Source organism: Xiphias gladius, chromosome 12 (genome assembly GCF_016859285.1).
Source record: "Xiphias gladius isolate SHS-SW01 ecotype Sanya breed wild chromosome 12, ASM1685928v1, whole genome shotgun sequence".
In the NCBI taxonomy this organism is placed as follows: domain Eukaryota; kingdom Metazoa; phylum Chordata; class Actinopteri; order Istiophoriformes; family Xiphiidae; genus Xiphias; species Xiphias gladius.
In genome coordinates, this window is record NC_053411.1 from 11,345,270 (window position 1) to 11,489,448 (window position 144,179).

At 40.5% G+C, this 144,179-nt stretch overlaps 3 protein-coding genes across 3 annotated transcripts; 1 reads left to right on the top strand and 2 right to left on the bottom strand.

Annotated features, from left to right (window-relative positions):
- The first annotated feature begins 2,555 nt into the window (after window positions 1–2,555).
- Window positions 2,556–28,819, top strand: rell1 (RELT like 1). Its single transcript, XM_040141029.1, has 8 exons — window positions 2,556–2,742; window positions 9,595–9,816; window positions 14,012–14,083; window positions 18,216–18,270; window positions 21,983–22,231; window positions 24,810–24,942; window positions 27,816–27,862; window positions 27,952–28,819. Exons 1-7 carry the CDS (start codon window positions 2,718–2,720, stop codon window positions 27,849–27,851), a joined length of 792 nt encoding a protein of 263 aa, XP_039996963.1. The 5' UTR covers window positions 2,556–2,717; the 3' UTR covers window positions 27,852–27,862; window positions 27,952–28,819.
- An 8,636-nt stretch (window positions 28,820–37,455) lies between these two features.
- Window positions 37,456–62,368, bottom strand: zgc:194930 (uncharacterized protein LOC557813 homolog). The gene is made up of 3 exons (XM_040141623.1): window positions 62,147–62,368; window positions 46,420–46,472; window positions 37,456–39,721 (listed from the first exon to the last, which is right to left on the bottom strand). The coding sequence occupies exons 2-3, from the start codon at window positions 46,449–46,451 to the stop codon at window positions 38,920–38,922; spliced, it is 834 nt and encodes a 277-aa protein (XP_039997557.1). The 5' UTR covers window positions 46,452–46,472; window positions 62,147–62,368; the 3' UTR covers window positions 37,456–38,919.
- A 9,022-nt stretch (window positions 62,369–71,390) lies between these two features.
- Window positions 71,391–115,388, bottom strand: LOC120797499 (NACHT and WD repeat domain-containing protein 2). The gene is made up of 8 exons (XM_040141208.1): window positions 115,374–115,388; window positions 114,155–114,326; window positions 105,249–105,337; window positions 94,314–94,430; window positions 83,708–83,911; window positions 82,271–82,421; window positions 79,462–80,051; window positions 71,391–75,287 (listed from the first exon to the last, which is right to left on the bottom strand). Exons 1-8 carry the CDS (start codon window positions 115,386–115,388, stop codon window positions 71,391–71,393), a joined length of 5,235 nt encoding a protein of 1,744 aa, XP_039997142.1.
- Window positions 115,389–144,179: the final 28,791 nt, after the last annotated feature.

A 144,179-nucleotide genomic window follows, 5' to 3' on the forward strand; every position in this document is an offset into this window, starting at 1 on the left:
ATTTGATGTTCCAAAAGAAGCTCTTAGATCATAGCTAAACAAATAAATACCTGGGCTTGTATCTAACAAACCAGTAAAAGTAAACATTTTTTTACCCAAGCAAAAGATTAAAGTAAAAATCCTTTACTTTTACTTGTCACAAACATAAGAATTAAAAAAAAAAAAAAAAGACCCTCAACGATTGCAGTACAGAAACAGAGTAGAGCATGACTCCGCTTTCCATGATGATAATAATGATATTAATAATAATAATAATAATAATAATAACAATAACAATAACAATCTTCATCATAATAATACTGTAGTGTCATTCTTACAAGTCTGATAAATACTGGCACTGAAAGCAATGTGGTGACTTGGTTAGTGGATCAAATATACAGTATATGCGTTTATGTAGGGAGTGTGTGTTTTCCAGTTTAGTAGTAAATGCTGAAAAATGGACATGGGTAAAATGGCACAGTTTAATGGTGGATGGCGTCTGAGGTCATTAAATTTTTTGTGTTTCCAATTAAAGAAACCCCAAAGTGTGAACCCATGCAGGCTCACCAACATGCATGTGTGATTTTACCTTTCAAAGCATGTTTGTGACATTATGATTTGAGCAGGACTGTTGACTGGAAGGAAGATTATCATGTCCCATAGACGTGCTGTTCAAGTCCCTGATCCTTTTTCTTATTGCAGTTCCTCAAGAAGGAAAATTTGTTCCTTGCCATCTTAAATTTAGGTCATGTATTTGAAATAAGTGAGAGGTGCTGGACTTACCTAGTCAGATATTTCACTCCGGCCCAACATACCCTGGACCCTTGTGTTTTAGTGGTACACAGTTCTGAAACGACATTTTAAACAGCTATTGGCTATAAATATAAGTATGAGAGTTGCTTAGCATATAGTAGTGCAGCTGACACCCGGAGAATGATCCAAAACACTTATTTGACAACATAGTTTCATCTTGTACTGCTGCCGGCAGAAATGTGTCGCCTGGCTTCAGGGGGTGATCATTCTCATTTGCTAGTGTAAGCGCAAGTCGTGAGATGTCTCCTGAGCCATTCATGGCTAAGGCGCTGGGGGTAGGGCGGCAGATGATTTTAGAAACAGTACATGTCAATCCTGATGATTTGGTTCTTGTTGGAGACAGTTTACATTGTGAGGAAGCGGGGAGAACAGTACTACAGGATGGATCGAATTATACTTTTGTAAAGCAAACAACAGCAGGCGAAGGGGCAACTCGTACTCTGAGTACTCCGAGTTTGCAAGTGACGTGGAGTCTCTATTAGGATCCTCTATGCATACTGGTGATGTGTTGAAGCTGAGTTTATTTTCATTCATGAGTAGAAGATATCTGAAGCTGTTGACCTGTTCGACTGCCTTGCCGTGGATGTAGGCGGGGTTCAGTCCAGCGCGGGGTTGGGCTGATGAGCTACTGACTAGTTCTTTTGTTTTGTCCACGTTCGGCTGCAGCTGGTTGGGAGTGCAGCACTGTGTGAGGTGGGAAATGTAGCGTTGATAGGTTGTAATAGAGTTATTGCCATTGAGCGGTGAGAGCACGGCAGTGCCATTAGAGCATGTGACGTGTTGTATGTGGTGATGGGCGAATGGCTGATACTGTTTACTCAAAGCTGAGACAGAAGGCCTTTATCACTATAAAGGGGTTACAAAAAAAAATCTAGCTCACTGTGCAGACTAGACAAAAAAATTTTTTGCACTGGCAAATCAGGAGTCTGGAGTTGCCTTAAAATCAGCAGGGCACGATTGTAAAACAAGCTGCTGGTTTCTTCTAAGTTTGCCGTGCGATGGAAGAAAAGGTTGGCTCTTAAGTATGTATGATTTCATGTAGAGACCTCAAATGTAAAATGGGGAGATTCAGTAGGTTTCACATGAAAAAAAAACAATGAAAAACATGTATATACAGTATGAATAGGGCCTGAGCCAAGAACGCCGAGGACAGCTGTGATTGTGATCAGATTTGTTCTTTCATATTAGGATTCTGGCAGCAGCATTGTGGATCAGCTGTGGTCTGCCCACAGTCTTTTTTAGGTAGCGCAGTGAGAGGGCCACCGCAGCACAGTTCAACCGACAAGAAATAAATGCATGTGTGCGTCTTTCCGCGCCTGCCCGGGAGAAGAAGAAGACACTCTTCAAATGACAAACGGCAGCTGACGTCAACATTGCTCTTAAAATCAGTGATGGCACCAGGACGTCTGACCTAATGGCGAGCCGGAAAGGATTTCCAATTTGTCAGCACTAAACTGCTGGAAATTGTGGGACCTCCAGGTGTTTTTTTTTGTCTGCATTCATTGTAAGCATTCAGCCAGTAATAGGACTCATTTCACCGAGGCTCATTCATTCACAATGTTTGAGTTATTATGTCAAAAAAAGAGGGGTTTCACAGGGAAAACTGCCTCTCTCTCTCTCTCTTTTTTTTTTTTGATCAATAGCCAACGTAGTCGGAAGTAGCGGTCAGTGCTTCCCCTGGCCCCCCCCTGTCCTCCTCCTCCTCCTCCTCCTCCTCCTCCTCCTCCGCCTCCTCCTCCTCCTCTGTTGGAGGCAGTGCCGCTTTAAGATCAGGGCGTATCCGCTCTCTGGGAATCAGGAAACACGTTGATGTCTGTAAGAAGTCCCTCCCGTCGTTTGGTTTGGTTTTGACCACGGTTGCGCCACGGCCGCCTGTCAGAAGCGTCACCGGCAGCCCACCGGCAAAGCTGTGGTCCTGTCCGTCAATGGCTAATCCAACCGTCTCTACACGTAAGTTTACACGGGTTTTTTCTTTTCTTTTTTTTTTTAAATTTCTATTTGGACGTGAAATGGTGTAGCACCGCTGCGCCGTCATGGTCGTTAATGTTGAGTATTTTCTCATCTGTTCCTCGGGAAAGTTTGCTCTCTTTTTCAAAATAGCTAATGAAGTTATAGCGGCGGCAGGACATCGATTTGAACCTTTACGGAAAATCTAGCTACTAGCTAACCTAGCTTCTAGATATTCAAATGTAGGCACTTTTTCTTTTTTTTTTTTTAAAGCAGAAAACTGAACACATGCTGCATGGCAGTTACAAATTCAACATACTATGCAGCCAATGTAGAAAGACGGGGAAAAAGAAACCACACTTTGCAATTATAAAAAAAAAGCTAGGTTATAGAAAAAGACCTGACAACCCGCTCTGAAAATCCCATTGCAAACTGGGTATTTAGATACAGCAGTTCCTCACTATAAAGGCGTTACATAATCGTATCCTCGCCAAAACGTAAGGCAATTTAAGTTAGTTTTTTTTTTTCCTAACTATGAGTTTGTGTTTCCATGAGACTTACACATTTTATATGATATTATCGTTTTTCAGTGGAAACAGTGAACGCCAGTCCATCCTACCTGATTTGTTATGGCGCTGACAAAGTGAAAGGCTGCAGGTTATACTGTGCTTGTGGATCTGTATGAGCTAATTACTGATCTTTCAGGACTTGAGTGTGATGACAAATGTCACCTGCTTCCAAGGAGCATGGAGAAGGGAAAAAGTCTGAAGAGTTAAAAGAAAAAACAACAAAACAAAACCCTTCACAAACACTTGTATAGAGAATAATTTTATTATCAGAATCCTGCAAGAAATCTCTGCTGAAGTCTCAGTCTTAGCGACACTAGAGCTTAACGTGTATTTTTCCTTTGCAACAACTGTTTTTTCTCATCATTAACATTGCAAAACCTAAATTGAAAACCTCGTGAGATCCTTCAGAGGGAGAACCTAAACTCATTACCTTTTAACTGCATCGCAAAAGAAAATTAACTTGTTACTAGTTTCAGTATCCGTAAAATTGTATTTGTGCTGTGGTTTTCAGCGGTGAAGCTAAACAATACTCTGATACATGTAATTGCCATGTTTTTGAATTTTTCAAAGACAGCATGCCCATCTAATATAGGTTATGTAACTGTATGAATATGTTATATGCTGAAAATAATATAATGACTTTTAAGATAAATAATATCACAAACTAGTGGAACTAACTAGTGGAAAACAGGAAAATACATTTCTGATATCTTTATCAGTTTGGAACTTAGAATAAAGTGTTAGTGCAAAAACCCTGTTCAAACAATCAGTCATTCATTGACTGCTGAAGATGTCTCATGAGCAACAATGAATGTTTTGCACAGCTTGTTGGAGCCCATATAGAAAAAGCCTCTTGTGGATCTTTTAAAGTACAGCCAGGACCATTTATGTGTCAGAGCAGAGTACTGTACGTGTCTCTGCATCAAGAAAAACTCAAGCAAGTGTTCTCTTTTAGTTCCAACCAGTGCACTGCTCCTTGGTTATCTTCATCCCCTGTAAAATGCCCGGCCTGTTTCCATTTTTCCATGGATAGTCCACAGGAGTCTGTGGCGTTTAAAAGGCCAAGGCTGAATCCTCATGCTCATTCAATTAGGCCTAGTCATCCAGTGTGTTGGTTTGGAAATCACAATATCCTCACGTAATGTGTGTGTGTGTGTGTGTGTGTGTGTGTGTGTGTGTGTGTGTGTGTGTGTGTGTGTATGTGTGTATACTTTATAAGCATACTGTGTGTGTTGGATAGTTTCGGCTGTCTTCACGACTTAATGGAATGCTGAATTTAGTGTCATCTAGGTCGGTGGCTCCCAACCTGGGGGGGGTCCCAATATAAATGCGAGGGGGTTACAAGATGACCATAGGGATAAAAAAAGCCATAAAATCACAAAGTTATATTGATTTATTTTTCTGTCTTTTGTCTGTTTTTTTTTTTTTTTTCTTGAGAAATTCTGACCACTTGGACTTTGTCCAGCCTGTAAAATTCCTTTTTAAATCAGATAATACCAGAGGGAAATCTCACACTCGCGTTCACAAACAGGTAGACCAAGACCTGTGTACATTTTTGAAGTTGGTATAGTAAAAAGATTGTCCACTGCTGTATTTTGGTAATGAAGGTGATTTTTGTGTTGCCTGTGACAGTCCTGCATTTCAGATTCAAATTCAGACCTTAGATAGCTCTGCTCTACGTCTGGATTGTTAGTTTTAATTCCTGTATGATACTGAAACTCTTCTTCTAAAAATGTGGCAGTAATTGCCTTACTCTTCCAGTTATACTCGAATTTCTTGTATATTGGTCAGTAAGTTTTACGAGAAGGCAGTTTGGCAACTCTTTGAGCAAGTGCATGCTTGCTAATATGCAGGGTTGTATTGTATAAATGCAGACATTCATGATAAAGATTTATCATTGCAAGAGTTTGTCATTTTGTAATACCAGCCTGAAATCTCAGGGACATGACAGCAAATGAGGACGTGATTAAGAAACGTCTCCTCTCTACTAATGAATGAGTGTACTGAGTAACTAAATGGATAAAGGAAAAGGGTTTGAAATGACAGGACTGTCTCATGTAATCTGAAACAATATGTGGCTAGTTTAAGTGAATGAGTCTTAGATTTGCTTTTGTAGCTGCATATGATTTCCTGAATATGAGGAAATGGGTCAGACAGAGTCTTTATAAGACATTTATATTCAGCGCAGAGCTGGAGACCACAATTTCTTATCCTATCCTATGTCCTTGTAGTCAAATGGAGGGCTTTGTCAGTGTGTTTACTGTCATTTTCTCAACAGTTAAGAAAAATATCTTGATTGACAGCTACATATATTTTACAGCTATTCAGTAACATTTAATAGACCAATACTCAACTTGTTGGGGCTACCAAGACAAGAAAAGAAAGATTTGAGGTATAGAGGCCCTGTTGAGTCCTTCTGGGCTTTCTCTCCTATATCTTCTGGAGTAAATGGACCGCTCAGTCTCCTTGAACAGGGCTAAATTATGAGGATGAATGTGCTTGAAGACACTATGGCGTTTTGGGTGTTGTGCCCACAGTTTAATGTGGGCATAGACATTGTTGTAAAATGTGAAGAAGAGATTATTCACTATCTAAATAGTGTTGAATGAGGAGATGTCGAACAGTTTCCATTTCCTTTCCGTCTACAGCTAAGAAGTCAATCTTTAAAGTTCAAAGTCTTGCAGCCATTACTGATTTCCTGTTTTAAAAGATTTAACTTGGACTATTATTAAATATAGCACAGTTTTCCAAGAAGGAAACTAAAATAAAACAGAAATCATTTATTTTTGTAAAGATGCAATTTGCTTCCTTTCTGCTGATATCAGCGGGAAAGAACATTAACATCCTCTTTTCTGAGCTGCCCTTTGGCTTTGCGGACTTGCCTACCGGTCAGCTGCTTAAATCACTGATGGGTAATGGGTGTGGTAATTTCCATGTGTCCATGTGTGGGTGCTAGCAGGAGCAGGAATAATACAAAGTTTAAGATTCAAATATTGCAGCACACACAAGCAGAGTTAAAACTGACGTTGCCCTTATTAGTAGCTAAAATAGCTCCCTGTTATTACATCTGATGTTCAAGAGAGGGGGAAGGAAAGGAAAAAGAAAGAGGATAAAGAGAGCAAACACACATTTGTAAAGTGAAGAGATGGCTAAACTACCTCACAGCTCAGTTTTTCAGGTTATTTTTTTCAGGTATTTCTGGACACAACTCCCCCCTTGTGTTCTGGCAGAGATTGATTTTACGTCATCCAGTGAAAGAGGCTGCTGCAGCAAAGATGACGATAACCTTCAGGCAGTGAACTCCGCACAGGCTAAATCCTAATAAAACTACAGGAAATTAAACTAGCGGACCAGTAATTCTGACCTAGTCAGGTACATCCTACAAAGGATGTTTCAATTGATGGATCTGACACTGTAGAAAGAGATATTTTTGAATCAGAAAGGGGAATATCACTTAGGGTGAAAGTTAGAGGTTGTTTCATTGACTTTGGAGGGTACCACCGTCATTTTGAGGTTTTAATCTGTTCAGAGAGGTAAAAATCCAGCCCAGTCGAGTTTGATATTTACCTGCTACAATCCTCAGTACAGCTGCTGCTCACAGTAACACAACATGTTTTCCTTGTAGCCAGGAGGAGTTTGACCCAGTACTTTTACTTTTACTTTAACCCAAATCTTAAAATCCAAAGAATTTTAGGATACACCCCCCCCCCCCCATGGGATTGCACTATTGTGCAACCCCATGTGTAGCGCAGTGTGTTATTGAGACTTTGTGTCATTATAAAATATTTTCTTCAGCCCAGAATCAATTCTCATATTCTCATCCCTAGACAAACCTTTACATCTAGGACTTGGTATCATTTTAAGTTCCTCAATACTGGTGTCACTATGATACCTGAGTTTGTTAATTTAACAAAACAAGCCACACTGTCATTTGCCCCGCTCAGTATGTATTTTACAAAGCTATGGCAACAAATATCTAATCAAGCTTTACCCAAGCCCAACATTTGCTTTTTGTTTTGTTTCAAACCGGAACCGAATTTGAGATAAGGAAAAAATATCAGCATTGCCGGCCTGTCATTCTCTTTTCCTTTGAACTCATACAGTGTTATTGTATGAATCCACATAACTACTGTGTGAATCAACACCTTGATGTGTATTTGTTTTGGATAGGTCAATTTTTTGGCTCTCTCTCTTTGGACTTCAGTCATGGCACCAGCTATGGTTGCCGTGAGATATGACTCAACTCTAAAAACGAAAACCCCCCCCCCACAACCCATTTGTCAGTCTCTTGTCTTTTTAAAAAAAAATGCTTTTAGTACACTCCTCTAATTGATCAATGATGACTTCTGAGCCATTTAAGAGAGGCATGGTACCGAGCCAGGACAGCTAACCAGTGTGGTCTTCACTAGATATAAGCACATAGACACACAACAGTGGGTCACAGGGCGGTCAGTGAGCAGACAATGGTCTTTATCAGTGTATTCAGGCTGATGCACTAGGGAACTGGGACAATGGAGGAGCACAAATGCCTGTATGCATCGGGAGGCACATGGTTAGGAATACAGATATATGCCTGTACACACAGTGCTGTGGTACATTTCAAATGGGATCAAGATATAGTTTCATTTGATATGACTGAGATTCTGTCCAAACGGCAGGCTTCCATGTCGCTCTGTCTGTCTCCGTCTCTCTTTTGGTCTTGCTGACTTCTCTGTCTCTCTAACGCACATGCACGCACAGGCGCACACACGCGCACACATGCTCACACACACACACACACACTGATGTCGACGGGAACACAGACAAAAGCCCTCTTGTGTGTTGTGCTGGAATGGCTCACATGGTGCTCCTACAGCAGGAGCCAGGGCAGCCTGCGCCTATAGCTTCCACAGGTCAAAGTCTACACTTTGACCTTTGACGTGAGCAGTTTTCAAGATATTTTGTCCAAAATGTAATTTAATTTTTAAAATTTATTTTGAGAGCATTCAGTCATTCAAATGTAAAGCTTTCTTTTGATCAAAAGAAATTGACTCGCAAAATATTTTGATAATCAGTCATTTTTCAGATGTGAGAATTTGGAATATCTTTGGGTCTTTGACCGATGGACAAAACAAACATTATGTTTATGTGATTGGCATTTTAACTACTTCTTCACATATCATAGAATAAACAACAAGTCAGTTTTCTGGAGATTTGGTTGTGCTAGATTTGGATGGAAACTTGGCTACTGAATTGATTGATCAAAAAAATCTGAAGATTAATTGATAATGAAAATAATCGTTACTTACAGCCCTAACAGTATGTCTTAAAGTTGTTAAATTGGAAGTGTAGTATGAGCTAAGGAGTTGCTTCAAGCACCCTTCCCAAGAATATAGTGGCGCCCTGATGGGTCTAAAGTCTGATGTGTAGGTAGTGGGCATGTGGGAGTGGGAGCAGAAGAACCTCGAGCTGGTTGTAAAGTTTATGGACCTTGTGTTCCTTTTTGCAGCAGTCAGTTACATAACAAACTCTAAGTTATAACTAACCCCACTACATGCAGACTGGGTTTATATGTTTCAGCAGGCTCAAATGCACTGCTTCTGCACCTTTTTCAAGTACATTTTATGACTTTAAATTTTTAATTTCACATCAGGAGTGGGAGTGTTCCACTTACCGGCCAATAGTGCATTTTAGTGAAAGAATCATAATGAGAGAGAAAACACTGGATTGCTCCTATCACCATTACCAGCAGTATATAGGAAACTTTTATAGCTCTCTTTCGGCAGCCTTACTGAAGTCCTCAGTCTCGTCTGTACTCACACTCTCTCTTTGCCCTCAGAAAGCTGACTGAATGAAAGAGTTGAGGACAGAGAAAATAAAAACCTCAGAAACAGTTCCACTGTACTTGTTAGATTTACAGTGTAAGGTTCTGTATAGTTTTTGTTTTATCTTGTCTTTTCACTCTCTGGGCCTCTGCCTCCTGCATCAAATCGGTCCTCAAAGCTTTGGAGAGCAGACACAGCTTGCACCAGATCGAGCTGTTAGAGGACAGAGACAGCGGCAGACTCGACTGATCCAGGAAAGGAACATGAAAGCTATGTTGTGTTGCAGCTGATAATATTTAAATCCTGTCAGCTGTTCAGCTCAGGCCTCAAGTGTGGTTATCAGGTTGCCATCAAGGGTGTTGTAATGACAGTGTATTGCTTAGTTTTCTGAGTTCTCTGTCCTGTTGCAACAATATTAACATTAAAAAAAAAAAAAAAAAGAAAAAAAATAATCAGTTTCTTGCCCCTTTTCATTTCTCTAGTGGGTCAAACAGTCACTGGAAAAGGTGAAGGTGAAGCAGGGGGGGCCAACCCAGACTATATTGCCTTCGTCCTGGTGCCCGTTTTCTTCCTCTTGGGCCTGCTGGGGGTGGTTATCTGCCACGTGCTGAAGAGGAAAGGCTACCGGTGCACCACTGAGGCCCAGGATGACAATGAGGAGGTTTTTGAAGAAGGGGGAGAAAAGGATCCTGAACTGGGTGGAGGTAAGGAAATCTGAATAAAAGAACAAGGGATATGAGACAATTACAAAGACTCCAAGGTGTTGAAATAAGCTGTGTCGGTGGAACATGTCAGAACTTCGGAAATTTGACTGGCACAGAGTGTGTGACACCGTTATGACTAACGTTATGTGTTTATTACATCTACGTAGTCATTGTCTTTAAATTATCCCTTGTCAATATACAGCATACACTCAAAATTATCGCGCAACCAGGCTTATATTAACCCAAGTTTATGGAGAAGAGATTTGAGAGGATTGGGGGAGTGAGATGAAAATTGTTTGACAGAATTGAAGCTCTAAATTGTTAGTATGCAAAATTTCAAAAATATTATGGGGTCAACCTGTTTTGCAGTAATTTTTGTAAAAAAAAAAAAAATTAATGTTTGGCTGTTGTTTTGCTGAACCATTTATCTTATGTCTTTTTTTAATTAATTAATTAATTTTTTTTAAAGAAAAACCTTGCCTGGCTGAGCAACTAAATATTACAGGCTTTTCAGATCAGACAACTTAACAGCAGACCATGACTGTTTTCAGCCAAACGGTGAACTAAGCACATTCTTCCGGTCCTTTCCGGTCAACACTAACTGACAAATGCATACATTGTGTCTTGTGGATTCTTCACATTGAAACCCCCCCAGTGTTAAACACTCCAGTTCAGCTTGCATTAGTAGTAACCCTGAAATGTAACCTAATACAGCTGTAAGAGTAACACCGTGTTACATTTCATCATTTCCTGTCAATCCCGTGTTCACGTGAAGGTAGTTTGAATCCAGCATCGGAATGGCAGACCCCACAACTAATAATGAAAGCTACTATATCGAGAGGTCATTACAGAATGTAAGCACATTGGTTTTCTGAGGAGAAAAAAAAAAGCAAATGGGTCTTGATTTCTTGATGATCTTATGAATTCTAACTTTAATTAATTCAGTTGTACTCATTCTGCTGCATGTACATTATCGCACAAACTATTTCAACCTTTCCAGCTTTGCTTCGAAATAGCGGCTCGTGAATTGAAAAATTCCGGTCAAGTTTAGTGTTAACCATGGCCAGATTTGCTCCGTCAGACTGTGATGCTGTTGCTTTTTTAAGTCAGTGGAATAGGAAATGCAGAATAAACGATTTCTTTTTCATTGGTTTCATAGGCCTGCATGAGGTTTTCTATTTTCTTGCCATGTGATTTTGAAAATCAAGGTCAGATATCATGCAAAAAAAATTCACTGCTCTCTAGTACTTACAGGCTTGTACTACATTCCTGACCAATAACTTTGGCGAGTGACACATACTGTAGGTTCGGACAGATGATGATAAGAATATACTTGTGTGATATGAATGGCGCCTTTGCTAAAAACCCGTAGCTGTCACTGTTTCTCTGTGCATAAAACAAGATTAAAAATGCTAAACACTTACACAGGTAAGAGCTTATTAAAGGAATATTTATGTATTTTATGCACCATTGAATAAGAAGTGGTTTTCAATGTTTGTGCTGATGACGAATTTTCAGAAAACCCCTTTGAAATCACAAACATAAGTTCAGGGATGCCGTTTATGGTGTATTTAAGTCATCGCTTTTACCATTTCTTGTAAAGTCGCTGTCTTATCTTAGTCATATCCCTTTCTTGAGAAAAGGCCTCCGTTTTTTAGGAGTGGAAGCCAGCATTCATCAGGTAAAAGTTTGGTATTCACATCATGTTATAACTCAACTAGGGGTGTGTTAAGTGAGGTGAAACAAAAAAAGTCTCTGCACAGGGCCTTTTTAATTTCCCTTGCCTCCGAATTATAGCTGCAGATAATGCATAACTGTTATGGAATTTGTGTATATCATGAAGAGTTTTCTCGCCTCTCAGAGAATATACTTGACTTTTTGAACTTAGTGGAAAATTTGACCCAGTTTACTCCTTTAGTTTTCGCCTTTCTGCATCGGTCATGTCACTTTTTTGCGAGTACAGTACGTGGCATGACACACAGAGAGAGGTGAGGTCAGTGGTCTCTCCTCTCCGTGTAGTATTTGGCGTGTGCAGGCATGAAACTTCCTGTAACCCTGGTTTGCTTTTGGGTATGTCACAGGCATGAGAAATGTTATGGAAAGTATGAACTTTTTACACTATGCTGCTAAGATATGCAAGAGACCCTGTTGTCTGCCTTTTTTACTTATCTGTCATCACACAACTGCCCTCCCAACAGTTTTCCTCCTGGCATATAAAGTCTCCACTATTTCCCATGTTGAACAAAGCCCTGATTCCTCCATTGAATCCTGTCAATTAATACAGCATTTGTTGAGTGAGTACGTATTGAGATGGATAGGCCAGCAGCAGCACAAAGGTCATGATTGCATTATAGTTTTTCCCTTGTCTCTCTGGGTTTCTGTGTGTGTCTTTTGTCCAACAGCCCTACTCTTGGTATGTCATACGCTGAAAGAAAAGAGTAGGGGAAAAAACACTTTTGTGTTTTGTCCTCACTCATTCAGTTGTTGTTCCAGTCTTATCTTGTTTATCAATGATCATGTTTCCTCTTCTATTTCTTCCTCTTCTCTTTTCCGCTTTTTTTCTCTTTTACCCTCCACGCTGCTTGTGATGTTTATTAGTCGTGAGCAGCTTTTTTACATTGTGCAGGTCACTGTTTAAAATCAGCCACAACATACCAGAGGATTTCTATAAATTACTGAAAGAGCATTGTGTTTATCAGAAACAAGGAAAAAGTTCAGGAAGCAATCACCAGGAAACTCTAGGAAGTGCCTCACAGGGGTGTGTGCTACTTGGAAGGGCTCATTTTCAAATTTCTTGAGAGAAGACAATTAATTATGGCACATTTTTATGGATTTGTGCATTACGGTCTCAGGCAAAGCTGAGCAATGTCAATGAAATAAAATATCACACTATTTTTCACCCAATACATAGATGCTGATATTTTCAGTATATTTTGGGGATTAAATTTGATGAATTAACAGAAGACATTTACACATAAGAATTAATTAGAAATCTGTGTATGATGATCAAACAGGTAAAGACATTTGATGTTTATCACCGTCAGAATAGCCTATTATGTTAAACCAATCTGGTAGCTTTAATGGAACCTTTTAAAGCTGCACTAATCAATATTATTTGTATTAACAGTGGATCAAGTGACAATGTGTAATCTGAAAGGTGTTAGTGACAAATCCACAGAGATCACCCAACTATGCACTTCCCCTCAGCTGTACGGAACTTTATATCATTTGTCAGTTCATTGTTTTGGTTTTACATCCTGCAACTTAACTGTTTTGATTCACTCAAAATTCACTCTCACAGCTCTAATCTACATTGTTTCTAATAGCAGCAGGCGGCCCTTTTCAGTGAAAAAGCTCTTAAAACCCCCCACTGTCCAGATGTTTCCCACAGGAGAATAGGTGGACAACAAAACAGAGCAAAAAGTAGAGTGAATATTGAAATTACATTCAGCAGGAGGCTCGAAAACACAACTCAAAATGAATGCTAATGTTGCTCCATATCTGCTGAATGTGTAAGTAGGCAACTGTCTGCTCACACGTTAGCCATATCAATTTTATAATGTCATCAATATTTCAGTGTTGTATTTACAGCTTGTCCAAAAGACTCCAAAAAAAAAAAAAGTAATTTTTAATAATATTTCGACAACCAATATCCCAGTTAATAACTCCTCTCATGTCACAATGTTCATATTCTATCAGTGTATTAGCAATCTTTATTAATCTTTTGAAAAGATAATAGTCAAACAAAATGCTCCATAAGTCTATGTGTGGGTTCCTATTATAACTAATAAATTGCATTTCTGCTCCAGTTAAACAGTAAAACCCAGGGGAGTAATGTCATCAAGTTGTAATATTAATAAGTGCTCTTAAATTATGATTAATAGGCATCTTGTTTAGCATTTACGAGGTAAAAGGCTCCTGGCTATTGGAGTCCTTGGGCCGTGCCTGAGGAGGTTTTTAAATCTCTTGTGAAAATATTTAAACACAAGCTTTTAGGCTGTAATGTTTGCTCTACCTGTTTTACTGTTGGTATGTTTACCTGTCAAGTTCATTAATATCTGTCACTCATTGTTTGTCTGTGACCTAAATAATGGTGAACCATTAAAGCTGCTTAAGGACATAATGATTGAATGACTATCACTGACTTATTAAAGCAACTGTTTCTTTTTGTGTGTGTTTCTGCTTGTACTTTCAGAGCTGAATGACACCCTCAGTGACAACAATGACACAGTCGGACAGATTGTTCGCTACATCATGAAAAATGAAGGTATGTGTCTGACACACTAAATGACAGGCAAAATCCATTATGTTTTTGGCATTGTCACACACGGTTCAGGAAGGGAGTGTGTGTCAGTTTCTGTGTAGTGGTGTGTATGTGGCTTCTTTGTTGAGTTTGGCTCAGGAATGAGGATCTTTGCGGAGGTTTGTCATCAGGACAAACTGGCCCCAGTGGAGAAATTTAAAGCAAAATTAATGATTACTGTGGTTCAGACAACATGGTTGGTTAGATCACAGATTTCAATCTGAATCACACGAGCGTTAAATTATTATTTGATTGCTGTATTCCTGCAAAGTGAATATGACATTACTAACAAATAATTTCCCTGAGCTGGGAGTGATATAAATAGCAGCACTCTTCTTATACCAAATAATTGCTTTTTTGTTTTGTTTTGGTCAGACTGAGTTTATGAGTAGCAACAGGAATAAATTAGGACCAATGCTAGTATTGTGTCAAATTCAATAAGGTTGATTGGCAAGAATACACATGCATGTCCTGAAAGTGTAGATCACAATGTTTGCGTCAGTTCTAATAGACGTCCCACAGCAGTGGAGCTCTATTGAAATCAGGCTAACAACTGTTAACTCGCTACAGTATTTGTAGGCATGTAACTTTGATCTTAAGGTGAAAAGATTGCTTGGATATTTTAGTGACTTAGAGGAGTAACTGTTTCACTTGAAAAGTGTGTGTGTTCATAGAGTTATTGGGGGGAAAAAAAGGATTACATTTTGTTCTGAACTTTGATATCATGGAGGTTCAGTCTTGAGTTCCTGTTTAGTTTATTTCAGGTTATTAATAGTTTCACTTGGGAGATGCCTGTAACAAGATGTACTATAGATATAAATGTTCTCATGACGCATGCAGGCCAGTTTAGCAGTTTATTAACTGACTCTCCACGGTCAAGATGAAATGTTTAGCAAATGAGAGGAAAGAATTATCTGAAGTGAAAGAGGAGGAGAGAGGAGTCTGGTTGTGTTGTGACAGGACAGCTTGGACTGACCGTGGGGATTTTTCCAGTATAAAAAAAGAGCGAACATTTGTTTTAAACAACTTTCACTTCATCAAACAGCACAGAAATCATACAGAGACAGGGGAAGAGACAGGAGACAAGGAGATGAGGGAAAAGAAAGGAGAAGGAGACAATTACACTGTAGTAGATAGTACTGTAATTTTTACCGCATGCCACACCAACTGTTTAAGAGACGGAGTGCAGCTCAACACCTTGAAAATGTGGCTATGCGTCTCATTTATTCTAAGACGAAACAAAAACATCTATATATCCTTGCAGTAACACTTTTTATTGGGGATCAGGTTGCTGAAAGTGGTGTCATTACCCTGGAAGCAGAGTCGGTATTTTGAGGTCTGCGTCGTTTAAAAACCCAGTCCTACAGCTGATTACAACCGTGCAGTCTTAGCCATCCTTCATGTCTTATCCAGAAGGCTAACATATGATGACAGATGAAGGTAGTATAGTCCTGTCTTGGTAGCAAGCCATCCTCATTGTGTTATAGCCCAGAGGCGAGCGCTAAGCTGACTCATCATTGCTTTTTTTGTAACAGAACAGTGATATTTGTAGAGTTGGAGTTGGAGTCTGTTAACTGTGACTCACCCTCACAATGTGAGTTTGGACACATGACCTGGTTCAGTGCTCCCTCAATGGAAATATCCTGTATTATGAGATTTTGACATATTTTCATTAACGCACAGTAAAAATCTGATTTTCCATGGCCTTTAACAAAATTGTATCAACATTCAAACTAGACACACTGAAAGCCTTTCCGTGGAAATAATCCTCTGGAACACACAAAGTGATCTGTGCTTGTTATATTTCCACTCGCAGCAGCAGAATGTGTATGGTTACACACAAGAGGAATTGAATAGAGAGCCTGGGTAGCAGCAGTAGTAGTCTTTATAGCTGAGTGAGGACTGCCATCTACAGAGAATCACAAAATAAATTTGTGATAGTACTGTTACAGTCAAACTTTCATTGAATACCTGTGTTGCCTCCTTACACAACAAAGAATAATAGCAATAATATTATACCCTTTGCTTTTCTGTTCTTTTTCTTCTTTTTCTCCTTCAATTTTCTCAACAACCGCTCATCCGATCCACTACAAACTTCCTGTGTGTATTGTTGAGGACCCAACTAGTGCAGTCTCGACTGTGAAGTTTTTTTGGATGAGCGGTTCTCGTGAAACATAAAAAGAGAAACATTAAACAACAGTTGGTTAGGGCTGCGGCGACTTATCCACTCAACCGACCCCATCCATTCGGACGACGGTGCGTCACAAGCTGCAGCTGCTAAACCTCGCGCAGGATCATCTAAAGTGTGGGACTATTTTAGAGAGAGACCCAAGCTCTGCAAGTTGGAAATTGCTGATCACAGCAATACAACTGCTATGCACAGTCACTTGAAGCAAAAGCATCACGCAGCGACAGCAAGACATCACAATTTTGTTTGCTTTTTTTCCCCACCTAAGCATGAGGTATTAGGATCATTAACAGGCAAAACAAGTAATTTATGCACCACTGCTGTGATGGTAACAGAATGTTACACCATATTTCATCTAACATTCTTATTTGGCTGTTGTATATTTCCAGTTTCCTTTAAACAGCCATGTATGAGTGAGAAATTGGCTTAAACTAATGTTAAATCGTTTCAGATATTGTACTTGTTGATGCAAAAATGCATTTGCCGGTGATTTTCTTCACTGCATATCACTGCAGTGTTGAAATAAGTCCATGTCACGTCCATTTGAAGCTTTAAGTCAAGTTCTTCAATAAAAATACTGATTCTCCAGTTCGGGGTAAGGTTTGCTATGACACACAGTGATTTACATTAATCTACATTCACCAGCCAATTTATTAGCTACGCCTAGATAAAACGGTTTTCCTAATATTATTTCAACCTTAATAGAAATGGGATAGACAAAATATTTGGAACACCTCTCAGTGTAACCCATTACAGTCTAACAGCACCACAAATTATAGCCTCCAAAATGACCCTTAAAATAAATCAACACCTCTTTCAAACAGATTCAATAAAAACTGAACATTATAATCCTCATGAAGGGAGGATTTATTGCAGGCCTGCTGTGTTATCCTGCATTAGTTTTATCATGGTGTTCTTCATAAATTGGCAATTTGTATATGTGTCACAGCAAGGAAGTAAAGGAATCAAAAATAAACATACCCCGCAAATGCATTTCACATTACAAATGTAGTGCTTTTTTCCTTTTTAAAGCCCCTGAATACCCTTTTACCAATCCAACGTTTTTTTTGTATAACCTTGAGTATTTACTAAATAAGCAACATTAAAAGTTAACTTTTTGAACATTGGTCTGCAACATAAGGAAACAGACCTGCAGTTGTCATTAAAGTTTGAATGATAAATTCAGATTTTTCCACAGAAGCAACATCACCTTTTTCCGAAAAAGTCCTGTGCGCTTCAAACCAGTCAGAAAGCAAGAATGAAAACACAAATACAAAAGACATGTTATGTGAAATAACCAAAACTGTTGTAACGTAGAGAGAAAATTGTGTTTTCCTCATCAGTCAAGGCTGAGAAAGTACGTGCTGAGGGCCCTTAAAGACCAGACATTGACCCTAACCCGACACTTTTTCTTTTTCCTTTTTTTTTTTTTTTGGGTGATTAGTCTCAAATGTATTCTCCCAATGCCACATCTTGAAACACAAACTAAAAAAGTAGCCTTGTGCATATAAAATGACAGAACAGAACAGAAGTTCGGGTAGTTATTATTGATGTGCAGTAAAGAAATTCAGAACTTTGTCTCCTGGGGCCAAATTCCTGACCAGAAATTCAACTTTTCAGGGACATGTTCTGGAGTTTGTTTGTTCCGACCAAAGTTTTTTTCTGGTTTGGCACGTTCCCCTGAGGTTGTTGTGTACAGTAAATGTGTTCAGTGACTGCACGTGGTGAGCGATTTAATTGTCTCAAGGAGTTAATCTGTTGTAGCCATCTTTCAATAAGCGCTCTGCTTTTGAAGTCACTGGAGCGTTCTCCTCGCTCATTCTCAACACTACTGTTATCTCTCTCTTTCTCTTTTCCTTTCTTCTATCTGTATTAGTGTGTAACTCTCTCCCGCCCCCCCCTTTACAGCAAACTCGGACGCCCTGAAAGCCATGGTCCATGACAACAGCATTGATTCTGATGGGTAAGTGTCTTCTCGCATTGCTGTGAAAACCAATCAAGTTCATCCAAAGCCACCTGTCATTAAAAAGACTTTTTTTTTGCCCTTTTTTCAGATTCATAAAAAAAATAGATGAGCAAAGTGCAACTCTGTTAACTATCTCAACCACCAGGTGGCACCATAAGCCTCCTTGACAGCCTGTTGGCGTCACTACTGAAGTGACTGAGCTGAGGGTTGTTATGGCATTGAATCAACAGTCGAGGCAATCAGGCCACATTTCTCTTCTGATACTTTTCCAGATGGCAGGGCTTGATTGAGGGCAAGCAACTGGGGACTATTCCAAAAAATGCCACTATGCCCCATATCACTGTATTGAGGGATTATTAAAGCATATTAAGCACAGTTGTTGGCATGTTTCCTCATTGGATTCTTAGCCAGAGTGTGACTATGACTCTACCTCAAAGGGGAGCACTGGGCAAAGAAAGTGTAGATATTTATTATCTCGAGCTTTAGAACTACATAAGCCTAAACTATTGCTGAAATAATTGATTGTCAAAAGATTATCGACAACTATTTTGATAATCTGTTGGTCAGACATAATAAGCAATTTGGATACATCACCTTGGAATGTGGGATTTTTTTTTTTTTTTACTATTATACTTTAAATAAATAAAAAATATAAAATTATATATATATATATATATATATATAATATAATATAAATACTATTATAGATAATTGATAGATTAAGTGATCATGAAAATGACTGACATTCACAAAATCCCTACCCTGAACAATGTTTGTCCAATAATAGCTTAGCAACCATAACAAGGAACAGCAGTCTTGTAATTCCTCAGCTGTTTAATAGCATAAAATCTATAGGCCTCGAAACGGATCATAGTGGGTCATTCACACTGACCTCTCAAATCTAAGGCGGCTTGACTTTGAAACAACCCTGCATCATAAGAACAGGAGCTGATGGCTCAAACTGAGATGAGACTTTTTCACTGTTCTTCCTACCGTTCACGTGTACAGGGCAACAAGCAGAGTAACTGAGCAAGCGTAGTGCAGCATGACTGCTGAGATAAGGGGAGAGGGAGTTGGGCAGATAGACAGATAGGAGGAGGCGGAGAAGCTTGTGACATGGGAGGAGTGTGCGCAAATGGAGTTAGTGGAGTATGTTTTCCCCTCTCTCTCCCCTCCTGTCATCTTTCTTTTCCCGCTACATATTGTTCTGTGGAGGAAAGAAGAGAGGTTGGGAAGAAACGACTGGGAAGAAACTGTGTGGATAAATGGTAGGAGCGTCGCCTCTGCCTAGGATTAGGTATTGAGGTATTCTGCTCAGTCACATTGGGTGTCCTGGAAAAAAATAACCAGAAATCTGCAATCCCACACATTTCCCCGGCGTGACTTTCATGAGTCTTGCTTCTCCAGTGCTCTCTCCAAATCTCTTTTTTTCTGCATATTTCCAATTCATGTTTTCTGTCCCGATTCCTTTGACTTTTTTTTTCCATTTTGTTCAAAATGCCCTCTGTAGTACTCCCTCTTTCTTTTGCTGTTACTCTTCATATCTTTCTCTGTTTCTTTCAGCCAGGTTGGGCAGCCTGCCAGTGGATCACTTAGAAATGGTGGAATGGGTGGGAAGAGGGGCATCGGTGGGGGGTAATTTATGGGACACTTAGGGGGGTGGGAGGCAGGCAGACAGGCAGAGAGAGAAGGAGGAAAAGGAGTGAGGGATGAAGAGAGGCTACAAGGAGGAGAGTGACTGTAGTGTGGCCAGGGCTCGCTATCTGCCTCTCCAGATTTGGTACTTAACTTCCCCTCTGCTCACTGCTGCTCTCCCCATCAGTACTCCAGCCTCCACCTCTCCACCATCCCTCATTCCTCTTTCCACTCCACACAACATGCTCTGTTCAAATCAGTTTCACCTTTAATCCTCCTGTGGGCCAAACTCATGTTTCATACCTCACACTGTACATGTGCATCATACATATTGTTTTGTGCATCTGATAAAAAAAAATCTTTTTGGGTCTTCCACATGCATGCACTTAACGCATTGTGTACACCACTGGTTCCCAACCTTTTTGGCTTGTGAAAACTTAAAACAATGTCTCTGTGTGCTTCCCCCTGTCGTCGGTAAAAGATCATCCAAAGAAAAATGTTTAAATCCCCCCCCGTTTGGTTTGAGTAATCTCATGAAACACCTAAAATTATCCAGTGATTGCAAGTAATTGGCGTTGTGGACGTGAAAAATATAAGTACGGCTTTAATGCTACAAGATACTACTGTTGCAGGGCTGAAACTAACTAATTGTTTTCATCATGAATTAATCTTTAAAACATTTTTTTTGCTTATACAATTCTGTGTTTAGTCTGAAATGTCAGAAGATACTGAATTTGTGTATCCCAGTTTCCAAGATGATCCAACAGCCCAGAAGTCATAGATATTAATTTACAATCATGTAAAACAGAGAGAACCAGAATTTGACTTTTGTATTTGATAAAGGACTTAAACGGTTACTCGCGTGTCAGAATAGCTGTTAATTCATTTTTGGTCGATTGAATAATCTATTACTTTACTAATTGTTTTAGCTCTACAAAGAATGATATTAAAGCAAATATTTGAGTGAATCACCTTTGTGGCAACACTTTGGCGAAAGTCCTTTTACTGTGTCAACATGACATGACATTTACCTATGACCTCCACCCCATCAACCACCTTTGCTTTGAACTGGAACGTCAACATTGAACTCGACCTTATTCTCACATCAGTGCTTGACCTCACTGTTACGCTTATGGAAGGTTCCACAAACTTCCAATCACACGTGTTTAATGTTCAGTTGTCCACATAATTCTGGCCGTATGCTCTGTCTCGCCGTCCCTCTTTCCTGTGTCTTACAAGCGAATGTCAATTTCCATGTTTTCCCATCCTCAACATGGATAGAGAAAAATGAAAGACACACAACTCATTATTATGCCTCGTGTCCCTTGACTCACATGCATAGGCATACATATTATATATATAATATGTTTTTCAGTGAGTACAAGCACTGTTTATTCTACTTTTGTGTGTAAACAATGTGAAGAGTTGCTCTCCAGGGTCATAAAACATGCACACACAGCTCTTCTGAAAAAAGATGTGTGTGTGAGAGCAAACAGACGAGTGAGCTGGCCTCAATTAGTGCCTGTTAACACACTTCTAAGATAAATACTGTATGATAGTGGAGTGAAAACAGTATGTGATTTGATAGCTCTTGTATCTCAAGTACCGCTATTTGTCTGGTATTTAATTCTCTACTGATCAGGTGTCCAACACCTCAACCGATGCCTGTTTGATACAAAAAATTGCTTCAAATATTACTTTCATTCATTCTGTGTGATTCTCGAAGAGCTTGTCAGTGATTGTATTTGCCCTGTTGAAGTATGAAATATTAATGTGTCATTCCTGTGTTGGTATGTTGTGACAAAGGAAGCTCTGCAGATATCAATGAGATTGAATTCTCTGTAAAATTTCTTTAATCTTTTGACGTTGCATCATGCTGTAACAGTTGCTGACCTGTGAAGTGTTAATTTTTGTGCTCTGCTTGTAATAGTAGTTCAGCAGCAGCCCTGTTTACACACTCATATCATAATTAATGTGTAATTGTTTACTATCATGTATAATATATTGATAATAATTGTGTCATTACTGAATCAGAAGGTTTTAAAGTCACTTACTTCTGGTTCTTCTTCCTCAGTCCTCCACTCACCCCAACCTCCCCCAGCACCATGACCCCTCCGATGACTCCCATATCACCGGGGGCACCCCCAGAAGCAGCCAAGCACACCTGCAACCACCTGCACACCATCGGTGGCCCCGGCGGCCACAAGAACATCTGCACCCGCTGCAGCCAGAAGAAATGGCCGCTGATGAGGAAGCCGTCGGTGCGTAAGGCCGAGCATCGCCGCAGCCACCACGGAGAGGTCACAGTCCTGGCTGTCGGCAGGTGGGCAGGTGTGTGTGAGTGTGTGTGTGTGAGTGTGTGTGTGTGTGTGTGTGTGCCAAGTAGGAAAGAGCAAAAAGGATAGTTAATTGTATATATGTTATACAAAGATTTTTTTAATTTCCAGAATTTCTTAGAATTACACTACACAATGGGGTTTATTTAGCAGACGTAAATTAAAACTTACACAGTTTGCCCCAGAGGCATATCAGATATGAGTGCACACACACAGCATTAAAAATCAAACATTAACTCTAAATAATTGCCAAAGAAAAATCCACACTTAATCACGTAGGTGGAGTTTTCTGTGCACTTTGCCATCAGACTAGTGAGCTGGAAAATACACAGATGGCAAGTCAGGATGAAGCCTGGGAAAACAAAGGCTGCAGGGTTCAGAGTGTGTTGAGGTTTAGTGTGAAGCTTCGGTGGTTAACCTGTGTTGTTTGGTAACGAACCGTGTTAAAAGCACACTAACCTGGAAAGGCAGGGACAGCAATAGAGAAACTTGTGATATATAACACCTCTCTGCCAGAGTTTGCTGTTTCTCGGGATCATGTTTTGAGGATCTTGTTGAATGTACAATGTCAATCCACCTACTTTTTTTTTTTTTTAAGTACATCTTCATTCATCAGCGGTTGTATGCAGCAGCTTGCCATTAGAGTCAACAAATACACACAATTGGTAATAAATGCATGAATAAATAAATAGCTCAGAGCTCAAGGATGCACATGTTCCTTTTTGGTGAGTAACACTGAATGTAAACAACATTTTTATTTGTTGACAAGAAAACTCCACAGGGCACTTTTAATTTTTATGTCATCATTAGGTAGTGAGATAAAAACTTGAAAATATTACTGTGCCATGAGTGAGAATTATTTCATAGTCCAGGTCATCAGGTTTCAGTGCCAGAGCCACAGCTCATCTTAAGTTCACTTAACGCTTATGAAGTCTGCTCACCTTCAGCTCTCTGTAGAGTTTATACATCTTGTTGCCCTTGACTCTCCACCCACCAGTCCCCCTTAAAATGAGCATTTCCCCCAGTTTCTTTGCCTTTTTTGCACAAGTTTAAGCAGAAATTAACGACTCAAAGTGATGTTGATGGATTTCGAACAGATGCTGGCGCTTCCATTCATCAGACGGCTGTAGGAGAGCTAAGTCCTTTGGAAATATGACATTTTTATTTAGAGTACAAAAAATTCAGGACTGCAGCTTGATTTCTTCAGTAAATGGTATTTTAGAGAAACTTCTCCCTCCTCAGGGCACATAATGCATCTGCTCTGGTACTTTTTGGACTGGACAATCTCTACAAAGTTCTTACATACCAGAAAGTTTTATGAGCAGGTGTGTTGACAGTGAAAGGAAAAAAAAAAAAATTCTAAAAATTGTATGATTTTTCCTGATGAAGTTCTGAGGACCAAAACGTCAGTAGTAATGGGAGTACAAGTTTTTGTTCTTTCAAAGTACTTTTTGTACTTCTACGAAACTGTGTTCGTCAAGACTAAAAAATCCACATTGTCTAAATAGTCTCAATGTGTGGGCAGTCTAGTCTTTGTAGGTTTCAGTAACTGTAAGGCCTGTGCCAGCCAAAAATGTTTCGATTGCTTCCCAGTGTTTTAAAGTGGTTTAACACAAACACAAACCACCCGGAATTAAACTCTGGCAGTATGATACCATTATACATCCGTCACAGTTCATGTAGTTTGTGTCCTCGATCTTTAAAGCAAAGAGACCCTTTTTGAGTCCACTAGTGAACCCAGGAAAGTGTTGCAGCCTCGTCTCCATCATGCAGCGAGCGCTCTCCTCATCCTTAATGTCCTGCTGTGAGCTGATTCGGATGCAGAGAGGGTGCTTTTCATTTGCACAAGCAGATGAATGGTCGTGCACGCAGAGGGTCAGCATGAACCGGATGCGGGTATTCATTTGTGGATTTAATTAAAACTTCAGAGTGTGTGTGTGTGTGTGTGTGTGTGTGTGTGTGTGTGTGTGTGTGTGTGTGTCTGTGTGTGTGTGTGTGTGTGTCTGTGTGTGTGTGTGTGTGTGTGTGTGTCTGTGTGGAGAGTCGATGGGTGGTTGAGAGAGGTGTGAGTACAGGTGAGTGAGAATTTTTGGGGGGAGGGCATGTGTGCCAGTTATCAGCAGTGAGAAGAAGCAGCAGCAGATGCCAACTGTGGTGCAGATGAGAAAAACTGATACCCACTGAGTTTATTTTCAGAAGTATGAACTTAGCCATGACATTTTTATTAAAGGTCTATTTTCAGTGGCTTATTTATATTGGGTATTTTATATAAATATGCTATTGACAAAGTGAAAAAACCAATGGCAAAGATGGTCAGCTAAGTTCTGTTTTATTTTGAGCTAGAAACATTATTTCTCTAAAGAGTTCAATGGTATAAAAACTGTGCTAAATGTTTTCCCTGTCATTTCAGCCACTGGTGTGTCCTCACATAAGACCAGAAGCTTGTTTTAATGAGACAACTCTGCAGTGTAGGCGACCTCATTCCTTACTTGTGTCCCGGACTGCAAAAACATTCAGCACTCTTGTGTTGTGTTTTTGTTTTTTTTTTTTGGGGTCCCTTTATAGGTTCCGGGTGACAAAATGTGAAAAACCAGCCAGGGAGAGGCGGACCCTACTAATATCAGACTCCAATGGGAGTGTCCCTACATCACCCACAGATGTGGAGCCCAAGAGTCGGACGACGTCTGAGTCCCAGCAGGTCTGTGTCCTGTAAAAAAAAAAAAAAGGTCTAATCCTCTAGCTCTCTCTTTGTCTTCGTTGCCCATTGGGCTCTTCCCTGCTGACACCATGTGTATGAATAAGTGTTGCTTATGTATGCAAAATTATTTATGTGTGTGAATGTGAGCGCCACAGCTTGTCTGCACTTTTTTTTTTAATGGTGTGCATGTTCACAGTACATGGTGACATTATCCCCCTCTAATAAATTTTCAATATCTCAAAAACTATAGAATGTCATGGCTTTGGTAATTAGTTGCGCTAATTATATATGATTACATATACATAGATAGATATATATAGATAGAAATAGATATAGATAGAAATAGATAGAAATAGATATAGATAGATAGATATAGATAGATTGGTAGGAATGTAATAAGTTAATTTATAAATTAGTTGATTGACAGAAAATTAACCAGCACCTATTCGGATAATTGAGAAATTGTTTCAGTCAGTTTTTGAACCAAAATACTAAACGTTCAGTAGTTTCAGCCTCTCAAATGTGAGGATTTTGTACTTTTCTTATCATATGTGACAGTAAACTGAATATCTCAGTGTTTTGGACTGTTTGTTGGATAAATAAAGCAAAATGAAGATGTCACCTTAGGCTCAGGGAAAATATAATTTTTTATTTATTTTTTTATTTATTTTTAAATATTTTCTGACTTTTTGTAGCCAAAATAATCAAGAGAATAATCACAACAATAATTGATAATGAAAATAATTGTTAGTTTGCAGCCCTAAAGTATATTATAACTGTATTAGGGCTGCAACTAACGAATATTTCATTATTGATTAATGTGCAATTGATTTTCTCGAATAATTGTTTGGTCTATAAAAGAAATCACAAACAAAGTGAAAAATGTCTGCTACAATTTCTAAAGCCCGAGGAGATGTTTTCAAAAATGTCTCGTTTTGTCCAACCGGCAGTCCAAAACCCAACAACATTCAGTGTACTGTCACCTGAGAACAAGATAAGTAGAAAATCCTCACACTTGAGAAGCTAGAACTGGGTAATGTAATTCATTTTATAAAATGACTTAAGCATGTCATCCAACTAGCTGCTCATTAATTTTCTATCTATCAGTGGTGACAGTGACTTAGTACATTCACACGTTTGGAAAGCTGAAATCAAGTCAATGCAAGACGAGCTTAATTGTATACAGACAAACAGCATTCTCAATTACGAGATAGAAACACTGGACAAAAAAAACCTGACAGTCAACCAGATGTTTATTATAATTAGGTAGAGTAAGGTTAATGTGATTTCAGGAGAATTATTATAATGTGTATCTGAAAGTCCACGAAAAAGAGCTGGTGAAAACTGCAACAATATTTAGTCTCCAGCCCTGATGTTTTCTCTTTACATCACAGGAACCCGTTGCTCCTGAAGATCATGAACTGCCTCCATTTGTCTCTCGTCATGGTTTCATTTATTGTTTACTAGATTGTACAGAGAAATTGTGGCTTGAACAGCACAGAAAATTTCCTTGCAGTTGATTGCTTTTCAGATTCCTCTGTGACAAAATATTAAGAAACATTCAACACTCCCCGTAGCACAACAACAAACTGCAAAAAACCTCCACAGAAAGCAACCAGAGAAAGCTGCCACTGTTGCTTTAAAGTGAGTCCTACTCACCCTAAATATTAGTCATCAGAGATGCATGCATGATAATCACATTTAACATTCATGCATACAGTCAACCTCATTTACCATTACAGCCCCCCCCCCCCCAGTTTTCTGTGTAGGTGCACACCCTAGTTTTGTAGCATTATAGAGATGGTTATAAATACATAAGTCCGGTGATATTCTATTTTTTTTTAAAGTATTGTTTGTGTGTCCTAAGCATCGCTGAACAAAAACAATTAAATAAAACATCATTGAGCCACACCATAGCACTCGATGACATGATTTATTACGATCATCGTGGGCACTGTGCTTTATTTTAAGTCAATAGCATAGAAATAGAGAAAATAATTTAAAACGCACAAACCACCATCTCAATGTGCAATTCAGCTGTTTACTACGTGCAAATCTCTCTCAAATTCAGGGCCTGTGTCATGATTTTGTGCTGCCTGTCTTTCCTGTTCTAAAGTCTCCCTCCTGCATCTTGCTCTACTCTACCTGGACATCTTCGTCTTTCTGCACTCCGTCCTGGTTGAAGGGGGGATTAGGATAATTCCTTTGAGCTGACAGTAAACATATCAAATGTGCAGTCTAGAGGAAAAATATCTAAAAAAAAAAAAGACCACTTATATGATAATCTTCGAAGTAATTATCATTAACTGACAATGACACACTGCAGTGACAATGCAGAATCCTGTATTTTCCTGCCTCATTATGCTGTCTCAGACCTCTCAAACTTACTGCAGATCTTGCACAGAGATGATAAACCAGTGTGCTTTGCTCGTTTACTTGCTACTGCTACCTCTTAACGCGTAGGAGGAAAAGACTGTTTGAAGTAATTTTCTAATGCTCAATTGCATTTTACACATGCCATCCACATTGCGTGTGTGAAAATGTCCAAAACCCCCCCCCTCTGCTTGACAAGCCCCAGCCTTTGTCAATGGGACGCGGCCATGCCCACGAAAATGCAACGGCTGGGAGTCAACCTAGCTTCCAGAGACAGTAGCCTACTGGAACCACAAAACATTTAACATCCGTTTCATTTCATGCTATTTACTTTTAGCTTTCTTGTGTTGACTACTCTATATATGCCTTCAGCCCAAGAAAATGAACAAACGCTTTAGCGTGGAAGAGTGATAGTATTCAGTCTGCAGACAGAATATTATTGTCTCTCACAATTAATGACAATTTTTTTTATTAAATCAAGTTTATTTCCTTCCTACCAGGTGCATACAGACAACTTGAACAAAGAGAAATGTTAAAAAAAACCCAGGTAACTTGTCATATTTTTATCAGCGACATGCGAATCTCCATTTTTTGACTATATCTGTGTCTAAGCACATTCATTCCTTAACTTTACAGCTTTCCAAAGAGAGGAGAGAAGCAACATCTGGACACTTTTTAAACCCAACGGAGAACATTATAACATCAGCACAGGAGGATAAAAAAGCGGGAGAGTCCATCCGGGAATCGTCCCTCCACATTCTACTTCCACAGGGAGTGAAATGTGCTGCCGATGAAGACGACAGTGTTTATTTTACAAGTTGAAGGGGGTAAGGTGTGTCTAGCTGTGATAAACTCCATTTCCTCCAATAATAGATTTACAGTAGTGCCTTGCTCAAGGGCGTTTAGGCAGGTCAACTGCTTGATGTCAAGGAACCCTGAACCAGGGTTCTCCCAGTAAACTAAGGGGATATTACTCAGCATGCTGATGTGGTCCATGATGTATGTTCGTACGTTTTTGCATGTCATCAACCAGTTAATTTATAAAACTACACTCCCAGGAACAGGTACAGCCAGTCCGAGATAAAGCTGTAGGTAGTCATTCCCAAACAGGAAGAAGGAACAACCTAATACAGTAGTCACAGAGCCAGGAAATAGACTGGAGCATTAGTCAATGTGATAAGAGCAAAGCAACAGTAATCACATCCTGTAATGTCATGAACATGATGTCAACGTGTTCCCTGTTGTCAGCATGATTAAGTATCTTTGCTGCACGTGTTATAAGGTCAGTGTGTCTGCTTTTCAAATTTATAATCTAATTTCTTAGTGTTGAACTTCCAGTCTGACCTCTAATAATAAAGAAGAACATGCAGTCATCTGCGTCAAACAACAAATTAGACACAGGCTGCTCACTGAATGTTTTCTATAAAAGCTACAAGTGACAGTATTATTTTGCCATGAACAGCAAACCTTAAAGCTGCATCAATTGTTTAAATTTTTTTTAATTAAAAAAAAAAAATTAAAACCACTTTTGGGCAGCAAGCTGTGAACACAACAGCAATAAATTATTGTTAGCAGAATGTCGCCTGTTTACGCATCTGGCAGACACGGAGCAACGTTACCATTCATTTGGAGTCGTGTTTATCCTCACATGATGAATGGAAGTCCAATATTAACTTTATTGCTCGGTTTTGGCCGCTTATGACTCCTGAGAGAAATATCTGCCTCCATAGCTGCTAAACGCTCCAATATGTTTGCCGCTAACTTTGCCTGTCTGCTGCCTAGTGCTAAACAGGTAGCCACCATTTTGGCTTATCAGTACTTTTTCTGTAAAAAAAAAACCCAAAAAAACCCAAAAAACGACCTGCTTCGGATGGAAATAAGGTTGATGAGAGCTGTGAGAGTGAACCACACAGTTGCGGGCCACAAATCCAAGACAGTTAGCTGAAAAACGCCAGAACACTATGTTAAGCAGCATAGTTGAGTAATACTTGTCTGTCGGTTCACCACGATGAGCGACCCCTTCATTCCTTACACTTAGTCATGTGACCAGTTGTTAATATTAAAGTGTTGATTGTTGCAGCTTTAATTTGTGATGCCGAAAACAGACATTTAGACTGGAATTATATGTATTTTTTTTTTAAACTGTGCTAAAATATATTCTATAACACATGTATGATTTATAGAGGTATCACATCATATCGGCTTAGAGGGTAGGACATCTTACATAAACTTTTGGTCAAAGATTATTTACAAATATCAAAGGAAAATGGCAAATATTTTGGCTTAACGAACCCCAAAGCAAATCGCTTTTACCTGTTCATTTTATATCAGTTGTGTCATGTCCCTATCGGCTTCGCTGTGGTGTACATGTAGAATCAATCTTCATCCGATGAAGGCAAATGAAGCTACTTATTTTCACTCCGCCGGGATTTATCATATTTTACCATGGGCTGCCTTTATATTAATCATCATTGTACTAAGGGGTCATGAGCAGATACTGCACAAAGGACTTAATCCACTATGGATTATCTGTCAGTATTTATCTTTCACTTGTTCCGCCCGGATGTAAGCCTTACTTTTTCCAAATGAATTTTCCCCATTCATTTCTAAGCATGTGTCTATTTGCGTGGGTGCGTTTATAGTGAATGGCAGACACCATGTGCTGTCATTCAGTAAGTGTTTATAGTATCAAGAATCATTTGTTGTGGAGAGCAATTCAGTTAAAGAGATGTGAGTGTTACCTCTGCCTTTAAATCTTGTGTGTGTGTGTGTGTGTGTGTGTGTGTGTGTGTGTGTGTGTGTGTGTGTGTGTGTGTGTGTGAGAGAGACAGATGCAAAGTGTGAGTGACATTAGTAATGCCTCCTCCATTAAGCGGAACGTTGTTTATTTTAACAGGAAAACTCCAGTATATTTCAACCTTTTGTCGTATTCTCATATGTGAGCCTTCTGACTTTGAGTCATGTTAACTTTGAACTTGTCACCTTGGTTGTAGGGATTTATAGGAAACACGGAGTCTGGGGAAAGAAAACTTGTATTGGGGCAAGTAGCACAAGCCTCCTGAAGCTTAAATTTGACATAAACAGTAACACTCGTCTCTGAAACCAATTGAACAAAAATACGGCTCAGTAAATTTGACAGAAAGTGTGAACCCATTTACACTTTCTTTCCATGCTCCATCAAACAGCTTCAGGTGCATTTCCACCTCCCCTCTGGATGGAGGTAGTGCCTACCCTGATTTGCATGCTAACCGGGAAAATCAAGATGGATTACAATCAGCCTTGTGATCTAGCTAACGGAGATGTATTTATGTGGCTAAGTCTGAATAAAAAGTAAATCGCATCTGAATTTTATTCACACGAGACACTTGAAATGACAGTTGTAATTGTGGTCTTAGTAAGCACAGAGCTTAGCTGTTTTGTCAGAGTTGACATTTGCTGAATTTCTACTACAGAGTTGGTGGCAAGTGCAAAGTTGGCGTGACCCACAGTCAGAATGGCCGCAGTTATGAGAATGAGGTCCAGGTTGAGAAATACTGGAAATTCTTTAGGTGATGAGCCAATTCAAATGTTTTCAGTTTCGTCTCAAAATACAAAATGAAAAGAAAATGGCAATGAGAATATAATACTTAGTTCTCTATTGTCCAGTATACTGTAACAGCCAAATCAGTTAAGTTGAATATTTATTTTTTTATGTTTAAAAATACTCTGGACAATACTTCGAATAAATCAATCTTCTTGACAAGGAGAAAAACCAAATTTAACCAAAGCAAGAAGCACACAGAATCCACATGTATTTTGTACTGACGTCACTAGTTCTAAATGTCTACCTCTTTTGTCCTTGTGTGGAAAAGCAAATTAACATGACGGCAGGATCAAGCAGAACATATAGGACTCGAAGGTGCACTCAACCAACCTTGCACATAAAATGTTAGTTTACAAGTCACAAAGAGGGTCATCTCGGCCTGGGCTTGGAGACTACAAACTTAAAACACAAAGCTTTTGTTTGTAGAGTTTTTGGAGCTTGGACCATATTAGAAACTAAAACTCAGAATATCTTGTCTTAAAAATCGATTCGTGCAACTTTATGTGAGTGCGATACTAAATCACCGGAGTAGTCCTTTTTAAAAACCCTTGTGAGGTAATCAGCAAAATATAATGTTGTCCTTGATCGTTGTAATCAAAACATCTCATGTTAGACGTGTTTTGTTTCATCTTGGTATTTGTGGATATCATTTCATTGTGCTTTTTTTTTTAAAAACGCAGAAACACATTCTGTTATTCATATTTTGGAACAGTTTGTTGTGTTTTTATTATGGTATAATGGAAAAAAAAATAAAGCAAATAAAGATGACTAATATATGTCAAACCATAAATAATTCACTTCACTGTTGTCATTTAATCATGCACTATATTCATTGTTTAAATACTAGTACATTACAGTGATAAAAAGCCAGTGTCCACTGACCTGCAGTGTAACTTCTCCCTTTCCTCCCTCATTTGACTGAACCATCCGTCTTCATATTCTATTCTTTGTCATTTCCTTCTCTCGTTCTCTCCCGTTTCGTGCCTTAATGAAAGGATGATTTGTCTTATTCATCTTGAGTAGGTAGTCTGACGACCTCTATCCTCTATCATATTATTTCCAGATAATGGAGATGGGATGGAGATGGAGAGGTGTTTTGAGCCGATGCACAAGACCAAAGATTAACAATCCTTGACACTGTGCGTCCTCTTGACCTTCTGAGTCTTATCAGTTTTACTTATGCAAAGACACATGCTTTTACTAAAGGATACAGAAGTTTCCGACCTCAAAGAGACCAGAGACGACCAAACGAAAGCATTGAAAATCTGTTAATTTGGGTTATTACTTCCGTTAAATTATTAACACGCCTATCAATTCTGAACAACAGCAAGGACGTGATTAAACAGGGCCTCTGAGTGACACATCGCTGCTGCTGGTGTCATTTAACAGCGCTGGGGGGAGGATTGACTTTCAAAGTGTTGACAGGGACAGGGAACATTTACATGCAGTGGAAAAGAAACCCTGATAGCACACAAGGCGACATCACCCCACCCATGGCTGTAGGCTCACAGCAAACCTCCCTTTTATAAACACGCGCACACATGCAGGATGGCTTCAGGGCATTAAACCTGTTCAGAAAGATGCGGGGAACAGTGCAGGACATGAGTAAGCAGCGAAAAGACCTGGTGCAAATATTGACTCCTGTTGCATGTATGTGTGTTTACTTTAGCGCTAACTGGGACAAAAAAAAAAAAAAAACAACTCACACAGGGTGTCGCCACTTCTGTGAAAGGTTTCTCACACTAACATAAGAGTGACCAAAAAGTTCCACGAGGAAATTGGGTATGCACATAAGAATGGTATAGATGATAATAAAGCTCTGTTCTGTCTCTTTTGCGTGACTTAAGCCGTGAATTTATCTCAGGCATTGAATTATTAAGGCCTCCAGGCGACAGGATTCCCATGCCAATGCCAGGCTAAGTGCCCTACATCTTATCTTTGTCTCTGGCCATCAGCCAAGAGCATGGAGCTGTGGCTCAGGAGGAGGAAAAAAAAAAAAAAAAAAAGTTTCTTTTGGGAAACATTTGGGGAACAGAGGGAGGAAGACTGGTCAATGTTTAACACATTTGAACCACACCAGGGCCGAATACACAGTGACCTTCTGAAGTGGCTCACTGCTCACCTTCCTTTAAGTCAAAGAGCGCGATTCCACCATCCTGAAATGTTTATCCTTCAGAAAAAAGGGACAATGAGAAGGCAGCGCTAACTGGAAAGTGGTTTATATCTCAACCAGGCTTAAAGTGCCACTATGTAACTTCTGAAAGGAGAAACAGGATGCTCATTCTTGCACAAATTAAAAGTTAAATTCATAAGCAATAAAACGCAGCCTTGATGAATTCAGTACACTAAATGGTTTTGTTGCTAAAGCTGCACTTTGTCCGGTATGACCAGTAGCTTCTGGTGCTTTAGCTGTTTTTTTAGCATTCAACGCTAAAAAGGCAAAAGTTAAATATAATCACTTTAAGAAACAAATCAAATCGAGTTTCCAGGCAAGAGATTTAATATTTAACCAGAGCTAAACATTAGCTGATTTCCAGAGATGATGGGTTAATTCCTAAATAGGAGGACTGTCTTGGGCTCTTTCTCGGACATTTAAAAGGTATGAGATACCAATTGATGTCGACACTGTTTAATGGGTTTAATGGGTGACAGTGAGAGGTAAAATCAACAAACATTAGAGGGCTGGCAAGTCGTTGACCCCGAAATCCTGCATGTGTAGAAGGGAACCAGGAAATAAATTCAGAGAAAAAATCCCTATCTGTCTTAACGACATTTGACACTCACTGTATGTTCAAAAATATATCCAAATTTTAAATTTAACAACTCAGAATCTGTAGAAAAATCCAGTTTTAGGTGGATATCTCCTCGTTAAATACAGTTCTCCCTATTCCTCTGAGACAAGGAAGGGTGTGTGTGTGTGTGTGCGTGCGTGCGTGTGTGTGCGCGCGCCACAATTAAGCTTGACATCATTAACTCCAACAAAGCCTTGAGAAAAACAAACATGTTAACTGAGCACACACACCTTGGGGACTCTATAGCCGGCTGCCTAATGGACCTAATAAAAACAACACGAAGGAATCTGACACACAAGTGCTCTTTATTTGCCCACATACACACCATCTACATTCAACGCACAGCAGGTTGTGGCCCAAATTAGCTTGTTGCAAAACGACTTTTGTGCTGTTATCGTGAGGTGGGGTGAGGTGAATTGATTGCTGTGAGTCAGTATAGTGTAACAGTGACAGATACCGAGAGGGAACTAAAATGGAAAACAACATGGTCAATAGAAAAAGTGACCTCCATTGCCTGCTTTCAAACAGGGATGTCAGGGTTCACTCACTTTGCCTTTTTTGACTCTGTCACACACACATTAATGTCCAGTAAAACCTATTATGTCCTCTTTCCTTTTTGTGATTTTTGAAAGTTGAAAGATTAAAGGATATTCTGTTTCATTTTAATCATCAATTGATTCTATAAAAAAACCAACAATAAATGTATCAAGCGTACATGGGAAATGTAGTACATAGTTCGTGTTCCAAAGGTTCAAATACACATGAAGCTTCAAAAATATATCACAAACACTTAGGAACCCTTCGATACCTAATATTTAGATTTCCACGCTGCTTTTTGTATTCATGAACTTTCAGTTCTTGTGATGTTACATCTGTAAGTGGGCTTTGGGAACTAGAGCTGCAAACTACATTTCCCATGTGGACTTGCATGAAAAAAAGCACGGGTGTGCTCCGTCTGGTGTCATTATAAGCTCTGAGATTCGCCTTTTGTCAAACATTTGCCCTGACGAAGGTCTGAAGACTGAAAGCTTGGCTTTTTCCTTAAATACCCGCAGTGTAAGCAAAAGACCAAAGTGTCCAAACGCTTTCTTTCTCAAGTTTTGATGTTTTGTAGTTTATTTTGAATGGGTCTGTCACACACCCTCTTGCTGCTGTAAAACACTATGAAGAGGCTGAAAATAGTCCTCGACAAATGCACTATTTTCTCCTGTTTGAGTCACGTTTGCCAAAAACTACAGTCAGTAGGAAGCGGTGGCTGACTGCCACTAGACAGAGCAGGGAAGTCGGGAAGTGTTGAGAGACGAAAATAACACTGTTAGTTTGGGCACTGAATTTGTTTATAGGAAAAAGAATATGGAACAACACCAGCCTCATCATTTAAATGCTCCTCAGATCGATACCATGTCTCAAACCCTTACAGGCTCCTCGTCAAAATGATTTAGATTAAATCAGAAATGTCACCCAGCTATAACCAGGCGTTTTTTTTTTTTTTCATCTAAAAAGATGAATATATACTGAATATATTCCCATTAACAAACAAAATGCTTAACTTGTATTTTCGGCTAATTTTTCAGGTTTTCAGCCCCCAACGGCGATGCAAAACTTGTATGTTAAGCTGATATTTTGCCTAAAATAGGGACTTTTGTTTTGAAGAAGAAACCAACTTGGATCTGGGGCTTAACGTGACCTAAGAAGTATAGTTTTTACATTTATCCTGTATGTTGAAATTACCAGAACTTCATCCTTTTCTATTTGTACCAAAATAAAACCCCTGCTGTTTTATCAATCTTTAAGTGATCTGTGTGTCCTTGAACTGGTAGAAAAGATCAAAGTGATCCAGTGACGCACAAGCTGAGCTCAGTTCTGTTGTTTTGCCGCGAAACGGCGCAGTGATGAGAAGATGAGTCACTGGTTTGATCAAGCAGGAACTCTGGAGCAGATCCTGTTGTCATCACGCTCCGTTTATATATGGAAATGTTCCTTTTCTCATTTCATAAGACAATCGCACACTGTCTCTCACAAACTTCTCTCACCCTTTTCGTGCAGGCGTGACTTGTTTCTTGACGCCGGCTGCAAACATAGGGTGTACATTCAGAACTTCATAAAGAAAAGCGCTCATTCTGAAAACTCTGTGATATGTTTTTTCCAAAAAAAATCTTGAAATATCTTCTTCAGCTTCTGATTTCCCCTTGTGTACAAACTGCTGTCACCTACTGTATCCACAAGCCAGTGTATCTTGTCCATCATGAAAAGTAAAAATAACAAACAAGGCATCAACAGAGACACGTACCTTCTTGTTCACTTACTCTGAGTCACTGCAAATCAAAGCTTTGGCCTAACTGTAAATGTATTTTCACACACACAGGCCTCAGCCTGTCTCTCAGAACGTGAGAGATTATAAGTTTTCCAAGGTAAAAAACAAGCAGTTTGAAAAAAGACGTGTTCTTCTTTATAAAAAAATAACTTAAAATAATCTGGAGATCTTGTGCAAAACAAATGCCTGTGTCATCTCAGAAAAACAAAGTCCAATTACAGTCAGAAGTTTCGGTCTTAAAAAGAGCACTTTATAATGGAGAGCCATGGCGAGCAATTACAGCCAAGAGCAAGAGGGATGGCGATAGAAGGGGGTGGGTGAGATGAATAGATAAATGTCTAAAGAAAGGGCTATTTTGGTATCGTCAGGGCTCTCTCCCACCTCCTGCGCTGAGATGCACGGCGACAGACACACTAACAGTCTCCCCTGCTGTGAGGATCCTAAGTAAGTCAGCCAACCAGGATTTTTTTCAGTCATGGCTGTTGTGGAGGTTTCCAAGGTTCACTGTGTGTGTGTGTGTGTGTGTGTGTGTGTGTTCCTGCCTCAAGCAAAAAGCCCCGAGGTGTTCATTAGCGGAGGCCCCGGGGTCCTGGATGCCGCCTGCCGAGGCTCTAACTGCTGCGATGGCGTGGTTTTAAACACAGAAGTCCCACAGTGAGGATGCACTTGTAAACAAGCATTTGATGTCCTGCAGAAGCACAAAATCTCCAAGAAAGTCCATTTGCTTTTTGTGATTTTAAAGATTTACTATAATAGCAGACAATGTCAAAATAGAAGATATATGTGAAACCGTGTCATAACCCCACAGTGAATTGACAGTCAACTAACATTCGTGCTGTTGAACAATAGACAGCCATTTTGGAAGCTAGTCTTTGAGGGGATTCAGAGTCCAAAATGGAGGAAACTGTTGTAGCTTATTAATTGTGCTCATTAACCCAACAGAAAATAAACTCATAAAACTAGCAAATTCCCTTCTACATCTCCAAATGTTTACTGTGCTGATAACGCAAAGGAGAACTTAACCACAAAATACTATGGTAGTGTAAAGAGCTAACACGACTTATATTTACAATTTGGCTTAGCACTAGCTTGCTATGCTAACATAGCAACTCACCGGAGATTCACACAATAGTCCGAAAGATAGTTACTGCAATATCATAACTATATGAATCACATGAAACTGGAGACTATATCAAACTAAAAAAGTGTTTTAAAACAATACTTGTGGCAAATCCTCACATTTTTCCCTCTCAAACTTTATGAACAGCACCAACGAAGTGGGCTTAGCATTTGCCAGCTAGCTAGCCAATAACAGACACTACTTTTTCTGTATCCCACCTGTAATCTTTCCTGAAAAACCACAACAGAATAAATAACGCAAACGCACAAAGTACCTCAGTTTAAATTTTTTCAAGTACAATTTCTTTATTTTACAATACAAATATAATAAGTAGAAATGATTTGGCAGGCAAACAATGACTGAAAAGGGGAGTCGCAGTGAAACAAATTCAGGACTTCATTGAGCAAACAGCTTATTTAGCATTAAACACACTCTGAACACATTAAAAAAAAAAAAAAACGTATCTGTAGTTTTTTCTGCATAGTCTAGCCTCAGTTAGTTCATTATTAGGCACTTAAGTGAGCTCTGAGTTGAACTAATGTCACAGGCCAAACTAGAAACAGAAAGTAGGAAAAAGAAAACAAAAAAACAACAAAACAAAGCTAGTAGTGTGAATTGATGGCCCCTCAGTGGGTTCTTCAACAGTGATTTGACCTTAGCTGTTCTTGCTAAACTCAGCTAAGCTAAGGTAGAAAACCTGCAGAGACAAAAGTAATATCAGTGAAATGGACAGGTGACTAGTTTCCATTTTATCCTTTGGTAACCGGCTCTGGATTTTGAACGTGCATAGATCTTCTGATATTCCACCACATGACATGGTCTGACACAAATATTGTGCATGGAAATTACATATTAATTGACAAAAAAAATCTGTAAGACTCGATTGTACATGTGTCTGATAATGTAAGCACAGCGTGTAAACTAATTTCTATATTTCCAAATAGATATTGTATTAATTCTGTTTCATTCTGATGAAATCAGTGCTGACGCAGAAGTGGATAAGCTATAAATAAGGACCGTTTCCGCATCCTCCCTCACCCTCTTGTGCTCTGCGCTTTTGCAACATCAAGTTTCTTCTCACAGTAAATCCAAAATGATGTGAGTGCAGATATTATAAATAACAAGAGAAGATAAAACAGGAACAAAAACATGGGTAGCGTATAACAAATATATGCGATGACCTTTTCTCTTTCGCCGCCTCGGTGAAATGAGGGCGAGATTCCTGAAGAGACAGCAAGATATGGCAAGGACTGTGTATCAGCAAAGGAAAAATTCACTCTATAGGCTAACAATTAGCATAGCTATGCTCCAAAATGGGATAAAAAGCGACGTGTAGTGTCTTACTAACAAGCGCAGTATGGACATGGCAAAGCAGTGAATGAGCATATACAGGCTTATTACGTTTGCGGAGTGTTAAATACACTATTCAAGTGGACTAACAGGCTGATATGGCAGCAGGTGATATTCACAGTCTACACAATGATGCCTCTTCATCTGTGGCTTTTAGCAAACCTCGCAGCATTGGAAATATTGCCTCTTTCACAAGGGAGACATTATCTTCTGTCAGTGTGACCGCAATAAAAAAATATCCAAGAATTCAAGTTCAAAAATAAATCTGTTCTTTCATTTGTAAACAGAGTTTTTCTTCATTTGTTCCACGTTCCTTGATTACAAACACAAGAGGTGTTATTCAGAACCAGTGTTATTCAGTTTCACGGTGGTTCTGACTGTCAAGTCGCATTCAAGTCCGAGTCAGTGGTTTTGGGTGATAAGTGAGAGAGAGCACAGACGTCTGTCACTCACAGTCCTCCCCGGCGGTGGCAGCTTCGAGGGCAGCAAGAGCCTCCGCCACCATCGAGTCTGTGACGCTTTGCACCTCCTCGTCCTCGCTCTTCACCTCCTCCTCCTCGTCCTCGCTCTTGGTCACTGAGATCCCGCTCTCCACGGTGGAAACGTCCGGAGTCTTTGGCAGTCTAAGCTCGTCCCTGGTGTCGGCTGAGGACAGGCTGGTGGTGCTGGTGTGGATGTCCACGGACAGGACGCTCCCTTCGTCCCCCGTGTCGCACGGGTACTCCGGCGTCCCTCCCACGCCTTCGTCTATCTCGATCTCATCTGCTGACAGGCTTTCGCTGCCAGTCACGCACTTGGTGATGGAGCTGTCCCACCCATTCCTTGTCTCTCTGTGTCCCTGGTCGCCGTAGCTTCTTTGGTTCTCGTACTCCTGTATATTGGGGTAAACGGGCACTTGGCTCGGGGTTTTTTCCTGTATCACCCATCTTGGTCCCACAGCTTCTGGCTGGATGATGTAGAGACCCCCCTCCGCAGGCGGTGTGCTCCCCTGCCAGTGCAGCTCGTTTGCAGGTGAAGGCACTGAGTGCAGCCTGTGGTTGACGTGGTTGTTGTCCACCTCTAGTTTAAGAGTGCTGTCGTTGGACTTGCTGTAGCCCAGGTTGTGGAAGCCCTGCTTCTGCTTGTTGTTGCCGCTGAGCGGGTCACTGACAGGGACCCCGCCTGAAAGATGGTGGGGCTGGTATAGCGAGCTGCCCGCAGAGTCGGTCTTCCTCACATCCACTGCCACTGAGGGGTCGTAGATGTAGCTGTGAGACAGACGGAGAGACAGGATGTCATTTAACAGTCAAATAGTGGCCAGCGCGTTAAAAAACAAAACAAAACATCAAGAGGTATCCCACTACAATAGCTCAAATGCAAAATTCACATTTCCACAGCGCTGATTCCATCAGTACAACAGACTTATGTTTTACTCACCACTCTGCCGCTAAAATGCAAAATGCCTGACATGAATTGCTGTGCTGATGGAATTAGTACTGATGAAATGGACGTTATTAATCAGTCCAGCTGTCAAAATTAGGATAAATTATTAATTTTTTAAGTTTAATGACAAATGACAAATATATTGTTTTAAGTGACTCAAATGTTAGTATTTTTTGCTTTTTGTCAAAATTATATCGATGTAATCTTTTATATTTCAAAACTTTTACTGAAGTTAGCGGTGTAGGTGTATTAGTGTTGGCTGGACCAACACTTTGGTCCAAACTTAAATATAACAACACGTGATGGATTGCTATGGAAATCTGACAACAAAAAGTCATGGTCCCAGGAGGAGGAATCCTAGTGAACTTGATGATTCTCTGACCTCCTTTCTAGTTCAACCATGCAGTTAACATTTGTGGTTTCGAGTGAAATGTCTCTGCGACAAGTGGATGGACTGCTATGGAATTTTGTACAGATATTCATGCCCTCCCTGAGATGACGGTTTAGTGATTACTCTCATTCCGATTTCAGTTTGTCCAAAACCTTGACAATCCCGCGAGCCTCGGCTGTTAGAATGATGTTTGGAGTTTCGCTCGGAGCACCTTTGCTCTAATGTACAGACTCAAAGAGCTGCGTGGCTTCAAAACTTGTTGGGTTTTGAACTGTTGATTTGCCGAAACAACAAATTTGAACAGGTCACCATGGGCTCTGGGAACGAGTCATACACGTTTTCTGTCACTATTTTCTGACATTGTGTAGACTAGATGTAATGAAATCTATGAGTAGTGGCAGCTGTAGTTATTTAAGAAAATACAATCTCACATACATTATCGTTTTATCTACTAAATTCAACACAAATATGACTTTTAATCAAAACTGCTGCGGAGGAACATACATTGAAAGAAGAATTTGCAATACTTTGCCAACTTCCAAAAGAGTCAAAGTTACACTTGACTTGGCTTCAGCATTTCACCATCCGTTTCCCGGATCAGTGTGGCGGCAGACTGAGAGGACTATTTCTGTCCGTCTGACCGGGCTCCAGGAGTCAAGATGTTACCGTGGCAATCGATAAAAACACCCTCACATACTGTACACCGACGGCAACAAGGATACTTCCTTGTTGCCAGCTTTCTAAATGCTACTGTTACATCTGTTGGAAGGAGGGGAGAACATGGGGGTGTACGCAGGCCTGTGACTGCACTTTCCTCTCTGGTTCAAACTGTAAAAAACTGACATTTACTTTGCCTATATGTTGTTTTGTTTACATTAGTGACCTACAGAGAGGACAGGGAACAAAAGGAAACCAAGACAAGACCAGTGTATGAATTGGAAGCTGAGATACACAACACACAAAGGCTACTTCTCAGAACCTTCCGTGGTTACACTTGCTCTTTTTCTGACATTAGAGCTGCAATATTAACATTAGTAGTGTGTTCTCCAGCTTCTGACCTTTGACTCTTGCTGCCCATCCTTGAAATTCCAGTTGGCCTGAAACTCGTTTCTCAGTGATGTTCAGAGATTTTGAGTAAAGCCCAGCTGATCCTAGATTTTTGAGGCAAATACTGATATCGATATTTGAGGATTTAAAAAAAAATTGATAAAAATTGATTTTTTTTCAACATCAGCAATAAATTTCAATAGTTATCTTACATTTGTGACCAGGGATAAATATAGTGTGGGAAATTTTACAGTGTAAAAATGGTGGCTTGTCAGTGCTCTCCGGTAGACAAACTATGTAATGGTGACACTGTTATTTATTGGCCTGCATAATATAAGGTAAAGATGATATTGGACCATATGTATTGGCCTAGCCGGAAAATGCGCTCATTTGCTTTCTTTCTGAGAGTTAGCTCAGAATTGGACGCCCCTTTTAGGTCTGTGCATTAAGAATGGCACTTGAATCGAGGGTTAATTATCCTAGCTTAGATTAAGGTTGGGGAGCAGGGGGAAAACATTGCTTAGAACTAATTTTCACCTGAATTTTATGTCCCCACATGTTCTTAATTTTTTCAAAAGTTTTTTGCTGCCAGAAGATGTTGATCTCCGTTTAACAGCACACAAAGGCCCTTTTGTGACAAGAACAGCTCAGAAAATACTTCTGGTACTGGGAAGCAAAAGAAAAATGAAGTGAAAAAACAAATTACCTGCTGATTATGTGCAAAAGTCCCTGTCAGATGGTAAAATAAATAAATAAATGATAAATTCACAGCAGTAAATTCACTGTTTTATGCTAGTTCTTTAAAGGGACAGAGAATAATGAGGCCTAGTTATGCCACATAGGTCCTTAATGTTCTCATTAAAATGAGTGACAAATAAGAGAATATTTTCACCTTTAACCAGCATAACAAGAGTTTCTAAGTAAATGACCAATAATACTGATGCCGTATTTAGCATTGACGTGATGTACCTCCTGTTCGGCGCTTCATCAGACGTCTCTGTTGAATTCCGGCTCTCATCTGATTTCTCCTCTCTGCTGTGATATGAGTCTTTTATTGTGTAAGTTACAGACTGCCATATGCTCTGCCAGAGATCTGTCCATGTTGTTCCACTTGCTCGTTGGATAGTAGAGCTTGATAGAGGTCCGAGACTTATGAATGCTCTTTTAGGCTCTATACCTTAAATAGCCCCCTGTATGCTGTAACGACTGCCTGATACCACTATTTTGGAGGATTTTCTTACAAGGGTATACGTACAAGATCACTTGCTATCACACACACCTACACAGGTATTAGGAGCATTGGCAGGGGGGCTTTATTTTGTGACTAGTAACAGGCTGTTAGACGTCACCTGCTGCGAGAGCCTCATGTTTTTCACGACCATCTTTTCCTCTTTTCATTTGTTTTCTCCTCCACCCTGCGAGCCTTGCAACCCCAGCAGAGCTCCCTCATCTCACACCTCTCCAGGTGCCTCTCCCCCTCCGAAGCAACCTCCTTCTCGTCTCTCCTTCAGTGTCACTGTAATGTAGTTGCAACTCTAATCTACTATCCCTTTGCACTTGACTTCTCCTTGATTTGAGCCGTTTCCCTCGAGCTTTTTCCATCTATTGTCTCACTCCCTCCCGCCTCCTCCCCTTTCTTCCTTCTCTCTCAAGTTGTCTTCTTCACTCTTGTTTTCTTTGCTCCTCATTCTGTGCTTGCTTTTGTTTTTGTTTTTTTTTATTTTGCGCCCTTTTGGCTTTACTTCACACTATTCAGTATTCATGAACCTAACAAGAACACAAGTCCAGAGAATTAAGAACACAACTTTCAAATATATCGATCGATTTAGTAACAGGTTTCCTTCTCCCCTCCTGGTAGGCAGACACAAGAAAACATCACCACGCATTTATAGTCATAAGCTAACACACACACACATGCTCCCTCTCTGACTTAAGAACCCCTATCTCACCCTGCTTCCTTCCCTCCGTCTCTCTTCACAGTGGAAAGCTTAGAAATTGAATGTTTTCCATTTCTCTCGCTTCTGGCCAGCATTGCCGCTGTGTCCCGGCTGCCAAGGTGAAATCTGAGGCTCGCTTTTTACCAGAAAAAAAACCAATAACTCATAAAGCTGGACAAAAGCTGCGCGAGAAAATGAAACTGTATTTTCATCAACGACAGGAGGCCACCCGTTCTATCTCCAAGCTATTTTTCAAAGAGCAGACCCAAACAAATAGACAACTTGTTGCTGTGAATCTGTTTTCCTTTTTTTTTTTTGGTGAGACAAAAAAAGCAGACAAAATTAAAAAAAGACCAATTTAACATCTGTGTAAGGCGAAGTGGGGTTTCTCTTGAGTGTTTATCTGGTTATCAGACCTAAAACAGCTGATGAAAATCTCTCCTGGCATTAAAAGTCACACAGAAAGGAAAAGCACCAGCTCCCCAGTGTTAAGCTCAGATTTTAATAGCAAAATAGTATTTTTTGCATAAAAGTTGTTTCAGCTGAATCTGAGAGTTCCTGCTTTGCTCTCTCTATTGGATTCCCTTTCTGTGAGGTTTTGTTTATGTTGAAATGTTTTTTTTTTTTTTTTTTAGGAAGCAACTCCATCCTGGAAGAAGCCATCCTTTCCATATGTTTTAACTTTGACGGTGCAACACACAGGATGCTGTTTACTGTGTCACCTTAAGGCAGATAGTGATAAAGGTATCGAAAAACATTTCTTCAGTGGTAACGCTGAAGACGGTCCCTAGTTATGTGTCCAAAAATGATTTTGGTTTTAATAGATTTTCATTGAAATATACCCAGTAGGAGCAGTGGGAAATGATGTTTATGCCTCTTCGCCCGTGACAGCTGTGGCCAAGGCAAATTAAGTTTTTTGGGTTATCTGTCCATAAATCCATCCCATTCTCGAGAACGTGATATCTCAGGAACGCCTTGAAGGCAAAACAAGCTTTCGGCCATAACTCAAGAATTCATACGCTAATTATTGTAAAACACTTAATACACTTAATACTTTTATTAAATTCCTTCAAAGTCTTCCCTACATATATTAAATGAGTCCGGATGGGCTCATATAACTGATGTAAACTGTAAGTTGACTGGATGGTAGAGGCATAGAAAAGGAGGCAGTAATTTTAGTTTTTAAAAATTTGAGGCTGTGTATATAATGGGAGGAGGTCCAGGTGAAATTCAAACGGGTTCAAAGTTTATATGATATAAGATGAGAAAGCTTTTGAGCAACTATCTGAAAATCTCTCTTGGCTGTTTTAAATGCACTTTCAAGAGGATCCCTTAAACTTGTCAGTTGCCACTGTTCCCCTGGATTATTTTAAGAGTTAAACCGAGCCCTATTCATCTAGCAAAATAAGATAAAACACGAGATTCGCATAGGATTGTCCCACCTAGAGTTACCCTTTTTTCTGCATTGTTGTTGGGACTACGTAAGCGTCAGCCCTGCTGGTACTCAGGCCGTATTGTTGACCCAGTAACCTACAGGCCCACCCTGCCAAACCCCAAACACTGCTAAGCCCAGAAATGTGACACTCCAGACAATTAGGGAGGTATGTGTGTGTGTCACAAGCATCACATGTGTGTCTTTGACATGGGAAAGAAAAAAAACAAACAAAAATGGTGTGGAGGGGGATTATAACTCCGGTACGTGAATCACAGCATGCCCTTTCATTAATGTGCAGTCAAAATCTTGTTTCCCTTCCCTGTTCTGTCTACTTGTTCATCTCAATAAAGCGCAGCCATGTCGAGCCCTGACAACGATGTCTTGTAGGCCTTTCATGAACAGACAGTCCTGCAGAGAAATACAGTAACCAAGGATGATGGCTATTGGCATATTGACTCACAGTTTTTACAAAGAGCCCAAGTGAGGCTGAAAGCGCAGACATATTATAAATGGACCTCTCGCTATCTGCATGAAACAAGACAAAAAATCATTATGTGGCCAAGGAGACATTTGAATTGGCACTGTGGAACTGCAGATAAGGAAACCTACACTGAGAGGTTGTTACAGAGGAGGTGAACTGGAGTTTTAGATTCAGCGGTTTAAAAAAACAAACGTTGTGACAATGTTAACACTTTGCTAAGTAGCGCTTAACACAAAATAAAGCTGAGTTTAATGGGAATGTCACTGACCACGCCGCTAGCATGGGTAAAAATGCTAAAGTTAAACTTTAATTTGATTTAATTTAATTTAATTAATTTAACTTAATTTTTACTCTGCTAAAAAATAGCATGCAAGTTGCACATCATCTCAGGGTGCAGTTAGTTGTACTTTCCTGCTGCCAAACTGTATGTTGTGCATATGTAAAGCTACTGAACCAGTGATCTTCTATCAAGTTTTTATTTTTTCATTTACTCATCCTCTTAAGATGCTATTGGTTTTCAACGTCCCTTCAGTCAGAATCTGAGGATGTTCGGCTGTACAGCGTCTCCTTCAGTATTTTATAGCGAACACGTATTGGATGAAACAAATCTTCAGTAACATTGTAAAAATTTATGAGATAAAACATGCCCTACAGGGGAAAGTGTAAAGGAGCTATTTCACACAGCAAATGCCATATATTAAATGAGCATGGCTTTTGTTTAGACCACCATCTACAGTCTTAGCTGATCACAAGATGAGAAAACTGCCTTTCAGCAGTTTTCATCTGAACTATATCTTGAGCAGAAAGAAATAGATGAAAACGGTTGACAGAGAGGTCTGTGGATTATCCAGAGTGACAAGGGCAGGGTGTCTGGAATGGATGGACATTGCTGTCAAATTGTTTTAGTACAATTTTTCTGTTTTAAGAGCAGCACAAATGAAAAACCATTTACCTCCACATTTCTTGGTTGGACAAAGAAAACTTTGAGACATATGGTGTATCTCAAAACCAAAAGTTGTTAGGATAAAAAGGAAAGTGGGAAATTTTATTTTTTTTTTTTTGTAATTTGGGTGAATTGATCCTTCAAATCACTGGGAACAAGTCAATGTAAGATGGTGTTCTGACAATATTCACCAGAAAGATCGTACACAGGAGACAGAAAAGAGAAGCACCATGAAACAAACAAACAAACAAGAAGAGGTAATGACTGTGGAGTCAGACACATTTCTCACCTTTTTATCATCCTGCAGCATCGGCACCCCATTTGGCCAGCCGTGTCGAGGAGCTGTGGAGGGACATTAACAAATCAATTAAACTTTAATCACACAAACAACCTCCGAATAAACAGTATGGACAAAATCTAAAGCGACAAACTTCTTTAAAAACATGCACTTTGTTTTCCACGGATGACATTCTCCCATTAGTGTCTGAGCTTACTCATCAAGGAAAGGTTACAGTTAGCTCCACAGTCACTGGTCTGTACAACGACACACACACACACACACACACACACACACACACTTTGACACAGAACGAGACTGCTATTGATCGGACAGTTCACCACCTCTGACATGTGAGTGATTTTTAAATTAGAGCTTTTTCAGGGCTCTGTTGAAGATTTCACCTCATCAGTCAAGTTTTTGCTTTGCCCTTGGTCTCGACGGTGTTTGGACACGAGGATGAAAACTCTGTCTGCCCGAAGCACCGATAAAGATGTTATTGCCATCCATCACTGTTGTGTGTAAGTGCGTATTGAAGAGTGTATATCTATGTGCAGGACTGGAGTGACCTTTTTCTCTCCTGGTGGTGTGTTTCTCTCGGCTTTGGCATTTCATTGCCTGAGTAAATAATTAATCACTGAGTCTTGAATGGGTTTGTCTGCAAGTGAAGGAGAAAGAGAGCGGCAGAGATAGAGGACACAGTATGTCTTTGTGGTATAAATGAAGGATATGTGCCCACAAGACAAAACTTTTGTGACCCTGTAGGGCTTTACTATACCTTTTAGTTATAAGAATCAGCTTGCAAAGTGCAATATGGGGATGGAAATTATATCTGGATAACACTACTGCTACTTGTACAAACACACAATGATTTATAGTCTACCAAAGCCCATTTGTTCCTACTGAGGATGTAAATCTGTCATAATGAGTCACTGATATATGTTGTATATGTATATATCATTTAAAAAAAAAAAATACTTCAAACAGTTTGGCGCTGCTGAAGTTTTAGCAAACTTTACTCAAACAGGAGTAAAATAGGCATGTGTTGTGGACTATTTTCAGCGATGTACTAATAAAAATTTACTGTGCTACTGCATATTTATAGCACTAGACAGTAGGGTTGAAGGTTTTCCTCTGACTGAAAAATGATTATTTCTCAGCAATCCATTTATGTGTTTTTAATCTTTTTGGATGACAGTGGAGCTCTAATGCACAGAAGAATGAGCAACATCAGGTTTTGGATACACAGGAAGTACTTGTTAGAACGATAACTTCATTTTTGATTTTGGTCTTTTAGTCGGATTTGTTGAAAAATATAGGCTATCTCAAGACAAAAACACTGTGCCATAGCGTCTGCAATCATTAGTTTTCAACAACCAATTTGCATCTATTAGTCCTGTACATTTTCAAGCTGCAGTAAAGCCAGGCAACTATGATGTAAGAAGCTTTAGTTATGCTCCGGGACTTCATACATATTTGTGCAAAGTCCTGGTGGGGAATGTGCTAAGAGGTCCAGGTGGGATTTGCTTGGGGGATTGTTTTGAAAAATGCATGTGGGACCAATAAAAATGCTCTTGGTGTGCTCGTGTTAGCATCGATTAAAGAAGCAAGCAGATCTGAAGAGATCCTGCTGAGATATATATAATATTATATATATATTCCCCGTCAGTCTCTCAGATAGCGTAGAAGATACTGAACGGCATTTACATTTACATCTACTCATTTGTCAGACACTTTTATCCAAAGCGACTTACAAGTGAGAGACAACACTAAAGCTTCAGTACAGTGGGAGAACTCTGAGACCCAAGTACTTTGTGCTATATCTGTTCAAAAGACAAAGTGAAAGGAGATCAGGTAAAAAGTTACTGCCATAGCTATGGCCCAATTGCAATTGCCATAGCAACCGAGGTCGTGGCACAGACCCTACACATGTAGCAGAGGATATGATAAGCTAAGCCTCTGGTTGAAGGAGTAAACAGTCAAAGGAAACCACCTGTATCTCAGTGTCTCATGGTTAATTAGCTACACAAGTCTTCTCTAAGTAGGACAGATATGCAACGTAACTTAGGTAAAACGTGGTTTAATGTTTAGGATTAGGTTTCCAATAGATTCCTCACACATGTATGGATGTGTTGTGGTTCCATAAAGAAGAGCTCTGTTTGGACATGTGGTATGATGTATTCCGAGGTTAAATACGGTTTACCGAGAAGAAATCCTTCAGAATTGGATGGCATCACAGAGTGTTCAACTAGTAGTGTTATCTCTTTTCTCCTCGATGCACCGTGCTTCAGTAACTGCTTCTGCTTAAGCCATCTGACTCTCCCGAACCTTCTTCCATCAGCTCACAAGATTTCCATCCCACAAGCAAGGTTATCAATCTAATCTTGTGAAAAGGACCATCACATTTTGGGTCACATTTTTTGTGTGTGCATGAAACACTGTATTATTTGTGCAAAAGCAAGAAAAGCATGACTCAGATATCCAAGGACGTCTAAAATATCCCTCTACAGGTCTGCAGCTGTGCGCCGTGAGTTGAGTGTAGTTACTGAGGATGTGGACAAAGTAAGCGTGGACACAGAACAGATCTCTGAGTAGAATCCTCTTGTCTCTGAGTGACCTCTGTTCTCTTCACAAAAATGATCTCTTGTGATTTGAGGCGGGCTTGACTATAACCTGGCTGAAACAATTCCCACAACTACACTTTCACTGGGACCTCCAACACTTTCAAAGCTACTTATGAAAAAGCCAAGAGGGTATGCTACGCCAAGTGCAGTTCAGAGCAGCAGAGAGGCCCAGCTGTTCGACAGGCTGTGCTTTATATAGAGGACCCTCTTTCACACACTGGTGCTCTGCCAAGCACCCACCCAGCTGAAGTGTCCCTTATCTTCCAGAGGGGGAGCAAGAGAGGAGGCAATTTCCCAGCCCGCATCAGCAGCTAACACATTAATGGAGAGACGTATTAGTCCAGGCAGCGTACTGAAGTCACTATCAGCCGACTTTTCCAATTACTAGTCACATTCAAGCAGGTCAATAATCATGTGACAAGTTCCTAAGCGCTCTGATCGCTCATGGCGCGGCTGCTGGATTCTCCCTCCACCATCACCGGCTTCTTCCTCTTCCTGTTTTCTTGTTGTGCGGTAGATTTTCTTGCCTTGTGCATTATGTATATACCATATCTCGGTGAGATGTGTCTGCCGCTTTCTGCTCTCTGTACCCTTGGGGGGGGGTTTTAATGTGCTTGCCTCTGAGTTTTGCAGGCAGCTTGGATTCGTTTGGGGACCATCCTCAAGCTGAGAGCCTCCTCTGCCAAATATGACAGCATATCTGTTTGTTGCAATAAATGGTTCGAAACCCTTGACATAACTGTCTCTGACTGAACCGTTATGAATTAATTATGAGTCTGAATAAGTTTAGTTTCTTCCAGGCACCATGTTTTCACTACAGATAACAACACTGTGACAGCACATGGATTATTAAGTGATATGTCAGTGGAGTGATTAAGCAACACTATAACTTAAATAACTCAGTCCACATTTTTTTTTTTTTTTTTAAATAAAATGACCAAATATGATAATATGAGAGCTGTAGACACATATCAATAACAAGTTTTAATTAGGATTTCATTGGAATTTTTGCATTACACACAAATAAAATTAGATCTTCTTGGCTGTGTGTAAATTGTGCATTCTGGTTACTAACTTTCATCAGCCAACTTCATAATTAAATTATCAATATTTAAATTACATAAACAATGGAGCAAATGACTACCTGTAATGTGAAAGGGGTTACTCATAGTGATGAACCCCATAGTGATATAGATATCACCTGAGTCTGTAGTTTGTGTTAGCATTACGGAGCTTTTTAGTGTCTTTCAGCTAATTGTTTTGGTTTCAGCCACAGCAGTAAGGCTGAATGACCAACCGGGCAATTGCCAAGGGGCCCCAGACCCCCAAGGTCTCCAAAAGGTCCAGATTAACTGTGTGTCTATTGGGGTTTTTTTTGGTAATTTAATTAATTGCACAAGAACTAAACCAATTTTTTTAAATGGTTACAATTACAATTTTTATGTAAATTAACACACTAATACCCCACAATATTACATAATCTTTGTAGAGGAGCCCTGTGCTCACAGGATACATATTCCTAAATTACAGTGAGTGGCATTTAATCAAATGACCACAATAGGGACCCAACAGAAACTCTTTGCTCAGGGGCACCCTAACAGCTTAGTCCAGTCACGTGCAGCAGGCAGCTATTTTCAGTGAAAAATCTGTAAAAACCCATTGTACCTGCTACCTGCCCAGCATCTCACAAGAGACAAAGACAAAGTTAGCGACTATCTGGTGAACATAATGAAGCATTTAGCAGTTAAAGAAGCACAGCATTTGCATGTTAAACCTCAACTCATTTATCAGTTCCTTAAAAATGTAATTCCCCTTAAATAGTGTTGCGTTGATTTACATAGTGTATCATTTGTTTTAGTGGTCAAAAAATCTGAATAATTTGCAATAAATGGCTGCCCAAAATCTGATTCTAACACCTTGGTGTGCTATGTGGCACAAACAAAAATATCCTACAGTGGCACTGACATAAAACGAAAATATACAATGACAACAATTTCTATTGCTAAAAACATTAATTTCAGTAAAGTGTACATTTTATAATAATTATGGTGTCATAAGGCTGCAACAAACTATTATTTTCATTATTGATTAATCTGCAGATTACTTTAATTGTTAGGTCTATAAAACATCAGAAAATAAGTGAAAACCTCTCCCAGTGCCCTTAGTGATGACTTAAAATTGCTTGTTTTGTCAAACTGACAGTCCAAAACCCAAAGGTATTCAATTTACTAGCATAGAAGACTAAGAAAACCTGCAAAAATTCACATTTGAAAAGGTGGAACAGGTGAATTTGTGGCATATCTGCTTAAAAAAAGTGACTTCAATGGTTAATTGATTATCAAAATTGTAACAGGTAAATCCTCTGTTGATCAATTAATAGAGTAATTGATTAACTGAAACTAAAATACCTGAAATATGCTTAAAATAAAAAAGAAAACTGTCAAGAACCTATTTTTTCTACATACAACATGTAAGTATGAGGGCTATGTATACGTAACCGTTAATTTCTCTTGCAAAGTGAGTTTTTTGGTATTTTTGGTGAAATATTATTTGGCCATATTAGGGTGATAACACTAAAAAATGTACATTAATCATACTGTTAAGACCACTACAAAGAAATGATATGAGCATGAACCAACGAGAATCAAAGATAGGACGGCACAAGATGACCTTTTCGAGAAGATTTAGCCCTGAAGTCAATCTCATGACTTTCCCTCGTGTCAAATCATGGGAATTTCTTGAGCTTTGGAAAAGCTGAAAGCGGGAAGACAAGTTTTTTGTTCAATAGTGACTGTAGCAATGAAGCAGATCATTCGTGGCAGATGAAATTAACAATAAACTCTTTTAAACGTCAAGAAACGTAGCTCCCCCTCCTTTTTCACGGTTACATAAGTCTGTGATATGAATTGACTGCATACTTAGAGATAATAATACCGATGCAACTTACATAAAATTGTGGTCTTCATAATGGGATTACATGCATGTTTTTTAAAATCTTACTGCTCAGTATCTGGAGTTAAAAGTCATGTAAGGTTTTATTCACTGCTGCACATGTACTAGGCTTTTAGCTGATGCCACACAGAGTTTTATCTAAACAGGCTATGCCTACCTACTCATTCAATATTTTTAACTTCATATAAAGCAAATAATATTTAGAGTAAGTATTAATGTGAAATATATGGTAAACAAAATGACTAATAGAGATGGTTTTTGTTAAATGTTAAATGTGAAAAGTGAGAATGCTTTTATTTCTTGCCACTCAGTATGTGTTCTGTATTTTATTTATACTGTATACGCAGTAGGGTGCATATGTATTTTCTGGTGTGTTTTGGCTGACATCTAACATCCAGAGAGGACACACATCAGACGAGCCGACTAATGGGTCGCTGACCGAGTCGGAAAAAGCTGGTTTGCATTGGAATGGAGCTGGGCTTCAAATTTGCAAGGCAAAAACTGGCTCGGGGGTGGCTGAGTGCTGACAATGTGACTGTGGTGTTACCTGCCCCGGGCTAATCATTTTGCTGCTGGTCAGCAGAAAAAGGTCACAGTCAGAGGGGAACTTGTCCTGCAGGGCACAGTGATGACACACTGCCATCTTAGCCTGGGCAGCTAACAACACTCCTCCAAGCACCAAGGGGCCCATGAGTAACTAGCTAGTTACGTCACTGTACTGATAAGTGAGTGACATTAGCGTTAAAAGTCAGAGACAACTCCCAACGAACTCTGCTCAAAGAAAATGACAAGGCAAACATGACTAACAAGGCAGGCTGACATATATTCTCGCTCCAGTGTCTACTTGCAGCTGTCATCTTTGCAACACTGTTTGCAGAGTAAATAGCTATAGATACACATGGAGAAATGGATAATAAAATTCCCATCACTACTATGTGTTTTGAGATTAGTCTGTGGTAAAGTACGTCTACATGTTCTGCACGGTTCTAAAACTAAGACCTGGACCCCGCCCGTATCAGTGTCTTTAAGACTCAGCCTGGTTGAGTGCAACTGGTTCTCCAAAGACTCGTTGATTAATTTCATTCTAAGGATGCAAGTAAAATTACTTAAATTATTGGTTAATATGCCGATAATTTCCTTGATTATCCAACTGATTATTTGGATTACAAAATGCCATGAAATGGAGAAATATTCCCATAACAATTTTATAAAACCCAAGATGACAAATCTCTTTTGCTTCTCCTACTGGACTTTTCATAGCTATTTGCAATGCAACAAACATTGGATGCAGAATGTTGGCAGAGAGAAAAATTTCTGAATATCATACATCTAAAAACAGCCCTAACACACAACTGTAGGAATACAACACTATTTTCAGCGAAGGAAAGAAACAAAGTACATTTACTAAAGTGCCATTATTAGATACAATTTTGAGGTACCTGGCACCAAGGCAGCAACACCGAACCACAATGTCCCCCGTTCACGTTTCCTGTTGTCGCTTTCCACTGTGGCTGTGTCATAAAGGCATAAAATTCCCCCAAAAAACTGTTTTTAAAAAAAGCCCCACCTCAGCCAGTTAAAAAAATTAAATCCTGTTTGGATATAAATGCATTAGTATTAGTCTTTCAATAATATAATGTAATAATCTAAGACTCTTGAGAGGGACATTCTGCACAATAAGTACTTTTAGTTTTCTTTTAGCTGATATTGCTAATACTTCTACATTTTTACCTAAATACATTTTTAATATGCAGAAGTTTTACTTGCAATGGAGCATTTTCATATGGTTTTACTGGTACTTTTACTTAAGTAAAGAATTTAAATACATTTCCACCACTATATTTTGTTGTTGTTGTGTCTTAAGCTTCAATTAAAGTTGTTGAGATGCACAGCCGTGGGTGCTGGCTGCAAGACAGAGAACAACAGTCAGTGCAGCCTCCAATGCAATCATTAGATTGCTTTACTTGAGCTACATCAAAACTCTAATATTCATGAATGCAGCCTACGTGTTATGTCATTTTTTGGATATGGTAAGGTTAAAGGAGGCGGAAAGGTGTCAACGTAGATGCCTTTTCATGACAAAGTGGGAGCCTGGTAACCTGCCAGTAATGAGCATTTGCTCTCAGTCTGTAAAGCTTCCCCCAAGTTTAACAGTAAGCGGCCGCATATGACTGAGATTCACATCAGAACATCCAAGTGACCAATCATGTTGTTCCCCTGGAGACGTTCCAAAATCGTAAAGCGATCAAAGATTCAATCTGTGCATCAAATTACTATCACTCATTCAGATATTGACCATTGTTGGCTGGCAATAATAGTCCTTTATCTATTCCCTCTGCCATTCAATATATTATATATTGCTCCTGGTTTTTATGATAGGGAAGATCGTAGGTCGATTACTGGAGGGGATAGATATTACACTGCTGGCCTGGCAGCCTGGCCTGGCTCCCATTTTTTTTTCTTTTTCTGAGTTTTCTTCAGAGGAAATTGAAACGTTTCATCTTGGAGAAACAGGTGCAATAAAAGTGAGATTGCTGTAGAGTGTCCCCTAAATGTGGACTGGGATACCAGTGGAACAGGCAGTCAGGGACATTCTGAATGATTGCTGTGGGTGGAACATTTCATCCGGAGAGATAAGGCTTAAAATAATTCTTCCTCTGGAAAGAGTCCAGTTGAAATTGATTTTACCTGTTAACCAGTTTCGTTTTTTGAAAACGGGATATTGTGTGTGCATGGAGTGGTTATTTTCCGTAACAATAAATGAAGGGTTTTGCTTCCAGAGTGGATGATACAACAACTGAAAAAGTGACTCCTATTCTTTGAAGTAAGGACAAAATTATATAAAGGGAATATGTATGCTGTATGTATGATAGCTTATTGTGAAGGATGGTAGGTACCTTAATTCCTCAGTAGATAAGAAGTTTACATTTGTAAAGACTGGATCATTTCTGTTTTTAGTGAAACTGTGTAATGGTTTTCTTAAAAACTATATATGACTAGCAAACTGAAATTTGCATGATTGTTTAACTAAGAACATCTCTCGAAGTTGACGCAACACACACTATCAGCTGGACAATTTGTTTACAGAACAGTCACCACTCTGTCAGTCTTGTTTACCACAAAAACACACACAGTAGTCTACTTATGATGTAAGAGTGGTGTTAGACACTGAAGTTTCTTTTTTTCGCTCATAAATTATCTTTGGCTGAGTACACACATGGGCTCGCCGAGAGCACATTAACCAGAAAACAGCCAGAAGTATTGTAAGCAATTACGTCAGCATGATTATTAAATGGCTGTAGCTGATATAATCTGCCTTTGGCGATGCTCTTTCGTTTTAACAGGCAGAAGCAACGGTCATGAGAGGTAAAAGGTTTGATCACATATTTGTTAGCATGTGAGTTTAAAGGAATAGAAAGCAAAGAAACCAAGATAAAAAGTTGTTGTGGAAACAAACACAGTGTAGGTATTTAAAACTGGGAAAGTCAGCGCCATGATTTGATTTCTGTCATCTCATACCAACTGAAAAACACAAAAACACCGTCACCTCCTGGAGATTGTCTTCCAACCGTCTCGCGCATCTGATACCAGTTATTTTTTGTTGTGCCCTTGGACGACTGAAATCCATCCACCACCACTTCTGTATAACTGTGGGTTTGAGCTGCTGGTCCAAACACTGCACATACCCACATTGTAAAAACCAAATACAGGTAAACGAGGCTAAGAAGCAAAAACAGTGAGCTTGAATAACATTAGAGGCTTGTTAAGACATCATTAAATTCTCTTTCTCCTATCTACTGACGGTAATCGAATGCACATTTGGAGAGTTGTTGCCTCAGGTGTAGATATGAATGCTTCTCTGGAGGGTCTCTAGATAACTTTTCAACAAAGAAACCGAGTCTTTTAAAGCCAAGACGTTGCTGTTGCTACACAGCTCTGGCACTTGATAGATCTCTGAAAAGGTCGGCTTATGAAAGATATGCGCTACGTTCTGAAGTAAGGATTTACATTCTGACACCTACTCCTGGCCGGTCAGAGTGTGTGTGTTGTATGTTCTGAGTGTGAGAAGGGGAGATCATGTTCATGTGGGCGACATGAAGGGGTGTGGTGATGGAGAAGAGGGCTAACTGGTCTGACATCCATCTTACTCTGCCTGTTCTTTATCTTTATCTCCGTCCACAGCGGATGTCGTCACATCTGCTTTCTTGAAATCTGACCTTTGAAATCATGCGCTGCCAAGACAATGTAGACAGAAATGTGGCGGCAGTTTACTTCGCCGTGATGGATGTGCGTGTCTGGTATGTTGAAAGGTACACCAGGGGGCATGTTTGACCCAGTTTCCGGTTACCGTTTTCAAAATGTTTCACTCTGAAGCAAATCTTAAAATACTGAACCAGTTATAAGTCCCATTCTGTACACGTCATGATTGTTTCCCCTAGTGTTGCAAACTTCTTGGAAACATCCATCCTCACTCACAAGACTTCTGAGAGCTAGGGATGCTCTGATCGATCAGGCAATAAATTAGGATCAACTTTTCACCAACTTGATCGACTACAACTATGAATTTGGAGTATGAGGACAGAGGAAAACAAATAATGTTACTCAAACAACGCTGTCAAGGACCAATCTAGGACATGACAGGATTAACTGATTAGCCGATCAAAAGAATATGAATCGGCAACAATTTTTATATTCAATATAAACATTTTAAGTCATTATATCAGGCAAAAGTGCCAAAAAGACACTGCTTCCAGCTTCTCAAATATATGGATTCAGTGCAAAAATCGCTATAAAATGACTATGTTTGTGTTTTGAACTGTTGGTCGGACAAAACAAGCCATTTAAGGGGAAAATTGCAACGGTCTCTTTCCACTGTTTTCGGACATTTTACGGACAAAACGTTTAATCCATTATGGAATATGGAGAAAATAATCTGTCGGGTAATCAGTGATAAAAAAAATTATCTTCCAGCCCTAGACTGATCCAACACCACAGCCCAAATTTTGTTTTCTAGGCAAAAACATCTTCTTAAAATTTCTTTAGATTTATCATAGTCTTTTGCTCTGCTAATGCGCCGCTTTCACTTCATAGCCTTAATTGACATTGTGTCAGAACCAAATTTTTTTTTTTTTTTTTTTCTGCACAGCTTCTCGGCCTGTTTTGCCCACGCGCAAGCAAGCCGATCACAGTGGGACTGGAGATGGGAGAGGTGTAAGGGCTGCGTCACTGTCATAAGATGGACTGGTGGTGACAACTGTGACTGAAATGTTGACCCCTTGTTTGACAGTTTTTGCAGGTGTGTGAAAGAGAAAAAAGCCATTTAGTCATCTGATCTTTCAAGGTGCTTAGAAAGCCCCACAGTTCAGAAAGATGCAAACGCTAAAGTCAATCAACAGAAAATTAATTGGCAACAATTTTGATAATCATTTATAATATCGTGGATTTGCAAGACAGACTTTGACAATGACATGTCTGTGACCTAGCTGCAAAGATGTTTGAGAACAGGAACCAATCAGTGATCGGTATCGGATCAGCCAATTCTATTGACATTAAATCAGATCAACACCAGCCCTTAAAGGTCTAATTATGGAATCCATACCGGGAACAATCTGTTAAGACATTTTGTTAATCGTCTACAGTACACCAAACTTTCCAGAAACAAAATGTACGAGGATTTTATATCCCATCTTACATATCTAACATCTAACAACGTCTAACAGGTATCCTTCACCTTTCAGAGGGAATTAACTATTCGTGCCTTTATTTGAGACTGACCAATGAATTCTTAATGTCATATGTGTGAAAAATTAGTTTAGGTCTTAAGCTTTGTTTGATTAGCCTATCTCTTCCCTCAGGTTGCTAAATTAAACTTCATCTACAACCGTTTCCATTTCATCAAGCCGAGACTGGCTTTTATCTCTCATCCAGTGTGTTCATGAACATAAAGGTAGTCCCAAAGAAAAATGGAAAACAAAGCTATTATTGACAGCAATTCTTTGTACTCATCAGCGGCCGCTGTGACCCTCTGTATTTCCCTGCTGAGAGAGAACAGCAGCATTCGATAAGGTGGTCAATTTAGGCCTCTTATCAGCTCCCAGGCTTTTAGAATCCAGCTGAAATGTCAATACTCTGTTTTAAAGTCGGTGTAGTGACAGAAAAATGACGCTGTCTCACCCACTGCTTTATCCAGCTTTTAATAACCGGCATATACAGTAGATGAGATAACCCCTCCGCACCTGATAAGGCTTCCCATGAAAGAGCCGGAGCTATTCACCTGAGGGACGTTATTGTGTAACTCTTTCGTCTATGGCCCGCACAAAGAGAGCTGAAACGCTGTTCAATTGTGGGTCATTAGGCAGAAAAAGAAAAGTCTCTGCAACTTCTGATTTGAGTGTTTGACGCGTGTGCTTGACGAGCTGACCTTGAGTCGCCTGATTTAAATAATCCATGCGCGATTAGACAAGTGGGTCCACGGTGAGTTGCCATGGCGACCAATTTATACAGTCCAATTATGGAGCACTCTGTACGATCATCTGGTCTATTGAGAGGTTTCTGAAACTTCAAAATACCTCATGAAGGTAACGGTGCATGTGTGGTCATGTCTGCCTCCGTGTGTGTAACATGACGTGCCGTGTCCAAACATCCCTTTTCAGATGGCCTTGAGCAGCAAGTCTGATGAAAACAAGTCCCGTCTCCTTTCTATTACCCAGCAGCCCACACTTATCAATAGCCCTCCCCTCCTCGCTGTCTCTCTCTCACACTGCAAACAGACCTGCTGCTGTTTTCCTCCCTTGGATCCTCCTGATCCAGGAGCCACGAATTGTACTTTAGTAAGCAAACAAACCTGGGAAGAGCCGTGGAGCCAACGAAGAGCGCAGTTTTAAATGACATAGAGCCTGCGAGGCAAAGGGCAATAAAAGGCTACGTCTTCAAGTTGACCTTTAACATGCAGGCGACCGTTACATAAACAAAAATCTCCTTTTTTTTGTTTTTGTTTTCAAGGCTCATATCTTATCTAGGTTTGATAGTTTTTATAATTACAGATACTATGAATTTACATCAGAAGAGGTGGACCTGCTTCTGCGGGATTGGGCTCTTTGGTAAATAATCTATTTTAGAGCTGCAACTGACACTTGTTCTAATTTCAATTGATCTATCTATTATGACAGATCTCTAAATTGCCCCGAGCCCAAGATGAGATCTTCTTGTTTTGTCCGACCAACACTCCCAAATACATTCAAGTACAAATGATAGAAAACACAGAGAGGGAGCAAAGCTTTACATCTGAGATGATTGTTGCCATTTTTGCCTGATTAATCAACTGTAATAATTAATCCATTATCAAAGTAGTTGCAGATACATTTTCTTTTTATCTGTATTTATGAATTTACATTAGAAAAGGATGACAAACTTCTCTAGTATTAGTTTCATTGATGATTAATCTGCTTAAGGGCTGAAACTACTGATCATTTTCATTATTGATAATTCTATCTATAATTTTTTTCCATCAGTCACTTCATCATTAAGTCTATAAAATGTCAGAAAATGGTTCATAATGCTGACCACGATTCCACCCAGCCCAAGGGAAAGTCTTCAAAGTCCAAAAATATTCAGCTTTAAAATCTGTGTTTTTTCCTTTTAATCGACTATTATTAAATCTATAAAATGTCTGAAAATAGCCAACAACAACTCTCACAATTTCCCAGAGCCCAAAGCGATGTCTACAAGTTGCTTGTAGACAAAGGAAACTTTTATTTTACTTAAGAAATTATGAAATTATTAATTAGTTAGAGTATTTGGAAATTGTCTGGTTTTTTTTTCCAATTAACTGAAAAAAAGAGAAACTGGTGTGTTTCTTTACATTATAAAAAAGTAAAGATACAGGGCTTTGCAAAGGGTTTCGCTACTATTACGCAACAACGCATCCTGAAAATAACACTATGTGTACAATCGGGCAATTCTCCTGACCATAGTGTGAGCAATGGCACAGAGCTCCAGTCTCATGTTTACATCCTGTTTCAGGTGTTGTCATCCAGCAGCAGCACCCCTGCTGCAGACCTTGGGCAAATAAGTCTTTGCATCCACTTTTAATGACTTGCGTTGTCTAACAAGCCGCCACATGGGCTGGGGTCTGCCCCCTAATGCTAAGCTGAGTTGTAGTAAAATCACAATTTAGGATACTGTGTCGATCAGCTCTCATGATGTTTTAAATCCCACCTGCTTAAAAAGCTAAAAAAAAAAAAAAAAAACAAGTCAGAGAATGATCAGTTTAAGTTTAGTTTTAAGTGACACATTGCTATATGACAGCAACTGGTACGTGGCTGTTAACACCATGTTGAAGAGTGTATGAGGAACGACGGACATGACAGGTTTGGGCTCAGACAAAGTTTGTATGTCGCTTTAAGTGACCCTGGGTGCAGTGAGGCTTCGTGTTGGATCTGCAAACAAAGCCCAAGGCCGTGTCCCTGAGTTCTGGTTAACTAAGTCAAGACCACTCCTCCTCCTCCAACTCTGCGCTCCATCCCAACAAAGAACAAACGTCCCCAATAACAGCCCTCCATTCACTTATTAACTTCACCTGCCCGTGCGCAGTGTGTCCAGGGTGTGATGGAAAGTTTTTAGCTCGGTTCCCATACAGTGTCGCATTTACAGCGCTGTGTGTGAGACACACTGAGACGTTATGGAGCTGTGTTCTCGCACACTCGGCACATACAGCGCTGAATTTACCGCCGAGCTCACGTCCTCAGTATTATTTCTGCGTGTGCTCACTCTGACTGCTTCAGCTCTACAAGTGTGTTCGCTTAACCCTCGTTGCTGAAACCCACAGTCGATTAACCGATGAGTCGGTTGAAAATTATATTAGATTGAATTCGACTTTAACAGTGAATACGACAGATGGTGAAAACAGTAGCAAGACTGCATATACATATTTATATAATCCTAAATGAATGGAGAGAATGAACATTAAGCCAGTGGGTTAGTGATAGTGGAAGGGATTCGACTGCAATGTTCGAAATAAACCAAAAACTACACAAAATGTGTTATACAAATGAATGGAGCTACGTTATGTCACTAATGTAACAATAGTAAGTATGGCAACCAATTTGACAATCGATTAATCGTTTAAGTCAAAAGTATCAAACATTTACTGGTACCAGCTTCTTAAATGTGACTATTTTCTGCTTTTCTTTGTTCTGCACCGCTGTGCATTGAATGTCTGTTTGACTACGTCTCCTCGGGATCTAGGAGGCTGTGATCAGCATTTTTCACAATTCTCTGACTCTTTATTGACAGAACCGACTCATCGGGAAAAATAATCAACACTAAATGATAATGCGAAAATAATCTCTAGTTACAGCCCTATTAAAGCCTAATTAACACCTCACACGATATTAAAAGCCCATTTTTTTTTACAGGTTGTTCCCAGTCATTTTTAGACTTGCTATATACTGAAATCTTCTAAATTTTATTTCCCAAACCTTAAACTTATGGAGAAAACTTCAAACTTTACAGAAAGTATAACAAAACATTAAAACCCAGTGTATTTTTTTTTTTTTTAAAGGTAATTAAAAACATGTAGAAAGCTTGTTTTTGTTGCTGCATTTAAAGACACTGAAGATCTCATCATTTATAAAATAACGGCCGTGGCCCTGCCTACCCACAGCACAGACAGCACCCACAATATATGCATTTCTTTATGAATTTCCCTATGGGGCGTCTAATGGCCTCTGGCGTTGAGCGCAGCAGGTGTACACTCGCACCCCTGTTGTCAGCTACTCCGACCTTAGCTAACAATTAATGGTCTTAACATACTTATCAGTGTTTTTATGTACTGTGGCACCGCTTTAACATGCAGGAATTACCCCTATGGCTTTGTTTAATGTCCTGAAGTCATCGTATCGCTTAGTTTTCTTTTCTTTTTTTGTTTTTGTTTTTTTATTTTTTTTTGGAGAGGCCACTCGCCATATGGCTGACAGCACCGCTCCAAGTTCACCTGTTGCTGTGAAAAAAAAAAAGAAGAAAACAACCGCTGAAGCTGCGGTAACAAAGGTGTAATAACGCATCGCCTTTTTAATGCTATTTTAAAGTGAATGTAGAGAAGTGTTTGAAGACGAGGGGGCCACGAAAGGCGACCGGAGAAGGCAAACGTTGTTTCCACCTACCTGTGGCGCTAAGCGAAGGTGTGGCACTTTGCCCCAGGTATCAAAAAAAGCACGGATACAACTTCAGTTGTCATTTAACTCGTCTCTCTTCCCGGTCCTTCGCTGGGTCGACATGGGAAACGGAGAGGCGGAGAGGCGGAGGCTCCAGTCAGCATCGTCGGCGAGAGGTGGCTTCCTTCTCCTGGTCAGCGTTGCGGTGACTCCGCGGTCCCATGTCTGCTGTTCGGGCAGCGGTCTGCCGTCGGTTAGCTAGTCTGGGAAAGTACTGGACCAGTGTCAAGGCGCCCCGCAGTGGGACACGACTGTTTCCTGTCACAACTTTCACAATAAAACTTATAAACACGTGCACGCGCACACACACGCGCACACATACAACACACACACAACACACACAACACAAACACACACACACACACACACACACACACACACACACAACACACACAATAAAACTGCAGCTGTCAAGTGTAGAATTCATTACATTATTAAAGTTGTTATCACAAAGCAAATTTACAACCATCTCAAAAACCTTTTTATTCTCTAAGGCATTTTTTCATTGGTGCTTCCTTGAGCTAATTTCTTCTTGTTCTTTAATAAGTTTTGCTTATCTTTGATTTAAATACTCATTTATTGTTCACATGCTTTGTGTTGTATTTGTTTTTATAAACTATGAAGCCCTTTTCAAGCTAGCTTGGTTTTGCTACATAAAGAAAAGTTTCATTTACTTACAAATCGGTTTACAAAGAGCAAGACTGATTGAAGACTATTAAACACATAGATAAAATAATTTGAACAGTGTTATAATCCCATTGGACATTTATAAATGTAAACCTCACTAAATCTGTGCCTTTGTTGGTGCAGAAAAGATGTTAAATACCTTAGGAGGCTGAAATAAATCTTAATAATGTAAATTTATACTAGCACAGTGGTTCCCAGACTATTGTCCACGCTCACAAGATAATTAGAGGGATGATATAGGAAAAAAACCCCCAACATATTTCTAATAAAGAAAATAATATTTATTATTTGTATTTTCTGACTTTCGTCAATTTTTTTTGGCCTTTTTTCTTGTGAAATACTGCATGCGTTTACCTTTTCAGGTCTTTGATATGCAACAATTTGAGAAGAAAAACAATCACACTCTGATAGAAGAGCTGAAAAATCAGGTCAGCACACACACGGCCAAGGGATCACAAGCCAAGCATCAGCCCAATACAATATCAAACTGATTAAAAAAAAAAAAAAAAAAATCAAAATAGGGTTTCTTAACAATCTTAATCGATTTTTATTTAGATAATAGCAATGACCACCAGAAGGCCATAATTTATCCGCTTTTGTATTTAACACCTCGCCAGCATCTCTAAGTGTGATTGTAAGATACCATATGGGGCTTTAATATACCTGACTTCCTGTCTTGACCTGGCAACCTGTGTCCGGCTTGACACTGCTTAACCTGACCTGCCTCCTCACAGTTACCATGGTAGATCATATGACTTGGATGCGATTAGAGTGAAATCACCCCTTGACACTTGCTCCCCACTTAACAAGACCTGGCTTCAGCCCAGAAGTGGGAAGAAAGAAGAAGTGATACCATAACTTTCTGAGCATGACTTTAACAGAACATTTACATTGCAAAAAAAGTGCAAAAAAAAAGTTAGTATTATTAAATAATGGCATGTTTAAGCCCCAGGAGTGAAACAATCCTACTGTATGAACTATTATATTTTGCATTTTCATGCAGTTACAACTGTTTTTCAGGAATTATGCATTAAAAGTGTTCAAGAAAATAACACAATTCAAGAAAATATTTAATATATTATGCTGTATTATAACCAAGAATCCCTCTCTGTAGAGGACATGAAATGAATGAATGCAAATTTTTTTTTATTTCTTTTTTTTTTTTTTTGCACTGCACAGAGGGACCGAGTTGATAAACAAATTACTTCCTGGAGGATGACACACAACTGAAAAACCGGTTTTAGTGTTTACAGATGCACTCACAAGTAAGTTTATCATTTCCTGCATTTCTAAATATATTTGGCTCTGTCTCGCAAAGATGTTTCAGATTATAACATGACAGTCTGAGCAAATGGTTTTTAAAAAAACTTTACGTCAAGGTGGTTTTAGGTTTTATGTTTGTTTGGATTCTTCTTGGCAGTTAAATTTACGTGAATTAATTCTTAAAAAAAAGGGTTGGAAAAAAAGCAAAAACTTCTTCTAAAGTCTAGTTAAAATCAGCTGGATATGAGCATTAGGTGAAAAGGTATGCATGTGTATGTGTGTGAGCTTGTTTTCATGTATAAACATTTTCTCATGACTATGTATGTGGGAGTATGAAGGTTTGAGGGTTTTCAGACAAGGAAAATACTCACTCAGTGGTCAGTCCTGGAGACGTCGTTCTGCTCCGGCGGCGGCTGACAGGGTGCCGGCAAATATTCAAGCGCAGACACAAAACATGACAACAATGTGACACGTCAGATGCAAAATAGATCCCTTTTAGATATTTTCAAAGATGCGGGACAGTGGTGCTGCATAAATGCCTCCCATCTCTGTTTTCACTCCGCTGCTTTTTTTTATTTATTAACATTTTTCTTTTTGAAACATAGCTCCTGTGAAAAGAAAAGAATGAATCTTTGACACGGCTGAAAGGGAACTGCCAAAAGTTATGATAAAAGACTTTATAAATAAATAGTTAACAATTGGGAAATGCGTTTTTTTCCAGAGAGTTAGATAAGAAGATCAATACCACTGTCCTATCTGTTTGTAAAAATGAGACTGTTAGCTTAGATAAGCATAAAGATAGTCAATACATAACCTCCTATAAAACCACAGCTTGTCGTGTTTACGCTTTGGTTTTTGTTTTTGTGTTTTGTTTTTTGTTTTTTTTTCCTAAATGTCAAACTATTCCTTTAAGTATAAAGCTAGAACCAGGGGACGGTTAGCTTAGCTTAGCATAAAGACTGGAAATGGGGAAACAGCCTATAGAAGTCAATCCACCCTATAACCTAAACTAAAACCACAACTTATCGTGTTTACGCTTAAGTTTTTCACGTATATAACGTGTTAATTAGTAAACTAAGAGTTACCGTAGGTAGATTTTGTTACCTTCAGACAGAGCCGAGCCAGCAGCTTCTCCCTGTTGTCAGTTTTTATGCTAACCAAAGCTAACCATTTCCCGTCTGTAGTATTATATTTACTGTACAGGCAATAGATTGGTATCAATCTTTTCATTTAACTCTTGACAAGATAGTGAATTAGCGTATTTCCCAAAAATTCCCAAAACTGTTTCTTTAAAAAGGGAAAGTGTAGAGGTTGCAGTGTTGAAGGCTAATCCACTTCTGTTCTGGTCTTTGCCTTTTTGATGCTTTTCATTGTATTTGTTCACATTAATGACCAATGTCGGGCTTTTTCCTGTTTTTTAAACATCTTAAAAATTCCTATATGATTTAATTTACACATTAGACAATAGAATGAATGACTGACAGAACGCTGACCCAATCACAGAAAGGTTTAGTGTGCTTTTTGTTTGATGCAAAGCCGGCACCACTTGAATCAGGTTGAAAGAAATGCTACAAACTTTTTTCAGCTGCAGTTTGATCCAAATGGTGGAGAAACATCTTACATCCGACATTGACAAAAAAAAAAAAAGAAAAAAATCACCACAAGGTCCATTTAGTAGCTCTTCTGGAGCTTTTGGTCATATCACATGATCTTTCAACTGAGTTTCTCCTGGAAATGTATATATCCACATTTCCATTTTTTTCTGACCACCTTTAAGGACTTCTTGTCCACGTTGGCTTAAGCGCTGAGGCCCAGAAGTTGTCTCCATCTGCTAATGATCATGTGACATGCCTGAAAGCTGCAAGGCAGCTACTAAATCGACCTTGTGGTGAGATTGTTTTCCCAACTGCTGTTTCCGAAGTCAGGAACGTACTTTTAACTTGCTAAAAAAAGAGTTTTATTCAGGTATTCTGAGAAGCGCTGACTTTTCACGTCTTGGCCCTTTCTCCTATTAAAACAACACAAAATAATTTGAATCTTTATCTTGGGTGTGAACGACCTCAGACTAAATCTTACTGTTCATCACTTCTGCAATTTTTAAAAGGCTTTTCATACCAAAAGCACTCACTTTGATCCGTTGTCAAACATTGCTGAATATCCTCATTGTTGGGTGTCAGCAGTGACATGTCAGTCAGCAGACAAAATAAATGGACTTTGGTAGGTACTGACTCATGGCTGGAAAAGTGTTTGCCTTCAAAACTGTCTCTGAAATCAAAAAAGGAAAGCGCTTACCAATGCACGGGATTTGATTCATTGTAATTATTAAAACTGAAGTCCGTGGGAGACAAAAAGATAATACAGGGGCTTTTAACTGCTTTGTGAATTGTCCAGTGTCTGTTGCTGTCACCATGTCCTCTGTCCTGTGCGGTCAGACCAAAAAAACCCCAACACAGCAGCACAGAGTGGACCTGCTAAGCTTTTTAAGCTATCACAAGCAAACAGATTTTCTAACATCTCCCCTTCCCTACTGTTCACCTGAAATCAATGTAGAGCAACAGACTCGGAGAAGGGAGCCTTCAGATATCAGTGTCTCTCCTCCCAGCATGCTTCAGAAGAATTAGGTCAGGGCTTGTTGGTTGTTATCTTTTCCAACAGGGGTCTCGTGTTGAGGCAATGGAGAAATGCGAGGAAAGAATACAAGACACTAGGGATGATACGAGCTTTGATCTTTAGCCGTTGTGTTTCAGTGATTGGATTCGTCATAACTCACCTCAGCGATGAAGAATAGCACCTCGTAATGTGTGAGCTTTCTCTTTGAGCGGCCTAAAATTGGTGTGACTTCCCTGTGCAAACATGCCACATTTGGTGAGAGGCTTTTGGTTCGTCAAACACAGGCTACTCAGAGAATGTGGAGTATTTTTTAGCTTATACCGTGCAGGGTTTTCCCTTCCCCTACACTTCAGCTGCCAGCAACGCTAAAAGTGTTACGGTCGTGGCTGGTTCGTCTGGCCTGCCAGAGAGGGAGAGAGGAGCAGGGGGGGCGGATGTGGGCTGTGGGTGGCTTCCCCATCACTGAAAATACAGGTTACAGTTTAAAAAGATACAAGGATGACAAAAGGAGGGCCCTGGCTTATAGACTAAATGCCGCTGACAGCGAAGTGGCCATTTTAGGGCTGTGTAAATAAGAAGCGATGTCATACTGTACCTACTGTAGGACACACACGAACAAACACACACACACACACACAGAAACACACTGCATGACCTGTGGAGACCTCCTGCTCAACAAACAAAGTGGTGTAATTATATGCCTGTGTGGCGCTGCAGGTGGAATGTGCTAGCGATAGTCAAGCCCTTGTTGTCATAAGGACTGGAAGCAGCCCCAGTAGCCATCAGACATGAGCTCACCATCATTACAATGAGAGGCGTGGCCAAGCCCGTCACCGCTGTGGACCTGATGTTGCCGTGGATACAGGACACACACATTGCACTGGTAAACACACACACGCACACGCACACACACAGATTGGCTTAGAGTGACACCGCTGGGAAATTAAAATGGTAGCCCAAAGCAACAGGCTTTTATTGGCCAATCACAGCTTGATCTTGGATGTGTTTACCTCGTAAGTTTGTGTATCTCACAGAGTGTGTGTGCCTGTGTGTTTGTTTGGCGCGGGACACTGTACAGGTGCGCTGCAAATGCATTGGCCTAATTATACTGACAATGTCAGCCAGTGTTGGAGAAATATTCACCACGCTTGTCTAGTATTCGGCAGGGTGCGCAGAAGAGCAATTACTGGCCTATCAAATTATTTTACAGCTCTCTCTCTGTGTGTTTGTGTGTGTGTGTGTGTGTGTGTGTGTGTGTGTTAGGCTGTCAGCACTGTCAGCGTTTTCTGACTCTAGGAAAAAATAAAGGAAACATGAATTACCTGTTTCACAACACGCTCTGCAACTTAACTTATTGATACTGGTCTTTCAGGACGGGGTTAATTGAGCCAATTAGACCAGAGCATCACATCAGTCTTTGTTTTCTCTGGAATCAAAGGCTGCAAATAAAAAAAAACTTGTATGCCTAAAACCAAAAGAAAAACATGATTGCAATGTCTTGTAGCAACCTCTAATTACAGTGAAAAGCCTGAGGCGGTGGAGTGGAGGCAAAAAGTGAACCATTTTATTACATTAAAATGTTTCATACAAACAATGCATACACACTAGTTTCATATTGCTTCGGACATAAGTTTCTTTTCTGTTTGAATTCCAGTTAAACAACTCTGTAACAAAATGTAAGTACAACATTTATGAAAATATAAATCTCTAAACAGGTAAGTCAGTCCTGACAATACAAAGAATACCATAGAAACATTCATTACCAGTATGCCAACTATGAGTTGCAAACATGTAAGTTATTAAAAGTCATTCAAGTTACTTAACATACAATAATACCATTTACTGGCTTTCATATGGACACATTCAAATATACTCTTACACTGGCATTCCAATATATTTTATAAGAGGACTCTTTTTTAAACTTTTTAGCAAAGAGAGCACATTTTCTCTATCATAAACATAATCACGGTGAACACTGAAACAATTTGGTAACAATATAATTACAGTACAAGCCTCAAAAACAAATGAGACAGTCAACAAAATGAAACACAAACTATAATTGGGACTTTGGTAATTACATGATATAATATCTTTTTTTCAGTTTAATAACATTTTGAGTTGTAGGGAATATAGGTATATTAAAGCTTGATGCTGCTACCCAGTTTGAAATGATCCAAGGGCCATTATCTTAACAGTTCAAAACTAGTAAACATATAATAAGATGGAATAGCCCTTAAAAAGTATATGTAAAAGTGTAAGTGTGTGGGTTTTGTTTCAATCATGCCTGGCAGATGATTGGTCTCATCAGAACACAAATTGAGTTTCGGGTTATTACAGACATGCTTTTAAAAAAAAGTTATCACGGCACCTGCAAGGTACAACCTCATATATTCCCAAATATTTTTTTTTTAGATTGTCAGCAAGCCAGATCTTAACAGCTTTTACTGTGTATCAGCCTGTCATTATGAGCCAGAATCTATAGGCTCACATATAGCGAAGTTCAAAAAAATGTACAGCTTGTAAATAGTATTTAGAAATCATTTCAAAATCTGTCATTGTGTAGCACCTACAGTATGTAAACCTGCGACAAAACCATGCATGAAAAGTTCAGGATTGTGACTGTGCAAGAAAAAGTCTGTATTAGTAGAGAAAAAAATGACGATGTCTAAATAAAATCTGGCGAGGTTACGCAAATGATCAATGAAAATATCTGCTTTTGTGAACGTCTGAGTACAGATTTATTTCGTTTTGTTTTTTGCCTTTACTGGACAGTTGATAGTGTAGAGGCAGAAAGGAAACAGTTCGCAGACCAGACTCGAACCGAGGACGTTATGTCGCATGTGCTGTGACAATTCAGCTACCAAGGTGCTCCTTGAGTACAGATTTAAAGCAGAAGGCACACGTTAATCTTAAAAAAAGAAGGAAATTTAAAGGGGCACCGTCTGGCCCTGATTTCGGTTGTAAAAGCGAGGCCAAAATTTGTATGTGTAACTTAAATGTGTGATTGTGTAATTTGAAATGTGTAGATATGTAATTTCGAGGACACACAATTTTCTGCTTTCAATCTGTACTCAAAGGCTCACAAAAGCATTTTTTTTTCTTCGTGTAGCCTCACTATTGATATTATTTGTGTCCAAATTTTGACATTTTCTGATTTTTTTTTTACAACAATTAACTTTTCCAACACATTTACGACCTTGCAAAGTTCCATGCAAAGTTTTTTTTAGAGGTTTACAAAAGTTGATATACAACCACAGGTTTTGATTTTTTTTTCTTTTTTTTCTGAACATCACTTCCCAAACAAAAAATGTTATTGGCCCTTAATTGATCCTATAGATTTCCAATTTCCCTGTCTCTGCAGTTAGATGTTAAGATGATGGCATATTTTTACTGATACCAGGCATATATAGAGAGACTGTAGCATTTCAGTGAGTCAGCTGTAGCCTGCAAGTAGCTGGATGGCCTTGTGTATTTTTGCAGGCAAATCCCAAACCTTTTTAAGACAAATCTAGATTACTTTAAACAATTTATACAATGTTTTATATGAATAAATCTAAGAATTTCTCACAAACCACTCATAAAGTGCTTCCACCTACTGTCTAAACCTCTGAATATATTCACACAGCCAAGTTGTTTCAGTGAAACATTGGACTAATCAATCCTTTTCTACCGGAACAATTGAACAAACTCCACTAAACCTAAAGCAAGTACACTGGTTAAGGCGTGAATGTGTATGGTGCTATGCTACACTGATGCTCAATAGTGGTGTTTCCCTTAAAACAAACAGCACACAAACTGATGGAACCGCAGGTAAAGTCACATCAAATTTACGTAAACTGTTCCAAGAAATTCCTACAACTATCATTACAAAGAGCAATGCCATCAATCTCTCATGTTGTTGACTGGATTTCAGTACAATGATCGTTTAGATTTAACGTCAATGCAAGTAGTATGTAACTGCGTGTGTACTGTGTTTACAAATTCCCTGCATTTTCATAAATCTTGTAATCTGCACATAAAGAACATTTTAAATTCCAGGCACTCACTTTGATTGCATTAAGCACAACATAACATTTTTAAGGAGTTGCACAAATTGCAGCAGCCAAAAAGAGATATGTACATATGTTCATAGTTCTTCCATTTTGTACAGTACCAACTGATGTAAATACAAACATAAATATACACTTTTAAGAACAACATTATGGCTTAATGTGAACAATGTAAATAAAGAAAGTGTACAATGAAAGTGGCTAAGATCACTGGAATGGCTTTGAAAATGTTTGACCAAGACATTTGAATAGTAACTTTGTTCTTCAAATGCAAAAGGACACATAATGGCTAACTAATAACTCACAGAATTAACATTTTTTTCTTCTTTTCAAAAACTTAGTATTTTTCTAACAGTCTTCATGTGTAAAACAAACAGAAACTGTATCATAAGTTGGAAGTAAGTAATACATAATTTGAGTGCAGCGTTAAAATGGTCGGCCCATTAACTACCCAGAGGGCTGACATCTGCAGCTGAATCACGTGGCTGTAAACAAGAATCAACTGCAACCCCAGAGATTCTAAACTTTGTCATCTATCTCCACCCTTCTGTCCTAACTCCACCTGCTTTTTTGTTCTCCACCTATCACTGCAGCAGTTCAGTCTTTTTTGTAGGCGTGGTTGACTCACCTTCACCAGAGTCAGACACATTGATGGGGCTGTCCCTGGAGAAGACCTCTGTTGACTCCCTCCAAATGCAGTCTGCGACAGACTTAAAGGAATGGTTACCACATTTGGGCCGCACCTTCTGCGAGGCGTTGTTGACAATCTGTCGGCTGTTGGAGGTGGCTATCTTTATCTTGAGGGCAGCATCCACACGGTCCACTACCGTGTAAGTGCCGATGCTGCCGTCTTCGAAGCCAATAATGATATTTAGTGCTCTCTGCGAGAGAGACAGGAAGGTGGGGGTCTTGTAAAGCGAGCATGTGCCTATGCTCTTACCATCAGCGAGACGCATCACTATCAGATTGGACACAACACCAGCATCATCATCTTCGTCACAGTTCCGGAAACAGACATACACTAGATAACGTCCATCTCTAGATAATTTCTGACGCCAGATTATACCAGCAGCATGGACAAGCCTCAGCTTCCCGCTGTGAAGGTCCAGGACGTTAATATTCTCATCACCCTTGGAGACAACTCCTAGTTTCCCATTGGGTGAGATCTGGAAGTCCTCTAGATTTTTGAGGAAGTTGGTTGGCAGCTGGACTCGCCTGCAAACTGACTCATCTGCCACACTCCAGATGATGACAGTCTCTGTAGATGTGATGAACACCACACAGTCGGGGCAGTCAGGAATGAGCTTGAAGTTGACAATGGTAATACCATCATCGCAAACAAACTTCTTGGATACGCTGCCCGACCACAGGCTGACAGCGAGGAGCTTGTTTTTAGAGGTTCCTACAAGGAAAGTGTTTGCTGTGGTAATCAGTGCATTTTGGAGGGTGACTAAGATGTTGCACACTTTGTGCCCAGTAGCAAGCCTCCAGACTCTGGAGGCGTTCTGCTCACAAAGCGACACTACAAACTGATCATTGTGGGTGATTAGCAGCTGTGATATTCTCTGTCCATTGATGCGGAAGATGTTTTCTCCAGTGCTGGTTTGCCAAATGTACTGGCTGGACTTGTCATCTGAAGTCACCATGAGATCACCTGAGGAGGTTAGGACACAGTTCTCCACTATACCCTCGTGCTTGAAGACTGTCTCAATAAAACCAGTGCTGAAGTTCCACTTGTGGACAGCTTCAGAACCATCCATCGTAAACACGTAATCCTCTCTGCCAGACAGCAACAAGGTCTGGATCTTCTTGCCTGTTTTGTCGATATTGGACATGGCGGTGATGATATCAATGTCCCAAACAGACAGCACTCCACTGCTTGCAACCGAGAGCAGCAGGTTGTGGTGGACTGATTTAATGAGTTTGACAATAGCCCCTGAGATCTCAATCAGGCTAGCCATGCACTGTCCACTGTCCCTCCTCCAGACAAAGATGGAAGAAGTGTTCTCCATAGAGGCCACAATGCTTTGTCCATTCTTGGAGAGAACAGCAGCAACAAAACGCTCACTACGTTTGGCTTTGAACTTCTCTACCATTTTCCATACTTTAGTATCCAGTACTTCAATACTTCGGGCCTTGCAAATGAGAATGGAGCGCTGGTCCTCTGATAACTCAATACCCACCACTTCACTCTCATCACCTCTACAATCATAATCTTCCATCAGCCTTGGGTTGGTGATCTCTTTGGTGTTCCAAACTGACAAGCTGCCTTCATTGTCAATCATCACCATTTGGTTAAGGGTGTCCAGCACAAGGATGGACTTGACAAATCCCCCAGAAAACTCAGAGGTCACAGTAGCCAACTTGTCCCCATTTCCCAGATGAAAGATGGATGCAGTATTGAGGTACTGGCCACAGAAGGCATACATTCCATCTGGAGAACACTGAACACAAGTTACTTCATACCAGCAATGGAACTGGTAGAGAGGCCAGCCATATAGTAGGTCAATGACGTTTACATCTTTACTAGCCTCAAGCCAGGCCAAAGCATGATGGGTGGACAAAGTAAAACCATTGATGAAGGCCACCCCACCAGTGATGCCACCATGCTTGGACCCCTTGATTTCGACCTCAGATAAAAGGCAGGACTTATGATTATCATAGATAAGCAGCGTGTTTTTCGTTGTCGCAACGACCAGATACTTTTCATCTGTTGTTAGCCTGATCCCAAGCACAACAGATCTGGCTGTGTCGATCTGTCGCAGTAGTTGTCTGCTCTCAACATCCCAGGTACTGACAGACCCATCTTCCAGGGCTACAAGGACTATGTTTGGAGCTAGAGTCGGCAAGATCTCCACAATCTGCATGTAGCTAGAGCACAGAGGAAGCCTCTCTGGACTGTAGGTGACGTCCATAGAAGAGTGGAGAGGTACTATGGAGCAGTACTTTGGACCATCTTTGTCACACTCCAGGAGCAGGTGTCTGAGCTTGGGGAGGGAGGTGACAACTGGCAGAAGCCGTTGCTGCAGCTCTGCAGACAGTGATGCTGGATTCTTCAGCACTTTAACCTTGATGCTACGCAGAGTGGTGGCCAGGAACTTTAGTTCTTTTTCTTGGGTGTAACTGTAAGCTAGGTCAATGTCAGTTAAAGCCTTTTCAAACTGGCCAATCTTGATCATTGTGTAGAGCCAGCTGAAGTTCATGATGACACCAAACATGAGGTCATCTGTGCGCCCACTCCTGGTAAGGTGGTAGACCAGTTCTGTCATCTTTCTGTGGTTGACAAAAAAAATGTCAGGCTCCAAAAGGTTGCACTGGAACACCCATGGCTGCTCTGGAGTCTGCCTGTCATAGGAATACTTGTCAGAAGATGTTTTTTCATGGGACTGTTGATGGTGGGGGTTTTTGTGATGAGATATGTTAAGGGAAGTGAAATGGTTGTTATCATAAGTAAAGATCTTCTTCCTGCCTCCTGACCATGCCCCCAGGAAGTACTCGGCTAGGAGGCTGTGCATTTGATGGACATCCTCCTCATTGCTAAGATACAGCTTCTGAGCAATGACATGCAGGTGTCTGTTGGCCCAGACCATCAGGGTGACGTTACGTACTTGGCGTTCCACCAGATATCCTTCTAGCTCCTCTTTGAGCCTCGCAACCAAGTCATAAGAGATCCTCAAAGGGTTTTTCAGGTAAGTTGCGACAATAACATCACCGAGAACTATGTTATCCAGGGACAGAATATCTTCAAGCTCTACCTCAGTTAGTCCAGCCTTGGCCATGGTGATGTAGCCTAACGCTCTGAAGACAAATCGTTGGCCCAACTTGTTCTCAACTGAGTAGAAGAGCTGCTCAATGCTTTCATGCACTGTGGAGCACAGGGACCTGTCATCCACATCTTTGTGAGACCTCCAGTGAACTACCTCTCTGTAGATGAGGTTGACAAACATTGGTAATGTACATTTGGCAAGTGCCTCATTGACATAGATCTGTTGGCCTGAAGTGACTTTCCTCTTCACCCCCAACAACTGCTGCTTTAATGTTTGGCTGCAGACCTTGCGGTCCCTCTGAATTAATTCCACATAATACCCCTCATCATGGATGAGGTGTCGGAGTTTCTGCAGGATGCCATGTTTATTGGGCAACGTTGAGAGTACAATGCGGACTGTCCGAGGCAGGTGTATGGGGAGCCACCACAGCTTGCGAGCTTCATCGGCTTCTGAGAGCTGCTCCAGGGCATCCAGGACAATAACCAAAGGCCTTTGGAACGAGGATTCCCCTAGAAGATTGATCAGGAGCTCCCTCATCTCCTGGATCTTGTTAGGCAAAAAGTGAATCAGGCAGCGGTAGTTTATTGCAATCTGTTCACAGATGCTCTGGAGGAGGGTGCGCAGGTCTGTGGAGAGCTGGCTGGAGCCAATAAAACGAACAATGACCACTGGGTCGGTTTCAGGGCCCATCTCTTTCTGCAGCCATGTGTAGGCCTGAAAAACAGCATTGAAGGTGGTTGTTAGAATAAATGTAGAATATATTTTTTATGAATGGGTTTTGTAAATAGTTAATATTTTAATAACAAATATGATGATTATGTAGGGCTCTAAACTGTAACCCAAAATCTGCGAAATTCTCACACATTTTTAAAGTATAAATCTGGAAAAAATCTTAAAATGGACATATCTAATGCGACTGGGGCCACACATTTGTTTTTGTTAACTGTGAGTAAAATTTACTTTTATTCTGCTAGGTCTGGTTAGAAAAACACAGCCAAACAACTTTAATAATCAAGCTCTACAGTGACGGCAGAGAGATCAAAATAATTACTATTCTAACAGTATGAGGCAGGACTCATTAGCACAGCCCGGAGGAGATGTTTAATACGTTTTCACCTTATGACAGCATATCTGTGCTACACCAAATTTCTAACTTTTATTAGACACAGAAAAATGTATAGAACTAATAATGTTCATTTTTAAGGTCCTCAAACATTCTCAAAGTCATTAATGCATATATTTTAATTCATGTATGAATAATCTTAATATCATGAGAAATATTCTATGAACAGGCATTACTCCAATTTTGAGACCTCACTGATGTTATAATTTCATTCATGAATTCATTAAATGCCCAGCTGAGATTTCAGGAGACATTAAGATGTTGTTTGACACTTTTGGAGCAACACTAATGATGACTACTCCACATTTAGCTGTGAGTAAGTTTGAGAAAGAAAAACTGAGACACACAATCTGTCAATCGAAATTGAAAAAATTTGAAATATATATTTTGTGTTTGTGACTGAATTAATTAAACTGCGAATATTTAACGACTATAAATTTTGGAAAAACTCCGATATAATTTTTGTCCGCTTGCTTGATATTCATGGACTGAAATTTTTTTATAGATAAAAACTGTTTATGTTAAATTACAATAAACAAAAATGTAATTATAATATGTCACATGTTACACTGAATACAACGAGTTCAACACGATGTAATTGCAGTACAAGAAGGCAAGATAGCATAGCTAAACAGCAAATTCAAAATTGTATGTCTGTATGTCTATGCACAAGCCTTATTCCCACTACTACAATCAGCCACAAATGAAAGTCTACTCAACGTTAATTAACCTGACTCATGTACAGTAAATACTAGCCATTATCATGGCCCGAAATTCAGCAGAGTCTCTGAAGACTCATTCCTGCATTGGTAATACTTTCTAACTGTGCCAAAGCAGTCATTGCACTGTTAGGAACCCATTACATTCTGCTGTATTTTATGCTATTAGAACCTATTTAACAACTGGTGTAATGTATCATCTGATACATAGTATTCTTATTCTGAAACGGTGTATTATTTAGCTGATGATATGAAAACCTTTTTTAAATCCTCACATACCTGTTATCATCACAAAACTCCCATGAGGCCTGAGGCTACTAGTGGATGAAGATTAAAGCTCCAAATAAAATATCTACCTAATTCCCTTTCACATTATCCTTCTTTTTGCCACTTTTCTATGTTCAGCTAACTCAAAATTGGTAAAATTATGTAAATGAAACACAAGATATATACTCAATGTGTTAAATCTTCGACCATATTCTTACTTCTATCTACTTTACCAACCCCACTTTCCCTTTGTATGCTCGCCTACTAAAAAACAAACAAAAAAAGTGCAACATTATACACCTCTGTTGCTCCAAATAATAGCAGGCAATTTCAGTCTCAGTTTTTAATTTAGGTTCTGATATACACATGCCGTCTCACTCATTACTACATGCATGCACACTATCTTTCAGTCCAATCCAGCACAGACCAGCGGCATATGACGATCTCACACCAGACATGCTCAAAAAAGCGCCTTAATCTGGCATCAGTATCTGGCAGCACAGATATCAACTCTTTGGAATAACCAATTTTATTAATATTGTTTTGAATTGCCATTACTTTCATGAAGGTCTTGTTTGTAATCAATTAACTTAGAATGTGATGTTGCAAACTGTTAATATGGCCATTATCTTCAATCACACAGGTTTCACAGGTCATTTTTATGTGTGCAAATTATAGTTATCTAGATTTGCACACTTTACTTTTTCGTTAGACTTATTCTTTGTACCTTATACAACTGGCTTTCCTTCGTTATAAACACTGGAAACAACCAAAGGACATAAAATCCTGTGGTACTACATAGTGTGGGAAATGGCTGCTATTTAAAAAAAATAATAATAAAGATGAATTTATCAATTTTTAGCTTATGAATTTACACATATTTGTTTCACATACGTTGTAATTGGCCTGTGTTGCATTCTCACGACAAACAAACCACAGCTCAGGCCTCTCAGAGGAGGACAGAGACCTGTATTTTCTTGCAGACCCAGTGTGGGTCCACGGGTCAGATGAATCAAACCAAACAGGCTAAGTGTGAATCACACTCTGGACACAGAAAACCGCAATTGTTTTACTAACCTCAGATAAGCATTGATGATCTGACTTAAACTGCAGCTTTACGCCTGTGGAGGCAGGTTAAAACATAGACAGGGAAGAAATCCTTGTATAAAGTATTGGCTTTTTCCTTCAGCTTTTCAACAAATGATGAGGTGGACAGTTTAAAAAAACAGATAAGACACGGCCCACTCACAATACGGTTGTGTGATTAATCAGTCAGGTTATCGCTGTGGGCAGTGAGTGTTCAGAAATGCTTTTTAGTTGATAAGTCAGTTGTTAGTCAGTTAGTTAGTATGTTTAGTCATAACCGCCATTTTCTTTTTAAGTGTGAGAAATATTAATCAATTTTGAATGGATAAAACAGATATCTACCTTTCTGTGCATTTCTAAAACCTTTCTAAAGACTCCAGAAAGCAGATTTTCTCTTTTCTATTTACAAAAACTCGCTTTCACTTGAGAACACAGTGTGGCTGTCAACACGTAACAAGGAAGCTTTTGAAACATCCACCTGGCATTGAAAACATGAAAGAACAAATGTCATGCCACAAAAAACAGGACAGGCTCTAAGAAAGCAGCCCCGCTCCCCTGACAGCAACTAAAAACGTGTTGCTGTTGCGCTGAAATGAAAAGTATTTGTAGCGGTACCAGCGGAAATGAAGGATGGAAATGATGGTTTATAGGGAGAATTTTATAGATCATTCATTACTGTGATAAAATATATTTTCTTACAACAGTGCTTTGACCACCTCCATCCTTGAGCATGTTTCTCTTCCCTCACTCCTCTCCTCTCTCACTAAGCTCTGCTCTGTCTGTGTGTATGCACCTTTACTGTTGCTGGCCTGAAGTGTAAACCTTTATGCCACGACTTCCTTTACGTAATTTAACTCTCATTTTCAAATTTCTTGTTTGCCTCCCCCTGTAATTTTTATTTTTTAGGTTTAGGCTTAAATCATGTTTATCGTTGTTTGTTCTGCCTGATTTCTTGGTGTTATTGTACCTTGTAACATTTTATAAAACTACTATACACTGAACTTGGATGGTTCGAATGGCGCTTCATTCTTTTTATTTATTTATTTAATTTTATTTATTAATGTGACATATATTACAAAGGTTGGAAAGGAGGGTTGGAAATGTGGGCATCTGATGTGTAATCTTGGCTTCGGTGTGATCTTAATGTAGTTGGACAGCCAGATGGCACACACAAAGCCACAGAGGGAACAGAATATGTCACATGTGCACAAACAAATATCCACACACAAACATGGGCGTGCGCAAAAATTAAGAGACAGATGTACGCGTACTTTACAGAAATCTCTACAGATGTTCACACCCAAATGTTTAAAAAAGCAAACCGACGCCAATAAAGTCATATGCAGATGTGGGCAGACATGCACCTTGACACACACACACACACACACACTTGCATGGCTTGACAGGAAATTTGAGACGTGCATGGCGATGGTCTTTCTCTTGGCGCACACACAGATGACCAAGCAAGCGTTTGATGAGACGAGATGAGCAGTTGCACACCGTCTCATGCTCTGTTGTACAAAGATGGACACATGCTCGGATCATCCTGACAGACGAGCAGAAGCGTGAACACCCTGCGAGAGCCGGCTGAAGTGTGTGTGTGTGTGTGTGGGGGGGGGGAATTACACAAAAGCAGAAAGATAACACCATAATTTCACCAAAGTTTTCACATTATCTCTTGCTCATGTCTCACCTGTTTGGCCACTTCAGACAGCAGCAGTGTCTTTCCAGTGCAAGGTCCGCCGTACACCACCAAAGGGCTCATTCTGCTCCCCTTGGATGGCAAAAGATACTCCTGCAGGTAATCCAATGACTCGGCCTTGTACTCGTAGAGTGCTGCGTAGGTTTTACAGAGAGACAGGTGCTGGAGGATCTCATCGTACAGCGGGTCAGTCTCTGTGTCAAAGTTCTGCTGGACTGTGGCCTGGATGATATCCACCATGTCCTCATAGAATTGTTTACACAAACCTTCCACATAGTGGCTCTCCACTTCTTGGGAGTAGCCCAGCTTCATATCGCAGTGAGTGACAGAAGAATAGACGCGGAGGTTGGAGGCAGCAACGACTGTTGGGATGAATTCGTCCCGTACCTTCAATAGGCGTTCGTAGGCTTCCTGGTTGCGCATGATACGGTCGCCGCTTACCACGATATCCATGTATCGGGCCATGTCAGGGAGTTTGGCGAAGCGGTCAAAGTTGGAGATCTTGCGAATGTAGCAGACACATTTCCTGAGAAAGGCAGGAGTTTGTTTTCCAAGGGCAAAGTCTAATTCGTCTTCCAGAGCTGAAGTATGAGAAAAATACAACTTTGTTATATTTTAGGTGAAAAAATTAACTTCTAATTTTTGAAAAATTTATAAATGGACTAATTCTATCATATTTCTAAGCAGCTGATAAAGGCCACCACTGGATTGTAATGTGCAACCAGCAAAGATAAAAGTCTAACAGATGCAGGATTTAGATTTCATTCAGGAGCAAAGCTGAACAGATTTTAGAAGCCTTTACCCTCCGATTAGATAGATTTCTCTTGAGCCTTATTTAAGAAGAAACAGGGTTGATAAAATCACATAAGCCAGAGCTACTGAACTGTATCACAGGCTCCCCCACAAAGCTGACTGAACTTCTGCCAGCATCTCCTGTGTAGTTTTGGTAGCCTGCTAATTAGGTGGGAGAGGAGAAAAAAAAAGTGTGAAAGGAAAGTTGGGAGGTCCATGAGAAGGCACAACTTCCTCTATTCAGTACAATCAAGCATCGCTTGAAGCCCAGCGTGCTCAATTAAAGTGCATAAAAACTGCAGTTTCCTGACACAAAAGAGGTTCTTCCTTTTCATGCATAATTATAAAAGTTGAATGGAAATTACCTAATTAGATTTGTATTATTCTTTATGTCTACCATGTAAAAAGGCTACAAGCTGTGCCTAGTCTATGAAAAAAGAGCCATGCACTTGCCATCAGATCCTGTTAGTATATTGCTCAGATCATCTCCCACGATGACAGACCGAGAATGGAAGACGAGATGTCTTGAAAGATTAGTTCAGGGCTGTCCAAACAATTCATGAATAACTGGGCGATTCCCAAAAGAAAAGTATTTTTACAGACAAGAACTGATATGCAGTATATTGGATCAGCCTTATGGGGTGAAAAAAAAAACATGGGGAGGACATGATCCAATGTCAGAGAGTTGTACCTGTAACTTTTGGTGTTACCTTTTACACTAGCAGAGGTATGAAAAAAACTGAGAGTAACTGTCTTGTTTTTGTTCTGGATTCTCTGTTTTGATGTTTGATCGTAATAAGAGAGCTCCGAAATGCCATTTTAAGAATAATTAGCACCTTCTGAGTTATTTCAAGGAACCACGTTCATGGGCCAATTGTGAATAATTAGCCGGATAAATCACTGAAAATACACTATAACATTAAAAAGCAGAGTGACATAAGTAATTAATAAAAATGGGGAAGCGTGGTCTTGAAAAGTCATGAAGTAATTTTCTTTAGAAAGAATGTTTGTTTGTTTTTTTCCTGAGAATGTAATGTGCTGCTTGGAATAATTACCTTGGGCGGAACATACAATGTGATCGATCAGTCACTGTCATCTGCCGAGCTGAGTCTGACAGATCCTGATTGCACATCATCCCTTGTTATCAATTTCAACAGCCTCACTCATCAAAAAGACGACCTTTGCCGCTCGACTTTCCCCACTGAAGGTAAATGTTACATTTTCAAAAAAAATCATTATTTTTTTCTAATGTTAGCAAATGCTTCCTTTACTTAAGGCTAGATGGCCTGGCTCCGCCATAAGACACTGTGGGAAACCTTGGCATGTAAAAGTTCACCTATACTGTACACTCTCATGCAGTACCACTGTATATGAAAAAGAATGATTTATTGGAATATCTTGGAGAAATTAGCTGACTGCATATCCCTTTCACCAATTGAACCTATTGTAATAACTAAGGGCTAAAACTAACGGTTATTTTCATTATTGATAAATCTGTTGGTTATTTTCTCGACGAATTATTTGGTTGACAAAATGTTCGAAATGTAAATGTAATGTAAATATAATAAAATGTCCATGATAATTTCCCGAACTATAAGTTGACGTATTTTAATACCTTGTTTTGTCGGAACAACTATCCAATACTCAAAGCCCTTCGCTAAACTGCTTAAAGCTAAAATGAGTGAGTTTGTGCCATTTCTGGTTCAAACATATACTTGAACAACCATCAAAATTGTCACAAAATAATTTTCTGTCTGTTGACTTATTGATTAATCAACTTATGGTTTATCTAAGGAAAAACCCGATATGATGAAGGGCCTGAAATTTGTGTCATCAAATTAAAGGTCAAATAATTTTTTTCAACGTAAAAATCAGAATAAAAACCATGGAAAGACAGAAGTGAGCTACCCAATAGAGAGTAGGACAAGTTTTAACTAGAAAAGAAAATATTATTTAAGATATGACATGAAAAGATGACAAAGAAAGAAAAAGTAGACTGGAAACTAACCAGAGCAAAGGAATTTCTTGGCCTGAGCGCTCTTCATGGTCCCCTTCTCTTGAAGCTGCAGCACCGCCGTTCGGAAGATCCTCTTGATCTCCTCCGACACATTCCTCCAGGCCTTGTCGTTCTTGGTCTTGGCTGCGCTGCTTGACTCCATCTAAGCAGGACAGCGGGCAGGGAGAGGACAGTCTGACTTTACAGTAAGACGGACGACTCTCATCACGTACAGAGCGAACGCTGTCATCCCTGCTTTTGTACGTACTGTGCAGATACACACAGTAGCAAATGAGATCTTGTCCTGTGTCTGATGTAAAAAACACAAATTTAGACTGACTGCTTATGCTGCCCCCCAACTAGAAGACAATTGGGCAGATTTGATCCTGTAGTGTGAGGGGTCTACAGACATAATCTTAATGTTACCTACTGAATCGGAGTCTCCGGCTCATGCTGCAAAATGTACTCTATTAGCCTTGCCGATTCTATCTTGTTAGCCATGACTTCGTACGCTGTTTGTTTTCTCGTATTTTGTTTTTCGGTGTAAAACATAGCACACACAATTGCAACCAGCTGACGAAGACGGTCCGCCCTCCATGTTTATTTTGCTCTGAAGTCACATTTGATCATACAAGTTTCTCTGAGATCCCAAGTCCCCGGAATCGCCACTCATTTGGTATAAACGCCTGCTCTGTGCGTTCCTATGTTTTAAATATTAACAATCAGTTAAATCTGTCGTGACGTCTGTGGTCTCCCACATTTTTTAAATCTTTTAGGATATGAAAATCCTCTAGTGTGCACCAAGCCATATGTAGACAGAAAACATCTTTTTTAATCAACTGGTAAAAATATACACAAGTTTACAGGCTTCCTGAAGTGTGTTAAAGTGCTAGCTAGCCAACAACATATAGTTTTTATGACTTAAGTGAAACCCAAGGCAACAATATCATGCAGTTTTTAAGAAAATGCAGCCAGATATTATATCACCTCTATAAAATTCTGATAAGAAGGTGGAACGCAGAAACTAAACAGTTTTATGTAACAGTAACTGGGCTGACAGAATTTCTCTTAAGTCACTTTTATGAGATCTCTTGCAAGTATACTAAAACTTTTTTCCCCCTTATTTGGCGAACATTAAAGCACAAGACTTCCAAAGGTCTCAAGAACTGCCTGAGACAAAAAACCTTTGCCCAGAAACTCAAAAAACAAAGCTGGTTTTCTTTTCTGTATGTGCATAGAACATGTTCCCCAAGCAGAAGTAAATTCATGAACCACAGAGCTCAAGGACAAGAATCCATTTTCAGCTCTGTTAAAACCTCCGGTAAGTGAAGTTATGACGTCCATATAGGTAAAGTAACGCATCAGGAAAACCAATAACCACGAACAAGTCCCTTTTCTGCCACTACTGGTATTAAAAAGTGTCTCATATAGCAGGTTAGTTGGACTTACAGAGTTCTGGTAGTTCTTAAGCATTTGGGCTTTGGGTTTGAGGTAGTATGCGGGTGGCACAGAGTTTTCATCCCTGCAGTACCACTCTTCCAGGATGTGTGTGTCCAGCCCTGCCTCCACAGCTGCATCCAAGATCATCTCAAACTCTGCTGACTCCACTTCCCCCGGTACTCGGATGCTGCCGTACTTTTCTCCCACCAGACCCTGGGGGGGGGGGGGGGTAGAAAAGGTAGAGGGCAGAGAAGGTGAGAGAGAGGGACAGGAAATGTGTATCATCATGATCTTTCAAACTGTTTTAGGGCTCTATTTTATGGCTCATTGGCGCAGGGTGAATGGTGGAGTCATTGATGCACGCAGTGCAACTTATTTAAGGCAATTTCAAAGCCACAGGCGCAACTGTGGTGCTGTTAGGACGTCTAGCAGCCAGTTTGTGAGATCAGGGACGTAGCTGCCCCCACTGTCCCCATACCGTGTGCACTGCGGTGCATACTGACAGCTCTGTCTTGGATGGGAATCGCTTTGCACCACAGCCACATACAGTATGTACAATGTACAGTTTATGTTGCAAAATGTTGAACAATTAAAGCTAAGGAAAGGTGAGTAAGGGGTAAAGTCATCTCACTTCACAATTTTGATATGAGGAATAAGAGAAAGGGAATAAAGGAAAATGCCGCTGTTAGTGTTTTAAAAGTGAACTGATGTTAAGAAGAACAAAACAAAGAGGAAGAAACTGATTTGAAAGTACCATCTATGCCCACCCAGTGTTGTTAACCCACTAACATATACTGGTTTACCAGCATCACCAAAAGTTTGATCTTAATTGTGAATGTCTGAAGTTTAAGATATAAAATAATAAAGTAGGACTCACTTTGTGCCCTTTTACTCTCTGACAGCCACTTAAGCAAAGGTGTTCATCCCTCTGTCTCACTGACAGCATTGCTGTCATCTCCCGCACAAGTTGTCTATACACACACAGGCCTTAACAAACTGCAAATTAGTTTAAAATTGATAAAATTATGATTTATATTAGGAAATATCTTATCAAACAATAAGTAAACAGGATTACAAATGTAACCAGATGCTCAATGCGCTTGGTACTTATCTGGGGCTATGGAGACATTCTGGTCGTTACAAAAAAAAACACTGAGGTTCAATACCAGTCTCTACTCATCAATCACTGCCTTCAGTAAGAAAAGGAAGATTTGTTCTGCTGCTTTACAGTGAATGTTGGAATCGCACACTGTTACGTAAAATCCAGAGCATCGGCCAAATCTCCTAATGCTCGGTAATCAGTAGTATTAAGAAAATGAGCAGATTTGCTTCATATATAGAACGGATGGGTCTGTTTTAAATGAAAATAAATTAATGCATTAATTAAAGACAGGTATGTTTAATTGTGAGAATAGCAGACTGTGAAATGTGATTTAAGTGTGCTTTTCGTGCTATAACATAAGATCATCACAATCACTGCCTTCATCATCGTCACCATCATCATCAGTCTTACATACCAAAGCCAATGCCAACCATCTCTCTCCACAATCCCCTTAGTCACAAACCAGAACACTCAGCACAGTAGCTGCATAATTAAGCATCATAGTATTAAATGGTGGACTTTTCATTCCACTATTATTCCCCATTCGCCATGGCATGTCTACTGTAAGCTCCAACGTTCCTCCGCTGAGCATCTACGCACACGCTTTTGATTGACGGCCAACTCAATATCATTGGAAATGATCAGGGCAGTTTCCTGTCATGGTTCATGATGCGCTCTATCAATCACATTCAAAGACAATGAGAGAAAAAAAAAAAAAAATCACTGGAGACCCCACACTACATGACCATCTGATCTTTACTCCACGAGTTGTATTTCACGTGCAGCTGAAGCCAAGGGGCAAAGGTGCAGAGCGAGCGAGGGACAAGCCAAATGACTGAGCTCCGATGAACAGGAAAACTACATTTGTACGCTCACGGCAAAGCGCTTCAAAGCCATTCCATGTTGGACTCCTCGTTCCCTTGGCAATCGCAGTGGGAACAGATGCAGAGAACAAGCCGAATCAGATGATGGCATGTGGCATGGACTGTAGGACAGCCTACTCTCAAAGCCCACAAATGCCTTTGCTAGATTCATTTACATTCACACAGTTTTGTGCCCGTGTCGCACATGTTGTTCATTTTACAGCATCTTCTGGATCTAGGAGAGAGTCTCTATGTACGGTATCAGTTGTTTTGGAGGAGGAGGTGTCACTTGTAAGGTTGGTTATTGTGTTTTGGATCCAAACCCACCTTTTTTTTCCATCTATTATTACATAAGCATTTAGTTGACATACTTATTCAGTGAAACAGTGTATTAAATGTATGTGTTCTTTACCTAAAAGAAAGTTTAAGGCCCAAAGACAAAAGAAGATAAAATAGTAGGTAAAAATTCTGTAGTTATGCTAGGTAAGAAATAAATGAACTCTCCTGTGACTGTAATTTTCGTGTTTGTCCGACAAAACAAGAAGCCTAATAAGAAAGAAATGCAAATGTAAGACCAAAACCAGAGACGAGCATAGTTAAAAGGCAGAAACAAGTAGCAAATAGGGGGAGAAGGTTGGGTTTCCCCCTGTGCATAATACTTTGTGCTCTCTTCCTGCCAAAATAAAGAGTTAAATAGATAAGTAGGGCAGGGTGCTTGCTATCTTCAGTTGTGATTGATGGGAAAGGTCACAAGCTGGATTCAAGACCGAAATGCTTCAAGTGACTGGTGCACATTTTAGGTCAGTGTACTTTAAAAGAAATATTTAACTGCTTCATTTTTGACAGTTGCTCTCCAATATAGAAACAGACGGTGTTCAGTTTGCTTTTTCACCAGAAATGTGGAACCCACAGAAAACATGAGATCTCATTGGGATAAATTTGATCTAAATGGTTTGTATTTTTTTTTTGTCTTCATGGAAGCGTATACAATACGTAATGGTTCTGTATTCAATTCAAGCAACTCAGTCAATGAATGTTTACTTAATTTACCATTCGCTGAGCCCCCCCTTCTCATTTTTAGCTGGTGACCGTTGATTTTGTTGCCTGAAATGACAACTGTTGCTAGCAGATTTTTTTCTCTTTTGTTTTTGGTTTCAAAAAGGTTCAAAAAGAAACATTCCTATAGGCTCTTCACATAATCTTAACACAGCACATCACTTCAGCAAATCGACAGATCCAAAGGTTGACAAAACTGCAGCGATTGGAAAATAACTGTTTGAGGGCGGCGTTTAGCGAATAGTCAATGATTCGCTTTTAAGGCTTTTATTTAATGCATTGTATATAAGTTCATGGTAATTGAACACCTTCATCCTGCCATTTTGAAACGAAAGTAGAATCTACCTAGTTTAGCTACAAGAGCCTACAAACAAGTAACATGACGGTTTAGGGAAACATTAAATCTTCCAAGAATCTGTAACGACAGATTCTCAGGCCACCGGGCTGCCCTACGGGTCGCCTCATCCACCCGCTTTAGATGGCCCTGTATGACTCACTGTGCTGCAGTGATGTGTCAGTAGAGGATAGAGGCACTGGGCTGAACTACAGTAATGCAGAGAGAGAGAGAGAGAGAGAGCCACATCGTGTGTGAGAGTGAGAGAGAGCAGGGAGAACAAGTTGCTGACAAAGTCTCTGTCAGCTTGCCTAGCGGTGATATAGCAGGATGAATGGTGTGTGTGTGTGTGTGTGTGTGTGTGTGTGTGTGTGTGCGTGCGTGTGTGTGTGCGAGGAGATAGAGATTTGGATAAAAACAACTGGTGTGTCCTATCGAAATGACAAAATCAGGTGTTCAAATGCTAACACAGCACATGAGCGCACGGACACATCAGCACACACACATTCACACTACTCCGCCCTTGTGTGTAATCTACTGTCACTTCTGTCCCCCACTTGACTTACAAAAGCCAATCTGTAAAAAATGCCCAAATATTTGCCAGGTGGTTTTAACACCCCTGTCTTAGCCAGAGAGCAGGCCTGGAATGAGACCATCTAAAGTGGATTACAGCCAGGCAGCTGACAAGCTACAACTTCAATCGTCTGTGTATGTGTGTTCCTGTACAGTATGTGTGTCTGCCTCTTTTGAGAGGGCACACGGGGGTTGCAGTAGTTCTTATTAGACTTTAGCAGCTGCAGGTGCAAGAAACATAGGAGGCTAAAGTGACAATAACAAAGCAGACGGTTGCCAAATGCAATTCCAGTTTTAGCCGCACTCCTTTGCCTCCCTCCCGCCTCCCTCCCCTGGTTTTTCATCCTTGGAAGGGGTTTTATACTCTGACTAAGTGCACTTTGTCTGATGAGCCAGTCTGGAGAGGCGACTGAGATATTATATGCAGCTACAGTATGAATCAACAAATCAATCACTCACGTGGTCAATCAGTCAATGAAACACACAGTCAACTGTTCTGATATGTGCTGCATAAGCTTTGGCACTGCAGACGGAAAAAGAATCAAATGCTCTGATTAGGGAAATATTTAATTTTCAGTGACATGCACACCCACTCACAGCGCAGTGTTTAACTCAGCTGCAAGCAAATTCCAGGCTACATATTGATAGTATATAGTATGTTTTAATTGCATTGGTATGCTGGTTGTTTGCAGTTAGGAAATCAATGTACCTAACACTTTTTTACAAACATAAAACAATGCAACCTGAGCCCTGCCAATCAAACAAACAAACCACATGAAAAGACCAAACCCAACGGTGAATTACATAACAAGTATTTTCAGTGTAGCCAAAGCCTAATATATTGTAGCTTATTCCTTTGTACCATACTCTATCTATATTGTTATCCAAAAACCATTAAAAACAAATCAGTGAGCCACAAGCTTGCACTCAGTGACATGTTACAATGAACATGGGCACTGAAGTTTATTTTCAGTCAATCCCGCATACAGTACACCCTCCTGTAAAAACTCACAAGGTCGGCAAATGTGTAGAGATCCACTGCTGAAACTGGTCCCTTAAGATTACTCCCAATTACTCCAGTTTGAGTAATGTTTTCTAAAAATGACAATGCCCAGCTGTTTTAGGAAATTAATGAAGCTTTTATAAAAACAAAAAAAGAATTACATTGGGGCTTGGGGCTAAAAGGGCTGTAAGGAAGTCAGAAAAGCATTATGTATTAAGAGATGGACTAACACAGTGTTGGTTTTGGTCTTTTCATGTGATTTATTGCCTATAATATTAATACAGAATAACGTCAGCCTTAACGTTTAAAAAAGATGTTTTAAAGAAAGTGAATTTAGTTTGCATGCTGACTCCAGCTTGACCACTATTTGTCAAAACTTGCTTAGAATTCATATGTTGTATGGTTTTGCAGCAAAGCTTCGGACTGGCTATGACGCAACATTTGAATTTCAGAAATCTCTGCACAAGTCTACAGGCAGGTACGATTGCCTAGATCAAATGAGTGGCTTAGTAGTAGTATGAATAGTTTCCTTTGCTGAATTCTTGGGATGCGTATCGACTTCCACCAAGGATGAGAGGTCAACCAGCCCGTCCAGGCTATCACATTAGCAGTTACATCATGTTAACTGAATGGAGGAGAAGAAGAGAGAAAATAATAGCTACAGTATCCTCTCACATCCAGTAAATCTGCTACATGGCCAAGCAGGCAGGGAAAAAAAAAAAAAAAAAAAGCGGCAAAACTAGATGCGCGACTTCGCATTGTTTGCCGATTCGCATCCTTGAGGCATTTATCCAGTTTTTGTGTTTTTCAACATGAGGGAATTTGAGACTGTTGGATAACAGAGGGGAGGCGAGGGAAGATGAAGAAGAAACCAGTCCTGGCTCATTTTCATGCTTAATCTCCAGGTCAATGACACCATCACCATGCCAACCCCTGCTATCGCCGTGGAAACCAGCTTTATTGCATCGACAGGTTAGAGAAAAAGCCCCCCTCACTCAGGTGCGGCGCGGTGTTTGTTTGTGTGCACGTGTGTATCTTTGTGTGTGTTTCTTTAACAACCCCGCACTGCTGCCTCTGTTGTATTCAGCCGTGCCCTTTGAAAGACACTTGCTGCGAGTGACTCGTACTCATAAAGAACGACTGGCATGTCCAATAAAAAGCTGGTTATATAACAGCTGACTCTATTTTATGAACCAGGACAACTGTAAATCTTGATGGTCACACATGCCTACTAGAAAAAAGAACAACTTGTTGTTTTTATAGTTTTCCAATATCAAGGTTGAGATGAAGAGTCGTTTACGTAGAGGTTACAAACCAGAATTACTGTACATAAAAGAGATATGGATTAGACTAGATAGCTCAGCTATCATTTTGATACTGAAGAACAAGGGGGACTTTACAGCCCTGAATGATTCATGGAGGTGAATGAGGAGAGTATTAAGAGGTTTCCAGGTTTCAAACAGATCCTCTGTGGCAGGAAGAAACACACTTACACCACGCATGTCAGTCCTGTTTCTCTGTTTCCTCTGTAGTGTTTCCAAGGAACCTGTTCTTCCCACCTCAATCTCCCATCCTGCCCGTTTCTCCCCACCTCCCCCTCTATTTATCTCTCTTACTCTCTGTGACAGAAGCACAGCACACTCCCCCTGTTCTTCTGTTTCATCCCCTTTCTCCTCTCTGATCCCGGCAGTGATCTCTGTGACAGTTGTTGTGGGCTGCAGACCTCCAGAGCAGCTTCTCTTTGAAAATCTCCTCTTACTGCCATGTGGGTTTGTGTGTGTGTGTGTGTGTGTGTGTGTGTGTGTGTGTGTGTGTGTGTGTGTGTGTGTGTGTGTGTTTGTGATTGTGTCTGTTAGCCGGGGAGAAACGTCTGCAGCAGCATTTGAGTTGGGCACCTGTGTGGGCAAAGGTGATAATAATGGTGTGTAGAGGCTGGCTTGTGTTTGCATGTCAACAAATGAGTTTGAAAGAGACAGAGAAGAAGAAAGAAAATGACCGAAATGAAAGCACAGGAGAGACTGGGATTTCTCCTGAACCATATACACACAACACACACAAACTTACATGCACCGTTTGAAACCTACTGTATGTCGTAGTGGAAACGACAAGACCCTAAATTCTGCTGACATTTTCCCCTTCCTTACATATATATCTAGGCCTACCACCCTGTAAAAATAAACAACAGTACTCCGGGGATGGCCCAGACAACCTAGAACTGTCACAAACAAGGATCCAAGTCCCTGATCAAAGGACTCACTGGCGCCGCTGCTCAGAGCTCCCCAGTCCTGGAAATGGGGCCGGCTGGCCTGTGTAGCGACAACAGGGAGCCAGGCAGGGAGTGCAGCAGCTGGCTCTGACACGTCTGAATGGGACTTAATTCTGTGGAGCTATTATGAGCTCCTCAGCATAAAATCCTGGATTCACCACTGAGAGCGGACCACGAGAATATGCCATTAAGGATTTAACCGGCCAGATGGGGAGGATGTGCGCTATAGATGCATGTGTGTGTCTCTTGAGTGAGTGCGTGTGTAGAGGGGTGTAAAGAGTCTGTATCACCCAGCGTTAGAGTACACCCCTGCTGATTCTCAATCTCATGAAAGAGAAAATGCCTCGGGTCAAGACGCTCTGTTTGTATGTGAGGGTGTGTGTTTGAAAACAGGAGAGAGAAAGAAAGGCAAATCGGAGGGAGAAAGAACAGAGACGCGCGTGTGTGTGTGTGTGTGTGTGGGTGGGTTTACCTGAGTCTGTGTGTCTACCTTCCCTCAGTGTGTTGTCTGGTATCGCTTGGGGTCAGTTGGGGTTAAGATGGTGAAATTGCAGCAGGGTCAGAGGGCGGCAAAGCTGATGGGAATGAATGAAATCAGTGCGGCATGTACAGCACCGCACCAAACACCGAGCTGGCAGCACAAGAGGGGAGGCCGTGTCACTTCTTTTTACCTCAGCCCTGCTTAGCCTTACTGAGCTTATAATGTACAGCCCCATACCGCATACAATGTCTCAATGGGCTTTAGATTCCACAGCTCCTACACTGCCAACATTAAAGGCAATCAACTTTTCAAAGTGCAGGGCTCAATACCAAGGTACTGAGAAGAAAAGGGTGTGAAAAAATAACGTTATATATACATACATATATATGTATATATGTATATATATAAATGTATATATGTATATATATATATATACATTTATATACATACATTTATGTGTGTGTGTGTGTGTGTGTGTGTGTGTGTGTGTGTGTGTGTGTGTGTGTGTGTGTGTGTGTGAGTGGGTATTTTATAGCCTGCCGGTCAGGCAGACAAATCATGCATGCTGCTACACTCACATGACGCAACCTACTGGCTGCAACATATATCCAACACACCTTTTGGGAGAGGGCGGGCTATTCAAGCTGTCAGTGCCCCGCCTACTTCCTGCTCTGTACTACCATGCTCATCACCTGCTAACTTTGCTGCAAACACTTGCTGCTAGCGCTGCTGCTGTTAATATACCATTTCATAAGGAAGCACACCTGCTAACAGGTTGATTATGTGGCTTTAAGGCAGCTTTAAAAGAACATGACTGTTAGACCCACACTACCCATACCTCTGCTGCTCTTTCCTGACTGTGCTCTTCAAGTGTTTGTCATAGTCCCTCTGGGCTACAGTTGCCATTTCAAGCCAAACGTGATATTTTTGATGATTATGCTCGAAAGAGTGGAAACCCCTGACTTACTTCACTGAGGTAAGTTGCCACATTACTTGCTTGTGCTAACAGCTGTTGCCTCGGCTCTATTCGGTGGTGTGCTATATTGCGTGCTTGGTGATATGAGTAGTTTCTGCGACAGTGCTGCCTGTTTTATTGCTTTTCTGCAGAACTTTTTGAGGATGATGTCATGTTTCTGCTACACCGCTACCATCTACCTACTGTATTTCTAGAATATTCTTTTTACTGTAAATTGATTCCTTGTGCTTATTGAGCTCATTTCCTCTTATTGTTGTTTGGCGCACTCTTTTTGATGCTTTCCTGTGAAATATGATGCTAATTTTGACAAGAAAAGTTTAACTTCAGGTCCATCCACAAGCTTTTTTTCAGATTTCGAGCAAATCTCCTTATCTGAAGATGGAGTTTTTTTAGTTGTCATAGAGATTGCATACTACTCATGTTTGACTTTTATGAGGCCATATTGGCCCAAATTTAGTAATTCCACATAATGGCTGGTGTCAGAGTCTGCATCTAATGTGGTTGTCAGGGGCTGAGTTTATTATTGTCCCTCCCCAAACTCTGCTGTTCTGAGGCTGGTGTGTGCTTGTGAGGAGTGATGAGTTAGGAACCTGGAATTAAAGTATCAGCGAGGTACATATTCTGTCTTCAGATAATATGTCAGTCCCTCAGTGAAAATGCATATTTCTAGATTAGATTAAAACCAGTTTAAGAATACGGAAGTGGAATATGATTAATTTCCTTTGTTTCTGATTCACTTTTACCTGATAGAATAATATTTCTGGAATGAGTGACACTGGCTTGAAAGAGGCAGCATCACTCCACTGAAAATAAACTAGAATGAATCATTACGATGCAGATTTGCAGATTTTGGTTTTTTGTTTTTTTTTTGCAGGAAGGTTTGTGTGCTTGTTTGTGTCATATAGAAAGAGGACAACAACTTGTGAATGAGAGAAGTAGGGTGAAGCCGTTCATGCAGGGTGGGAGAAGAAGTTAATACAAAACTCAGTCTGGGGAAGGAAATTATGCTCCCTTGAGACCAGGGCTCCTGTCCTACCCCTAATGCATTACCTCTCCCTGTGATCCCTCACCTCAATTTCAACCTCAAGAAACGGATCTGTTCCATTTGAATAATTCACCACCAATTTCTCTCCTCTTCGTCTTCGTCTCTTCACTCCTGTCTTCAGCCTTTCCTTTCCTCGCGGCTGACATTTTTTTTTTTTTTTTTTTTTTTATATGGCCTAAAATGATCTAACAAAAGATCGCTGAAATGTCAGCCGTAATTAAGCGCCATGCCACTCTCTCTCTCCTTGCAGAGATCTTCACATAAGTCATTCATACGGGTGTAATTTTAGCTTTGCATGGATTTTTAGTGCCAATATGCCAATATTGCCAAAGAAACTTTCCTCTTGTTTGCAGTTCCGCAAAGATGATGGAGCATCTTTGTCACGTTTGCAAAGTTGTGTCATTTTTGTTGCTATTCATACGCTGTGTATCTACAGCGAGGATGACCCCTGTAACAACTTCACGTTAAGACATAACAGAGGTTTCGAGAACAGACACACACATCGCTTGGAAACATGTCTTGCATACAAAATTTACAACAAAAGGATTCAAATTCTACTGTAACACTACGTTTTTGTGTCATTTTTTCAAATGTGACCAAGCCAGGATTTATGAAAGGACAGGTCTGGAAGAAAAATGTGATTTCGTTTTTATTAGGAAGTTTCACAGTCCTCTTAGATCTTCAAAAGCACATAGCTGGGGAACAGGCCAGTCTTTATGCCATATCAGAGCCATGTAATGAGATAGGGAGGGATGGTGGGAGAAACCAGAAGCAGACACTGATTTAAACTGATTTTCTCCTTATTAAGTAAAGTGTGGACACACAGAGATGTCAACTTAGATAACATCCAAACAGAGCCGAATATTCCATTACACTTCTAACTGTAACTGTAACCGATGCAGCGTGTAATACTCACAACAAAGCACGGTCCCGCTGAGGTCTTTAGACATTCCTCCAGGAGCTTCATTCTTAGTCGCTGCAACTCTGGACCGTCCCACTCCTCTGGATCCACGCCCCAGTACAGGTCCACCACCTGAAAACACAAAAAAAAAAAACATAAGCCAGGTGATATGTCAGTGTATGAGAACAAAAATGTAGGCAGCATGACAAATTTTTAGTAGAATCTGCATTTTACAACTCTAAATAGAAAAGGTTTTCTTGTCCTCGTGAAACATTTCAACTATAGAAGAAAATAAATAGCACTAGCACTTTCCACAGCTAACAAAAGAACATGCAAATTATGGATTTTGTTTTTAAAACAGGCTTATACTATATTGCTGTTTTACAGAAAGAATTTGCTCTTGCAGGAAGGCACTTTAAGACACATTTTAGGCTCCTGCAAAAGCCTATTTTTATAGTAATTGCAAAACTTGCAAACATGTTGTTTCATTACAGCCACATACACAGTTGTAACTTTGTGTGCACAGTGAAATGTAATAAACTTAATTGAGAAAAGAGGAGAAATCATTTAACCAGAGATACACTGTATTTAAGGGAATTTAAGGGAAAGCAAAAAGAACAGAGTGTCATTAAACAAAAGCAAAACAGCTGAAATGAAGATTAGTTGGCTGAAGTCAAAAATTTCAGTTGAACTAATGCCATGACTGTTTTCAACACACACACACCTGCTCTGTGTGACTGAAAAACAGTAGACCACTCTCTGCATTAGAGACCAACGGGGAGGATTGACCGAGCACACACACACACACACACACACACACACACACACACACACACATGCGACAGAAGAGGTCTCCCTCAACAAATTCATCACGAGTTGTGGCAGCTCAGACAATTCCAACTGTAAACACGCCGCAGGGGCAACCTCCCACCGGAGGACAGAGAGGTGAGGAAACGCCTGTAAATGTGTGTGCGGCCCACGCCACGCTGCTGCTCGCTCAGGCTCCTCTAAGGGGAAGACAAGCCCCCCTACCAGCAGCTTTCTGCGTCTCGGATAGCTTTTAGCCTACTGGCTGGGGCCTGATATGTGGCTTACAATCAAGATAGGCTACATTATGCCTAATGACCCTTGCTGCTTGGAGGCTCCGGTTTCAGTCCCCGAAATGCCCAATGTGCATGATCGCATGATTCTTCTCTGCTCTTCTTCTTCTTCTCTCTCGCAGCTGCTCTGCTGGTCTGTCTCCCTCATGGCAGTGCGCGATGAGTGAAAGTAGAGCGTTTCGCAGGGGGATGAGGTAAAGTCAAAGTGATTCAGCAGTGAGGACTGCTGTCTTCCTTCATGCTCTGCTGCTCACCAGACTAGCTAGCTCAAATGAGTTTAGCCTGGCACAATGACTGACACATCCGCAGTGTGGCAGAGAACAGCAGTGACTGGCTGCCCTGTGCAACCCAACGGCACTGAAATTGAGAGTGTGGCACTTTACTTTGACAGTATGGTAGATATTCGCCTGTCCCATTATTGGTGGGAGTAGCAGGAGGGCTTGAGCTACAGCTCATCTCATCGGCTGCATTGTTGTTGTGCACCTGTGAGCAGCTGGATTTCTTTGGCAGGAGACAGCTGTCAACTAGCTGCATATTCTTGCACAGCCCAGTGCTACAACTAACATAATTTCATTAGCAATCAATCCAGTGGCTTCCAACCTGTTTGTCTTGTAACACCTTTAAAAAAAAAGTTAAATGTAGTTGCAACCTCCATTCACAGGTTACACAATGTACGCCTATTGGTAGTGACCACTTCAACTATATTACTTCCATTAAAGGTAGTTCACAAAATACATGCAAAGACTAGAAAAAAATTTATGTGTAGCAGAAAAATATATTTTCTTTGTGTTCCTTTCCTGTTGACCATGTTGTAGCCATTCAGGTTTGTGTTGCAAACTGGGTGGTCCCGAGCCCCATTTGGGGAACCACTGGATTAATCTCTTTACTGTGATTAACTGTTTGTTCTGTTAAGTGTCCCGGGAAAAAAGAAAGAAAAACGGCCATCACAAGTTTCCAGAGCTCAAAGGGACATCTTTAAATTTCTTGTTTTATCCAACAGTCTAAAGGCAAAAAATATTCCATTTACAATCACTTAAGACAAGGACAAGCAGAAAATCCCTCACAACTGAGAAGCTGGAATTTGAGCACGGTTGGCATTTTTGCCTGAAAAATTACTTAAATAATTAATTGATTTTGAAAATAAAGGTTGATTAAAAATTTTTATTGAAGACTCATTGATTGATTAACTAGTTGTTTCCGCTCTACATTATATCAGACAATAGTTTAATAGCAAATTAGTAGCATATTCTCACATTTGATAAACTACAATAGAGCCAGAGAATGTTTGGCATTTTTGCTTGATAAGGACTCAAATTGATTATCAAAATTGTTAGAGATGGAATTTTTTTTTTTTTGGCACTGTTGCCAACAGATATACATGTAAATGGCGTGTGAATGTAGGATAAGAAAAATATGAAGAGACTGATTAGGTGTAGTTCCATGACATTCCCTTGTCGTCAACCATCAAAGGCTTTTACTTCGGAAAAAAATCTCTCCTCACTAGTGCGCACATGATAAACATCCCTCATGTTGGCCTGTTTTGGATAACTCTTTGCTTAGCACATCAGTCACTATGTATCAGTGTCACTAATCTACTTCCAACTTCCAGCGCACATGTGTGGGAGACTGCAATCAGCCTTGTGTTGACAGGGACCTGAGGGAGGGGGAATGAAGCGAGATGAGCGCTCCCGATTAGGATGGGTTTCTACTGGGTCTATGCAGGTGATTGGATGCACGATAATTAAAAGATAAATGAAGACATTAGTCATAGCCATATCGCTGTGTGCATGTGTGTGGGGAAAGACAGATTGAATTTGCCCCATCACCTGCCGCGCTTCACTAGAGTATGGAGGGATGAGGGAGAAAAGGGGAGAAAAGACAGGATAGACACGGTCGAAGAATGTTTATACAAAATAGGCAAGGACACAACTAAAGTTAAGAGGGAAAGTGTCTGTCTGGATGGAGAATTAGTTAAGGAGGCACAGTTAGATGAAAAAAAACTCATGTGGGACTGGATCTGGCTGGAACTGTTTCACAGCTTCTTTGGGTCTTTTCACCCTCCTTTTCTCTTTTTTCTTTCAGCCAACTTCGTCTTTGCTCTTCCTCTCTCTGATTACTTTGCCTCTCCCCCACGCTTCCCCTAAACCATGGTGGCGAGGGTGCCGTTGCTTACATAAGCGCCGGAGCGGCTTCTGCTAAGCTGCTTTCTAATGCCCTTGGAAGGCGTTTGCCCATGGCGGGTCAAGTGCGGGAGAAGCCTTTTTATTTATTGAATGTTAGACTGTTAGACTCTGGGATAATGCCCAAGATGCCCAGGAAGAAAGGGCATGAAATCAGGCGGGAAAGGCGGAAGAAACCCCACCGACAGAAAGACTCTCAGGCAAAAACAACAGAAAAAATAGAAATGGTGCCAACATAAATATATCTTAAGCTCCCTACTGCAGGCGATTTTATTAAGAACATGTAGTAAATCTTTAAGAATGTTTGATGAATACAACTTTCTTAGTGCTTGAGGAAAGTGCAGGTTTTAGCAGCGAATCAGTTTCCAAATGTGAAATTTTTGCAGTGATATGAAATATAAACCCAGTTTGAAAAAACAGGCACATACAGATCACATGCATGGCGTTTAAGTAGGCTTTACTCTTTAGTGCTAGGTCTCTTAATGCTAAGTTTTACTGATTTCAATAGTCTTTCTGCTATGATAAGACGTCCCATTCTTACTTCATGAATCTACTAAAAACTGATTCAGGTTATCAATAATGAGTGCTAAGAGGAAATTGAACATGCATGACTTCTGTCAAGCTCTGCCACACTGAGGTAAATATGGCTCAGCATGTCAGACTCCGTAGCTCAACCATAGCGAGTTAAGGTTAAGAGCCAGTCAAAGACATGAGGTAATGAGATCAGATGACTTACGGTGACTATAATGAGGCACCAGCAGGGAGAGACATTTTTCATGGCAGAAGGTTCTTGATAGTTACTCTAGGGCTTGCAGTGTGCTGAAATGAAGTTGAATTTGGCTTGTTTTTTAGAGCCTGTCGAACACAGCTTTGGGAGAAACATTCTTAATGTGAGTTTAGGTTCGTTTGTTCAGTGGCACTCACACCAGACGGAGGCGCTTGTGACTTAAATGGGTACGGGCACAATTTGGAAGCTCCTCAGACCATAATGTAAATTCACAAGGAAAAACTAATCATGGCACTGTGTGACGCAACGCAGGTTTGTTGTGGAGTGGTAAATAAAGCGTCTATTTTTCTGGCCAGCCTGTGCACACTGCAGTGATTGAGAACAGTTCAGCTTCTTTTAGTTGGAAATCTTAACTATGCAAACATTCCTAAAACCTCTGCAGTAACACACCTCTTCAAGGAGGCTCGATGACCAAACCTGAACCATAATAACTTACAGAAAGTTCGAGAAAAAGAATTAAAGTTCAATTGTTCCCATTCTTTCTGTTGCTAATATTGCCTGTGGGACACTCAATCTTTATACTTTGATTGTGTAGCCAGAGTACTGGCCAGACTTAATAATAATGTCTCTTAAAATTCACGGGAACCAGTGTGTACTGTGAGTGGAGTCAAAGTATCAATACAGCTTCTTCTAGATATTCTCAACCTCTCAGCTGCCCTGTAGCTCAGTCAATGTGGAAGTTTCTACAGTTGTTAAAATACAGTATATTCATTTTTTAATCGATGAAAGTGTTTTAGAAACTGAATATCTTGGGGCATACAGCCTGTTTTGCATTTTCACCGAGCATACACCCAACAGCTTTCTGCTTTACAAGTTAACTCTAATGGTGTAAACAAAACTGCTGTTCAGGGGAACCAGTTTTCTCTGAGTCCATTCATTTCCTTAATCAGAGAAACACTGGCTGCAGTATATCATTTGGGTAACATCAGTCTTTTTCAGCCAGTGGGTTAACTGCAGACACACAGTGCAACAAAGTGTCTCTTAGTCAGTCTGGCCGCCGGGTAAAAGAAGGCTGAAGTGAAGTAAGTTCACTTCAAGGCTAGGAGAAAAAGTGTAGGTGTTTACCCGAGGGTACTCGGAAAACAAATGTGAACTGTTCTACTGTTTAATTACTCTCAAAGATCTATGAGATTACTTATACAGTATTTAGAGATTTAGAGATTTATTTAACTTAAAAAAAAAAAAATCTTAAACTGAACGGGACTCTGTTTTTCAGAGTTATGGATAATAAAACCCTTTGTTGTGATTTTACCCAACCAACTTAAACCATCTGAGCATCCTTTTTTGCAGAAATATGTTCATATGTTCTGAAATATCCTGCTGAAAACACATAAACTGATGGGGCTCAAAATATAACCTTCATATTAACAGTAAAAAAGACATCCTCTTTACAGAATGAAGAGTTCTCCCGAGGGTTATAAAATACAGTGTGACTTGATGACTTAGATGTATTTCCTATTTCATTTTTGATTATCTTTTCTGATTGTCAGTATCATTCCTGTGGAGGCAGTTGGCGTGTTGATTTATTTCTGTATAGAGTGAATAGAGAAAACAACAGTCTCAGAGCAGGACCGTGAATGGAGATGGTGGCCTGCTGCCAAGGAGTGAAAGAAACAGACTGAGAGAACAATGAGAGAGATAAAAAAAGAGAAATATGGCAGCAGGGTAAACAGATGGAAGAGTGGTGACTAAAAACAGGGTTCATGCCACACTTCGTGCTTTGAATTCTCTTTTTCGAGTTTCCCACATCTAAACCTTCGGTCTGAAGACACTGCAAAAATATATGGTCACGATGGAGATTACCTATCATGAAAAGGAGAGAATTTGTTTCCAATAAAGACTATTTAAGGGTTTTTGAAAAGAACTAAAAAAAAAAAAAAAAAAGACTTATTAACTTTAAAATTTTTAAGTGGCTGACATATTCTAAGATTACTGTGTCTTTTCTGACAAAGCCAACCTGACAGCCATATTCCCCCCTCCCTTAAAAGTGCCAGCATAATAGACTTAATGAAGAGGCTTTTTTTAAATAATCGTGAAATGTCGTCTCACTCCTCATCTCGTCTCCCGTCTTGCTGCTCGTGTTGTGAGTAGTTAAAGATGTCTGAGTGACAGCTGGTGAATAGATTTGCACAGCTGTGGCCGGGAAACTTTTATTATAATTGTACTGTCTGAGTGTGTGTGTGTGTGTGTGTGTGTGTGTGCTTGAGTGTGAGTTTTGGCAACCATAGCGCCATTTGACCACATTATTAACGGACCTGCTTCCAGTAGCCCTGAGATTCAGTTTAACTCCAGTGTGTGGCAGGAAGTGATTGTATTATAACAAAGTGATTTATGTCTAAGAAATGCAAGATGGGTTAAGATAATGGGAACTGGGAACTTTTTGAGTTGTACTGGATGAGAAATGGACATTCCCACAATAAAATATGGACTAAGGAGTGACCTTATAGACTAATCTGTGTTCCACCAATACTGTGGTGGTATCTCCTTTATATTCCCCTGCAATTATGCTTTAGTGTTTGTAAAGAATTTTCATTTTTAACTGCTTTTGTACAGCTTTTGGCTGTAAATAGGTCCCGCAAATCCTGCAGCACCTGCTACATGTTGAAACTTTACTTTTCACATCTTACTAAAATTTAGTCTGCCCTTATTGATATAAATAGGACGGACAAATATTAGCAACACCTCACAGTATGATTTAATTCATCAGCAACAGAACCTCATCCTCCAAAATGACCATTAAATGGAATCAATACATCAATTTCACTGCATTAGTTTTACCTAGGTCTACCTAATAAACCGGGAAATTACTGTATGTAATCTAGACATTTAAAACTTTTCAACTAATTTTGCCAGTTTACTGGGCTGTACTATTAGCAGGTGCTGCCAAAAAAGAGAATAGGTTACTTTATTAATCCCCACAGGGAAAACTAGATTGGCTGACAGTACACGGTGAAAAATACCAAAAGCGACATAAGTCATACCGGTCACAGCAGAAAACATATGAAAGACAAACTACCATAAACAAGAGTAGTAACACTTTCAAGGGGACATTAGTGTTGTCCAGGAGTCCGCAGAGCCACTAAATCAAAAAACAATGTATTTGATAAAGTCGATCCATTAATAAATATAACTGATTATACTGTAAGTGGTTAGCCTGAAAATGGATCCAATAAAAGACATTAAATTACAGTTTTACAATTTCATGTATGATATGGTATTAAATCATGTAACTCATTGGATTATTATGCAAGAAATTGTGGATTTGTTGATTTTTGATGTTTAAATTATTTTATATGTATTTCATTTGTAAATTATGAAAAATAAAGGTGGCTAGGATTTAGTTACTACCCTTCAGGAGTCTTCACAGGACCTGATCTGACCCAAACCTGATGTGCATAGAACAATATTCGAAGAAAGAGTCCCGACCCAAAACGAATAAACCTGAGAAAAGTTACATTTAATCTAAAATGTGGTGACCTAAACAAATGCAAACTCCCAAAATAGTGAGAGAAAGCCACCAATTAACAAGCAGCCATGGTTGAAAAGAGCAGTAATGCAAACCACAGCTCACACTCTGTTTCACGTTAAAAAAACACTTTTCTCCTGCGATGACTGTAACACAGCATGCGTCTCACTACCATCTCCATTTGGCGTTTATACAATGGCACCTTACCTGATTTGGGTCCTGAGTCAGCTGGGTTCGAATTTCCGACCCTATTCTGAGACTGAATAAAGGGGTGATAAGCAACTGTGCCAGCGCCAAAAACTACCAACCACAGGCATTAAATTCCACTGATCAGTGTTTAACCAATAACACCACATGGTTGGAGACTGGATATTTTGTTTCCGCTGACCAAAGCAAACCGACCTTCACACACACGAACAGTAATCTAGTGTGTTTACAGATGCGCTGAGAACTCATCTGACCCTGATTTGCCGTGTATCTCTGGCATCGCGCCTCCATTTCCACTCTGTGTCTTAATGTGTGTCTGTTTTGTGTAGTTTATAAAATAAAAAGTGAACATAAAAATGAGTGAAGAAAGAGCAGGAAACATGGGAATACAAATGGTAAAAAGGGATAACGCAGCCTGATCCCCCTGCCTCTGCTGCGCACTGACTGAATGAGGACGCAGCCCTCGGCCCCTGGGCTGGATTTCCGTCCCCTCTACCTCCCTCTGTCCCTCTCTCCCTCTCTCCATCTCCTGCGATCCTTCTCCATCCTATTAAGGGAAGGTTCTGGATGGAAACTGAGTCAAGTGATGAGGGACCGGGGAGAACTGGGTTTCATCAGCTTGTCATATGTGTGTCAGTGTGTGCCAACGGATGTGTGTGAGAGACAGAGCCTGTGTGTAAAAGGGGAGGCGGGATCGCACATAAATTACACATGAAAGCAAAGAAAAATGAATGCAGCTAGAAAAAGAATCTACTCACATACGAAGAAACTGTGTATGATTTTACACGTAAATCATACATAAATAAAACATTAACCCACAAGTATAAATCACTATCAAGCTCCTGTAAACTGTGGTGCCAATTCTCACATGGCGTGGGTGAGGATGAGGAGTGGGGGTTTGGGTAGAGGAGGAGGAGGACGGAGAGAGGACTAAGTGAGTCACAGTATTAACTCCCAGGCCTTCTGCATAATCATTTCAGTTCACGCTTCGTCACTGTGAGCTGAATCACCAGACAGACACGGGGCCATGGATACCGGAGCCAAAACGTAGCTGCCTGGCTCTACTTGCATTATCTTGCAATTCACACGGACAGTTGAGAGATGCAGAGACCTTTGTTACGTCCTTTTGTTTGGTGGTTTTGACTCCCTGACTTCATTTGAGTGACACGTGTAGTATTGGCTATCTGTGCTAAAACATGCAAAGTTCTTTAACTGGCTGCAGGTGTAAGACATTCAGTATAAGAGAGGCTTTGGGTTCATCGCTGTGAATCATTTGGGCATTAAATCAGTGGTGAAACTGCCTTTGGTTGGCATGTACCTTGCGTCTGATTTTTTTTCCAATAGATGAGCCATGGTATTAAGTCACCTGCTAGTCTTGCTATGACACCAGATTTGCAAAAGAAAATGAGCTTAACAGAAAAATAACGATCGAAGTTTGGTATTAATAAGTGGTTTTCAATTGGAACCAAAAGTTCTGAAGTTCCAAATTTCTAAGAAGCAAGGATCACAGCACAAGTTTCACATGTGTAAACAGATGTGTACAGGTGGACCGCAGCTAGCACTTTTAAGTGTGTCTAAGCTTCACAAAAGACAGTAGTGATATTGTGAAATGTAATCCATGCAGAAAAAAATTATTTTGTGCAAGCAAAAAAAACCTTTCATTTCCTGCTGAATGGTCTAAGAATTTAGTGTTTTTCATGTCCCCAGTCTGCGCACAAATTAGCTCATCTCCCGTAAAAATCAGAATAATGCATTTAACATTTACATATTAAACAACCCTCATCACACAGGACCATTTCAAACTTCCCTCTAAACTCATTTCAAGTTCTACAATCAGGCCACCATTATCAGAAACCTCTGGCCAGGGAAAATATATTCAACGCCATTACTCTAACACATGCACATTTTTGCACTTTGCTATCTCCTATACAGCCACACTCTAAGTGTGTATTTTTACCTTATGTGTACTGGTGTGTTTTTATTTGTCAGCAACTTCCAAGATAGTCTTCATTGCCTTGAGATGGACAATTAAGTTTTTCTGATTCAGATTTTTATCAATTCAATTCAATTCATTTTTTTTTTATAAAGCGCCAAATCATAACAGAGGTTATCTCAGGGCATTTTTCATGTGGCGCAGGTCTAGACCGTACTCTCTATAGTTATATTTTCAGAGACCCAACACTCCCACATGAGCAAGCACTTGGCGACAGCTGCAAGGAAAAAGTCCCTTTTAACAGGTAGAAACCTTGAGCAGAACCCGGCTCATGGTGGGTGGCCGTCTGCCCCGACTGGCAGACGGCCACTAAAACAAAATACTTCAACATTTATGACTTTTGCCTGTTTATATCACTATGTCTGCTGAAAGTAAGTGTGGGTCTCGCTTTCAACAAATTGTAGTTTGTTGTCTTACTCAAATAGTATGTCAAGAACTTTAAAAAAATGATTCTGTAAGAACCACCTGATATTCAGAATCACTCAAATCTGAACAATGTCCATCTGTGCAAACGACTGGACAATCCTTGTGCATATAGAGGAGGTATTCTAAATACTAATGTATTAAGTCTTGTTATAACATCTTCAGATGGTATGTGCTTAGAGCTGTTATTGATCCAAACATTCTTAGCATGAAATGAGAATTAGCTGCTGACACCCCGCTGACTACAGCTTACGCATCAATTTGGGGTCGCAAGTCGCCGCATCCGAACCCAATCTCCTCAAATCCTTCCAGGAACAATCTACGGCAGAAATCGCTGCCGGACTCGGGGGCTGTCGTTGATTTGTTTAACAAACAAACCTGTGATAGCAATCTTTCTGTGTACACTGATGCTGATTTGCAATGCAAATGATCTCGATCAGTGGACGCCACAGAGAGAGCGCATCAATTCTCCGACTCCAACAAAGGGAAAGCCCTCGCATCATGCCGCCTTATCCACAGCTGGATTTGTGCCAGCCTTCACCGATGGAAGCCTTATCTCTGCTGGCCTTCTGTCTGCTTAAAGGGACAGGGACCTCTGCCTGTGGCTCTGGGGGCTCCTCCAGGCAATGACGGCTGTGTAAGCCGTGATGTAGATTTGGAGGCACTTGACAGTCAGTTCTGGCAAACTACGCCTCAGGAAGTTACATTTCTGCGGAGATGTAGGAAGGTAGGCCCCAAAGAAAAAAAAATCAGAGGATAGATGAAAGAAGGAAAAAGGGAAGGGAGCAAGTTACCTGGAATTCAATCCCATAGTTCTCCCGGCAGAAGTCTCGTAGTTTGGGGTAGACGTGCTCTTTCAGTGCGTTCCTCTCTGCTTCTGTGTCTGAAAGCAAGAGAGAGGGAATCTGATTCTAGTACTCTGCTAGCATGTACCAAAAAGCTAACTTTAAGCGCCTGTGTATAGCAGCAGAAGCAATGTGTAAATTATTTTAAAAGCCTTAATTAGTTTACACGGCACGTTCAAATAAGGGGGGGGATATTAAAGGAATAGTTTAACATTCTGGGAAAGAAACATTACACACATACACATTTTCATTATCTGTTATTCTGCTAATTATTTTCTAGATTAATTAATTAGTAGTTTTGTCTATTAAACATCAGCAAATAGTGAAATACGGCCACAACCATTTCTCAGAGCCGAAGGTGACGTCTTCAAAATGCTTGTTTTGTTTGACCAACAGTCCAAAAGTATTCAGTTAACTACCATGTGTGACAAATGCTGATATATGATCACATGGCGCAAGCAAATGTTTGTCAGTTTTGCTGAAAAATAACGATGAATTGATTATCAAAATAGTCGATAAATTTTCTCTAAACAAACTTCACCTTTTCAACTCTAATATCACTCATGCCAATATTAAAGGCAGCTCCATATCATGTATATGTACATAATTGCTAAATATGCACCCCCTTTTCACACCCATGGAAAAATGATTGCCTAGAAGAGTCAGTGCTGACACACACTGTTGAAGAACGTGGGATTATGCAGTATTACAAAGGCAGTGATCATATTGGACAGTCGGACTGTCACAGAGTGAGTGCCCACGGCTTGTTGTTCTGTCCCACTTTCTTTCCTCCTCGCCTCTCTGTTTCACTGTCTTCCAAATAGTTACTGTAATTTATTTGGACAGGCCCAGTCTCTTCCTCCCTCTCTTCTTCTGAAGGGTGTGGATGGATAGTTAAAAACAGAGCATGCCCAACAGAGAGCCCCTGTATGACCAACGCGCGCACAGAGAACACACATGGCGGACGGCGCACAAACCGCCCCTCAGCTGCAAAACCGTGTCATACGAGGCACGAGTAGAATAGCCCACAAATTTAGTCTGACGTATCTTTCTCTCATCTATCTTTAGTAGGGCTCTGGGCTTTGACTGTACATGTATCTGCACACAGCTACCCGCAAAATGTCAAATCAAAGCCAAGCGGCTGTAATAGTATGCAAATGAAATAAATGGCAGTTGCCGCATCGGTGGAGCTCTCATCTCATTCCATGGGAAACACATTACAGTACAATAAATGTAAGATATCTTACAGTGACACAGGTGACATCAGAACTGCAAAAATAGCAGCGTTTATGGAATTTAGATTAAACCTTGTTTCTCTGTTTGAAAGGTAGAAAACAAGTGCAATGCAAATCTGCGTCTTTCTGTACGTTGTCGTGATGTGACCTGACAGACTAAACTGTTTTGTTGTTTGTATTGTGCTGATAACGGCAAGAAGCTTCTCTCTCTCTCTCTCGTTTTTGTTTTTTGTGGGATGATGATGAGTTATGGCAGCCTGACGTACGTGTGTGTCTGTTGTGCACACCCACATGCAAAGGAAGAAAGACTGGATACAGCATTCGCCCTCTTTCTCACTGTGTGTGTCCCTCCCTCCAATTTTCCAATCTGTTTATTTCAATAGTGCCGACCAATCTATCTTTTCTTTCAGATATGTCCTGTCAGCTCTCTTTTTTTTTTTCTTGCCCACTTAATTTTCTTTTCTCCCTTCCTCCCTTGCCCTTTAAGGAAATCATGGGCGGCCAGTTGAACAGAGAAAAACAGCCAAATGTTCCTGGTTCCTTTCCGTCTTATCTGTCTGTCTTTCATACTCACTGCTTGGGCTGCAAGTAATGATTCTTCACATTTTCAATTTTCTTTTTTTTTTTTTTTTTTGGTCCATAAAATGTAAAAATACTCAAAATTGCCCATCAGATGTTTCGTGAGTCAAAGAGGACATATTCAAATTGCTTATTTTGTCCAAAAACAGACCAAAGCCTAAAGGTATTCAGTTTACACTTATATAAAACTAGGAAAGGTGCAAAACCACACATTCAGAAGCTGCAACCAGTGAATATTTGGCTTTTTTGCTTGATAAATCCATATCAGCACTACTCAATATCAATAATGGCCATGGTTTCCACAGCTAAAACAAGCCAAAAAGCTAAACGAAAAGCATTACAACACTATGAAGCTAGTTATACTGACATTACCTCTGCTCGTCCTTCATTCCTCCACACAGCGGTCACTCTACAGCTGCCCTCTCGGAGTCTCATCAACAAGGCTCTGACAAAGCAATCACTCTGTGCTCATCAAGCTACACCAACTACAACTCCAGAGGGACTTGGTCTGCACAACTGCTTAGAGAGCTCTGATTAAAAGAGAGAAAGAGAGCGAAGTCCACAAAACAACTGTCTTAGCAAAGAGAAGAATGCTGTGACACAGTAGTCATCCACGCTTACATGGATGCAACAGCGCCTGAATCTGTGTCTGAGGTGCTTTAGGGGTTGGTTCACCATGTTTTGAGATTTCTGCCTCCATCCCAATACAAACGATGTGAAAGGAATTCTATTTTATGGCGCACACAGCAGTGAACAAGTTTTACAAATTCAGCAACGTGTCTTTCCAGACAGTGTCTCCCTTACTCCGGATAATCTACCAAGCACTTTTTTGAACGTGTCGGTGCTTCAGCTCACCTCCATTGTATTGGAGTGGAGTGGATCTGCGTGGCTAAAGGCCACTAGAGAAGGGGGTCTCAAACTCAAATTAGCTGGGGGCTGCTGGCCAAAGGGCGGCTTGAACACAGAATAAAACTCCGGTGTTTTTCCAATACATTTCCACTGTATACATTCCAAAGCTGAGCAACTTGTCTTTCCCCCTGCTATCACTCATTCCTACCATACAGTTCTGGATGTTTGTATTTCCGGACAACTTTCTGGTTGCAGATGAGACAGGAAGCCGTGGCATTGAACTTGACAAAATAATAATGATCTTTCTTCCACTCTTGAAACTGTCGGGCCAACTTTTCTCTCTGGTTTACAAAGAGACGTTTTTCTGCCAGGTGTCTGGTGTATTGTCGGTCGCAGCTAGTGTTTTGTGTATGACAAATTAAAAAGTTTGCTGCAGTTTGTTAAATATTACAAGTGAAATAAGGAGCCAACATTGCTCCGATTTTGCTGCCTTGCTAAGAAATGTAACAATTACACTGGCGCAAAACTCATTTTCCAGTTACATAAACTGTGATTTTGTTTTGTTTTAAAAAGCTGTATGTTTTTATCTCATTCTGGCCTCGAAACATTATTCAAATGTAACAATCTGAGCAATTGCGAAAGAGAAATCATATATGCAAACTGTGATGAGGGGTTACAAGCAGTTACAGCAATCAATTTAAGGGGTTTTAATCATCATCATAGGGTTGGAAACCACCGTACTGGCATATATTTTAATAAATCAGGAATGTTGTTGGTTTAAACAAAGGATTCCTTGATTAATCTATCAGTCAATGGCCAGAAAATTGATTGTCAACAATTTTAATAACTGTTTAGTCATTTCAGTCATTTATCAAACAAAAAACCCAAACATTGTCTGGTTTTAGACTCTGGGAAACTATAGCCTCTGGCATATTATAGACTTGATGTTAATTAATGTGATTAATTAATTAACCAAAAAAAAGAGTGAACAGATCCATTGGTAGCCCTTGTTCAAATTCATCTCATAACATTCATGTGACCCACTCTTTCACTTGTCTTGTCGAATGTAACGTGAACACAATGAAGCATAATTGTCTTAAAAATTCCTAAATATAAATATACAATACATCAGAATAGACCAAACGAGACCAACAATTTAAGCCTAACATTTCCTCTTTCTTTGTCACCATACAAAGGGGTGCACCAAACAAACCCTGTGCTGTGCAGATCTGAACGTGCACCACAATGATGCAAGCACACAGTCAGTGAGCAAATCGATACCGAATGACCTGGAAGATGCTGAAGGCAAATTGGGGCTGTGTAAATCAGCCATCCATAAAGGCCAGATGTTCCTGCCTGTCCTGAGCACAGGGAGACCCTTACAGGTTATCTGAATACCACTAAATCAGGATGGAGGAAATCCACTGGAGGTTATTGTGCCACCACCCAAGATGTTAATCACTGACAATATACAGTAAAAGATAGTAATATGGAACAGTGATGGGGAACTACCCTGTCTCTCTGCCCTAATGTAATAGGTGTCTGATTAAATAACCGTCACAGTGGTTGCACGCAGAACCAGCGTTAGTCTACCCAACATAAAAATGTACTGTAGCAAGTTCACTGGGTAACGTCTGTGCTAACAGCTGTTACCTCAAAAACCACTAGTGGGGCTTTCAGGGTCTAGCGTGTTCACATTCGTACCAGCAACACACTAGACATTCTAACGCCCAATTATAATAAGCCATGATGACTAATTTTCAAGATCACAGAGACTCTGCTGTGTGTAAAGGACAGCAGGTAACCATGGACACACTGTGCATGTTATCTTGTGGTTTGCAGGGTCTAATATTCAAATTTTCCCATCGAATGTGATCCTGTAATTTGAGCAGGACAATGACAGGAGTATTAAAACGTATTCACTAAAGGTCTAATGAAGTTCTTTAGTAGATGGTGAGTTCCTGAATGTTTTTGCTTATTTTGTAACTTGCTGCAGGTTTGGAGGATGCTGAGGCTCCTCTGAAATGGCTGTGTATTCAGGTGAGTTGCAAAACAGGCTTGTTCTCTTCAGTTTGTGTAGAGAACTTTTAGTTGCTCAATTTCATTTACTTTGCATCTATTTTATACTGCCTCACTAGAGACCCCATAGCCAGATAATTAAAGGTTCTTTTCTAATCCTCAATATTACTTTTTTAAATCTTGGATGATAAATCTTTCTATGCAATATTTTATTTCTTTTTTGTAAAATCTAGAGAAATGAAGATAATTTGTGTCATTTTCCAAGGAGAATTTAAGTTTGGGAGAACTATTAAATATTTATCTTATTTTTGAAGTGAAGTAGCTACTCCAATGCTTTGGAAAAATCAATGCATATATCTTTTTTTTAGAATTAAACATGTTTTGAAAATGGAGTCTGGAAATTAGAATTTGGAAAGATACATTTTCTCCTCCAAAGTAGTTTATAAATTCTGTAAATGCATAATTGGAAGTTAAAGGAGGTACATAGATGATACCGTAGATGTATCAAAACTAAAGAATACAGTGTTTGGCAAGACTTGAAGCCTTACCACATTATATTATGGTGACTTTAAATATAGCCATAAATAGTGAAAGGTTCCCAAAATTAAAATATCTTTCAAGAAGACATTGAATGAAACATTCATAGGAAGCTACTGGTAAGATTTTCTTCATTTTCAATCTCAATTATCAGTGCGAAGCCCCCCAACCCTCCCTCAGCACAGCCCTTGATGCGAAAATAAAATCTTGCAGACCACACTAGTTTTCTAGAGGTTAATTATGTTGGTTACGAGTGGATAATCACTATGTAATTTTACTCAGGTGTATCTAGCAGGCTGCTTGCAATCATCGCCACCATTCCCTGATAAAAATATTTCTACATTTTGTTCAATGAAATGCCTTGAGGCAGACAGGGGGTTAGACGAGTGTGCGAAGACAGCTGCTGAATTTGTCAGAACGACGTCCTGCGGGTGTAAGATCACTTCACAGCGCTCTGGAAAACTCAGAGAGAGGTCACTAAAAGCTGCCGCCAAACTAGTCAGAGCGAGCTTCCTCTCTCCCTTCAGGACAAGAGCGGAGGCAAGGAGGCGGAGGACGACACAAGGGGGAGTAGAAATAAGCTGCCGTCATAAACTTCACGTCGCGCAGAATGGGGCCGGGCTCGTCCGAAAATCCGGCACTCACCGGCCCTGAGAAACTAGTTATTAAACCCTTGACACAGTCGCTCCACCTGTCATATCTCCCTCTGCCCTCCCTGCCATCCCTCCCACTCTCTCCTTTCACCAGACGCAATTCAAAAAAGGGGATAATTAAGGAAAGAGTGAAAGAAATATGTTTAAAGGCAAGGGGCCATTGAATCACAGAAATCCGAGCAAAAAACCTACAGTACAAACGGAAAAAGATAAACAGAGTAAACAGGAACATTGGGAATAATTGTGAGGTGAAATGCAAGGTAATTAGTGGTCTCCGTGGTGACATGCTGTGGCCTTGATTATGGTGCATTGGAGGGTTAGATGATTTTATGCATCACATCCCCGAGGCCTCCTGCTTTTTATCAACTTTAAACAGCTTAAGAGATAGCTAGCATACAAATAGCTGCCTATAGCACACAACCGACGCCAGAGCCCGAGGTGACTACAGCAAGGTAATGGAGTTGCCTTGATATGCTTATATGGATCTCCACGAACACACAAACACACACACGCACAAACAAGACAGATTAATCCGACCGAGCCAAAAACTTGAGTGATTCATTAACATCAAGAAAGGAGGATGTAAACCCACTCAAACTAGTTGTCTGGCTTACACTGTGGCAAACACTGTGGAATAACCTTTTTTACGCTATGTCACCACAGTTTCTGAGGAAGACAACGGGCTTTTTCCGAAATGACTGTTAAAAGTGAGCGGCATGCCACAGAGAAACACGGCAGAGGTCCATGCAACTAAATACAGCAGTGGGGGTGCGTCGCAGTTGTCGGTGGCGTTTGATTAAGGGTATTAGGGTCAGTATATTCAGCAGAGCCAACGCTATAACCGGAGAGCACATAAAACTCTCAGTGCTTTAGATCAAAGTAGAGATGTCCCCCAGTCACACAGACCCAATAAAAAGGGCTGTTATTCCGTTATGACGGTATGATTATCACTGTGGATAGCATTGTTCACCCCTCTAGTGTCTGGTTTTACAAATAGCGAAATTACACTGTTATGTGAAACATATATTTTATTAACTTTTCTCAGGGGAAGTTTGTCAAAGCGAGGATGATCCTGCTTGGCCCCTCAGAGACTCTTTAACGTTGACGCTGCTGCGTTCATCCTGACACATTTATATTTGGGAGAAATGGAAGAATCTGTGCCCTGCTCTGTGTCTCCTCAACATGTAGAGGAAGCGTTGGAGAGTTACTACTTCAATTTCAAGGCCACAGCTTTCCAGTCACGGGCCATAACAGACTAACCCCTAAACTAAGACGGCGTCAGTATATGCGCAGTATGCTGCCAATGAAAGGATTTAAATTCAAATGTTGGAGGGAAATGCCGAAAGGGTGATGCAGAAGCAAAGAGCGGTTCTCTTGTTGCGACCGGGCACCGTAAAAATGTGAATTTTATCCATTTGTGCCATGTTATTGATTGCCTGTCTGATTTGATCACATTATGCTGTACAGTTAGATAAGTGCATGGATAGCCCCCTCTAGTGAACATGGAGAAACAGGCTCTGCAGCAGGACTGAGGGCAGACCCGGGTTACATCTCTGGATAACTGTGTTTTGTTATACTTGCACGAGGTACGAGCAGGCTGAGTTTGCCACATAGGAAAGAAACTTTGCAAGCCTGAGAAAGTAACTGAGAGCAGGAGAGTATGAATCTGTTCTGTTACTGACAATGTAGCTGCGACGGGAATACTGAAATGGAGTGAACTCGTCTGATATTCCAAGAGAAGATCTAAACGAATGCAAAGAATACCTTGTTGCACATTTGAGTTGACCAAGGTGAACTTGTTGAGGGTTCAGCGGTGTTTCTGTGTCTACTGTCTAAAGTAAGACAGGGTGTACCCCCATGGCTTCCTCGCTAGGATATGGCACTGGACCTCAGCACCTTGCTTCGGTGGAAACAGCAGTTCATGATTAGCACGGCTCGGGCTGAGACGTGCGCCTTTCTGTTTGCTCCGATGGAGTGAAAGAACTACTTGGAATAGCCCCCCTCATTGTTTTTTCCATCCACGTGTACGTCGAGGGGTTAAATTCGGGCTGCGACTGGATGCTCTGAATGACTGAGCCAGCTACAGGTGGCTGAACAATAGCAGACTTTTCACCACTACTGTCTACCGTTGGCCACAGCAGTGCAATAATCTGAGGTCAATTCCTTCTTTTTTATTTTTTGGGTCCGTAGCAATTTGCTCGGCGAGGGCAAGCAAATGACAGTGATGTATCGACAAAAGCTACCTCCCTTTTTAATCTTGGCATTACTTCCTTCTCTCTCTCTCTCTCTCTCTCTCATAGCCTACTCTACTTCCCTTGCCTTGTTTACTCCAGTTTTACTGAGCCTATTTTTACCCCCTTGCCCAGAGGGCATATTCAAATACAGAGCTGCAACTGGGTGTCTCCCTCACGACCCAACTGTCTTGCACTCTGCTCACGCCGTGCACTGTGTCGAAGGCAATCTGTTGTTTCATTGTTATTGGAATAAATCATGCACCAATTTGTTTTTTTTTGTTTTTTTTCATCAAGTTGTCATACGGCCTAATGTAACCTAATTTAAGGTTAAGTGGGTCTTTAAATGTCACAGCTTATTGCCTGGTGAATAGACTATCTCTTAATCTGGGAGTCCTGACTTTTCTTTCATTGTAGGCCCTAACAAGACTGGAGATCTCGAGCTTGGACAGTGGCTTTATTTTGAATCCAAACGCAATAACCTTATACTTCATGTCAAATGCTTGAGTCTTTTACTTGCGATTACTTCTCAAGAACTGTCTACAGGAGTTGGATTTTAAGGGCTTGTGAATCTTACGTTCCTCCGCAGAAAAATGTACCCGAAACACAGTTTAAGAAGTCTGAATGCAGAATATGGTGAAATATGCATGAAATTAGCCACAACAATAAGCCTGCGTCTTGTCATTTTGAGGATCCCCAGGCCTCAGGAGAGTGTGCAGGGTGGGGGTGGGAGTGGTCGCGCTGACTCTTACCGTCGGGGTTGGCACAGATGAAGACCCGGACGCTACGGCCGGTGGGGACCTGGTGCGGCGGCAGGGCGTTGATGTTGCCGCTGATGGCCGCCCTGCGCAGCGCCGACTCCCGCGGGCAGGGCTGCCTGCTCCCCACTCCCGACGGCCACATGGGGGGCGACTTCCAGCGTGGCTATTAGACACGCAAAAAAAAACCCGAAAACGCACACGCACGCGCGCACACACACACACACACACACACACACACACACGCAGAAGGGGCAAGTTAGCTCGGCCAGGGACCCACACGCAGGCACACGGACAGACGTGCATGTTTGCGCGCATATTCCCATGATCCATCCACGCACATGGGGCGCTAATTATGGCAAAGGCATCGCGCCTCATCTAATAGGTTTTCAATTCGCTATTAACTTTGAGCACATTTACAGGTGCTGACTTGATTTCTGGAGACGAAATGGTGCTGAGGACTTGCATGGACACATTTCAGTTTGGTCTATTTGGTCTAGATAGGACTAGAGGTTTCTCTTATACTTCTAGTGCTAAAAATGTATGATTAAAATTGAACATTTTACTCCAGGATTTAAGGATTACAATAGGCTACCTTGCCATACTCAGAACACCCATGCTGCGCACACACACACACACACACACACTAGTCAAGTTAGGATGGATCTGCCAAATCTTCTCCAAGCACAGGAATGAGAGTGAATGTGTTTGTTATTGCATTCATGTGGCAGGGATATAGTAATAATAATAGGACATTACGCGCAGCCTACTACCATCATGGTTCATGCGTAATATGTAGACATGTCCTCGGACACATTCATGAATTTTCATGCCACTGTCGGACAAACAGACAAACAGAACGAGACGATACAAAACTCAAAGAGACGAGCAAGGCAAGCATCAGTCGTATTCCCACCCCAGAGAAGATGCTTGTAAAGGGCGAATAACCGCTAAGACTGGTTATTCCGCCAGGAGCAGATGTCGGGTCGCTGAGTTGGTCTATCCTGCAATCTCTGTTTCAAAGACGGAAAACCTCGAAAAAGACAACAAAAAAAGCGGGGGGAAAGTTGGGTAGTCCACTACCGAACACTACATCAAATCCTCTGAAAGCACACAACTAAAAACCAGTGAGGCACCGCATCCGCGGAGAGGGGACTTGGCTACTAGTGATGCTGGAGACAGGCACAACAACAGGACACTTCTTGTTGCTCACATTCATTCGCTTCATTTCGCGGCTTCCGAAAATATCCAGGCGTCGAGGACGGTAAGAGGAGGATAAAAACGCCCATCAGAGTTGCCGTGGCCGAGAGGTGACACCGGGAGACGGTAAAACGGACGCCGTGTGTCGCGCTGCTCCCCTTGGCATCCTGCCTTCTCCAAGAGCCGACCGAGCTCTGAGAGACGGAGAGAGTGTGAAGCCGGACAAAATGAACGCGCGGCTGCCGGTTGACATTTTCAAAATAAATGAGCAGTTTGCCGGTACAGGTCGCCACACTCTTACCTGAGGGGCTACAGAAAGCCGGGAGGGGGGGGGGTCAAAAATAAATAATTGTTCTCAAAATGGCCCCTCCTTGTAGACGCACATCGACGCACCTATCAGCCCCGCGCTCACCAAATTATCCTACGATCTCAGGCGCTCGGCTTTTACGTTGAAAGTGAAACATTTAATTCCGGCCGGGCTCTGGCTTTTCGCCTCCGACTTGACGGGGGGTGACGGGGGGGGGCGGCTCTCTGGGTGCTCTTTGTGTGTTCCCCCCTCTCTCTCTCTCTCTCTCTCTCTCTCTCTGTGTCTCTCTCCTCTCCGGGGGACAGGCCGGTGCCCAACGCGGTCCCCGTCTTCTTGCGCCGGAGCGGCAACGCGGCGGTGTGGTGCCGCGCGCGACGTTGCCGCCGCTGCGGCCGGTCGCGAGCGAGGCAAAAGTAACGGTCAGGCGAACGGGCGCCGTTACAGAGACGTCGTCGAAACGGCAACCCGGGTGCGCACGTCGCGTAAAAGTTCACTCGTCGACATGAAGGTTAAAATGTCTGAAACGCTTCCACTTTCACGCATTTGCTGATAACGGTACTTCGCGCTAGCTTAAAAAAAAAAAAAAAAAAGAAATGGCAGATTGGGAACTTTTAGCTAGCTCTGCGTTTTACATTCGGAAAAATATGGTTTCCCCCGGATTTCATCCAAAAGAGGCGGCGTTAGCGTGCATTTCTGAGATGCCGTGACAACCTGCTGCTCCCGAAAGTAAGATAAGAACCGTCTTACTTTTTAATCGAGTAACGTGCTACTTTTTTGAGTAACGTTACCTGAGTGTCCTTTCTCCACGGTCGAGGGAGCAGCAGTCAGGAAGGTTGGGGGGGGGGGTTGAATTAATTGCTTTATCGATAAATGTACTTCTGCTCTGCAGCCTGTGGTTATTCGCGCTGGAAGTTTAAGTGCATTGGATTTGTACTAAACGGAATTGATTACTGTGCTTTTCTTGCGAAGGGGGAAAAGCTGAACCACGTAGTCGCCCCCCCCCCCCTTTCTCGTTTCAGTGTTTAGTGGGTAGCAGCAAGCATTTCTTTGAATCTGCTGAGGAGTGTGTCGGTCGCCTCCACCTTAAGCTCAGTCTCCGCACTAATGCTTTTACGTTACGATCGTGTTAAAGAAGAATCGGGCCTATAGATGCACACGGTAGTAATATTACAATTTTTAGCCTGTAACTGATGAAAACAAGCTTTTTACACCACTCCCAGATGCGTACATTATTTTTTTTTTTTTACAGTCCTATCTCTCATTTTTTCACATATCCAGCTCAGACAATGAATGCAAATGAAAGAAAAACTCAGATTTTATAGATCAAAACATTTTAGCGTAAACAAATAATGGAATAAAGTATGGTAGAAAATAATGGAGAGACATTGATGCTGTTTGCAACTAGTTATAGAAGATTTTTCTCGTTCCAAATCAATAAACAGTGTCATGCACGACCATTGCGAGAAGCTACAAATTTTGCTGCTAATTCACGTTTCAGTCGCCATATTAAGGCAGCCCACTACATCAAAAGCACAATAATACTAAAATCTAAGATATGCAACTTATTCCTGGCACATTTTAAAGTCTAGAGGACGCTGCACCATGACTACAAATGCCAAATTTAACACATTATTCACGTAAGATGAAATAATTAGGCACTAGATGACTTACTGTTCTGCTGCAGGTCTTGAGGATGATTCTAGGGCTCTGCAGGCTCAGACCGACCCATTTAAGACAAGCCTGCGGGGCCACCAGCTCACACCAGAACAAAATTCAGACTCTAGAAAAGCTCAAGTGGAGCACCGGGGACCGGAGTCTTGTTCCCAACAGTGTTATGACCTTTCTTTACTTGATTGTTCCGCTTCCTTTCATAATCCCCAGTCAGTTAATCATGAGTGCAACTGCACTGGATTAATGCACCGCAGCCTTATGAAAGGATGCACTTTACACAGCTTGCTGGCATGATGTGATGAGGCAGGTGGAAAGTGTGTTTCTGCACATGTGTGAGCAAGAGGGGCTGCTAGAAATTCTGGGCCCTGTGAAAATAGCTCATAGGACCCGTAAAACTGTAAAACAAATACCTCATCTACCCTGTTTGGTGCCGTAAATGATCAGTATGTGAGCATGCATGTGCATCGAAGCATTTACAGTAATTGCAACTCGGCGGGTTTATTGGCATGTATGCATGTGTATGTGCTTGCGTTCCTGTTCCCCCCAAACCCTGGACCACTCGAGGCGCATGAGTCCCCGTCGTGACAAGATGTGATGTGTCACCTGGGAGAAGCACAGACACAAAGGACAGACAGTAGCTGTTCACTTGGCAATCGTCCACATACACACTCACACACACACAAACTTCACAAATGGCTGATGATGGATGGTTGTTTCTGCAAAACAGCTGGAAAGAAATAGAGGGAGTGGGAGTCAGAGAAGACTTGGGAATGTCTATTTCTGCGTGCAACCCACTGGCACCACTACATTAACTCCTTAATTGAAATGCCCACTCTGAACTAGATTTTTCTTGTTAGCTGACTCAGAGATCAAGGGCATTCAACTGCACATGGACTCTTTTGGGTTTTAAGTCATTGATGGGAAATCCTATCTTGGACAAAGTCCCAGTAAATGTGATTCATGCTTTCATTTAAAGCAACTTGGTGGATTGGTTGCAACTGCGTGTGTCGCCTTTTTTTTCCCCTCAAAATGTCATAAATGGGAGGCACAGTCAAATCTTATCAAAAGAAAAATAAAATAGATTGGACAAGAACATTGTTTTAAATAATGCACTTAAAACACTTGGTTACTCCTGTGCTCTCCTATGTAATTTTAGAGACTTAATCAAATATGTCAAATCTCTAGGAAAAAAATAAACAGATATTCTTTTGGAAAAAAATGTGTGTGAGTGAAAAATTCCATTCAAATCATAACATTTTCAATAAAATCAAGTTGAGGGCGTCTATATACATTTAAAATTTAAGGCTGTAGTGTGACATCTTTAACAGAAAGCTTTAAATTGCTTCTACATTGTTAAACATCACGACTAAAATCTGACCAGAATCTAGAGGGGAAAGTACAGTGATTTAATGACAGAGGTGACTGAGTGATTCAGGCTCATTCCCACTAAAGGTATAATTGACTTCAGCAACGTGAGAGTCTACAGTCACGCTAGAGGCTCTGTGGGGCTGTTCTTCGGCACAGTGGAGCTTGTAGCCAATGCTAGCAGGTGCATTTGTTTACCATGTTCAACATGCTAGTTTTGTGTGTTAGCATGCTAACATTGGATAATTAGCACTAAACAAAGTGCAGCCGAGGCCGATAGGAAAATGAAAGTGAAAACCTTGACTTGCTGGGGGGCGGTAGAGGATAAATTAGGGGATCACCAAAATAATTTGGGTCCATCCTCTGCGGACCATGAACATCCTTACAAAATTTCATGGCGAGCCATCTAGTATTCGTTCTGGATTTTTTGGCCGACAGGCAACATGGCCATAAGCATGAGTGAGGTAAATGTTATTGGGCATAGACAATTTATATGCTAAGTTTTATTCCAATTAAAATCTTTGATTAACTGATAACAAAAGATTTTTCCTCTTGGAATGATCTTTCTTTATGCTATTCGTTTCCATTATGATTATTATTACACGTGTATTCCTTTAGGTAGACTAGAAAGTTTCATTACATAGTCGACAAGAAAGGAGAATAAATTAAATTTCAGAACACATGAAATATCAAGAGATTTCCATGTGTTCTGGAGAATAGAGATCATATATATGTAATTTATTTACAGAAACTCTTAAAGATGTTACCGTGCCCCTTTGATCTTCTTTCAGCCTTTCCTTGAATCCCGGCCTGATCTTGTGGCAACACTCCACTGTGACCATGCACTCTGACACCACTTCATTACTTCCCCATAGTGTTCATTTCCATAAAGCACTGAATGAGTTTGTATTGGCTATAACATCACCAATTGCCCGTGTGATCACAGGTCCCTTTGAACTACTGCTGCCATGACACCTTCACTTTCCCATCTTATTTGCCCCCAAAAAAATAGAGAGCCCGTTTTTATCATTTCATTTACATGTTCAGGTTTGTCAGCAGAGTATCAATAATTAGGTAATTTTCAGATTTCCTGACTTCCATTTTAAGCTTGATGAAGAAACAGATGCTCCTTACAAATTTATTTATGCAAAGTAGATTAACTTAGGCATCTTGCAAATCACCAGGTTTATTCATGAGTGAAAAATATACACAATCGATAAACATGAGCAGCTCTTACTGCTGTGACTGCGATGTGTAAAAATTACTCGGCCACTTTGAACATTAGGTATTTTTCTATGAGCGCATCTGTCCTCCTCCGCATTTCCTCCCGACAGTGTTTACGTTCACACATCCGATAACACTACTCTCATAACAAAACCCAGGAGATACCCAGGCTATAACTGAATAAAAACCCGGCAGTGCTGGCTTAGGGGGACTCAGACATAATCCTGCTATTAGCCAAGACAGGATTCCAATCAGCACTCTACAACAACAGTTTCCTTCGCTCTTCCATTTTTTCATCAGCAAAACATGGGATTAAGAGGTGACAGGCGACCTCTTGCCCCCATACGGGATCAGTGAAAACACAAACCCAGTTTAAAAAAGGTGTCGGTGACACCATCAAGTCACCAGAAATTCAAATGTAAAGAAAATACAATTTTTTTTTTAGTCTTGATATCCATGGGGAAAGATTTCTAAACATAATATCAAAATACACACTGATAAAGAAAAATAATACAAATTGTTGCAATGGACGGCTGACAATATGGACCGTATTACTTACTTTTCGTATGGATGAAGACATTTTTACCATTTTATTTCTATTTGGATTAACACATATCTTAGGGTACATTTATATCCATCTAATTTAGAAAATCCTATGTGGAAATGCCGTAAATTGTAAAAAAAAAAAAAAAGATTATATATTGCAAAAAAAGTTTGTACACTTGGCTGAAGTGGATTGAAAAACAGAAGTTGTGGTAAAGACTAATGAAGATTTTTTTTTTTTCCTTTACACTTTTGTTTCTCCTTTATCTAAAGTAGGTAAGCATTTATATCATGCTGCCACTCACCAATTTTTGTATCCACTTCATCAGGAGCCCCCCCCCCCGAGAAAAAACAATAAGAAGTCTGCAGCCATATTAGCGACTCTCTGAGGCTCTAGTCCCTTGAGCTAAATCATGCATGTTAGCATGCTGACGTTATCATTCTCCTTCAGTGACAATGTTAATATGCTAATGTTTAGATGTTAACAGGCATGTCTACCATGTTCACCATCTTAGTTTCGTGTGGTGGCATTCTGACATTTACTAATTAGCACTAAACAGAAACTACAGCTAAGGCTAATGGGGAAAGTCATTCGTTTCTTGCTGTTATTTGAACAAAAGTATTGGAAAAATTAAACATTGGACCCAATGATGGCGCTAGAGTAACAGGAAATCGATTAATTTTGACACAGAAATTTGCTGATGTATTCTTGATGTAGAGACTAAACCCTAGCTCATTTAAAAGGCTATCAGCCAAATGCCATATCTGAAGCCAAAATATAGAATATTCGAGAATTCAAGCCAAAATCAAACAGACCTTTACACAACATGAAGAAAATCTCCTCCTACTTCTTTTGCTAACTTCCCTCAGTGCTTGAATCCTCCACCACAACAAGCATCAGCCAAGACACTGTAGTTATATTTGGTCACTGGGAGTTGTGAGATGCTTTTCAGCTGTCCTTGCATTACCTTTGTGTCAAACGAATACCTAGGTAAGGATCGCAGAGTTATTTACCGCTATTTTCGGCCACGTCAACCGTGACATTTTTCATTGCTCACCAATTAGGGGTTTTGTTTGTGCTTTGTTTGTGGTTAATTGATTCGGATCTATGTTTTTTGTTTATTCAACTGGTTGAGGCCGAAGGAGTAATGATTGTGATACAGGCATAAAACGGAAAAAATACCCAAGTGCAAAACACAGAGATGCACGTGCTTACTCCTGTTGTGTGCTGAGTGTGTGCACAAGTATACAGGCATGTGAGTATGCACACATCCGCTCTCAGATAAATAAAATACACGCCAATGTGCAGTTGTGCATAAACAGGAACACCCACAGTGAGGAAAGCTTCAGCAGTTATGTTTAGCTTTTGTGGAGCATTTAAATGGAAATCACTAATTCAGAATAAGTCGAAGCTTGTTGGTTCAACATAGAAGTTATTTGTTGTGGCATCTTTTGCAGCTAACATAAATGGGATGATTTGATCGCTGCCAAACGTCCGTTTTCCACTCAACCTATTGGCATTGTCGTAGTCATGAATATCGACCAACATTATACCTTGTTCTGCACTCACATGCTTGCACAGTGTGGTTGAATGCGTGGTGAAGGTTTTATTGATCTCCTGTCGGAGAGGAAGGAGTGGGGTGGTCATTGGTGTACATGACACCTCCTATAGACTCCCTCCTCTGTCTGAACATACTGTATATGCCCTCGTCTTAATCATACCCTATTGAGCTGCTTTACAGTGCTTGACACAAATGTGTACTAACTTGAAACCCCTGAAAGCTTGTACACGTAGTAGCAGATGTGCATGTGCTCGCATTAAAAAATATGTGATGCTATTTGGAATTTAAAAAAAAGGTTTGAACCAAAGGCATGATCAGCAAGGGATTATAAATTATGATTTTAATTAATAAGCCTTTTTCATGGAGGACATACTGACGTGTCACGGTAGTAAATAAAAAAAAATCCTTACTCTCCTGTTGCACCTGTCAAGGCGGGACAACTTACATCTTTGTCATTCAAATTGGCACGTTTAATGGGGCGACTTTGTCAGTCCCAGCAGAGCCCCATCATTAATGTGAGTAGATGTCTAATAGGTGAAAATGCCTATGTGGGTCAACAGTGCCTTTATCAACTCACTTAAACAGGTATGTGTCAGTATTTACAGTATACTAAAGCTTTCATACTCATTCATACATTATAGATATGAGCCTCTTCAGTGGCAATACAAACTTTTTACAGGAATGGAAACAGATAATGTTGCTAAATATGGATAGCTTGGATATCTAATCCTGGAAAGGTGCAAAAAACCAAACACAGTTCTGGTGAATATCGTTTAAATGAGTAAAAACTGGAAGACATGAATACCCACTATAGGGCCATAGCCAATAAACTATGCATCTCTTTTCATGATAAGATTTCCTGTGTGTCTTTATGCACATTACTGGAAAACCGATGGTTTGGCAGCAAGGCTATAGCTTCGAATCGATTTACTACATTATGCCATCAATCTTGTGTTCAACGCATGCTGCGATGGCCCTGGCACTTAAAACTTCACTCAGTCCTGCAGTAGAGATGCCAAAACACGAACTTGGCATACATGCTACTGCATATTTCTGCATTGAGAGTTTGTATAATGTAGCCTTACTGTTCCACCCGCTTGCATTAGATAAGAGCTTTTAACTGCATGGGGATCCATGACAGCAGTGCTAATTGGCCCTGGCCCTCTGTAGTTCTCCTTGCAGCGTATGTATGCAAGTGAGATGGATGAAGGTTGTTTGCGTGCGTGAGTGCGAGAGTGAAGGGAAGGCTGGCTCCTTCCCCAATCCCTCATTAGATCACACTTTACCAACATGTTTTCCAGAGTGGACAGGCCAGCATTTTTCCACTACTTTACATTCCCATAATCAGTCTGAAGTCTGCTCGGAGGGGGTTCTCGGAGTGAAACGCCACCTGTTCAGTGTCAGTGAGGAAGTGACTTGGAGACAACAAAAGCGTGTGTGTGAGGTAACGACTAGGAAATGTAGCATAAATAAGGTAAAATGTAGCTTCTGTTTTTCACTCCCCAATTTAAAATGTAAGGCTGCCAAGTGTGGGGATGGCATTAATGGCCACGTATCTGCGTATCTGCAGAAGAAAACAAAGCCTCTGCTTTCTTCAACTAGAAGCAGAAAAATCCTATATTTGCGTGTTTTTGTCCTGACTACTAACCCACCCCGTGTCAGGTCATGTCCACCTATAGCCAGAGGAAACTTCATGTTTCCTGTCTTGCTGTACTCTTCAGGGGCCCTCAGCAGCTGAGGGGAAAAATACTTTTGTTGTCTGTCGTATTATTTATGTGAAAAATGGCGGCAGAAATACAGAGGCTTTAACATGTCATGTCCAATAAGGGCTTAGTAGATGAAATACAGTCACGCAGTAGCAATTTATTGTGTGCAGAATGGCCTTAGTATGGAGAGACGAGAGGATGATGCCAAAAAAAGGACGAGTAATTAGGATCAGCGCATGGGGGTTAAATTATACACAAGGGGGAGAAAGTGACAGATGGAACGTGACACTTCAAACTGTGAAATACAAAGCATCCATAATACAGAGGGATCCATATCTTTACAACTTTTGGTTATGTTCAGTGAGCAGCTCCTGTCAATTAATACTTTCCAGTTAATCTTGTGGAAACAGACCCCCTGATGTTCCCACCATCCTACTGACGAAAACAAAAGAGAACACAGCTTGTTGGAGCTGAGAGGTGGAGGGAATGGTAGGAACAATGACTTAAATCAGGTTAGTGGAGACTGTACAGAGCAGGACCATGACAGCAGCATGGCGATAACCTATTGTCACATGAATCTAAAGATGATCGGTAGCCTACTAAACTCTAAAAGTGCCGGGATTGTTGGTCCTTAAATCTCCTGTTGAACTTTGAATGAAACAAAAACATATCAACAGAGATTAAACATGGGAAATGCCATACATTAAGATAATTCAGATGTATTATTTCCATGTCCCGGAACAGTACAGTTAGTATTTGTACAATTTTTTTTTCTGTAAGCTGTCTGAATGTGACTGGGATGTAAAACTGCCACAGTGTTTTCGACAATGGGGAGATGACTGTGGAGCTATAAAACTGTTTTAAGACCCTAATGGAGAATGGAGGTGTTTGTTCTTTCTTAAATCTAAATCTGATTTAATCAGGCAAGTCTCTTTGAGGATGGAAACTTCTTTTCAAAGGGAGACCTGGCCAAGAAGCAGCATAAAAACACTCAGACAAAAACAACATACACAATCAAACAAAAAGATAAAATAAAATTAAAAATGGATTGAAAGGCTAAAATGAGCTAAGAGAGACAATCAACAATAGAGTCATCTACCATATAATTGATATCTTTAATGTATTCAGCAAGAACATCAGATTCCTTATTTTAAAGTAAAGTAAATATGCAAACTTTGCCATCATTAAATGCAATCTGAACCCAGCATTTACAAAGGGTGGAGCCGTATTGACTGAGGCATTGGACACAGGAATAATGGGGATTCTTAAATCATTCTTGGCATATTATCAGAAATAAAGTTGATATAGCAAACATGTTTGCAGCCTGTTGTTATTTATTCGCATCCAGCCAACACGGAGAAACATAGGCATTCATTTGGAGTTGTGTTTCCGGGCACCCAATATCCACTCCACTTAGCTAGCTCGTTTTAGGTGAGAGTGAACCAAAATGGTGAAGTTGCAGTCCATGAAATTAAGCAATGAACAAGGAAAGATGCTCTGATAGAAAATGAGGAAAGTAAGTGGGTTTATCATTTAAATATCATTTTTAAAGAAAAATTCAACTTAAACCCAGATTCAGCTCAAACAGATAGTCTGTGTTTTATGTAACATGTAGTGTAAACAGAAGAGCAAGGCTCCAGTCTCTTCATGACCGAAGATGGTAATAATGTACTGTACTAGTGCTGATTAATGAAGTTAAGTTGTTGGGCCAGTGGCCCTTACATATGCATATGAATGTATGTTTGGCAAATTGACCATTGCATGGAACATATATGTTGATATGTACTGACCAACCAGAACGAGTTTCTTTGTTCCCTAGAAAAGTATAAAAGATTTGGTTTGCTCTCTGTTCGGGGAGACAGGGGTGTTTTGCCGACTCGTGTAAGTTGCTGTCTCCTATTATTGATCAATAATAATCACATTAATATTCAAATCCCTCAGTGTCTGTGCTTTATTTGAGTCTGCGTCAAGAGTGTTTGCAGAATTTTCCACCACAATGCCAAAACACTACCTGGAGCTAAGTGGGACTGTAGGGAGATAATTCTGTGTGGGTTTGACACCCCTTTCACATTAAATGTGGCTATTTAGTCCATTTTTAATTAAAAAAAAAATTAATTGGTGGAGCTTTCAGCCATTCCTCGTTGATTCATGTTGATTCATCTTAAATACACGTAGCATGCATAAGTCGTAATCGTTACCATATGTTCGTCTTGGTAATGTGACGGATGTTGCAACACAAGCCTTCAACTTTGATGACCCCCCCCCACATACACACACACCCAAACACAAACACACACACACACACACACTCAACAACCACACACACATACACACTTACACTTGTGAGTCATTCTGTGTTTGTGTGTACAGGTAGCTGTAGCATTTCACTAATAAACATACTAAACAACAAGAGGGAAGGAGAGGAAAATAAAATGTCTGCTTGATCAACTTGGTTTATTATGAGATGTCTGTAAGAGCCAACCAGGTAATATGAATTCAGCTCACAGTCAGTCACAGGGGGATGACAGATGTGGTCATGTATGTGGTTATATGTGTGTGTGTTTGTCTGCTGTCCATGTTCCAGGTAATAATTTCCCTCTGCCCATCTGTAACCTTCCATGTCCACGTCTCTGCTCCGCTATCTGCTGATTAAATCCCTGCAAATTCTGAATATGAACACAAAAAAAAAAAAATTACAAGAAGCTTTTATTTTGTATAAATTCTGAGGGTGTGCATTTGCAGTGTGTGCTCGAATGAGAGAGAACTCCAATAAAATTCTTTCACATCTTTGTACAGATGTCCGTTAACATTTGGCCTTTGACGGACAATAATTCCCATCACATGCATCTGAGACTCCAACAGTAGCTATAGAAATCCCTGAATGCTAATACGCTATAGTTTCTCATACTTGATAGTTAGATAATGTTAAAATTTCCCTTGTACATTTTGGGTCAAGCTTGTACACCATGTATAATTCAATGTTTTGTCACCAAAACACATTGCTAGTATCCACAAGGTCTAACAAACGTTTTTACGTCAAAAAACAGTTGCAAGGTTAAAGATGCCTTGTGGGGTTTTCATGCAAACAAACAAGAAATCTGTTTAAATTAAGTGTTTTTAGCACAATAAAGGGTATGTATCCTTGAGTGTTGAATATATTTCCTTATAAAACATTTGTAAAGCCTTTTTTGTAATATTTTTTAGTCCTGTGCCATGTGTTCGCGCGCATTGCGCTGCTGTGCATGTGCACAATACAAAGTCATTGTCAGACAATGACCCTCATCAAGACCAGTTAGCTTATCTGTCAGTTATGTTTCTTTTGCAGCTCAGTGGGAAAAGGACAGAAGTCAGCGGTGTGGCACACAGTGCACTGGAGAACGAGCCAAAATCTATATATTTCTTTTTATTGAATCAAGAGTCATTTTGAGAATTGACTGTCTATCACCTCGTGACCCCAAGAATTGGAATCAAATCGAATCCCCCTAAAAGACACGGCCAGGCTTTGAGGTAAATTTCATTTATCAACACACAAGGCAATTTGACACGCAGACCGAGCTCGAAACTGATAAGATGTTTCTAGCTGAAGAAAGAATGTCATTAAAACATTAGAAGTAGGGGGTAAATCAGCCTTGCGTTGCACCTGCAACCACGCAAAACAGGGATGTCATTGCGTACCGACCACACCCTGGAGTACACCTGTACGTCACTGCAGCAAGATGAGAAGTCAGCAAAAATGAGGAATTTCAGCTGCTGTTATAATGCTCTCTACTATTAAAGGTAAAAATAGGGGAAAAAAATCAGTTGCATCCTACAACTTAAGCTACTCCCTTGAAAATTTGTGAGAAATCTGATTATTAAACAATTGTATTGTTTTGAAAAATCTACCATCGCTATGAAGACAAATAAAGTTAACTGCACAAGATACTGTTGAGCAGCGTTAAGTTGTAAGGCAATCTATGTAATTAAAAATGTTAATACGATTTTAAATTGAGTTAACTTACTTGTGGAAAATAATCACTCTACAGCTTTGAGGTCAAAGTGGTCAAAAAATCAACAGCGCACCTTTAAATTTAGCTAAAATTTGGTTAAGGTAGGGTCAAGTTTTGGTCTCTCGTGGGGTGGCTGGTTCCAGATGGTCAGCAATAATCTGCACATTTCATACAGATAATAAATATCCCTGTTATTACAAATAGGTACAAATTCCAGAAAGATCAGACTCCATACATACATACATTCATACGAATGCCCAGGGCTGCAGTGTGTGGCTTGTATAAATCTTCAGGCTCAAGTCTGTGGCTTTCTTGTTGCCCGAGGTAGACACCACCTTCAATGTGTATGTCAATCACTCTCTTCATTCTCTGTGTGATAGCAGTAAACACAAGGAATAACTGGAGGGGATAGACAGAGATTAAAAATGAGTATGAAAGGCGTTGTGCTTTGATGTAGCTGCACTTCAAAGATATCTTCGCCTCTAGGGTGCATGTCCCTCCACTGTACCTTGGCTCGTGCTCAGAACTGACAGGAAGTCATCCCCCCTTTCCCCCCCCCCTTTTGCAGCTGCCTGTTCTGTTCTTCTCTGACTTTTCACCCTTGCAAAGCTTTGACAAATTTTTCCTTCTTCTCAGCGCGGGCAACATCTGACAACTTCAGCTTCAGCAGAAAGGCAGAAATACTTGTCAAGTATGTCGGAGAGGATTGGGCTCTGATCCCCGGTCCTCCCCTGCAGATCCCGGCTGGTTCTGTTCATCGGATTTAGTCCCCTCTGTACTAAGTAATTCATACATCGCTCTCTCCGGTCGTGCACAAAACCTTAGTCATGGCAAGGTTTTAGGTGTACATTTAGTTATGACGGTCTTATTATGTAATGCACGTTATGTGAGTAACTTTGAAAATGGCTCCTTTTTGTTGATATATAGATGCATATATTTGTGCGTTTGTGTTCGAATGTGGGTGCTTGTGAACAAATTGCTCAGCCCTTTCCCCAAGGTGCATGTAAAAGTGACTTGCAAATGGCAAATCTCTTGATTAAAAAATCTAGCTGGCTGCCTTAGTGCAGATGATATGTGCGTGTGACACAGAATAATGCATGCCATCCTATGATTGAAAATGATCAAAAGCATTTTTTTATTTTTTTTTTGTTGGATGAGAGGGATACAGTGACAACTTTCTTTCCTTGAATGCTAAAAATTCCCTACAGTGGAGGCATTAGGGCTTTGATTGGTTACGCTGCACTCCAAGAACTGCTAAATAATGGAGGTGTACATTCACAGAGCTCATAAAACTGATATTTCCAAGCGCTTACATTTTTCATGTGTCTCTGGTGTCTTCTCTTTTCTCATGGTATCATCTGAATGGTGGGTAGCGTCTGTATCTGCACATAAACATGAAATATTATTCAGAAGCCCGTAGTACTCTTTAAACAAGCTAACGTATATGTCATAAAGACCAAATCCTGTAACAGGGAAACCTGATTGGATCCGGATCCAGGAGCGAGGCTTGATTTCCACTGAGGCTGCATACTCATTATTTATCATTAAGGCAGCGCAGGCATTCCCGTCTTAATAACCTGCTTCACACGGTTGACACCTTAGTTAAAAAGCTTCTAATTAAAGTCCATATATCAGGATCCACAGGTGGGTCTGATTCATTGCTGTGAAAGAGATCCAACGAGACACGGCAGAGCATCATTTCCAGTGAGAAGCTGGCTTTCACCTCCGCAAGTCTATTAATGGGAATCCTCGACTGGTGGCTCACCTGTCTTTCGTAGCTGGGGAGGGGGAGTGTAGCTCGGCTGCTGCACAATGGAGATGTAAACGTCTCACGGGCTGTCAGGCAGAGAGGGCTAATTGTGAGAGTGAAGCAGCTGGTGCACAAAAGCTTTTGCAAGAAGGAGAAAACCGTTAAGCCTAGTAAAAACTTTTATTTTGTGTGTCTGACTTGCCATTAAAGTGGGAAGAAAAATGGGAGGAAGTTGAGTGAGGTAGTTTCAGTCAAGGGAGAATCGTTTTGGTGGAGGGCCAGGTTGGAGGTTTTTGAAAGTTTCTGTTCTGGCTCATTGACGGGCTCTTGTGACCCGACTTTAAAATCGTGTCTGGTGAATCTGCAAGTAAGGTCCGGAAAGTAACTGGAACATTTTAGAATAAAAAGATGCAGAAGCATCATGTTAAACTACAGAGAAGTGAAGCAATGGAAATGAAAAAGGGGCAGAATGTGAGAATGGACAGAAAGGCAGAGAGAGAGAAAATGGGCAGAGGAATGATCTGTGGGAGGCAGCACGACGAGTGTTTGTTTCTGTCTTTGTACTCCCATTCATTCGAGGCAGGACCACCGAGGCAGAATGCTAAGCTAATGAGCTCCCGCAGGATAGTTCCAGTTTGGCACACTGACAGAATACTCTCTACCAACTCCCTTATTACCATCCGGCTTAGTGCAGCCCAGTCTAGCCTTAGCTTAGCTTAGCTTAGTTTGCCAAATCCCCCAGCAGATCATAGGCCTTCCAAACCGTTGGCCCACTCCAGTTTTCCGAATTACACATAAATGCATCTCTGCATCCCCTTTTTTATATTACCTTAGAATGTTTGCATAATTTCTCTACATTTTTCAACAACGGTGTAATGTGTTAATATTACTGCCCTTGTCTGTTTATTTCTGCCCCTGGTACCATTTGCAGAAAAAAAGCACAGGGACACAACTGAATCGTCTTTCTAATCTAATTTTGCTCCTCTGCTCTGTTGTCTGCCAAAGTATTAATCACACTCAACGCACCTGTCAGGCTCAGCTAAACAGGCATAAGCAAAAACACTCCAAACGCACACACTGTACTTTGCTTCCAAAGACTAGTGAAGGCCAGATGGGCAGATATTAATCAAGAGAGCCTTGCATAAGTAGGTCAAAGAGAATTCGGTGATAAGAGTGATATTGGGTTCATTTTAGGAGTTTTGGTTAAAAATGTGAATAGAGACGGTGTCAAAATACAGCCTTCACACAGCGAAGCTGCGCATAGAATGATGTTTTTCCACCTCCTCCCTTTGTGGAAGTGCACTTACAAAGGAAAACCATCCCTATCAATAGACAAGAACCAAGGATTATGTTCAATTATATTTTTTTCAGCCTCCCTTTGTAAAGTCTCCTCTTTCTATAATTTCATGGTTATTGTTACAATGGTTAAGACAAATAAACAATGATTAAGGTAGGGTTAGGCAACATATACACTTATTTAAATATAATACTTTTACTTCATCATTTTGTCATATAAAAGGTTCCCTTACTTAGTCTGCAGGGAAATAATTGAGAAAGAAGATCGAGTCCTTGCCCCTTGTTGTGGGAAATGTGTTGCTCTGCTCAGACAGCAGAAAGGACCAGCAAGGAGCATCTGGAGGCATAAGGATGAGTTATGGAGGAGAGCAGAGTTGAATCTCAGGGCTGCTCTCAAACACAGCAAATGAAGATGGATTCCACTGGGACATGGCTCTGTGTGTGTGTGTGTGTGTGTGTGTGTGTGTCCAGTAGAGATGGAGATGAAAGTGAAATATCCTTATGAACCTGTCATCATGATGGAGTGGGTTTGTATGTGAGCATAAACAAGCAGAGCGTAACATATGAACAATATTACTGTATCGTACAGTGAAATTGTGGATTCTCAACATTAATTTGGTTTTTGCATTTACCATACGTGTGTGTTTGTGTGTGCGCTCACCCTCTTTACACCACGTTTGTGGAAGTCTCAAGGACCAAGGTGGATGATGGAGCCACACTTGCCGCTGCCTGTTGAGTACGACAGGTTGAGGAGTCAGCCGTTGTTCTGGCCGAGAGTCATTTGGACTGAATTGATGAGAAGGCCATTAGCTGCCGCTTCAGCCCGTTGCCACGACGACATGTCTTCTATAGAGAAAGGCATGGCGCATCGGGTATTTCACCTGAGAGAAACCATTGTACGTGTATATGTATCTGGTGTCTGTGGTGTGTGTGTGGTATCATTTTTTTGTGTGTGTTGGTTTAGCTCGGTTGGGCTTTGCAAGGCTCATCAAATTATGTCAAGTCCATCACATGTAATTAAAATACCTCCTCACCCCCATGTGTGCATTTACTCTTTACTATATGCACCACCATGTGTGCGTCTCCTACTGATTAGCTTTTAAAGTGTTTTTCCAACATCTGGCCCTGCCACTCATAGCATCTCCTGGGCATAGGTAACATCTGTAAATGCCACTAGCCGTCCGATTGGCTGAATAAACATCTGTCTGCTGTAATGTGCCGTATGATTGGCAGGTGGTGTGACGGGAGGTCACGACTTGCATTTCAAGGCCTGCATTGTTTTTAAATGGCTGCAGTAGAAGCTTAAAGGTCAGAGGAGCTTGTGACTGGAGTGTTGCTCGTTCTGCTAACGGAGAATATGTATGAAACCTGCGTGGGAGGAGGCGAATAATCATATTGTAAATGTGCCTTTGAGCAATGCAAAAGCAGCTTTACACTGGCTGCTTGTGAGTTTAGAGTCTTGGTAACTGCATGAAAATAGTGAGGTGAGCTGTGCTCAGCTTAACCTTGGACGGTCAGAAAAAAGCCTCCTTTCATTTTCAAAGTAATAGATATTAGCAAACAAAAGGGCACACTATTTGGTATCCTTGCTACTACAGTTTCAGGTTAAAAATAGGTCGGTGAGGTTGTCAACAACCCAATAGCAACCCACATCAAGTTTTTCTCCTTGGTTAGCAAGGTTTTCAAGAGAGCCTGCACTGTCTTATACCTCTAGTATCGGTCACCCCTCCCCCGTGCTGGGAAGCGGATACCCTGCTTCATCAAGAGACGGTGATTTGACAGAAAGGGAAAGAAGAGGAAAACGAGTCCGATGATTTTAGAGCCTAGTAACTGTATCAGGCCTGTCCCGCTTTGGATTCTCTCCATGCTGAAAAGGGTGTGCTGTACAAACATGATACTCTGTGTAAAAAACGAGAGGTGTCTTTTTCTAGCCTTTCCAAATCAAAAATACAGGAGCAAAAGTGTAAGGAATTGATTAAACAATGTCATATGTAGCCGGCTGACTTTCTTACTACCTACAGTAGTAGTAGCATTTCATACTACATTATTTTGTGGGGTGACAGGTTACTTTGGAAAAAAAAAAAAAAAAAAATCCCCTATTCACAATTACCGCATCCACTGTGTAGCATTTTTCCATTGTGTGAAGCTGGTCCTGGAAGCTACTTTATAGGCCAATGTGTGTAAGATTACGCTAACAGTGCTGTTGTGCACTTTATGAGATTTGGGGAAGTTTACACCACAGCAACCCGGCCGAACTCGGTTCCTAATATAGCTTTTATGTTCGCCCAACACAGTGGTCAGCCCCGTATACTTAGGCTTTTTCTCTTGTAACGTTAAAATTGAAAACATACTGTTACAACAGTTAACAATAAAGCGTGAGTCTAACCTCTGTCTCGCTCCGTACAGGTATGTAAGCCAAGTAGCCATAATTTTAGATGAAATTTTGAATGACATAATAGCATGATATTAAAGATAATTTTTTTTCTTATCATACTTACAGTATAAGACTATGAATAACTAGCTTTAAACTGCAGCCCAAGAACAAAATTTCTGTATTTCGTTGCCCTCTACATGGATCATCAACTGATGAGGGTGCTGAATTTTTTTCCTTAGATATGAATCTTTACACTTTAACATTTTTAGCACAATATCACCCATCAGGTGCACATTTGAGACACTCTCACAGAGTTCTTGTTTTAAAACGTGCCAGCAGGAAACATTAAAAAGTCAGAGGCAGACCACGTTTTCAACCAACTCATGGAGCTAATGCTAGCTTAATTACCTAGCTACCAACAGCTGTCATTTCTGGACGGCAAAACTGAGGGTCGTCGGTTTGAAATTTTTGAAAAGTACAAAGAATTTTGATGGTAAACTGCCACTGGTATCATCGTAAAACAGAGAAAGGAAAACCTGACAAACGTAGCGACCGTAACTGGGGGACAGGACTTAGCGAACGGTCAGCTCAGCAGAAAAGCAATTATTTCCGATTTTTTTTTTTAATGCCCTGTTATAATAAAAAGGGACCACAGATGTAAATTAGATATATAGCTAAATCTGGCCCCCGCGGTTTTATTATGCATTGTCCCAGTTAAATAAACTAATAAACTAAACTATAATAAATAAATCGGAATTGTTTTTGTCCACAATTTAAATACTTTCACCGACATGTGTGCACATCCAACACACACACACACTCTTTCTCTCTGCTCACTCCCTCCCTCCTCCTTTTCTCTTTCATGCTCTGGCAACTTTTGGAGTGCCCGCAATTTAATCAGTGTTTTAATGGAAGCTGGTTAAATATTCAAATTCAATAGTGAGTTGCTTAACACATCTTCAGGCGCCTCTCCTCTGAGGTGAAAGCCCTGGAACACACAGGCAGCCACATCCGGCCATATATAAAGTACATTATACTAGTATACTGTACTATTCCAGCATGCATTTTAGTGTAGGAGGGTTTACCCGACGGATTCATTAACCAAAGCAATATATTGTAATTTGTCTCTAGCTTAAAGTATCTAAGTAGAAAATACTAAAGGAACGAATGCTTCTGTATATGAACATTCAAATGAGGCCCAGGACTATGTATTGTGCGATGCCGTGTATACTAACTAACTTCCTTTTTGTGTCATTATATTTGCAGTATCCCTGAAAACGTTTTAACAATGTCACCACAGCTTTTTCATAAAAACTAAATTCAAACACGTTATCATTCATTTATTTTTTCTAAAGAAGCAGGCAAGTGGAAGAAAAAAAAAACAGAAATCTGTGATAAACTATAATTGCAACAGTGAGAAGTGATGATGACAGTTTTGTCCACATCCCATACATTAAGGGATGCTAAGTACATAGATTTATTAGGCACAATTTACAATCACTAATGCAGAAATGTATGTTTTATATGCTCATTTACGCATTACTTATTAATACGCTTTTATATTTGAATACATTGAAACTAATTTTCAATTATGCATGAGCCTGGATAAACCCATATCACTATCATTACAGGTGCTACTTATCCCTGTGTCTTGGGACGGTATGGAGAATACTCCCTGTCTAATTTAAGGTGTGCCACTAATGAAACCATATTCTAGAGGAGTCTGGATGGACTTCAGGCCTTTCCAAAGACCTGTGGACATGTAAGCAAACAAGTGGACAATTTCACTGAATTTGTTTTGTTTTGTTTTGTTTTGTTTTGTTTTGCTTTGGTTTGGTTTGGTTTGGTTTGGTTTTTCAAAGTCACTTTCCTCTAGTTGTTCCTGGAGCCATAATCAAGGCGCGGCTCAAATTTCTAGAAACATGGGAACTGAAAGAAAAAATATTAAACAATTTCCCTCAACGCGAAGATTTCAAACTTATAAATCACATTATATCCATTTGATTCTTGCCTTGTTTGTTCAGTAAAACACATTAATTTGAACTGCCCCTTGTTGTATTTTGGGAGAGCACCTGCTCTGAGTGAAAACCTAACTTGTATATATTTGAAAACAAAGGTAGATTAGAGTCATTAGCTTACCTCCTGTCACAGATGTGTCATTTATTTAAAGGTACCCTGTTGAGTTTTTGACCACTGGTGGAGCTATGGATCCATATTTCGATGAGTGGGCATCACGTGCCGCGGAAAGCATAGCACAAAATGGACACATGCTGTATGACAATATTATTTCCTGCACAAATGAGCAGGTTTCATACCTTTTCAACAACATGTAAGCCACCAATCAGTGGTGCAGCTGACCCTGCTGCTGTTGAAATCCCCTGAAATGGCAGGGGTGCTGCGCTGTTGCTTAGTTTCTGCTGGGATGTCGGCTGTCGTTCCTAGCACTCAGTCGTTTGATGGGAGCGTCTGTCAAATAAACCATGACCATTGCAACTTGTCATGAGCCCTCCTTGCTTTTCCCATTTAACGTTGTGCTGTGTTGAGAACCCTGTCACTCTCAGACACACTTCTACACAAACACAGACACACACACACACACACAAACACACACACACCCACACAGTGGAGTGAAAGTATAGGCTCAGTTAACAGCAGTCTGTCTATTCTGATTGATGGGACTATCAGAGAAAAGTGCTGGTCACAGAGTGCGGCTGCATGTATGTAGTCAGGCTGTTAGCTTCATGATGTATGAGCAACAACAATATTTATTTTCAAACTGAGCCTGGCATAAATTCTATTTAAAGATGCATTTGCACTCATACCCTAAACATGGCATTGGTTTGGTTTGGTTTGGTTTGGTTTGGTTTGGTTTGGTTTGGTTTGGTTTGGTTTGGTTTGGTTTGGTTTGGTTTGGTTTGGTTTGGTTTGGTTTGGTTTGGTTTGGTTTGGTTTGGTTTGGTTTGGTTTGGTTTGGTTTGGTTTGGTTTGGTTTGGTTTGGTTTGGTTTGGTTTGGTTTGGTTTGGTTTGGTTTGGTTTGGTTTGGTTTGGTTTGGTTTGGTTTGGTTTGGTTTGGTTTGGTTTGGTTTGGTTTGGTTTGGTTTGGTTTGGTTTGGTTTGGTTTGGTTTGGTTTGGTTTGGTTTGGTTTGGTTTGGTTTGGTTTGGTTTGGTTTGGTTTGGTTTGGTTTGGTTTGGTTTGGTTTGGTTTGGTTTGGTTTGGTTTGGTTTGGTTTGGTTTGGTTTGGTTTGGTTTGGTTTGGTTTGGTTTGGTTTGGTTTGGTTTGGTTTGGTTTGGTTTGGTTTGGTTTGGTTTGGTTTGGTTTGGTTTGGTTTGGTTTGGTTTGGTTTGGTTTGGTTTGGTTTGGTTTGGTTTGGTTTGGTTTGGTTTGGTTTGGTTTGGTTTGGTTTGGTTTGGTTTGGTTTGGTTTGGTTTGGTTTGGTTTGGTTTGGTTTGGTTTGGTTTGGTTTGGTTTGGTTTGGTTTGGTTTGGTTTGGTTTGGTTTGGTTTGGTTTGGTTTGGTTTGGTTTGGTTTGGTTTGGTTTGGTTTGGTTTGGTTTGGTTTGGTTTGGTTTGGTTTGGTTTGGTTTGGTTTGGTTTGGTTTGGTTTGGTTTGGTTTGGTTTGGTTTGGTTTGGTTTGGTTTGGTTTGGTTTGGTTTGGTTTGGTTTGGTTTGGTTTGGTTTGGTTTGGTTTGGTTTGGTTTGGTTTGGTTTGGTTTGGTTTGGTTTGGTTTGGTTTGGTTTGGTTTGGTTTGGTTTGGTTTGGTTTGGTTTGGTTTGGTTTGGTTTGGTTTGGTTTGGTTTGGTTTGGTTTGGTTTGGTTTGGTTTGGTTTGGTTTGGTTTGGTTTGGTTTGGTTTGGTTTGGTTTGGTTTGGTTTGGTTTGGTTTGGTTTGGTTTGGTTTGGTTTGGTTTGGTTTGGTTTGGTTTGGTTTGGTTTGGTTTGGTTTGGTTTGGTTTGGTTTGGTTTGGTTTGGTTTGGTTTGGTTTGGTTTGGTTTGTTTTGTTTTTGTTTTGTTTTGTTTTTGTTTTGTTTTGCTTTGGTTTGGTTTGGTTTGGTTTGGTTTTTCAAAGTCACTTTCCTCTAGTTGTTCCTGGAGCCATAATCAAGGCGCGGCTCAAATTTCTAGAAACATGGGAACTGAAAGAAAAAATATTAAACAATTTCCCTCAACGCGAAGATTTCAAACTTATAAATCACATTATATCCATTTGAATCTTGCCTTGTTTGTTCAGGAAAACACATTAATTTGAACTGCCCCTTGTGGTATTTTGGGAGAGCACCTGCTCTGAGTGAAAACCTAACTTGTATATATTTGAAAACAAAGGTAGATTAGAGTCATTAGCTTACCTCCTGTCACAGATGTGTCATTTATTTAAAGGTACCCTGTTGAGTTTTTGACCACTGGTGGAGCTATGGATCCATATTTCGATGAGTGGGCATCACGTGCCGTGGAAAGCATAGCACAAAATGGACACATGCTGTACGACAATAGCATTTCCTGCACAAATGAGCAGGTTTCATACCTTTTCAACAACATGTAAGCCACCAATCAGTGGTGCAGCTGACCCTGCTGCTGTTGAAATCCCCTGAAATGGCAGGGGTGCTGCGCTGTTGCTTAGTTTCTGCTGGGATGTCGGCTGTCGTTCCTAGCACTCAGTCGTTTGATGGGAGCGTCTGTCAAATAAACCATGACCATTGCAACTTGTCATGAGCCCTCCTTGCTTTTCCCATTTAACGTTGTGCTGTGTTGAGAACCCTGTCACTCTCAGACACACTTCTACACAAACACAGACACACACACACACACACACACAAACACACACACACCCACACAGTGGAGTGAAAGTATAGGCTCAGTTAACAGCAGTCTGTCTATTCTGATTGATGGGACTATCAGAGAAAAGTGCTGGTCACAGAGTGCGGCTGCATGTATGTAGTCAGGCTGTTAGCTTCATGATGTATGAGCAACAACAATATTTATTTTCAAACTGAGCCTGGCATAAATTCTATTTAAAGATGCATTTGCACTCATTCCCTAAACATGGCATAGTAAATAAGCTGCAATTAGAAACGGATCCTTCTCACGTTACCAGACTGATGCAGCGTAATTATTCATATGGGTCTAGAAATCATCTCTGTAAAAATGACTCCTCCTTGAGTCTCATCTGAGCTCATGGCTGATACTAAATGAAGATCTGTGGGCATCTAAAAATAGCTTTGCAGTAAATCAAGATTGTGTGTAAGTGTGTGTGTAGTGAAGTTTCCGGTATCTGATAAAAGCCATTATCCAGAGCTCAAGACCTGTGAAGTAGATCTGTGAAGTGAGCAAATGCTTGTACATATGCCATTGTTTGCACGTGTTTCTACTTGTTGGGCCAGTGTACTGTATATATCTTTGTTGCTGTATAAAATTTAGTGCTTGTAGAATTAGAGGGAGTTGTTATACGCTCTCTGCCGTGGGGAAAAGAACTGTACTTCCAGTGCTTAAAATTAAATAGTTAATACAAACTTGGACACAATTGTTTTTGCACATATAAAAACACAAGATCACATGGCAACAGAAACAATGAAATGCTTTAAATATTTATGTTGTGAACAACTTGCCCTCTTATATTACTAAAAGAAGACCCATGTCAACTCAAAGTCAATTAAATTCAAATTCAAAAGAAAGGTGTACAAAACTGTTTCGCTTTAAACTGAGTGAAATGGTGGAAAAATTGCAGCCAACCCGGCTATCAGCTGTCCAAAAAGCATCCGGTCCTTCTGGGACCAAGTAGAGTGCTTTGGGTGCACACATAAGGACTCCGGGATTAAGGGATAATCAGCGAATTCGCTGTGTACTTTGGAAATGTTGCGCATGAAAAGTAGACACAGACACACACGAACACGTCACATACATCCACTAATACACACCAGAGCCAGGTCTCTTTGGTAGTGTTCTGTGGAGTGTGTCCTCCTCTTCCGCGTGGTATTTTTTCTGCAGTTTGTCCTAATGTCTAACACCCCCCCGGGCAATTGTAATATTTCCTCCACTGCCTTTCAGAGAGGCAGTGCCCACACAGTGTGCCCTTGTTGTCTCTGGGGGGGAAACCAACAGAGGGTGTGAAAAAGCCGGGTTCAGGGTGACCGCTCGGCGTCTTGGGATTTTGGGAATGTGTTTCGAAGATAAAAAGAGGACACTAAACCTGTCCCCATATATGTGTTTGTTTGAAGGGCTTTTGTGTGTGCTTCATTGCCATTGTTCAGAATAAGGGAAGCAATGGATCCAATGTAATCCCTTGCCTCCCTGTGCTGTGTTGTATCTCTTTTCCTTGAGGGACAGAGCAACCCAGGTTGTGACTTACCCTCTATGGACTTATAATAAATGAACAGAAATGTAGTATCCATTGTTGTGATAGCTAAGTCTATTGCAAATAGCGCCAAATAGCTGTCCTGATTTTATTATCACGCCTATCGGCTGCAGGAGCTATTGATGTCCCTGCAATCAATTGCACCCACCCATGCTGCATATGTGTATGCACAATGGGTGCGTATGTGTGCGAGTGAGAGAAAGCAGTTGGGTGGCGTGTCGCTGTCTTCTTCTGTCAGCAAGTGCCCGTGTGTGAACCTTTACTGTCAGTGCATTCTTTGCGCAGAGCGAGTTCGGAGTCTCGGTAGAAAATAGGTGGTTTTGCTGTCATGGTGACTTTCAGTGCTGCGGCGGAGACTGGGGCTGCACAGAGGGTAGCTGTTGTGAACAAAGTGTGAGAATGAATAAACTCCCACATTATTACTTATCAGCCTTTTCCTTTTGATAGAAAGCCCCCTAATGTTCTGTAATAACTAGCATTAGAATATCAATAAAGTACCAAGTGACACTGATGATATGTACGTATTTGTATTTATGCAGATATATAATAAAAATGATAATAGAGGAGCTGAAATGCTCAAAGGGAAACAAACCTCTCCAGTTATGGCTATTACATGATACAAGCCAAATGAAAATTAATAGGAAGCAATCATGTTTGGCAATGGGCCTAACAACATCTGTGACAATAAAAAGCCCTAATAATCCACAGCCTCTTAATGATTATTACATAATTACATGATATTACATGCTACAATGTGGAAATTTCATTCTCAATTTGTCCAGTCAAATCGAAATGGCAAAGCAGGAAATTGCAAGGCATGGATGTACTTTTCACTCCAGCCAGTGATATTCTCGGCCTCATATAAAATTTAACGAGAGCCGTGTTAGGAGTTTTTGTATCGCATCCCGTGTCAGCGGGATTTCCAGCTGCTGCGGGGCAGGGCCATTTTGAAAGTCTCGACGATGACGGCTGCAGTCTTGCAGGGCAGGAGATCAACCGGCAGCACCCACGGTTTCTCTCAGGTGTGCTGTGGCCATTTGCAAAGGTGGTGGAGTAGGTAGTCGGACACATTCTTCCACATTCTTTTCAAAACTGATTTTTTTTTTTAAAAACAGACCAAGGACTATTTGACTAGTTTCTCTCCTTCTGTTCCAACTCTCCATTAGAAGATGGAGTGCCTTTATTTTGGTTTATTTTATTAGTGTATTTGTCACGGACAGTCCTCATTGATTGGAAAAAAAAAGAATGTAAATGAAGGCCTATTTTCATCTGTTTTCCCTGACCAGATGTCAAAAAGGCACCATAAAGAAAAATTGCATCTCTTATAAGGATAACATATACAAAGGAACATAACAACAAACCTAATGCAGAAGACCCCATAGTCCACCTGACTAATAAATATAACAGCAGTAAAACACATGGCATTTTACTACAACCCTTATGCATAGGCCAGGGTAGTATTTGATTTTGCACTTACTGTATAGCATTATTTCAGCAAGGGGACCAATTTGAAGCACCTCTGACAGACAGTCTGGAAGTAATTTTTGAAGTTAAAGTGCCTTTCTGACAATGAGTGTGATGCAGTAAGGGCAACTACGTTCCAGTGGGCAGGGAGAGATTAAGAAAGACCCTTTGTCAAAAGGCTATTTACAGCTATATGTAAATGGTTGTCAGCTATCTCTACTCTATCTACAGTCAAAAAGATTAAACCGAGGCTGTGGCAAACCAACAGCTGTTCGAGTTTTTAATCATGTAACTTGCTTGTCACTGCCTATAAGCTAGCCGGACTTGTAAGCATTTACTTACAAGAACACGAGGTCTCAGCTGACTGCTAAGTGCCAATATCTGGCAAGATTCATACTGGTGCTATTAAGACATGGGATGAGGATAGAGACTCCCAGGGACAACAGAATTGAAGGTGTACGTGCTCAAAATGTATCTTTGTGTGTGTGTGTGTGTGTGTGTGTGTGTGTGTGTGTGTGTGTGCCTGGCCCCCAACTAAGTTTGAGCTGAGGGACACCCCTTAGGTAATCAACAATCTATTAAAAGTCTCTCTCTGTCCCTCTGTGGACCTCAGCCCATACACCATGTCCAATACAGAGACTGGTCTGCATTTTCCCAAAACAGACATTTTTTAGATACACACACGCATACACAAATCCATATAAACAGTCACAAAAGTACACAAAAAGTATGTTGTGTGTGTGTGTGCGCCGCACACTCACTCACACACATATCTTTACACACCGAAATGCTTGCACTCTGTCAGCAGTGGGCGAGAGTCCAGCTGCGAGGTGGCCTGCAAATTGCCGGTGATTACAGCAGTTTCTCTAAATTCAGTGGAGGAGAGAGAGAAGGGAAGAAACCCGGGGGGGGGCAGAAAGGGAAGGCAATCAATAAATTCTGAGAGGCGAGCGTTGAAGAAGCTGACTTTCTAATCCATTTCTCTTCATCCGTCTGTGGTTCTTGCTTTGATTACGCAGGGCTGTGCTGTGCATGGGTGGAATCAAAGCTATTTGTTGATGGATGAAATTTCAGAGATGCCTTTGTATGTTTTCAACCTGAGAATATTCCAGAAAGGGAGGATAAAGGGGGATCACGATCAATAATAGTTTAAGAGCTAATTTGTCTTCTCAGAAATGAAAGGAACCTGAATAGAAAGAGTTTGATTCTTAAGGCGGTGTTGTGTGCATGATGTGCTGAACTGTTTGCTTTATATCGTCTACAAACCTTCCTTACTTACAGCTTAAAGAAATATTTCAGCATTTTGGGAAATAAACTTTGTTGTTAGATGAAAAATGACTCTCATATCTGTCCATTTAAATGTGAAGCGACATGCCAGCAGCTGGTTAGCTTCACGCAAATGCTAGAAAAATGTAGCTTGGCCCTGTTCAAAGGTAACAAAATCCACCGACCAGCACTTCTAAAGCCCAGTACTGAAAATGTACTGCTGCTTTATTTAAGTCATATAAAAAACTGAAGTGTACAACGACACACTGTGCTTTTAATGGGCTTATGTATGGGACAATTTTTTGGATAGACTTGACAGACTGCTACGACATGTAAGTCAGGGACAGACGGAGACAGCCAAAGGTAGAACGTTCTCAGAATCTGATCAGTTGTGTTTGCAGGTATATTTATAATGAATAAAATGTCTATGGAGGGAATTGGCCAAGTCTTTAGTTTGTTTCTTTCATAATCTTTTTCATGTTTGAAAATTCTTTGTGTTGTTCGAATCACACTTTATCAAAACTAATTAGAAGCGAAAGAACAAAGAAACTTGTCATGTTAATCATTAGGCTTTACCGCTTTTAAACATTTTCCAAGGATAGTAAGTAGGCTTCTGCACTAAATACCTTCCTGCAGTAAAAGACGAGTACACAAACTAGCAACTTGAAGCTACAGCCAGGAGACAGCTTAATTAGATAGGGAACAAGGAAAAGTGGCTAGCAAAGCAAAGCTAGCAAACCAGTGACCGGTGGTAGCTTCAAATTTACTGTAGAGACTTGACAGAGAGGTCAATCTTTACATCTGACTGTCAGCAATAAAGCGAGTGAGTGCATTTCTAAAAATGTTGAACTGTTCCTTTAAAACAGGCTATGCGTTTTGTTTTTTTAATTTTTAATTTTTTTTTTTTGCAAACTCTCCGGCTTGCCCCTCACAGGCTGAAGACAATGTGAAATATTGAAATGCAGAAGATTTTAATCAAAGTCAGATCACATTTTCATATCAATTTACACCTTGCCAAGACATGTGGAGCACAGTGGATGCCTGAAGGAATCTCCCCACGCTCCCTTTCTGTCACTTGAGCTCGTACTAACTCCGCACTTTAAGACAGTTACTAATAAAAGAGCCTCGTAAAAAGCACAAATGGAGGGGAGGGAAACTGCTATTGGGCACAAGGAACTCCTGTAGCTAGAAGAGGTTCGCTTTCACATGCTGTCACAACTTGAAGGGGGATTTGGTAAATCACAGCTGGGCTTATGTGACACATTGTCATTTATGCTAAGGCAGGAGAAAAGACAGCAAAAAAAAAAAAAAAAAAAAAAAAATCAAAGACCATCAATTCACATTTTTTCGCTTGGTCTTTATTTTTTCCACAGTCTGCATATTTTTCTTTTTTTCCTGCTTTCTCTGTCTCTTTGTCCTTGTCACTCAGATTCCTTATCTGTCATTTTTAATCTCTCGCCCACCACTTTTTCCCCTCTGTTGGGTAGATGGTCACGTGACTTAACTAGTCTCTCATGGGGCGTACTGTCCACTGCCTCCCCACCTCTCCCTATCCTTGCTTTCCTTCTGTTTTCTCTTTGTGCCAGAAGCAAAGATAGACTCATGTGTGTCGGTTAAAAGCGCCGACTCTGTCAGACCTCTATGTTTTCTTTTTTCTGTGTGTGTGTGTGTGTGTGTGTGTGTGTGTGTGTGTGTGTGTGTGTGTGTTTCCCCTGGAGCCCAGGCATTGAGGCAGGGTGAGGCTGAGCTGTCTGTAACTGGATATTGATCTGACACACACACACATAAAACGCACACACTGTGAGCCATGCCTTGCTGAAGGTAGGCTGGCTGACCTGAGATCAGATCAGACACTGATCAGCCTCCTTCTGAGATGAACATGCCTTTTATTTTCCACGCTGCATGTGTGTGCGGGGGCACGTGTCTAGTATGATGTGTGTGTGGGTTTATG

Coding starts and splice junctions, on each gene's coding strand:
- zgc:194930 (XM_040141623.1), bottom strand. CDS start 46,451: ATGGGGTGCCGATGCTGCAGGATGATAAAAAG. Junction 39,722..46,419: donor TGCTGCAGGATGATAAAAAG/GTGAGAAATGTG, acceptor TCTGTCTCACAG/CTACATCTACGACCCCTCAG.
- rell1 (XM_040141029.1), top strand. CDS start 2,718: ATGGCTAATCCAACCGTCTCTACAC. Junction 2,743..9,594: donor TAATCCAACCGTCTCTACAC/GTAAGTTTACAC, acceptor TCATTTCTCTAG/TGGGTCAAACAGTCACTGGA. Junction 9,817..14,011: donor GGATCCTGAACTGGGTGGAG/GTAAGGAAATCT, acceptor TTGTACTTTCAG/AGCTGAATGACACCCTCAGT.
- LOC120797499 (XM_040141208.1), bottom strand. Junction 105,338..114,154: donor CATCTGTGCCAACCCCGACG/GTAAGAGTCAGC, acceptor TCTTGCTTTCAG/ACACAGAAGCAGAGAGGAAC. Junction 80,052..82,270: donor CAAGAAATTCCTTTGCTCTG/GTTAGTTTCCAG, acceptor CTCATACTTCAG/CTCTGGAAGACGAATTAGAC.